Source organism: Phyllostomus discolor, chromosome 10 (assembly GCF_004126475.2).
Source record: "Phyllostomus discolor isolate MPI-MPIP mPhyDis1 chromosome 10, mPhyDis1.pri.v3, whole genome shotgun sequence".
Lineage (NCBI taxonomy): Eukaryota > Metazoa > Chordata > Mammalia > Chiroptera > Phyllostomidae > Phyllostomus > Phyllostomus discolor.
The window spans coordinates 30,095,450-30,239,628 of NC_040912.2; the positions used below are offsets into that span (position 1 = coordinate 30,095,450).

Below are 144,179 nucleotides of genomic sequence, written 5' to 3' on the forward strand. Positions count from 1 at the left end.
TCTCAATGCCAGAGATTTGTGAAAAGGAAAGGAAATATTTATTTAAAACTATACAGACTTAAAGTAGTGACCTAATATCTTCATTAAAATACTAAAGTCCTTTAGAATACCCACAGATGCACAATCCTTCCTTCTCCCTCTGCCCTAGTCTGGGGTACCGTATCTCAGGAAAAGAAGTAGAAGTCCATGATTCTGGCTCCCAGCAACATTGGCTGTGTCACTGGCATGATCTCCAGGTAATCCAAAGTCATATGGCATCTTCTCATGGCTGTCCAGCAAGAGTCCTTCCACCCCTCTTCTTCCAGGCAAAGTCTCTCCTATTTCCTAAGCCACATGGCAAAAGGGATCACCTGAAAGCTGCAGGGTCCCCACTTTGCCAAAGCCTCGTGGTTCTCCTCACCATGCCTGCTATGCCTGGGTTTAAATCCCTGCACCAGTCTTCCTAGCAGTCCCATTTCCAACTCCTCCTACAATCAGTTACACATGCCAGCATTACTGTATTCTTCCATATTTACTGGGCTGCCATAGTGAGTCTGGGCAGGTGTGGCCCCATGTCATGGAGCCAATCATCTCCAAGCTCTCATGCAGGCACTGTAACCAGGCGAAGCTGCCTCCCAGTTACTTCTTAGGTGGAAGTCACTTCCATCCTCCTGGCTCAAGGCATGGCCCAGCTATTTAACATATCTACACACCAGTTAAAGGTTATAGTTATGTTAAATGACCATGCCAGAGGTTAGCTGCAAAGCCATTGCTATCTAAAACAGCTCTGCGTGTTCCTGCTCCATGTGCCCCATCCCCAGTTTAGCCTTGGGAGGGGTGAAGACATCCTGTATATTTTCTTTATATTTCCTGGACACCTGGAGTTCTGGACCCCATTACTAATTCCTATTTGGGGCCCCCCTTTTGGCTGCACCCTGTTACAGAAAGGTGAAACCTTGACTTAAATGGGTGCCAACTAGCAAAACCCTGATGCCCTAATGACGAAGATACACATTTGCAAACTCAGGAGTTACCCATATTGCTCCACACTCCCCACTGACCAGCCCACCCCCTGGTAGTTTAGTATTTTCCCCTTACCATGTACTGGAAAATCCCATCCCCCAAAGTGGGGAGGAGTAGAGAAGCTGGGAACATGGGACATGCTTATGTTGCCCCAGAAACACACCCTCCCATATACTTCCACTGTACAGGGGTTATGGGGAAGTCTTTAAAACCAGAGAGAGTGGAATTGCTGCCCACTTTAGCTCTCCCCTCTCCCTAGCTGGCTTTTGGCAAATGAGGGCTCAGGCTCCTGAACCAGCAGGACTTGCTGGGAGCAGGCCTCATGCTGTGAGCAGGCCCAGTGCTGCTCCCCAAGTGCTCCAGGACCTGCCCAGCCAGGAGCACAGTGGACTCCAGTAAGAGGGTACCAGAGGGGAGGACCCTGGGGCCAGAGGGTCAGGAAATTGGTCTTTCGACAGGGCCCATGGCCCTCCCACACAAAAAAAGTCCACAGCAGCTGCTGCTGACACAGAGTTCATGCATCCAGTGTGGGCCAGGCAGTCCCATTGATAGGGGACTCAAGACTTGGAAAATTTAGCTTAAGGTAAAAAGCCATAAGTCTAGCAAGTAGTGTTAAGTGTATGTTAAGCTTTTGTTTCAGAAACTACAGATAAGGCCCATCCTGGCTCCTGGGAAAAGCAGCGGACCTCCTGGGGCACTGGCTAGAGATTACCACCTGGGGACATGTTGGAGGCATCTGGGCCTTTTGTGTGACCACCTCCACCCCCCCTTGGGAACAGCTAAATGGCCAAGAACAGGAAGGCTGCAACTTCTCTCACCTAATCCTCCCTGAATTTCAAAGCCCTCACTGCACCTTGCTTGTCCTCCCCCACCCCCTTATAAAAGATCTGGCCAGAAAAGAGAAGGCAAAATGGTTTGTTAGGGTATGAACCTGCCATCTTCTCGGATTGCCAGCCATCTGAATAAAGCACCCATAAAAGATTCAAATGCTGTCATTGCTTACTGGATTTGGTAGTGATAGGCAGCCCGAATGCCGGCGTCTTTTCCGGTTACACCATGCCCTTTCCACAGATGAAACTATGGGCGACTGCTATCTGCCTGCGGCTGGTGACAGTGCCAGTGTGGATGAAGGACAGGACCACCTACCACTTGCACATTCCTCCAGTGGGAGTCCAGGGAGTTTCTGTGACTTGTGGAAGAGACTGGGTTGAAGCATGGGTTTCCCTACATCCCAAAATTGGGCAATCTTTTCATAAAAATCTTTTGCCTTCCCCACCAATATTCACGTTATTCTTGCACACGGTAGCAGATGATGGCCAGATCCCACTTTGTTCTGTAAGCATCAGATGGGCTTTCTCATGAGCTCCATCTTCCAGATCCTCAAAATTACCTGCATTCCTACATTCACTCCTTCTATTTGTCCCTAATGGGCAGTGGTTCTTAGCCCAGCATAAACTAAACATCACCTGTGGTATTTCCAAAAGAAGCAGATGCGTAGGACCTCTTGGAAAAGCATATAGCTCTAGGAAAAGAACCAAGCAAAAGTAATTTTAAAAAGCCTTCTAAGCATTTCTAATGTACAGCCAGGGCAAGAACATCTGGAATAAAATTAATGAACTCTTCCTCTTCCCCTTTCATCCTCTTGTCTTCTCCTTCATTTTTAAACAATTCAGTCCCACAACCACTGGATGGGCAGGAAAAGGTAGATGTCTGGTGGAAGAGAAGGAAAGTCTCCATGGCCCAGACCAGTAAGTCAGTGCCCAGGAAGGTAGCCCCTCAGAGGGGTGATCTCAGGTGAGGAGTCCGAAGCTGGACAGCGTGAAAATAGTATCCACCTGCATGGGTGACCCAGGGTGGGGAGTCAGAGCCAGAGTGGGGTGAGGAGGCTATACAAGCAAGGTGGCAGCCCAGCATGGGGAGCTCAGGCACCATGGGCAAGGTGTCTCTAAATGGAGGGCTGGCCTGGTGTGGGAAATCAGAGCCCAAGCAGAATAAGAAAGTGTCTATCTGGGAGAGTAGCCTGAAATGAAGAGTGTCCATACAGAAGTTCACTGAAAAGGTTAAATGGTCAATTAAGATTTTATTCAATGCTATTGCAAAAGAGGGGAGAGAGATTGAACTCAATTGTACTGAAGCAAAAGGTAGAAAGGTTTTAAAGCCCTGAGGTGAGCTAATGGGAAATTCCTGAACTACCAGGGGAAGGTTGGTCAGTGGGAAGTGAGGGGCATGTTAACTCCTGAGTTTGCAAATGTTTTTCTGTGTCATTAGGCCATCTGGGTTTGCTAGTCAGAACCCATCTAAGTTAGGCTTCCACCTTCCCTCAGAGACTGGGAGGCCCTGCCTCCAGGGAGCTGGCAGACTCAGCATCTGCTTTTCTCCTGTTGTGGCATGCCAGGCTGCTGGGTTCCAGAGCAACCTCCCCCTACAGCCCTTCCCTTCTCTGGGGAAGGCAGGCTCTCGCACCCCCAGGTGCCTTCAACTTTCAATCCCACCACCTTCGGTGCTGCTTGGTCCCTCCTGGGGGGCCCATGGGAGAGTGCAGGCTCTCATGCTCCCTTCGGGGATCCTCCCCTGCTCCCAGTGATCTGGTCAGATCCCCTCTGTTACATGATGGCTTCAGATTTGTCCTTCAGGTAGAAAGAAATGTCATCAGGTGAGAGTGATGGGGGTCGAAGTTGTTAGGGGGTGGGAAGCAGAGAATTATGAATATGCTTATTCAGAGAGGGAGACAAAGCTTAATAAGGAACTATAGACACTGGGCAATGTGCACTGTGTATTTGAACTTCTAAGCTTCAGGACTTGGTACAAGTTCTAAATATTAAATGGATATACTTTTAAAGGTATGTATAGGGAAAAATAAACAATGGAAAACAGAGGTTGTGTTTGGATGGTATGATCCCCCCACCCCCCGTTTTGTATGCTTAGTACACCTTAAGATTCAAAATGAACTCATTACATTCATAATGGAAAAAGTAATTTTTAATTTTCAAAAGATAATGAAATAAATGGTGATCCAGTACAAAGAAGAATTTGGGGGTACTATATTACTTTGCTAGAGCTAACTAGTACCACAGACTTGCTGGCTTAAAAGTCAGAAATTTATTTCCTTACAATTCTAGAGGCTACAAGTCTGAGATGAAGGTGTGGCAAGGCTGCGTCTTCTGAGGCCTCTCTCCTTGGCTTGTAGAGGGCATGTTCCCCCTGTGCCTTCACTGGGTCTTTCTGTGTGTGTCTGTGTTCTAATCTCCTCTTCCTACAAGGACACTGATCATGTTAGATTAGGGTGCCCCCTGGAGCTCACCTTACCTTAAAAAATCCTGTCTCCCAATACAGTTACATGCTGAAGTACTGAGGATTAGGATACCAACAAAGAATTTTGAGGGACACAATTCAGCCCACAACAGGCACTTATATCTCACTGAGATTTCACTTGCCTCTTGGTATTTCTGATTTCTTTTGTCTGCAGATTTTCCCCCACCCCACTCCCTGGCTGGGTACGTATTCTTGTGACTTAAAATTTTGTCTGGTGAACAGTTTCTAAGCAATTGATCAAATTTATTGATAATTTTTGAGATGTCAATTTTTAAAAATTTAATGTGTTTAAATTCTAATAAATACGGTCCCAAGTAAAACAAACTTGCGTTTAAATCAAATAAATATGGTCTCAAGTAAAACATAAACTTCCTGTCTTCTGCTTCCCTATTGGGCTTTCGTGCTGAAGCCCTCCCACCCCCTCAGGAAAAGTCTAAGTCTCTTTCCGGTTCCTCATTCTGTTTCTGCCCTCCGGCTCTCCTACACCCTGAGGAACCATCGGAGAATCGGGAATCAGAAGACAGAAAACTTCCCAACTTGTGACTTAATTTTTAAATAAGCAACTTTACAGTTCTATGTATGCTATCCATGAGAAAAGGAGTAAGAAGACCAAGGTTAAAAGCAACTATTTCAAGTTTTTGATATGAAAAGAAACTTTTCAGAAAAATCCTGGTAAGTTGCTGAATCAAATTTTATGCTTATGAAGTGAAGCCATGTTATAAAACTCCAGCTATAGTTTTTATATAAATACATGTGTTTGTACACAAACCATTACTTGTAAAAATACTGAGATTAATTAGAAATAAAATGGACAAAATACGTATCAATACATGTATGTGAAGCTAACTTTTTAAGCGGACTTAAGGAAATGAGAGTGTTTTTGACTGTGTACGGAATAGGAAAGACCATTAGAGAAACAATATCAATAAGTTCAGGAATTTAAGTATAGAAGTTTTACTGGGGAGACCCAAGTTAGGGGGCTCCTGCACCCTCAGTGCTTGTCTCACTCAAGACATGAGGTCAGCCAAGGCGTAATTTGTATAGTGGAAATGAGAAAGCAAGTTTACTTACAAAGCACACTAGAGCAAGAAGCTGCAAGTGGGCACCCAACTAGTCTGAATGCCCCAACTGTTACAGGGTGCAGCCAAGAGGGGGGCCCCAAATAGGGATTTAGAATGGGGCCCAGAAACTCAGGGTGTCCAGGAAATATTAGGATGTCCTCACCCCTTCCCCACACAGGTGTGAGTTGGGGGAAGGGACACATGGAGCAGGAACATGCAGGGCTGTTTCATACAGCCACAGCTTTGCAGCTAACCTCTGGCATGGTCATTTAACATAACTATAACCTTTAACTAATTGTGTAGATATGTTAAATAGCTGTGGCCATGCTCTGAGTCAGGCGGATAGAAGGAACTTCCCCCCAAGATGTAACTGGGAGGCAGGTCCCCCAAGTTACAGCACCTGGGTGAGAGCTTGGAGATGATTGGCCCATAACATGGGGCCACGCCTGCCCAGTCTCATGATGATGGCAGCCCAGTGAAGCTGGAAGAATATGAGAGTGCTGGCAAGTGTAGCTGATTGTAGGAGGAGTCGGAAATGGGGCTGCAGAGGAAGATTGGCATAGGGATTTAAAACTTAGCTGTGGCAGCCACTGGGGAGAGAACCACACAGCTTTGCCAGAGTGGGCACTCCCATGGCCCTGTGACAGAAAATCACCATGTGGCTTTAGCAGAGAATCACCACTCAGCTTTGGCAGAGTGGCCACCCCTCTCCTCACACCATTGGAGGGAGAACCACACGGTTTTGGCAGAGTGGAGACTCCCACGGCCACTGTGCAGAGAGGACCACTCGGCTGTGACAGTGAAGGAGAACCATGCAGCTGTGGCAATAGAAAGGAGAGCTACTCGGTTTTGCCAGAGTGGGGACCCCTGCAGCTTTAGAAGGGGGAACCACCACCCAGCTTTAGCAGAGATCCCGGCGACTCAGCTGATGGTGCCAGAAACCAAAGGAGGCCTACCAGACAAGATGGATTGCTGGGAAGAACCGGGGACAGACTGAGCCACAGGCTTCTATTTCTTTTCCTGAGATATGGTACCCCAGACTGGACAAAGCGGGAAGCAAGGACTGTGTGTGTTTGTGGGTGTTTTAAGGGACTTTGGGATTTTGATGAAGACATTGGGTCACTACTTTAAGTTTGTATAGCATTAAATAAACATTTTCTTTCCTTTTCACGAATCTCTGGCATTGAAAGATGTTTTTCCTATAAGGTGGTGGACATAACAAACCTGGGGGGTTCCTTTAGATAATAGTACATCACCTTTGCCCACCTCCCTTGTGTTCTGTAACACAACTACTGGGATTTTAGGGCTTTTATGCTTGTAAGCAGCTTCTAGGTTCCCCCTCCTCCTTCCCTCTCCAGACCTTGGGCTTAACATACAGTTTCAAAGGCTTCCTTTCCCAGACAGTGGAAACGACACATACAGAATTTCAAGGGCTCCCCTCCTCTTATAATACCATGGTTTTTCTTGTAATTTTTGGAATTCTGGGTAATCTTATCTGACTAGGCTCAGGGCTGCTGGGTCAATGATTCAGACATGTCTCCTTCCCTCTCTCTGCCTTGGTTTGCTATCTATCCTGCCTACCATTCTCCCCTCAAGTGACACCATCCAAATGCTTGGGGCACTGAAGGTTGAATCTGTTTTCTGTATCTACTTCATGCTAATTAGGACCACAGAGCTGATTCTGGGACGGTATCACTTGTTCCCTCTCTGGGCCAGGTGAGAGAGTTCTGTATGGAATATATCAGCACCCTTATCCAAGGGTTTAAGAGTTATGCTTGAATATTCTGATCGATGGCCATTTGCAGACAAACTGTTGCTAGCCTGGAAGATATAAAACAGACAGGGATATTAAAAATACAAGGTACAAAAAGGAGTAAGAGAAGTAGGGAAGCCAGAGGACCTAGGAGGGGCACTATCCAAGATTTCCATGACTAGAAGCTGAACCAGGAATCCCAATCCTGCATGGCCTAGGTTTAGAGTGGCCTGACCTTATCTAAAAAGTCGTGAACATCATTTTGTACTTGGCCTGTTGGGTGATCCAAAAACAGCATTCTTCCTGGAGCATGATGCATCCGCCTCCTTGATGAGAAGTGGCATGTCTAGTCCATGCCAGTTTTGAAGAACTACAGGTGCTAAGGAATTAATTAGAGACTGCATGTTAAAAAGGGAAGCATATAGAGTTACATCTTGTCCTAATGATATTGTAAGGGCTTCTTCTAAAAATAAAACTGCTGCTGCTATTACCCTAACACCATGTGTCCAGCCTCAGACCACAACATCTAATTCTTTTGAAAAATAACCTAAAGGCCTCTTAGTGGGCCCTAGGGTCTGAAACAGGATCCTTCATGCTATTCCATGTTTTTCAGCAACATATAGTTGGAAGGATTTCTCCAAATCTGGTAAATTTAGGGCTGGAGCCTGCATAAGAGCTTCCTCAAAAGTCCTTTTCCCAGTTGTTAGTTGGTACCTGTTTACTACTTTCCTTTAATACTTTGTACAGAGGCCTGGCCTTTTCTCCAAATCCTAAAATCCACAATCTGCAATATCTTTTCAATCTTAAGGATGTTTGGAGCAGTTTCTGAGTGGTAGCTCAAAGAGGCCTAAAATGGGATAGCATTCCCATTTTGAGGATAGCATTCTTTTCCCAGGGGTTAGTATAAGGCCTAACTATTCTACTTTTTTGTTGTAGTATTTGAGCCTCAGATGTTTATACTCCTGTCCACCATAAAACGTAGGGTCTGTAGTACATGTTTATGGCTCAGTTCCTTTGTAGGGGAAGAGATAAGTGGGTCATCTACATTTTGGATCACTAGACCACCCCTCTCGAGTGACAAGTCCCTTAAGTTCTCTGCTAATGAAACAGTGTGCAGTCAAGAGGGGAGCCCCAAATAGGGATTTGGAATGGGGTCCAGAACTCAAGGTGTCCAGGTAACATTAGAAAGATATGGAGGATGTCCTCACCCCTTCCCCTGACAGGTGTGAGTTGGGGGAAGGGACACGTGGAGCAGGAACATGCAGGGCTCTTTCGTACAGCATCAGCTTTGCAGCTAACCTTGGGCATGGTCATTAAACATAACTATAACCTTTAATTGGTTGCATCGATATGTTAAATAGCTGTGGCCATGCCTTGAACCAGGGGGATGGAAGTGATTTCCACCCAAGATGTAACTGGGGGACAGCTCCCCCTGGTTCCAGTGCTTGTGTGAGAGCTTGGAGATGATTGGCTCCATGACATGGGGCCATGCCTGCCCAGACTCACTATGGCAGCCCAGTAAACCTGGAATAATATAGGAATGCTGGCAGGTGTAACTGACTGTAGGAGTTGTTGGAAATGGGGTACAGAAGAAGGTTGGCACAGGGATTTAAATCCAGACATGGCAGCCATCGAGGGAGAACTACTCAGCTTTGAGCCAGGGTGGGGACCCCTGCTGCCATGTGAGAGAGAGAACTATGTGGTTTTGCCAGAGTGGGGACTCCCGCGGCTTTGGCAAGAGTGAGGACCCCACAGCTTTGGGGTGCACTCCTTGGTCACATGGTTTAGGAAGTAGGAGAGACTTTGCCTGGAAGAAAAAGGGTGAAAGGACTCTTGCCAGTAGGCCACGAGAAGGTGCCACATGACTTTGGATTAACTGGGGTCCAAACCTGGAGATCCTGATGGTGACACAGCTGATAGTGCCAGGAGCCTGAATTACGGATCTCTACTTCTTTTCCTGAGATATGGTACCCCAAATTAGGGCAGGGGGAGAAGGAAAGGCTATGTGCGGCTGTGGGTATCCTAAAGGAATTTGATATTTTAATGAAGACATTAGGTCACTGCTTTAAGTTTGTATTGCTTTAAATAAACATTTCCTTTCCTTTTCACAAATCTCTGGCATTGAGAGACATCTTTCCTCTGGCAGTGGACAATGCAAACCTAGTGGGGGGTCCTTTTGGTAATGGTATATTATACTCCCTTTGCCCTGCTCGGTAACACTAATACTTGTCTAAATGAATGAGAGCTATACCCAAATCCCTGAGGGAGGACACTCCAGGTTAGTTGTTGTTTATGTCCCTGTAAATCTGTCCATTCAAAAGCAAATACAAACAGAGAAGCTGGATTCCTAGAACACTCATCTAGCTGGGAAGGTCTGTCCTACAAGGGGCCCACCCTCCAGAAGATAATTCCAGTTTTTTTGGTCCCCCCTCAGTTCACTTTCTTACCACCTGCCATACATAGCACTGCCCCTCTTTGCAGCTCCTACAAAGGGAATACAGATGCAAATAGAGTTGTCAGAAGTCACCTGGCGCAAAGAAGTGCAGCAAACTTGTAACAGGCCGATGATTTACACATATTTTGTATTTTTCCCTGGGCCATGTTTAGAGACAGGAAAGGCTTGCAGAATTTGTGTGGTGGGTGTGAGTGCACTGCCTGTGAGTGGGGCTCCATCCCCAGTTCTCTTATGTGCCTCATTTGCTCCCCTGGCTGTCTAACATAATCCAGCGGGGCTTGGAGTGTTAGGTTGTTACCAAATGAAAGTCAGGGTTCAGCTGCCTGCCACCACCCATAGCCAAATTCTGAAAGCACAGGTTTGTGAGATAGGAAAGAGGTCTTTATTCAAGAACTGCACAATCTGGGAGAATAGCAGACTCCTACCTCAAAAGCGTATTCCCTCTGGCATACGCTCATTCCAGAGGCAAAAGCGTTTTCCTCTGGAAACCCAGAGGAAAATACAATCACCCCTAGCCAGCCCAACACCAACATCCAAAGTTCCTTCTCCCATTTAAAAATACTGTCCCTCGAGAATTGCAGGTGGCCACTGAGTGGTCATCCAAGCAGCTCAACGTCTCTCCCAGCCACTGTGAAGCCCCAAGCCCCCTCCTCAGAATCCACCTGTGTGGCCAGCACCACCATTGTCCACGCAGCTTCTAAGGCCAGGAGTTCCCATAAATGCATCAGCCAACACATCCATGAGGTGAGTAAAGAAGAACCCGTCTCTCTATTCCCCTGGGTTTGTATAAGTGACCCATGTGGTCTTGGGCCAGGTACTTTTCTCCTAGCCCAAACTTCTGCATGCTCCAGGAAGCTCTGGTCCTAACCTATATCATCTTTTCCCCAGGCTAGACTGACAATCTTCTGTGGCACAGCACTTCCCCCTGCCACCATCTTGGCCTCTAAGGTACAAGAAGGTTTCCCACCATCTTGACCCCCAACCAGGAACTGGAATGGAGGGGGGCTTTTCCCACAGCCAATCATTTTCATTAGCCTTGTGTGTGCTCGGCACAATGTTTCCTCCTGCCACATCTCTTCCAGGGGTGGGAGAATCTGTCATTGGGAGCAAGATGCATTGGGGTGAAGTATTCACAAGGCACTAGCTTGGTTACCTGGGCAACACAGCCTCACCTGCGCTGTGTGGGGTGGTTTGCTTTAGTTTGCAGTTGCTTCTTGGGCTCCGCATGCTTTGCCAGGCAGGCTATCAGTATCAATTTCCCCCCTCAACACTCTGGACCCTTGTAATCTTACAAGGGCAAATGGACGAAGGTCTCATTTTTCTGTAACTACTTCCTTCTAACAAAGGGTGTAGTCTTACCTTTCCTTGAGTCCAGAAAGGGGGCAGTCAAAAATGGTGGGAAACCTTTATGGTGGGAGAAAGGTCTTGCAAAGTCCAGGTCAGCTGGCTGTCCCTAGGAAGTGGTGTACATGATGTCCAAAGGATGGTGTTGCCGGATAAGCAAAGCTAGTAGATAGATGGCTTCACACTTGAAAATGGGCTTCCACACTGAGACCTGCTATGCAGACAAATAATCAAGTGTTTCGTGAGCGGTCAGAAACCAGAGACAGGCTAATGGATCTCCATGACCTGACCCTGAATAGGGCTTTGGGTAACACCTTCCCTTCACCCCAGCAGAAAAATATGCTGAGGAAGACACCACTTGGGAAACGCGAAAGGAAAGAAAGGACTTAGCTTTGGGAGCCACTGTCCCTTTTTGAAAGAGGAATTTTTAACCTCCTTCAGAAGTGCAGGTCCAGCTTTCCCTTTCAGTACCAACCACAGCAGCAAGGTCTGAGTCCTCCTCAGGCACTGCCTGCTTTACGCACTTGTGGTGGATCCAAGGCTTGATTCCCATGAACTTTAGGGAAAAGTGTGTTGTCAGTATGACGTCATAGGTACCAGTCCTGGTACTTTCCTTGGCTAACTGCTGTTCAGGGCTTTGAGTCTTCCAGGTCTTTAGTACATCTCAGTCTCTCAGCTGGAATAAGTGTAAAGGCTCATCAGACAGATAGAAAGACCTGCAATGAGAAAACTTGTGCAAAATTGTTAGTGTTTGCCTTCAATGTTTCCCATAATGGTGTTGCCCACCATTGCCCATAATGTTTAATTTTTGACTTGTGCTCTAAATCTAACTGTGCTCCTAAAACAGATAATTGGAAGGGTCTCTCACATACTATTTCAGAAGGGCTTAATGTAAGACCACTTCAGGGTGCTTCCCTAATTTGGAGCAAGGCAATAGGGAATGTCTGGTCCCATTTCAAATATGTTTCCTGGCATATTTTGACCAGCATCTTTTTTATTGTATGATTCATTTTTCTAAGTCTTTCCCACAGATTGAAATCTCCAAGATGCCTAATTTCCACTGAATCTGTAGTGCCTATTCCACTTCTGAGATATCTGTGAAGTTAATGACAGTCCATTGTCACCTTCAATGATGTGAGGAAGTCCAAACCCAGGGATTATTTCTTTAATTAGAAGTTTTGCTACCTCAGTTGCCTCCTCATTTCTAGTGGGGTATGCCTCTACCCATCCAGAAAAAGTATCCACAAAAACTAATACTCAACGTTTCCACAAAAACTAAAAACTCAAAGTTTCCTCTGGTTTTAGTCATCTGTGTAAAGTCAACTTGTCAGTCTTCAAATATGCATAACCCTTTATATTGTACTCCCTTTTCTACTGGGGCACATTCTGTCTTAGGATTGTTTTTGGCGCACATCTGACAGGCTTACGTGATCCTCTGACTGGTCCTTTGCAAATGTGGCCTAATGAGGTTCATTAAGCATCCCTTAAGTTTTTTTCCTAATATTTCCCCTAATATAGTCAGGGAATTCTTAAATCCGTGCCACAGCACAATCCAACAGTATTGGAACATAGGTTTAGTTTCTGGGTCCTGCCATTCAAAGACAAATAATAATTGAGCCTATTTATCTATTGGGGTGCAGAAAAAGGCATCCTTCAAATCTAGCACTGAAAACCGTTTGCTACCCCAGGGACAACAATATATAAGGGTTGAGCATTGTAGGATGAATATTCTCAACACTGTCATTTATGGCCAGTGCTTGAATCCCCTCTAAAGCTTTCTTTTTAAGGGGATATTGTTTCTGCCATGGGACCTGCATCCTTTCTTTTAGATTAGTTTTTATGGGTTGGATGTTAACCACTCTACCTTAGGTTCCACTGGCCCAAATGGGTTGATTGACCTGCTCACAGATCTTGGGTGGGAAGAGTTTACCTCTGGGTCCTTCTGAGCAAGTTGGGAGCACCTGGAGCTGGACAGCATGTTTCAGATGGACTTCCACACATAATTGCTGCTTCTCAAGAGAAAAAGTTACTTGTGCATGCAGTTTATAAAGAAAACCTTGGCCCAGCAATGGAATGGGGCAGTGTGCCATGTTTTGATTCCTGAGCTGGCAATTCTGTGTAATTTTCTGGTTACTCTTACTACAGCTGAACTTTTCTTGGTTAGTTTTATATTTGGCACTGAGTATGTAGCTCCCATATATACTAGGAAATCAATTACCTTGTTTCCCACCTTCAATTGTACCCAGGGCAGCTGTGGGGAAATAGTAATAGGTTAGGAGATGACTAGGGGAGCCCTTTGGCTTCCCTATCTATCATCAGATTCTCCTTTCCTCTCTAGCATTTCTCAGAGAGGATTTCCATTCTATTTTTCCTTTTGAGTTTCAGGCATTCCCTTCTTCTATAACCCTCCTCCTTGTAATAGGCACAAGGCACCTAATGGTGCATAATGGGTTTTTCTTCCATTGTTTAAGACTCCACCTCTCCTGATTTCCACACGCTGTTCCTAAGAACACAGTGGCCTGCTTTAATTACCTTTATTCCTGTTCATTATAAACTTTAAAGGCTATGTCCACAAGCTTGGAGGGATTCATTCCCAATGACTCATCTAAATGTTGGAGCTTCCTTCTGATATCTGGGGCACTTTGTCCAATAAAAGTCATGTTTACCATCCGGACATTTTCTGGTGCCTATGGGTCAGCATCAATGTGCTTTCAATACATCTGATAGATCCTTTCTAAACATTCAGAAACTCTTCATCTGGCTTTTGTTGAATGGCCTGATCATATTCAGGCTCTTGTTTAGGAGCCCTTTTCTTAAGCACCTTTGGTGATGTTCTAGGAAGTCTAGGTCCCCACTATTTGGATCCAAGTTAGGCTCTGTCAAGAGAATTGCCTTGGCTGCCATTGGGCATCCCTTGGGATTCTCTTGGTGGAGGCATTGAGCCTCTTCATTAGCCTTATTTATAACTAGGTGCTGATCATCTGCCATTAGCTGGATGTTATGGAGAGCCTGTACATCTGCCCAATTTGGATGATGAGTGGCAAAAATGGACGTGATAAGGTCAATAGTTTTCTGAGGATTCTCCCTATAGGAAGAATTGGAATTCCTCCAATTCAATAAGTCTGAAGTGGAAAATGGAATATGGGCCCAGTAGTAGCCAGGGGCTGGCCTTCCTGATATATTCCACCTATAGGGTATTGCCTCAAAAGAAATTGTCTTATTCTGGATAGGGATGCTCCCTGGCTAAGTTAGGTGCTCTACTGGGTCTTTGACGGGGAGACAATTCCTTCATCATACAGAGGTGGGGCTGTTACCCCTCTGGGCCCTATTCCAGGGGTATCTAGCAGAGGGAGTGGTGACAGGGGAAGTCTTCCTGATGTTCATCCTGCCTCCCCTGGGTTCAGGGCATTGATGAGATTTCCCCTGTCTTACTATTAGGAAGGGGTTTTGAAGCCACTTCCCTTCTTTGCATCATTAAATGGTTCCCTTTCTTTGCTGAATCCTTATTGTGTAACAGCCTAAATACCTGGACAAAGGGGATTTCATTCCATTTGCTTGACTGTTGGCAAAATAATTCCAATTGCATGATGTGATAGTAATTAGGGAACCATTTAGGGACCATTTCGCCCCACAGTCTAAAATATACACAGGCCATACACTGTTACAAAACCAATTCTTTCTTAGGCATTGGATAACAGCTCTACATGGACCAATCTGCTTAATTTGGCCCAGTGGGCTCCCTTCATGAGCCAAAACAGAATAGCCTCTGATGACCTGGACATACATACCCACAATTATAACTACAATGAGACCCTTCGCCAACTGAGAACATATAAATAAAACTTGACTCCATAACTCCATTATTCCAAACATGTGCACACAAGCAAGTTTTATTGTCTTATCTTCTGCCAACCAGTACCACAAAAGGTGGCCCCACCCAAAACTCAGGTGATCTTCACTCACTCTTTGAGTTTGTCTACTTCCTAGCCCATTTCCTCAGTGTCCCCCACCCCCAGAGTTCAGATGGTCCTTACTCAGACTCCAGTTCATGGCCCCAAAACTGGGGTGATCGTCACCCACTCTTAGAGTCTGTCTCCTTCTCAGAACCATTTTCTTCCTACCAGCCAGTGATTTCAGGCAGCCAGCACCTTGAGCAGGAGTGCAGAGAAATCCTTTGAGATGGGGAAATCCCCACAGTCCCACTCTTGGGGTCGACTTGCCACAGGGAGCTGGAACATGAACACAAGCCCTCTGGGACTTACCAAGATCCACAGTGTCCCTTTGTCATCAACAAATCTGTTATGAATGAAAATGGGGGCTCAGCTGCCTGCTACCACCCACAGCAAAATTCTGAAAGTAGAGGTTGATGAGATAGAAAAGAAGTCTTTATTCAAGAGCTGCACAATCTGGGAGGGTGGCAGATTCCTCTCAAAAGCCTATTCCCACTGGAAACCCAGAGGAAAGTCCAGCTACCTTAGCCAGCCCAACACCAAGGCAGAATCCAGAGTTCCTTCTCCCACTTAAAAAATACTGTTCTTTGAGAACTGCAGGTAGCCCCTGAGTGGTCATCCAAGCCTCCTTTCCTAGCCACTGTGAGGTCCCAAGCCCCCTCCTCAGAATCTACCTATGTGGCCAGCCCCACCACTGGCCACGTGTCTTCTAAGGCAGGAGTTCCTATAAACACACTAGCCAACATGTTCTCAAGGTGGGTAAAGAAGAGCCCATCTCTCCCTCCCCTGTACTTATATGTTATCTGTATGGACTGGGGTCAAGTAGGTTCTGACCCCTGACTAATCCCATCTTTTCCCTGGGATAGATTTACAGGTCTTCTCTAGCATAGCACCTCCCCCTGCCACCATCTGACCTCTAAGGTACATGTGATTGCCTTCCCTAGTCCCACCTCCAACCAGGGACTGGAAAGGGCATTAGGAGGCCTTTTCCCTTAACCAGTCATTTTCACTAGATTTGTGCATACTCAGTGTGTTTCCCCTGCCCCATCCTGCCTGGAGGTGGGGGAATCTATCATGAGGAGCAGGACACATTGGGGCAGAGCATTCACAAGGCACTAGCTTGGTTATACAGTCAACACAGCCTCACCTGTGCTGCCTTGGGCAGTTTGTGGTCCCTCCTTTGGCTCTGCAGGCTAGCCAGGCAGGCTATGGGTATCATGGGAAACAGCCCTTATTTTCCATGTCCCCAGATGAGCCAAATTTATATTACAGCAATGGGGTTTTTCTATAAGGCCCTACACATCTTAGGGATTGAACCCCAGACACCTCCACAAGGTCCCCAACTCATGTAGGGACAACTGAGAACTCAAACTGGAGGAAGGAAGTGCATCTTCAACATTCAGAGCCAAGGCAAACCTGAGCATTTGGTGTCAATTTTATCCTTGTTTCTGCCTCTTAACACAGGCCTAGTATGTTTGAATACCCCTCTCCCACAGTGCTGCATCTCCTCTTTAACTCTGAAGATAAAACAGGCAATAAAACATTGCTGGTAGGACTGCACCCACTGTGCTCCAGGTGACTGGAGACAAAGGATGAGTGGGTGTCTGAGATCCAAGTTATGGCACCAGTAAATATGTTACCAGACAGACCCAAGTTAGGGGACTCCCCCTCCTCGGTTCTTTTTTTTTTCTTCCCCTCCTCAGTTCTTGTCTCACTCAAGAGATGAATTCAGGTGAGAGACAACACACATGGTGGAAATGAGAGAGTAAGTTTACTTACGAAATACACTTGAGCAAGAAGCTGCAGGCAGGCATCCAGCTAATTTGGGTGCCCCCACTATTGGGATTTTAGGGCTTTTGTGCTATAGCCAGCTTCTAGGTTCCCCCTCCCCCTCTCCTCTCTAGACTTTGGGATTAAGATATAGTTTCAAAGACTTTCTTTCCCAGATAATGGAAGTGACACACACAGAATTTCAAGGGTTCCCCTCCTCTTGCACTATCATGGTTTTCTTGTGATTTTCCAAACACCTGGCAGTCTTAGCTGACCAGGCTCAGGGCTGCTGAGTCAATGAGTGAGACATGTCTCCCTCTCAACTCTGCCTTAGTTTGCTATCCATCCAGCCTAATAAAAGATTGTAAAGAAACCAAGGATCATGTACAATTATGCAAAGTTCTGTCTTCTCTAACTTAAGATGTTATTAAAAGTTTTACATTTTATCAAAGATATCCTGCAGAGGCTATTTTTCTACTCAAGTTTCTTTCAAATCCATCTCATATGGCAATCTAGGTAAAAACTTAAATGAAAACAACTTTATGAAATAAAACTTAACTTGTTTGTGTACAGTTTGCTAACCATTAGAGGAGTGTGTGTATAATCCTCCAGGGCAAGAGCCAGGATTCGGGATGTGTCTTCTCCCCAACTACCCCCCAACTACCACCACTCCCCAACTACCACCAACTACTACCAACTGCAAGGGTCCTGTGGAGCAGAACAGCCCCTCAGGGCAAGGACGTCTGGAGTGCCACTGAGGACCCTCCCCCAGATGAGGGTGGGTGGGTACCAATGCTAGTACCTAAGAGCTCTGCTAATTTAGTGTTTTTTTTGTGTGCAATATCTAAATATCTAAACATCTAAAGAGAGAAACATTAAATGACCACTCCAGAATGGCATCATGCTGCTCCTCTGCCAGTAATTAATGTCAGTACTACCAATAAGATTTGTGTTCACAATTGTTTCAAAACAGGAGTCTGAGGGCCCCTATGAAGCCAAGTGTTAATGTCATTTCATTCTCAAAATTTGTCCACACCAGTCATGGTCATTTTGATCTTTACTCAGCTCCAACAATATCTATGCAGATTCTCTTACAGTTGATAAAGTACAAACTACTTCAGAAGCATTATTGAATATAACAGATTCAAATAACTGTTCACAACTGTTATCATTTAGAGGGAGAGGGAATTGAGAAACTTTGGACATTATTATCAGTCCAAGGACATTACTGAAGAGTTTACTATATTATATTGAACCAAGATATTGTCAACTCTTCCTTTTAACAAAAAGAAAACTTTAGAGAAGGGGGAATAAATATCAATGACCTTATTAGAGAACAGTATTTCTACCTTCCCAGGTATGTATTAGCAGAATCTGAACAAAAGGAAGTGAGGGAACGCTGTCACCTTTTAGGGGGCACCAAGTTCCCCATGTAGCAGCCCCTACATGGAACATAGCACACAATGAGGCCCCAGCTGTGTAGAGGACAAAGAGCTGTAAGAAAAAGGGATGGACTGCAGTGGAAATGTCCTGATGGGCTGCTTCAGCTGGAGAGTGTGGAGCCCAGTTTGAATAGTGTAATCACTGGCTAAACTAAAAGAGAACATCTGGACTCTGTCCTCACAGTCTTCAAGGTGTCTTCACAGAGAGAGTGAATGGTTAAATTACTGAACGAGAACTCTGGCAAAGGGAAAGTACTGCCTCATCAGACCCAATCAGAGTGTGTCTGCAGAAAGGGGCAAGCCCCTCACCAGGGCCAGCCTCCCTGTGCAGAGGCAGCAGAAGAAAACAGCAGAGGCACTGAGGCTCTGACACCAAGGACCTGCAGTAGAGAGGGACCTCCTCTGGGGAAAACTTGGCAAGAGTAATGGCCTTGTTTAGAGACAGAGCAGAAGATTGAAATGGGATATTATGAAACCGGGGTACCTGGGAGGACTGTAAGAGAAAACATTTATTAATGTTCCTTTCCTTTTGATAACTTGCCTTTTCACTCTTTGTTACCAGAAGACTGAAGGTAGAGTTAGTTCTGGCCAAACAGGTAGCACAGTGAAGATTGTTCCAGATTTCTGTCTGGAATTTTAGCCAAATGAAATAACTGCCCTGGTCCTTGGGCCCACAGGCACTGATAACTCAAGGGTTTTCAAAAACTCATTATTTTTAACTACTCTAAGAAATGTTATTCATCAGATAAATTTTTGTTAAGAAGCTACTATTTTCTGGGCACTGTAAAATAGTGGACAAAAAGCACAAAACTTCCCATTCTCATCAAAAACACAGAATAATGGATGGGAAAGAGAATAAACAAGACAAATAGGTAAAAGTATATGGAACATTTGATTGTAATAAGACATAAGTAGATTTTTTTAAGCAGAAGGGAAGTAAGAAATATTGAGTAACGAGATACAGGTGGGCCTGTAGGTGGGCCACGCAGTGCCTCTGTGAGCAGGTGACATTTGATAAGAGACCTGAGTGCAGTGCAGCCCTGTACCAGGTGGGAATCCAGGGACATTCCAGGGAAAGGAAACAAGTGCAATGCCAGAGCAGGAGCAGGTACTGCCTGCAATGAGCAGCAAGGACACCAGGGGGCTGGGCCTGATTAAGAGAGAGAAATAAAAGTAAGATGGGGTAACAGGGTGCCAGGTCCTGTATGGCCTTGAGTTCACAATGAGCTTGGCTTTCACTCTGAGTCAAGTGGAAAGCCACTGGGAGGGACTGAACAGAGTATTGCGTGTTATTTACATTCAAACAGGCTCATTCTGGCTGCTGTGTTTAGAATTCACAAGAGGGAACAAAAACAGCAAGAAGGAGACTAGTGAGGGTGCTACTCCTGTAATCCAGGGAGAGAAGGTGGAGGCTTGGACCAGGTGGCAGAGGTGGGGGTGGTGGCCAGTAGTCAGATGTTAGACATATCTTTTTTTTTTTTTTAGAAAATTCTGTATTTTAAAAATATATTTATTTATTTATTTTTAGAGAAGGGGAGGGAAGGAGAAAGAGAGAAACATTAATGTGTGTTGCCTCTCAGGCGCCCCCTACTGGGGACCTGGTCTGCATCTCAGCAGGTGCCCCGACTTGGAATCCAACCTGCAGCCCTTTGTTTCTCAGGTTGGCACTCAATCCACTGAGCCACAACAGCCAGGGCAACTCTTGCAAATTCTTTAAGCAAAGGCAACTAATCTAACAGCTCCAGATCAAAGAACATTATGAAGACTTATTTCAAGTTGCCAATATATAAAGTGGAAGTTCTCATAAAAACCCTATTACGTTTCTAATCATTAAAGATATCTGTTTCATCAACTTTATTTAAAAGCCATCTTTGAAAACTATTCTAAAACTAATCAAAACTATAAAAGTGAAAATAATTTCAAGTGTATGTAAAGTCTTTCTAACACAACAAACAATTCTAAAGGAATGAGAAATATCACTGCTTTTGTGTACACATTGAAATGTAACTTACACTGACTTCAGAAATCTTTTAAAAAGAAATGTTCCCACAAGCAGGTACAGGGTATTTCTGGAGGTGGGAGGCTCTGATGATGAGGCTAGAAAATCCAAGTAAAACACAGATGACAGACAATCAGGAAATGAAACCTAGCGAACTTGGTAGAAAATCATACCCAAGCACAGCTATGGCAAACTCTGTCCTATTATGTAATGCATGATGGTGTCAAGAGTTTACATCCAGTTAAAGATTAAGCCCTCCAAAGTTAAATTATTTTATTTAAGGCTTCCTTCATAACTAGCTGGTACAGAGACTATGTGAAAAAGAAATACATAATTTTAACATGCACTTTGTAAAATGAAACTCACTTGCTTTGTAGTTTCAGTTCTGAGTAACATCAGAGCAGGGTGTGGGCCTGCTGGTCTCCAGCCAGGATTGCAGGAATACTTTCCTGGAGGTAAGGATGCCTGTGAGCTGCTAAGCCTGGTCTCTTAGAGACAGGGTTGGGCACCTTTACTTGTGCTGCTGCTTTGACCTTCCAGATCACCCCCAGAGAGAAAATTAAAGTCCTTAGGACACAGATCCTGAAATTTAGTACTCATAAGGAGAACTCTGCGGCTCAAATTGTTCCCAGAGCAGAAGAGAGGGGGTAAGGTGGAGGTCTTCTCCCCAGCTCTACCCAGAGCAACACCTTTACCCACAACAAACAATTCTGGTTCTGGTCCAATGCCCCTATACCATGAATGGGAAAACAAGCTGGCTGAAAGGAGACACAATTTAATCATGACTACCTTTTCCTAATCACGACTGCTCTCCCTTTATTTACACTAGGTAGCTTATTGACAAATAAAAAGGTCCCTTGTGTTCAAAAACTATGCCAATGCTTCAGGATTTAAATCCAATAGGATAATATCCATAAAAGGACTTTGTAAGCCTCAGGACAGTGAAGTATATTAAAGTTCTATAGGAACATTAACAAGTCATCACCCTAGACTAGGTTGAAGGCATGGATTATGCCAAGGAATTCTGTCAAAGTATAATTAAAACCTTTTTGCCCAAATCATTGTCACCTTGAATTAAATACATTGCTAGAGCCAAATATGGATCATAGTCCTCAAGACATTGATATGATTGAGAGAGTAAAAAATTCATGTAGAAGCATTACCAAATATATAAGAGCTTCAAACCATTATGTATCCTGTCAGTTTCCATTATAAGGGTGGGCAGTTGAGAAATTTTTGAAGTTACAAAGGGTCTTCATCTTTGAACAATGCAGGAATCTATGAGATAAGGTAAAAGGACCAGTTTGGGTAGGACAGATATAACTTACACCCTCTGAGACAGGTGCTTTAATCTCCCAGGAATGTTCCCAGCAGAATTCAAACAATAAAGAAAATAAAGACAGAAAACTGTCTCCCTGTAAGGGCACAGGCAAGTCACCCATCCACCATCTCCACAACTCACTCACTCCCTCTCTCTCTCTCTCTCTCTCTCTCTCTCTCACACACACACACACACACACATACACACACAGTCTCTGGGCACGTAGTGACCAATAAGCAGGAAATCCTTCATGTGTTGTTTCATGTAGGATGCTGGAGTGTTTTGGCTAAGATAAGATACTGCTTCAAATGTAAACAGAATAAGTCTGTGGAGAGTGATAAGAACACCCCAAGAGGAGAGTCTATTGCACAGAGCAGCAAGAGGAGTTAACGTAGCAGAGGAGGATCCTGAGATCCCTAGATGTCTAGTTCACTGAGGACCTAGGATAGAAAGCTCTGTATGAGAAACATGTTCATTCAGGGACTGTAAGTGAGACAGCAAAAGCTAAGAAGGGGTGTTAGGAATCTGGGGCTCAGGTTGCTGTAATGTGCCTGATGAATGAAGAACTTAGGTCTAATAACTTCTTTAAAAAAAAAATTAAACTCCTTTCTCACTCATTATGACCACCTGACTGGAAACTGGACTTGTGCTGGTATAATAGATGGCAAAATAAATAAATTTCAAAACCACAATGAGATATCACCTCACACCTGTTAGACTGGCTATTATCAAAAAGACAAGAAATAACAAGTATTGGTGAGGATCTGGAGAAAAAGGAACCCTTGGGCACTGTTGGTTGGAATTTAAATTGGTGCAGCCACCAATGGGAAACAGTGGGAAGGTTCCTCAAAATTTAAAAGTGGAACTACCATATGAGCTAGCAATTCCACTTCTGGGTATTTATGTAAAGAAAACAAAAACACTCTCAAAAAGATATCAGAACCCCTATGTTATTGCAGCATTAAATTTGTTTTCTTTTACTGAATCTAGAAAGAGGGGGATCAGAGGGGAAATAGAGGGAGAGGAACATTGATTGGTTGCTCCTTGCTCATACCACAGCTGGGTACTGAACCTGCAACCCAAGCATGTGCCTTGACCAGAAATCAAACCTGCAACATTTCAGTTTGTGGGAAAACACTCCCACTAACTGAGTCACATCAGCCAGAGCCACTGCAAGATTACTGACAACAGCCAAGACACAGAAAGCACCTAAATATCCACTGAGGGATGAATGGATAAAGAAAATATGGCATATACACATGATGGAATATTATTTAACCACGAGAAAGAAAGAAATCCTGCCATTTGTGACAGCATGGGTAGACCTTGAGGACACGATGCTAAGTGAAATAAGTCAGACATGGAAAGGCATATACTGTATGATCTCACTTATATGTGGAATCTAAAAAAAAAAAGACAAATTCATAGAGAACAGATTGATGATTGCCAAAGGCGGGGGGCGGGGATGTGGGTGGGCAAAATGGGTAAAGGAATGGCTACTACAAAGGCCTGACACAGCAACAGCCTGGCATGTGTGGGGACAGCAAGACAACCTGGTAGCTGGAGTGGAGTGAGTGGAGTGGGTGGAGGTCATGAAGATAACAATAAAAAACTGTGGAATGTTTATATCATGTAGGATCTCATATAAAGCCTTGGCTTTTGCTCCAAATGCGATGAGAAGTCATTGGAAGGTCTGGGGCAGAGTGATGTGATTACACTTACATTTATACAGGACCATGTTGGCTGCTGTGTTGAAAATACATTTGGATGGGAGGGGGTGTGAGGACATGATGGGGGTGAGGAAGAGTGAGAAAGTAATAGGATCAATAGGTTAAAGGTCTAGGTGAAAAAGACACATTAGAGTTTGAGCACTAATGGTAATGAGTGTAAGGCTAGTGAGTGTTAAGGGGAGGAGACGGTAGTTCAATGTTTGAATCCGAGATGATGGAAACCTCATACCAATTGGTGATTCTATTAGTCTCTTAGGACTGCTGTACCAAAGTATAACAAACTGAGTAGCTTAAAGAACTACAATACATTGCTTCACAGTTCTGGAGGCTGGATGTCTTCAAGATCTGGGAATTAGTTGGTTCTCTCTGAGGGCTGTGAGGAAAAAGGTGTTCCATGCCTCTCCCCTAGCTTCTGGTGGCTTGTTAGCAATCTCTGCCATTCCTTGGCTTATAGAGGCACCACCGCAATCTCTGGCTTCATGTTTACATGGTGTTATCCTTATGTATGTGCCTCTGGGTCCAGATTTTCCTTTTTCATAATGATACCAGTCACATTGAGTCAGGGCCCACTCTAATGGTGTCAGGTTACCTAGTTACATCTGCACCAGGCCTATCTCCAAACAAGCTCTCATTCTGAGGTACTGACACTAGAACTTCAACACATGAAATTTAGGGGGTGGAAGGTTCACACAAATCAATTAGTAACAGTCATGGTAAGGTCAATAGTGTGACCATGAACGTGGAGATGGGTGGAGGTCAAGATCATTAGATGAGAAGCAGACAACGGGGTGAAAGTTCAACATACTGAAATGATCATCTACATGTCTACTGAGCCACCACGAATCATGACAGGAATAGCATCTGAGGGCATGAGTGCCTCCTCCCTTTAGCTGTCTACAGATGGAGGTCAAAATGTTGTACTGGCCAAAAAGTTCGTTTGGGTTTTTTTTGGTATCATGGCTCTAGTAGTGCCCAGTTATCTTTAACTTCACTTAGACAACTTTGTAAGAATGTTGTGACAGCATGCATTTAAAAAAACTTATCAAAATTGATAAGTTTTTGTGTGGCCATTTTCATATTGAAGATGGAAGAAAATAAGCAACATTTTTTACATACTATGCTTTATATTTCAAGAAAGGTAAAAAACACAACTGAAATGCAAAAGAAGATTTGTGCAGTCTATGGAGAAGGTGCTGTGACTAAGTGAATGTGTCAAATGTGGTTTGTGAAGTTTCATGCTGGAGGTGTCTCGCTGGATGATGCTCCATGGTTGGGTAGACCAGTTAAAGCTGGTAGTAATCAAATCGAGACATTAATTGAGAACGGTCAACATTATATCATTCAGGAGACAGCTGACATAATCAAAATACCCAAATTAATAAAGTTATTGGTGAAAATGAAAAATGTGTCTTTTATTTTATAGAAATAACTAAATGAACTTTTTTGGCCAGCCCAATATGTTAAAATGTATAAAAAGCAAATATTCAGCAAATTCTCAAAGGTGAAATATTTGAACACTAAAGTTTAAAATAACACGGTAGTCTATTTTTTTATTCCACTTATCTTCCAGTAACTTCAAAAAATCTTTCATTAGGAATCAGTTTACTAATAACTGCTTATATTACTGGCTCCATACAATGCTTATAAACAGATGAGGCAGAGCCCTTCCCTTCAGTCTTGCCTGAGGTGACAGAGACACTGCAGGGGAGACAGGAGGATCAGGGATGAGCCTCCCAGCATCCCAGGGTCAAGGAGACATCTACTGGTCCGAGATGCCCTCTGCCCAGAATTCTCTTTGGCAGGAGCAGGTACTACTGCCTGTGGTTGGAGCACCACCTCACCAATACTCCTCACACCCACCAGGAGACCTTTGGTAGTCTATGATACTATGCCTTATGCCCTAATTTTGTCCTCTCACTTTCTCCCCCAACCTGCCTCACACCCTACTCTAGCAGCCCTCCTTTAACTTCACCTGTACAATGTCCCCACTGTGCTCCAAGTGATACTCCCCTCCTACTCAGAGGTCCCAGTCCTCTGGCCTTAATGTGTCTTACACAAAGTACTTATCCTAACTTGTCATTGTGATGAAGACTTTTGAGTGTGTGTGTGCGTGTGTGTGGCTTTTCCCTCCAAAGGACTATAAGTCCTATGAAGGAATTTCAACATTTCTTCTTGTTATCATCTATTTATCTTGAGTGTGATGCCTCACAGGTACTCAATAAATATTAGGTATAATAGGTGCACTATAAATATTTGGTACATAATAGGTGCTAAGTAAACATTTATTGGACTTCCAGCCAAGATGGAGGCATAGGTCACCATGGCTCGCCTCCTTACACAACCACAGTGAAAAATACAACTAAATTACAAAACAACTATCACCCAGAATCATCAGAAAATCAAGCTGTATGGAAGTCTGACAACCAAGGAACTGAAGAAGTCACCTTCATCAGATGGGTAGAGGGGAAGAGACAGGGAACCTCAGAGAACCAGAATGGGCTGGTCCCACAAACACATGTGGTGGAAAAATATCAGGATCAACATCAGGAGCAAGGGATCCAGCCCCACACCAGACCACCCAGTGCAGGGTTCCTGTGCCAGGAAGAGAAGTCCCCATAACTTCTGGCTATAAAAGCCACTGAGGGTTGGGGAGACAGAAGAAATTGCAGAATTTCTTAGGCATCCCCTCTTAAAGAAAAGGCACTTAAGAAAAAAGATCAAAACTATGAACATTAAAATGGCAATAAATTCACAACTTGCAACAATTGAGTCTAAAAAACAAAATAAGCAAACAAGCAGAACAGTAACAGAATCATAGATATGGAGATGATTTGGATGGTTACTAGTTGGGAGGGGGAAGGGGCAGAATGGGGTTAAAGTTTCAGGGATAACCCATAGACATGATCTAAGGAAAGAGAATTGCCAGAAGGAATGGGAGTGGTGGGTAGAGAGGGACAAAGGGGGAAAATTGGGACAACTATAATGGCATAATCAATAAAAAATATATGTAAAAATAAAAATTAAATTTTTGTTGAATAAATGAACAAATACACAATTCAAGATAAAATAATACTTATCTCTGGTAACAATATATGCACCAATTTTTGTGGACCTCTAACATCTCTTCCATCTACACTGTATGTAAACAGGATTGATCATCTGAAATATTTTTATAATGTTCATTTTTTCCAGTTGCTCTAAGTTCTGCTACCTGGCTCAGCACTAGGTGTGCCCTACAGACTGAAGTCAGAGTGACTAACGTGATTCAAGACACTAAGGCAGCGAGACAAGTTTCATCAAGGCAAGTAGCAGCTGCTATGCCCAGTGGATGTGCACCTATAAAAGGGGTAAAGGATTTGGGTAGGCTTATGATATTCACACCAGAAATGACGAGCATGGGTTTCTTCTCTGGCCAGTCATAGGACTGCAGACTGAGGCCTCAGTTTAGCTCACTGTTCACATTTGACCTCCAGGAGACCTCACCAGGAAGCCTTTATGAGTAGTCCCAAACACAGATGGGTCAAATTTTCAGTCTAGCTAGGTTTTGTGACTTGTTAGGGGTGTCAAACTCATTTTCACCAGGGTCCACATCAGCCTTGCTGTTACTTTCAAAGAGCCAAATGTAATTTTAGGACTGTATAAATGTAACTACTGCTTAACCAAGCAAGGAGCTTGGTGCTGCTGCCAGGTAGAAACAAGGTGCCAGGCAGGATAAAACAAGGTGGAGGGCCAGATTTGGCCCACAGGGCTTGTGTTTGCCACCTGTGTTATACATTAAATATTTTTAAAACCTAGTCTCCTAAATCTTTCACATAAAAACTTAAAGCCTTTTAAATGTTTATATTTTCTCCTTTATATACTATTTGTTTTGCATGATCTTTAATGCCTTTAGTCTAGCCTTATAATACTTTTGTTTATGATACTTATAATACTTTGTTTTCCCTTATTTAAACAACATTATTGATTCATCTTGTTAATTCAGATTTGGGGGTTGGAGCAGTAGGTCAGGGTTGGAGCCTAAAAATTTCATTTCCAGCAAGCTTCCAAATGAGGCTGAGGCTTTTTGCTAATCCAAAGACTACATTTTGAGAACTGCTCCCAACCTTATCTGTACAACAGAATACTCCAGAAAATTTTTTAAAAGTACTAAGGCCTGGATTCCACTCCACTCTCTCTACAAATTAATTAGCCTCTCTAAAGGTGGAGTCTCCAATACAGTCATCCTTCGCTATATCGGCGCAGTTCACTGATTGCGGCTTCACTGTATCACTGTTCACTGTACTCGCGATACAGTGAAGCCACAATCAGTGAACCGCCATATAGCAAGGGACAACTGTATACTTCACTGGTGAGTACCCATATAGAATTTCATATGTTGTTAAAATTACATAGGTTTAAGAGTGTAGAAAATATGTAAGAGCATATGAAGTGTTTATAAGAGTGTGGGAAAGGTTAATAAGAGAGTGGGAAAGGTTTATAGGAATGTGGGAAGGGTTTATAAAGCCTTAAAATACATATAAATAATAAAATAAATATAACGCCACTACTTCACAGATTTTCACCTATCACAGGGATCTCTGGAATGTAACTCCTGCGTTAGGTGAGGGATCACTGTAATTCTAATGTTGAGCCAGGGTTGAGGACCCCTAACCTAGGGTGTTCAAGAATACTCAGCTTTTGTAATTTAAAACAAATGCATAACTGTAGAACCTTCATTAGTTTCATATCAATAATTTAGGCTACAATGGTTTTAACAAAGTTAAAACTCATACTATTTTCCTTATATCATTTCAGGCAGACAAAGCAACTTCAAACTTTGGCTAACTCTAGAGAACCTCTGAACACCAATAATTGATTTGGCTGGCTAGTTTTTGTGGTTGGTTTTGTAGTTTTTGTAGACAGCCAAATCAATTACAAAACATTTTGCTACCACATTCCCCAAAGCTCCATCCTTGGTTGGCCTAACAGCTTGGGTTCCAAAGAAAAATAGGTGATGAGTTTACCAACAGCCTTGTTACTGTGTAAGAAAAATGACCAGATTCCTAGCTGTGAATGAAATTTACTCTTCTCCAAACCACCTCCACTTAACCTGTTTCGTATTTTAAAGTTTATGTGCAATGTTCGGCTTTGGGAACCAATTTCTCTATTACTTAAGATTCTGGTTTTACCCTACAAAAAAAAATCACAAAAAAACCTTTCACCATATTAAGCTTAAAAGGGAAGAATAAGGATACAGGGGTGTGTCACACAAGTAGGCAACTGCTGCTTATTTTGTAATCACATTATAATCATTGAGGAAACAAGAGCACTAATTGGAATATAAAACAATTAAAATAAGTACCAAGCAGTATAAGAATGAACCTTGAAAAATATTTATATATGTTGTTTACATGAAATTTTACATGTATAATTGATTCTGTGATTTCAATGATAAAATGCCACACTAAAATACTTCCTGTATTACTTTTCCAAGGAAGGAGGCTGCAGCTCTGATATGGGTGAAAGAGGAAATCTACTTGAAATGACCAAAGACTGGAACAAAGAGAACCTGAAACAATGGGATGAAGCACTTCTGATAATACGAGCACATGACAAATGGAATCATATTCTCCTTGAAAATCACAGCCACAATTCTGGACAATTAGATCATACAAAACCCTGCATAAAAGAATACTATAAAAAGGTACAACAGACAAAAAAAGAAAAGGGAAAATCAGTGTCATCCAATAGTGATCATAATCTCAGCAAGACCAGAGATACCAAAGAACAAGAATCAGTTCTTATAAAAGAAAATGCATTAAATGAAGTAGCAACCACTGAAGACAGAAAAAATAATAAGCTAAAACCTGAACAGCTGACTTGCATGCCACATCCTTTTGATCAGCCCCAGAGCAGCCATCGGTACATAGAACATTACCTCCTACCACCTGAAACAGGACCAGGCAATCTCATAGACCCCATTCATGAGTACAAAGCCCTCACACACACAGACACGGCCACAGAAAAGGACATTAGGATGAAATTTAGCAATGAAGTCTTCCGATTCGCATCAGCTTGTATGAATTCACGCACCAATGGCACCATCCATTTTGGGGTCAAGGACAAACCCCATGGAGAAATTGTTGGTGTGAAAGTCACCAGTAAAGCTGCCTTCATTGACCACTTCAATCAAATGATCACAAAATATTTTGAAGACAGTGAGATCAATGAAGCCAGGAAGTGCATTCGGGAGCCAAGGTTTGTGGAAGTCCTCCTGCAGGACAGTACACCATCTGACAGATTTGTCATTGAGGTAGATGTTATTCCAAAACACTCTGTATGTAAAGAAAAGTATTTCTACATTATGATGCAAACCCATGACAATGAAACATGGAAACAAAGTAAAGAACTTTCATTGTTTGTGAGAGAAGGGGCTAGTTCTAAGGATATCTGGGCCAATGTCAAGCGACGGGATGTGGAATTCAAAGCATTTTTTAAAAAGTTAAAGTCACTAGCACTATCTAGAAAAGAGGCTGAAGAAAAGTATGAGGCGAAGGCAAATAAGAAGGAGAGTGAAGGACAAAAGCTGGTTAAACTTCTCATAGGAAACCGAGAGTCACTGGATGATTCATACTACAACTGGTATATTCTCGTAACAAATAAATGCCATCCAAACCAAACAAAGAACTTAGATTTCCTAAGGGAAATTAAATGGTTTGCTGTGTTGGACTTTGATCCTGAATTTGAGTGCAAGGAAGTGGCCAAAGCTTACCAAAAAATCCAGGTGGAAAATCTTCACTTTCCAAGTCAATACGAGGAAAAGACAGCTACCATAATGGAGAAAATATCTCATCTGAATCTTCATGATCAGCCCAGCTGGATCTTCTGCAATGGCAGATCAGACTCGAAAGAGGAGAAGTTTAAGCCTCTAGAACCACATTTATGGCAGAAAGAAAGAGCTTCTGGAGTCAGGCAACTGATTTCATTTCTCACAGATGAAAATCTCATGACAAAAGGGAAATTTCTGGTAGTGTTTCTATTGCTCTCTCCAGTGCAAAGCCCAGGAGACCCACTCCTTGAAACCTTCTCTGCTTTCTACCAAGCTCTCAAAGGAATGGAAAGTATATTGTGTATCTGTGTAAACTCACAGATTCATCAACAATGGAAAGATCTACTACAAGCCAGGTTGACAATTGCGGATGAATTAGCAGACCACAGTGTTTCCACTTTAAATTTAGAATTGATAAACAGTACTATCCTTAAGCTGAAACCAGTCACTCAGTCATTGAGACGGTTCCTACCATCCCACGGATCTTCTTCCATTATCTTAGACAAAAAAGAAGAGGATACCTTGACTGCACTGGAAATTCTCTGTGAAAATGAGTGTAAAGACACAGGTACTGATAAAAACAAATCTAAGTTCCAAGAACTTAAGAAAACAAAAGAAGACCACTTTTATCGAGGTGGCAAAGTGTCCTGGTGGAACTTCTATTTTTCTTCTGAAAACTATTCTTCAGCCCTTGTCAAAAGAGATAATTATGAAAACCTTAAAGATCTGATAGAGTGTTGGGCAGAGTCTCCTAAACCAACATTTGCAAAAATTATCAATCTCTACCATCATCCAGGCTGTGGGGGTACTACATTGGCCATGAATGTCCTCTGGGACCTAAAGAAAAAGTTCAGGTGTGCCATGTTAAAAAACAAAGGAACTGATTTTGCAGAAACTGCAGAACAAGTGTTCAAGTTGATTACCTACAAGGCTACCAGCCCTCAGGACTACATTCCTGTACTTCTCCTGGTGGATGACTTTGAAGGACAGGAAAATGTCTGCATTCTACAGGATAGGATCCATTCCATTTTGGTGGCAAATGGTTTGAGATATGAAAAAACATTGGTAATTATCTTAAACTGCATGAGATCCCAGAATCCTGATCAAAGTGCAAAACTAGCAGACAGCATTGCACTAAAACACCAGCTTTCTGCCAAGGAACAAAGAGCTTTTGAGGCCAAACTGGAGGAAATTGAAAAGCAACATAAGAACTGTGAAAACTTTTATTCCTTCATGATCATGAAAGAAAATTTTGATAAATCATATGTAGAAAACGTAGTCAAGAATATCCTAAAAGGACAGAATATCAACTGCAAAGAAGCACAACTCTTTTCTTTCCTGGCTCTATTCAACACTTATTTAACTGATTTTACAATTTCAGTGTCGCACTGTGAAACATTTTTGGGAATCGCATGCACTCATACTCCCTGGAAACCTGAAAGCATAGAAGACAAGATGGGAACCTATTCGACACTTCTAATCAACACGGAAGTTGCCGAATATGGCGGATATGCAGGCATGCGCATCATTCACCCTCTGGTTGCCAGTTGTTGTCTCAAAGAGCTGGAAAGCAGCTACCACTTGGATGAGTGTCAAATTGCATTGTCATTAAAAGAGAATTTATTCTATGATTCCAGAATAGGAAAAGACAAATTCAAACATTATTTGCAAACCCTCCTGCTTACAAGCCAGTGCAAAGAGTATGGAGACAAAACAGACACTTTGTTTTCTCCATTAATTGAAGCTTTAGAGAATGATGAAGTTGAAAAGTCTTGAAACAAGGAAGTGTTCTGTTCCCCCAAAATGAATATATTTGTCAGAACCTAAAAAGACATTTCTACATTAAGGAGAAAGACTTGGACACTATTCTGTATTGAGCAAACACTCTCATTTCCCTAAGTACACTAAACAAGTTGGCCTCAGTTACATATATTGATATGTCTTTTCTCCATTTCTATTTCTAATTGATTTTTGTATTTTTACAAATAATGGTTTGTGTACAAACACATGTATTTATTTAAAAGTATAGCTGGACTATAAAAAATGGCTTCCCCTTACAAGCATAAAAATAAAGTTTGATTCAGCAACTTATCAGGATTTTCCTAAAAACTTTCTTTTTATATCAAAAACTTGAAACAGTTGTTCTTAACCTTCATTTCTTATTCCTCTTCTGATCGATAGCAGACACTGTAAAGATTCGTATTTAAAAATTAAGCCATGAGTTGTAAAGTTTTCTGTCTCCCAATGCTCGATGCTCAGACTCTGGGAGACCTGCAGGGCAAAAGTGAAATGAGGAAAGCAGAGAGAAGAAAGTTTCTCTTTCACTTGAGAGCATATTTCTTTGAGTGTGAAAGAGTGTAAAATTCTTAAAAATTGACATCTCAAAAATTATCAATAAATTTGATCAATTGCTTAGAAACTGTTCACCAGACAAAATTTTAAGTCACAAGAATACGCACCCAGCCAGGGAGTGGGGTGGGGGAAAATCTGCAGACAAAAGAAATCAGAAATACCAAGAGGCAAGTGAAATCTCAGTGAGATATAAGTGCCTGTTGTGGGCTGAATTGTGTCCCTCAAAATTCTTTGTTGGTATCCTAATCCTCAGTACTTCAGCATGTAACTGTATTGGGAGACAGGATTTTTTAAGGTAAGGTGAGCTCCAGGGGGCACCCTAATCTAACATGATCAGTGTCCTTGTAGGAAGAGGAGATTAGAACACAGACACACACAGAAAGACCCAGTGAAGGCACAGGGGGAACATGCCCTCTACGAGCCAAGGAGAGAGGCCTCAGAAGACGCAGCCTTGCCACACCTTCATCTCAGACTTGTAGCCTCTAGAATTGTAAGGAAATAAATTTCTGACTTTTAAGCCAGCAAGTCTGTGGTACTAGTTAGCTCTAGCAAAGTAATATAGTACCCCCAAATTCTTCTTTGTGCTGGATCACCATTTATTTCATTATCTTTTGAAAATTAAAAATTACTTTTTCCATTATGAATGTAATGAGTTCATTTTGAATCTTAAGGTGTACTAAGCATACAAAACGGGGGGTGGGGGGATCATACCATCCAAACACAACCTCTGTTTTCCATTGTTTATTTTTCCCTATACATACCTTTAAAAGTATATCCATTTAATATTTAGAACTTGTACCAAGTCCTGAAGCTTAGAAGTTCAAATACACAGTGCACATTGCCCAGTGTCTATAGTTCCTTATTAAGCTTTGTCTCCCTCTCTGAATAAGCATATTCACAATTCTCTGCTTCCCACCCCCTAACAACTTCGACCCCCATCACTCTCACCTGATGACATTTCTTTCTACCTGAAGGACAAATCTGAAGCCATCATGTAACAGAGGGGATCTGACCAGATCACTGGGAGCAGGGGAGGATCCCCGAAGGGAGCATGAGAGCCTGCACTCTCCCATGGGCCCCCCAGGAGGGACCAAGCAGCACCGAAGGTGGTGGGATTGAAAGTTGAAGGCACCTGGGGGTGCGAGAGCCTGCCTTCCCCAGAGAAGGGAAGGGCTGTAGGGGGAGGTTGCTCTGGAACCCAGCAGCCTGGCATGCCACAACAGGAGACAGGCAGATGCTGAGTCTGCCAGCTCCCTGGAGGCAGGGCCTCCCAGTCTCTGAGGGAAGGTGGAAGCCTAACTTAGATGGGTTCTGACTAGCAAACCCAGATGGCCTAATGACACAGAAAAACGTTTGCAAACTCAGGAGTTAACATGCCCCTCACTTCCCACTGACCAACCTTCCCCTGGTAGTTCAGGAATTTCCCATTAGCTCACCTCAGGGCTTTAAAACCTTTCTACCTTTTGCTTCAGTACAATTGAGTTCAATCTCTCTCCCCTCCTTTGCAATACCATTGAGTATATTTTTTTGTTTTAAAAAATGTATTTTTAATATATTTTATTGATTATGCTATTACAGTTGTCCCATTTTCCCCCCTTCACTCCCCTCTACCCTGTACACCCTCTCCCACCCATATCCCCCCCTTTAGTCATGTCCATGTGTCATAATTTCTTTAGCTTCTACATTTCCCATACTATTCTTACCCTCCCCCTATCTATTTTCAACTTACAATCTATGCTACTTATTCTCTGTACCTTTTCCCCCTTTCTCCTCCTCCCACTCCCCTGTTGCTAACCCTCCATGTGATCTCCATTTCTGTGGTTCTGTTCCTGTTCTAGTTGTTTACTTAGTTTCCTTTGGTTTTGCTTTAGGTGTGGTTGTTAATAATTGTGAGTTTGCTGCCTTTTACTATACATGTTTTTTCTTTATCTTCTTTTCTTAGATAAGTCCCTTTAGCATTTCATATAATAAGGGCTTGGTGATGATGAACTCCTTTAACTTGACCTTATCTTGGAAGCACTTTATCTGCCCTTTCATCCTAAATGAGAGCTTTGCTGGATAGAGCAATCTGGGATGTAGGTCCTTGTCTTTCATGACTTGGAATATTTCTTTCCAGCCCCTTCTTGCTTGTAAGGTCTCTTTGGAGAAATCAGCTGACAGTCTGATGGGAACTCCTTTGTAGGTTACTGTCCCCTTATCTCTTGCTGCTTCTAGGATTCTCTCCTTCATTTTTACCTTGGCTAATGTAATTATGATGTGCCTTGGTGTGTTTCTTCTTGGGTCCAACTTCTTTGGGGCTCTCTGAGCTTCCTGGATTTCTTGGAAGTCTATTTCCTTTGCCAGAGTGGGGAAGTTCTCCCTTATTATTTGTTCAAATATGTGCTCAATCTGTTGCTTTTCCTCTTCCCCTTCTGGTACCCCTATAATTTGGATGTTGGAACATTTAAAGATGTCCTGGAGGTTCCTAAGCTTCTCCTCGTTTTTTTTTTTTTTTTAATTCTTATTTCTTCATTCTTTCCTGCTTGGTTGTTTTTTTCTTCCTTCTGGTCCACTCCATTGTTTTGAGTCCCAGCTTCCTTCCCTTTACTATTGGTTCTCCATGCATCTTCCTTCATCTCTTTTATGGTAACCTGCATTTTTTCATGTAATTTGCACCCAAAATCAACCAATTCCGTGAGCTTCCTGATCACCAGTGTTTTGAACTGTGCATCTGATAGATTGGCTATTTCTTGGTTGCTCAAAAGGATGAGTCCTGGGGGACTGATATGCTCTTCTGTTGGAGACATATCTCTCTCTCTCTCCTTTTTTTTTTTCCAGTCTGGTCACTCTTGTTACGGTGAGGGACGGAGCCTTAGGTGTTCACCTGGACTGGGCACCCCAGTCACTAGATTGTAACGTTGTATGTGGAGGGGGGGGGGTGAACAATGATGATAGCTCCATTCTCCTGGGATCTCAGTCCCTTCTCTGGGATCCTGGGTTGTGCGCTCTGCCTTGGTCCACAATGCCACCTCACTGGGTCCGCCTGCCGCCACTTGTGTACTCAGGGTCCACCGCTGCATCCTGGAAGGTTTATGCGCTCCCGGTTGCGTTATGCGCCCAGTTCTCCCCAATCTCCGTGCGCTGCGACCCGAGCCCGCTCCTCCTCTTAGCCCCTCCTACCGGTCTGGATGAACGGGTCTACTTCAACTTAGCTGTCCGACTTCCATTCAGATAAATTCTCTGTCAGTTCTGGGTGTTATTCTAGCTCTAAATTGTTGTTGTTCTAATCTTGGTTGTGCGTGGAGATATGGTGTATCCACCTATGCCTCCATTTTGCTGGAAGTCGCATTGAATAAAATCTTAATTGCCCATTTAACCTTGTCAGTGAACTTCTGTATGGACACTCTTCATTTCAGGCTACTCTCCCAGACAGACACTTTCTTATTCTGCTTGGGGTATGACTTCCCACACCAAGCCAGCCCTCCATTCAGAGACACCTTGCTCATGGTGCCTGAGCTCCCCATGCTGGGCTGCCACCTTGCTTGTATAGCCTCCTCACCCCACTCTGGCTCTGACTCCCCACCCTGGGTCACCCATGCAGGTGGATACTATTTTCACGCTGTCCAGCTTCGGACTCCTCACCCGAGATCACCCCTCTGAGGGGCCACCTTCCTGGGCGCTGACTTACTGGTCTGGGCCATGGAGACTTTCCTTCTCTTCCACCAGACATCTACCTTTTCCTGCCCATCCAGTGGTTGTAGGACTGAATTGTTTGAAAATGAAGGAGAAGACAAGAGGATGAAAGGGGAAGAGGAAGAGTTCATTAATTTTATTCCAGATGTTCTTGCCCTGGCTGTACATTAGAAATGCTTAGAAGGCTTTTTATAATTACTGCTGCGAACAATCTGGGGGTTTCTAGTCAAGATTATAATGTTGGTAGACATGGTTCACCTTTCTGCACAACCACATCAAAATTATGACTAAAATATAGACAACCACCACTCAGAACCTTCAGAAATCAAACTGACCCCTCAGTGGTTGAATGCCAGCCTGTGAATCAAAAGGTTGCCAGTTTGATTCCCAGTCAGGACACATTCCTGGGTTGTGGGCCAGGTCCCCAGTAGGGGGCATGTGAGAGGCAACCACACACTGATGTTTCTTTCCCTCTCTTTCTCCCTCCCTTCCCCTCTCTAAAATAAATAAATAAACAAATAAAATATTTTTTAAAAAGAAATCAAATTGAGTAGAAGTTTGACAACTTCAAAATTAAAGAAACCATATCCATCCAGACTGGTAGGAGGGGCACAGATGAGAATGAGCCAGTAACACAGCCATGAGTGGTATATAAAAATATTGTAGAAGCAAAGAATCCCAGCCCCACACCAGTCTCCCCCGCTCCACCATCCCAGGGTTCTAGTGCCAGAAAGAAAGTCCCCACTACTTCTGGCTGCAAGCACCAGCAGGGGTAATGTAGCAGGGTCACTAATGTAGCCCCAAGCAGTTCATCTTAAAGAACTCCCACACAGACTCTCTTACCCAGACTCACTACCTCTGAGCTCCAGCACTGGGGCAGTAGCTTGAAAGGCACCATGGTATATAGGAAGAAACTGAAATGTCTGGCATCAAGGTGAGAAGAGGCCACTGTCCCTTTTCTAAACCTTCACCATACAGAACCAGCAAGCTGATCCCATATATGAGACTTCATCAACCTGGCTAATGCTGTTTGACCTGCCTTGCAGATCCCCAGAGACTCTGCCCCACCCAACTTACAGGCCCGAGCAAGATACTTTTCCATATGAATGGCTGGTCTTGGCTCATGTTTCACCAGTTTTAAAATCCTATCAAACTAGCAACAGCTGGTCTTAGTGAGCCCCAGGACTGATACTAGTAGCAGTCAACCTATATTCACACCTTGGCTCTGCCTGGAAATCTCCAAGCCCAACACAAGTAGCAGCCATCTCAAATTGCTTTATAGCTCAGGAAGGGTGACCCCTTGTAAAACAGACATGGGGTCTGACCTTGCCCCGTACCATCCAGGAAACCTCAGGGCCAGCACACCCAGTGGACAGCTATAGAACCACACAGAGCACCACTCCATTGCCCCTTCACAGCTGATCCATCACAGAGCACAGAAGATGGTGTTAAATGGTCACAGCCAAGGCTTGCCACTGACTGGACTATGTATATCCCTCCCATTGACCTGCCAATAGCAACTAAGGCTCAACTACAGGAGATGGATATACTCAGCCCTCATGGAGGGCACCCTCAAGTATCCAGCTTAGGTGATAGGGGAGGCTGTGCCACTGGACCCTATAGGAACCTACTACATTAGGGCACACCACTAAGACATGGAGTCAAAGCAGCTCTACCTAATATATAGAAATAAACACGGGGGGGTGCAAAAATGAAGACACAAAGAAACATGGCCCACATGAGAGAACAGATCAAAACTCCATAAAAAGAGCTAAATGAAATGGAGATAAATAATCTATCAGATGCAGAGTTCAAAACACTGGTTGTGTTCAGGGAACTTAGTGAGGACCTCAACAGCATAAAAAAGATCTAGTCAGAAATGAAGGATACACTAATTGAAATAAAGAATAATTTACAGGGAAACAATAGTAGAGTGGTTGAAGCCGAGAATCAAATCAATGATTTGAAACATAAGGAAGCAAAAAGAAAACCAAAAACAAAAACAACCAATCATACACCAAGAAGGAAAAAGAATCCAAAAACATGAGAATAACATATGCAGACTCTGGGACAACTTCAAGAGGTCCAACATTCACTTCCTACAGATGCCAGAAGGAGAAAAGAAAGAGCAAGAAATTGGAAATATACTTGAAATAAATGAAGAAAGTAAACTTCCTTAATTTGGTGAAATAGACACGCAAGTCACCGAAGCAGAGAGAGACCCAAAGAGGATGGAGACTCAGTTAAGACCAGGCTACAGTACTCAGCAACACTTAGCTGAAGGCTTGACATAAGAGGAAACAAAGTTATAAGAGAAGGAGGAAAAACTGTTACATGTTCTTATTATCCATGACTTCCCTCTGAGTTTACAGGCCCAGCTCCCGTACATGGTTTATCAAGGGGCCTCCCTCTCCTCAGCCCCCTTTCAACAGACATGATATAGGGCTGCCCTGGCTCAACTATCCCAGATGAGACAACCCCTAAACGGGAATCCTTCACTAACAGATGAGGGTGCCAACCCTCTAAAGGCCCCAGAAAGAACTATGCTTCTTCTGAAAATAAATATAAACTACAGGGATGTCACCCCACCCACAATGAGGACAAGGGTCTACATCATTATCCAGAGAAGTTCAACTCCCCATTTCAGAAGGTACCCTGGGCTTTACTCTTCTAGAATCAAAGAGCCAATTGAAATGCTTTTCCAAAAAAGTGAAATTCCTCGTCTTTCTTCAAAGGTGAACTTGTGTTCTACCTACAGGAAGCCTTCAATTCCAGTTCATTCCATTTTCACCATCTGTATTTCTACTAGCATCCAACTTCTGCTCAGGGAAGGCCACTATAAATTAAAACAATGAGTTTTAGCTAGTTCTTTTCTTCAAACTCCCTCCCTTTCCTCTTTTTTTCTTAATTATCATTTGAAAATGTAAAAAAAAAAACAACTGTAGCATTAACTATTTGTTTGTGATACTGTGTGTTAAAGCTACCACACCTTTCCTCAACACCCCACTCATGAGGACTCTGTGCTCTCGGGTTATCTGCAGCCTGTTCAAAGCTCCACCTACTGCACAAACCACCAGCTCTACCCTCGAAGGTAAATTAACTCACAACTGAAAACTGAAGTTGTGAGAAATGCTTACCCCAGTAGGTCTTATAATGTGGAAACAGGGTGAACAGAGACAACCAGTGGGAAAAGTCATACTTAGAAATTAGGCAGGCCTACAATGCAAGCCTAACGGACAGTCATTCATCTAGTCAATGCACATACATCAGGTAGAGTCCTGGTTTTCTCATCTGTAAGATAAACAAAATAAACTTAGTTTGCAAGCATCTGATGAGGATGAAACCGGACAGCATAAGTTACATGTCTGCCACTCAGCAGACTCTTATTAGGAGGCAAATTTAAACATTTTATTGAGATAATTCACATACCATAAAATTCTCCCATTTAAAATACACAATTCAATGTTCATTACTATTCCTTTACACTTTAGGAAAACATAAGGATATAAGTTAGCTCATTCTAGAAAGCCAGTGGAAGACCAACATAAGCTGTTTCCTACCCAGAGTTCCCCCAGGCTCCCAATCACAATGAAAACAGGTATTCCCAGAGGATCCACTCAGCCTGCCCCAGAGTTTGTCTGCAGCCAGGACAACAGGCTCTCTGCAGTCCTCCACACTAAAGCAGAGAACAGATTTGAAACCTTTGGATTTTACCCAGACAGCCCAGAAGGTGGCAGCATAATGGCTTACAAAAAAAAATGCATTTTAGAAAAATGCAAAATCACTTCTATAAACAAACTCAGGTCTAGGAAAATGAAACTAAAAGCAGATCACAGGATTCCTCCCCCTTCCTGCCAGTTTTGACACACACATTTCTGAGACACACCGTTGTTTCTGAGGCTGAGCTAGCAATGAGATAAAAGCAGAGTATAAATTAACTTTCTTAAAAGCTAGAAAGAAGAAAATGTCTTTCTTTAGCATTGTGGGAGGAACAAAACACAGATGTTAGACATTTTCTGCACTGAAATATGTAGTTTTCCCCTTATTTGTGTAGAAGAAATTTGCAAGACAATCTGGGTAAGTGCAATATTTATTATCAATATTATTAGTATCTACAGTAGCATTTTACTGAATAGAAAGGAATCTACTGTCCTTTTTTGAAGTATATTTTATTGATTTTGCTACTATAGTTGTCCCACTTTCTCTCTCATTTATCTACCTCACCCTGTTACCCTTCTTCCCTCTGGAACCCCCAACACCTTTGTTCATGTCCATTGGTCGTACATATAAATTCTTTGGCCTCTCCATATCCTATACTATTTTTAACCTCCCCCTGTCTATCTTGTGCTAACCAATTATGCTTCTTATTCCCTGTACCTTTTCTCCATTCCCCCCCCCTCCCCCTGACTGCTGATAACCCTCCATGTGATCTCCATTTCTATGATTCTGTTCCTATTCTGGTTGTTTGCTTAATTTGTTTTTTTGTTTTCTTAGGATCAGTAGTCAATAGTTGTGAATTTGTTATTTTACTGTGCATAGTTTTCATCTTCTTTTTCTTAGATAAGTCCCTTTAACATTTCATATAATAAGGGCTTGGTGATGATGAACTCCTTTAACTTGACCTTATCAGGGAAGCACTTTATCTGCCCTTTCATTCTAAATGATAGCTTTGCTGGATAGAGTAATCTTGAGTGTAGGTCCTTGGCTTTCATAACTTGGAATACTTCTTTCCAGCCCCTTCTTGCCAGCAAGATTTCCTTTGAGAAACCAGCTGATAGTCTCATAGGCACTCCTTTGTAGGTAACTGTCTCCTTTTCTCTTGATGCTTTTAAGATTCTCTCCTTATCTTTAATCTTTGGTAATTTAATTATGATGTGCTTTGGTGTGTTCCTATTTGGGTCCAACTTCTTTGGGATTCTCTGAGGCTCCTGGATTTGCATGTCTATTTTCTTCACCAGACTGGAGAAGTTTTCTTTCATTATTTTTTCAAATAAGTTTTCAGTTTCTTGCACTTCCTCTTTTCCTTCTGTCACCCTTATCATTTGGATGTTGGAAGGTCTAAAGGTGTCTCAGAGGTTCCTAAGCCTCTCCTCATTTTTTGAATTCTTGTTTCTTCATTGTTCTCATTGAATGTTTATTTCTTTCTTTTGTTCCAAATTGTTGGTTTGAGTCCCAGTTTCCTTCCCTTCACTGATTATTCCATTTTTCTGTTTCACTTTGTATAGCCTTCACTTTTTCTTTATTTTGTGTCTACTCAATCATTTCTATGAGCATCCTGATTCTCAGTGTTTTGGACTCTGCTTTTGATACTTTGGCTATCTCCTTGTCGCTTAGTTATTTTTCTGGAGTTTTGATCTGTTCTTTCATTTGGGCCATGTTTCTTTGTCTCCATTCACCTGTTATCTTGTATGGGGTGGAGCCTTAGGTATTTGCCAGGGCAGGGCAACCTACTTGCTCTGTTGTGGTGCTATATGTGGGGGGAGAAGTCAGAGAGGGAACAATGACACTTGCTGGGCTCTGGCCCCTTTCAGTCACTTCCTCTGCTACCCACAAGCAAAGTAGGCCCTTCTAGTGCTGATTCCCAGGTGGTACGCTAGTGTACATTCTAGGACCCAGTGCAGCCCTGGAACATACTCTCCTGTGAGGCTGAGTGTTTCTTCCGCTGCCATATCGCCCAAGGATTTTATAGCCAGAGGTTCTAAGGCTTTCTATTCCCATGCTGGAACCCTGGGTCTTGCTCTCCATTTGTTCCTCCCAGTTTATCCACATGCAGATGTGAGACAGCTTGGTCTGCCAGCTGCCACCTCATCCACCCAGTGAACCAGGTGCCACCTTACCACACATCCTCTCCACCCTGGCTGCCCATCTCCACCCTTCCTACCAGTCTGAAGGATGTTTCTTCCTTAACTCCTTGGTTGTCAGGATTCCATACAGTTTGTGTGTGTGTGTGTGTGTGTGTGTGTGTGTGTGTTTGACAGTTCTGGTTGTTTCCATCTTTAAACTAGTTGTTATCCTTCTTTTGGTTGTGTGAAGAAGTGAAGCTTATTGACCTATGCCTCCATGTTGGCCAGAAGCCAGAATTTACTTTTAGAAAATTGTAATATACCCCCAAACAAAAAAAAAAATTACTTAATCCTAGACATTCTAGACTTCATTGCTGTGACAGGAGTAGGCTTTATATTTGAATCATGAATTATAACATTCCACAAAAGATGCAATTTTAAACTAAAAGCACTTTTGTTGATGAAATCCTCCAAAGCATTAGCATCTTCAGAAAGAAAATATCATGAAAATATAAATATGTACCTTGCATTAGTCAGATACCTACCATCTTTCTAAAGAGTAGGCAGCAGCAAAAAAATAAAAGTCCCCAATAGATCCTCAGAGATTAATGTTAGATAAATATAGGAGACAGACCACAGACAGAATGTCAAAGAGAGACAGACAAGCTGCTAAGGTAATCCTTGAAATTATGGCCACTATATGTTCTTGTTAAATATTCTGTGTTTTTATGTCTGATTGTCTCCAAAGCCAGGGATTACATTTTTAACTAAAGAACTGAAATTCAAAGCTCTTCTTAGAAAAGCTGACAAACCCTACCATTAATAAATGTATGTGGGTTTGAACATGTAACAAACAAATGATTTCCTTTTTGATATTTGTTGCCAAGAGCGCAGAACCAAAATCTTCCCATATTTTGAAAGGCTTTATTGTGTAAGCCTCAGGTCTTTCTGTCATGTCCTTTTCTCTTCCCACTTTTTACTATGCCAGGAAAGAATACTGGACCTGACAACTCTGAAGTCTACAGAAGTTATTTTCATGGATTCCAGTTTCATTTAAGGGAATACATATATCGTTTTAGGAATGAGAACTACAAATAGACATTAGTGGCAGGCTGGCTAAATATCTTCCAATATCTGTCCTCCCCTGATATGTAGCAATAGAATACTGAGCTATACTACTAGTTATAACCCTGTTTTTGTACTTCTGTGTGGTGGTCTCAAAATAAAGGAATGCCTGCCATTTCCCTGTCCCATCTACCATGGCTGTAACAGAGACATCATGGAGCAGCTAGAGCAGCCATCGTGGGTCACAAATCAGAAGCCATGTTGAAGATGACAGAGTAACACAATGGAAGAAGCTTGGGACATGACAGTTGTGGAGTTTTCACACAAGCTTTGGTCCATCTACCTGGACTTTCCCATGAAAGAAAAACAGATTTCTATCCTTATTAGTCCACTGCTACTTTGGGTCACTGTTAGAACAAATTAGCTAATATTCTATTTGATATACTGGCATTAATATGCACTATTGATATTAAATTCTACACTTTCTGGAACAAAGAGTAGTGGGCAAAAAAATTCCTCAATTTATTTCCCTGGTACTACAGGTATGCTAAGATAAACTCAAGGATAGATTTTCCAAAAGAGAATATATTACATACAAAAGAAACAGTTTAAATCATTTTGCTAGAATTCTGTTAAGTAGTCAATTTAATGGATAAATAAAAGGGTGCTGGCTTTGGGAACAGAGTGGACAATTGACAAAAGCTTAAAACAGTCTTGAAAATGAACTCATAATCTTTTTATTTCTCCCCTGTATTTGCTTCCTTGATTTGATAGACCATCACTCAACCTGTTTCTCACATTTAAAAATTTAAAAATGAGCCAAAACTTCTCCCTCTCCCTCATACAATCTGTATCTACATCACGGATTCTAACAAGGACAACCTTTTCGTAAATATAAAATATATAAATAAAAGTAATTCAGGGACATAAGAAAAGTCAAACAGAGCAGAAAGAAATAAAATAAATAAAATTAAAGTTATATCTCTTCTTATCCTTAACCTCAGTGTTTTTCCTAAAAGGTAATCATGTCTGTTCCTGCTACCTTTCAAAAAAGTTTCCAGTATCTACCAGTTTCTGTGTACATGTGAGTGTGCAGAATCTATGTTTATATACATTTGTGTAAATTTTTAAAATTTTTACACAAGTGGGACTATACAATATAACCAATTCTACCTCTGAACTATTTCCCTTGGATTCTGGAAATCATTCCATTTCAATAGGGAAGTACTCAAATGATCTCTAATGGCCATATTTCAGTTGTCTGAATATACTACCAGTTCCTCTTTATGGTCAGTGAGGTTATCGACAGGTTTCTTTGATATTAGCAAAATGCCTCAGTAAATAGCTTTGTATAAACATCTTGGAGTGCTTTTGAAATTTTTCATAACATAAAGTCTTAGCAGGAAAATCATTGGATATTTTCTAGTATGAATTTAGTGTTTTAGGTAAGCTTTTAATAGAAATAAATGGCATATGTGGAATGTGCAATTATGAAAAGTGTACAACTTATAAATTTTCACCATGTGACCACTGCTATGAAGCCAGCATTCAGTCCATACCCAGCACTCTGACGGCATCCCAGAATATATCCTTGTACTCTCTCCACGTCCCTAACTGTTTTACAAGGGTAACAGCTATCATGAATTTTCCCACCACAGATTAATTTTGTCTGTATTTGACATTTATATAAGTAGTAAATGATAGCATATGTATTCTTTCCTGTATGTGTCCTTTCATTCAACATCATGCTGCTTCAGATGATAATAGTTCATTCTTTCTAATCATAATCTAGTACTTCATCATATAACTCTGCCACTATTTCCCCATTGTACTACTGAATGGATACATCATAAATAAAGCTCCCATGAACACTCTTGTATGTAACTGTCTTTTGGTGAACACACACATTCATCTTTCTTGAATATACTGAGGATGTTCAGATTGAATAGATAAAGCCAATAAACCCTTGGAAACAGCTTTCCAAGGAGAATGTATATGCATTCACACTCTCACAATCAGTGTATGAGAGTTCTAGTTGCTTCATCTTAATATGTATTTTTTAATTCATTTTTCCTTTATCATTAGCACTCTTTCATCCTATTTAAATATCTTTACCTACCTTCACATTCTCCTAGAATTTTTAATTCAATTTTTTAATTGTTGTTCAAGAATAGTTGTCTCCATTTCCCCCTACTCCACTCCCCAGCCCTGTTGACACCCACCTACCACCCTCAATCCTAACCCTCTTTGGTTTGACAATGGGTCCTTTATACCTGTTCCTTGATGACACTTTCCCTTCTTTCCCCCGTTAGCTCCCTCCACCCTACCCTCTGGTTACTGTCAGTTTGTTCTTTATTTCCATGTCTCTGGTTATATATTGCTTACTTGTTTGTTTTGTTGATTAAGTCCCACTTATAGGTGAGATCGTATGGTATTTGTCTTTCACCTCCTGGCTTATGTCACTTAACATAATACTCTCCAGTTCAATCCATACTATTGGAAAGGGTAGTAGCTCCTTCTTTCTTTCTGCTGCATAGTATTCCACTGTGTAAATGTACCATCATTTTTTGATCCACTCATTTACTGATGGGCACTTAGGTTGCTTCCAGCACTTGGCTATTGTAAATTGTGCTGCTATGAACAATGGGATGCATAGGTTCTTTTGAATTGGTGTTTCAGGGTTCTTAGGGTATAATCCCAGCAGTGCAATTACCAGGCCAAAACGCAGTTCCATTTTTAGTTTTCTGAGGAAATTCCATACTGTTTTCCACAATGGCTGCATCAGTCTGCACTCCCACCAACAGTGCACTAGGGTTCCCTTTTCTCCACAGCCTCACCAGCACTTGTTTGCTGATTTGTTTATCATGGCCATTATGACAGATATGAAGTGGCATTTCATTGTGGTTTTAATCTGCATCTTTCTGATGGCTAGTGATGCTCAGTATCCTTTCATAAGTCTCTGGGAATTCTGTATGTCCTCCTTGGAGAAGTGATTATTCAAGTCCTTTGCCAATTTTTTAATTGGGTTGTTTGCCTTCCTGGAGTGGGGTCATGTGAGTTCTTTATGTATTTTGGATATCAGACCCTTGTCCAAGGTAGCATTGGCAAATATGTTTTCCCATGCAGTTGGTTCCCTTTTCATTTTGCTGATGTTTTCTTTAGCTATGCAGAAGCTTTTTATTTTGATAAAGTCCCGTTTATTCTTTCCTTTATGTCCCTTGCTCTAGGGGACATATCAGTGAAAATACTGCTGTGTGGAATATCTGAGATTTTCCTGCCTATGTTCACCTCTAGGACTTTTATGGTGCCATCTCTTATATTTAACTCTTTTTCCATCTTGAGTTTATTTTTGTGTATGGTGTAAGTGGGTGGTCGAGTTTCATTTTTCTTGTGGGTAGCTGTGTAGGTCTCCTAACACCATTTGTTGAAGATACCATTTTTACTCTATTTTATGCCTCTGTCCCATTTGTTGAATATTAATTGACCGCAGAGATATGGGTTTGCTTCTGGGCTGTCTATTCTGTTCTATTTTCTATGTGTCTGTTCTTATGCCAGTACCAGGTTGTTTTGATTACGGTGGCCTTGCAATATAGTTTGATATCAGGTATGGTGATCCCTCCTTTGTTCTTTCTCAAAATTGCAGCAGCTATTCGGGGTCATTTGTGATTCCATATAAATTTTGAAATGTTTGTTCTATATCTGAGAAATATGTCATTGATATTTTAATAAGGATTGCATTGAAGCCATAAATTGCTTTGGGTAGTATGAACATTTTGAGGATGTTTATTCTTCCAATTCATGAGCACAGCATATGCTTCCCTTTATTTGTGCCTGGTTTAATTTCTTTCTTCAGTGTTCTATAGTTTTCTGAATACAGGTCTTTTACTTCCTTGGTTTGGTTTATCCCTAGGTACTTTATTTCTCTTGCTGCTATAGCAAATAGGATTTTTTTCCCCTGATTTCTGTTTCTGATATTTCATTGTTGGTGTACAAAAATGCCTTTGATTTCTGAATATTGACTTTGTATCCCACTGTTTTGCCAAATTCACTTATTGAGTAGAGCATCTTTTTGGTGGAGACCGTAGAGTTTTCTGTGTACACTATCATGTCATCTACAAACAATAACAATTTTACTTTCTCCTTTCCAATTTGGATGCCTTTTATTTCTTTATCTTGTCTGATTGCTGTGGCTAGGACTTCCAATGCTATGTTGAATAGAAGGGTGAAAGCGGACATCCTTGTTTTGTTCTTGATCTTAGTGGGGAAGCTTTTAGGTTTTTCCCATTGAGTATGATGTTGGCTGTAGATTTCTTGTATATAGTTTTTATTATATTGAAGTATGCTCTCTCTACTCCCACTCTGCTGTGTGTTTTTATATAAATGGGTGCTGTACTTTATCAAATGCTTTTTCCACATCTATTGATATGATCATGTGATTTTTGTCTTTTCTTTTGCTTATGTAATGTATCACATTTATTGACTTGTGAATATTGTACGATCCTTCCATTTCTGGGATGAATCCCACTTCATCATGGTGTATGTTCTTTTTATGTATTGCTAGATACAGGTTGCCAATATCTTGTTGAGGATGTTAGCATGTATGTTCATCAGTAATATTGGCCTGTAGTTTTCTTTCTTTGTTGTGTATTTATCTGGTTTTGGGATTAGGATGATGCTGGCCTCATAAAAAGAGTTTGGGTGTCTTCCCTCTTCTTGTTTTTTTTTTTTTTTTTCTTTGTTGCGGGGGAATAGTCTGAGAAGAAGAGGGGTTACCTCTTCATGAAATGTTTTGCAAAATTCTCCTGTGAAACCATCTGGTCCAGGGCTTTTGTGTGCTGGGAGTTTTTTGACTACTGCTTTTATTTTACTCTCTGTCATTGGTCTGTTCAAGCTTTTTAAGCTACCTCTTCATTTAGTTTTGGAAGATTATATTTTTCTAGAAATTTGTCCATTTCACTCAGGTTTTCAAATATCTTTGCATATAGGTGACCATAGTAATTTCTTACAATCCTTTGTATTTCTGTAGTATCAGTTGTAATCTCTCCTCTTTCATCTCTAATTTTATTTATTTGGGTCCTCTCTCTTTTTTTCTTGAGAGTCTGGTTAAAGGCTTGTTGATTTTGTTGATCTTTTCACAGAACCAGCTCCTGGATTATATGATCTTTTCAATTGTTTCTTAAATCTCCATGTCATTTATTTCTGCTCTGATCTTGGTTATTTCCTTCCTTCTACTTGCTCTGGGCTTTGTTGTTGTTCCTCCAGTTATTGTACATGTAGGGTTAGGTTATTTGGAATGTTTCTATCTTTTTAGGCAGGCCTGTATCACTATGAACTTAGAATTTTTTCTTTAAGCTTTACTTTGGCTTTGAGTATTTATAGTTTTGATAGATAATACTGAATTCCTTTAAAGATTGTTCTCAAGTACTTCTATCTACAGTTTATGACTTAGCTTAATTCTTCATCCTCACCCCAATACCAAGTGTCATTTAAATTTTTCATTTTGGCAACACGATATGGTAAAAATGATATTTTATTGTTTGGCATTAAAACATTTGATTATAAGGTTAAATTTATTACGTTTATTAATTATTTTTTCTTGTAAATCTTCATATCCTTTGCTTATTTTTTTAAATTAAGCTTCTGGGATTTCCTTACTGATTTGTACAGATCATTTATAAATTAAGAAAATTAGTTCTTCATAGTTTCCCTGGCTGATCAGTACTCTTCTGGTTTATTTTAGGATATAATTTGCAAAGTGATTTCAGTGTTTATGCAACTCAAATTTATTACCTTATCTCTGTATGTGTTTGGGGGTTTATATGGTCTTCCTTCCCCACTTTTAATATATTTTAAACTTGGCCATGTTTTCTAAAAGTGTATTAATGAATTTATCACTTTTCATTATTAAAATTTTATTGTATATTTCAGCTAGTTTTACACATGTGGGCATTTTTTTCTTTTTTAAGTATTTTTATTTATAATGCTACTATAGTTTTCCCAATTTTTCCCCTTTTATTGGGGAGAAAACAATTTTTTCCTCTTTATTTCTCCATTTATTTCCCCCTCCACCCTGTCCCCTCAACCCTCCAGCATCCCCCCCTCCCCAGTTCATGTCCTTGGACTGTACATATAAGTTATCTGAGTCCTCTGTTTCCTAGAACATTTTTATCTTTCCCTGTCTATTTTATGCCTAGTAATTATGCTGCTTCTTCTATGTACCTTTTCCCCTCTATTCCTCCCTTCCCCCTCCCCACTGAACTCCCTCTGTGTGATGTCCATTTCTCTGATTCTGTTCCTGTTCTAATTGTTCGCTTAGTTTTTGTTTTCATTGTTCTTCTTTCCTTTTAGGTTCATTTGTTGATGGTTGTGAGTTTGTTCTCATTTTATTGTTCATATTTTTTATCTTCTTTTTATTAGATAAGCTCCTTTAACATTTCATATGATAAGGGCTTGGTGATGATGAACTTCTTCAACTTGACCTTATCTGAGAAGCACTTTATCTGCTCTTCCATTCTAAATGAATGCTTTGCTGGATGGAGTAATCTTGGACATAGGTACTTGTCTTTCATGACTTCAAATACTTCTTTCTAGCCCCTTTTTGCCTGCAAGTTTTCTTTTGAGAAATGAGCTGATTTTCTTATGGGAACCCCCTTTGTAGTTAACTGTCTCCTTTCCTCTTGTTACTTTCAAGGATTCTCTCCTTATCTTTAATCTTGAGTAACTTAATGATGATGTGCCTTGGTGTATTCCTCTTTGGGTCTAACTTCTTTGGGACTCTCTGGGCTTCCTGGACTTCCTGGAAGTCTATTTCCTTCACCAGATTGGGGAAGTTTGCCTTCATTATTTTTTCAAATAAGTTTTCAATTTCTTGCTATTGCTCTTCCTTCTGGCACCCCTATAATACAGATATTGGAACATTTCAGGTTGTCCCAGAGAGTCCTCAGCCTCTCTTCATTTTTTTGGATTCTTGTTTCTTCATTCTGATCCAGTTGGATGTTTGTTTCTTCCTTTTGTTCCAAATCATTGCTTTGAATCCTGGTTTCCTTCTTGTCACTATTGGTTCCCTGAATATTTTGCTTTATTTCATTTTGGGTATTGTTCATTTGTTCTTTCATTTTTCAACCAAGTTCTATCAGTGAGCATTTTGATTACCAGGGCTTTAAATTCTCCACCAGTTAGGTTGGCAATGTCCTCATCACTTAGTTCTGAGGTTTTGCTGAGTTCTTTCATTTGGGCCATATTTCTTTGTCTTGGCACACCTGATAAGTTGTAAGGGGTGGGGCCTTAGGTATTCACCCAAGCAAGGCAACCCTCTTTGCTGCGCTGTTTGTGGGGAGGGGCCAGACAGAGAGCAATGCAGCTCACCTGCTGGTCTCTAGCACACTTTCCAACAGGCTCTCAAGTCAGACTGGAAGTATCTCCCACTGCAGCAACCCCAGCTGTAGCCCACAGTCAGCTCTGATTCTCAGTTTCCCGCTTAAGTCAGTCCCTCCCCCACAGCTCAGCTGAGCTCTGCAGTCAGCCCCACCCCTCAGGCACCTTGCCCTAGTTTCTCTGAGTAACCCGGCCCATGGGGTCCACCTTACTGGTCTGGTTGTTCTGACTGATTTTTTCTTTAATTCCTTGGTTGTCAGAGTTCCATGCAGTTTGATTTCCTGGTACTTCTGGTTGTTTATTGATTTTAGGTTGGTTGTTATCCTCCTTTTGGTTGTGAGAGGAAGCGAAGGGTTTCTACTTATGCCTCCATCTTGACCAGAACCCAATGAATTTATCACATTTAAATCATTGAGTCATATGGTATATAGTTTAATGTAAGGTGATTTATTTCATCTAATTTTTCTTGGTCCTGTATCAGGGAGCCTGCTATGTATCAAAGACCGTGTAGAAAAGGTACCATTAACATACTGTCCCAATCAGGTTAAACTTAGAAACACTGATTCCAAGAGAGACCACAAGCCCCACCCCCATCTACCCTGAGATAGACCCAGTAGTTATTGTATTTCAAGTATATATGTATTTCTTGTTATTTTTTAAGATAATTTGGGAAGATAATTCACAGTACCTTTTTTTCTTCCACTTGCCTCTTCAGCAACTGTTCCCAATCTTTTCTCACAAAGAGAAGGAAAAAGAAGTGAAACCTGTAAGTTATGTTCCTGATCTGAACCACTGTGAAAAGACAGACTTAACCAGAAGCTCTCATGTCTCACACTCTCTAGCTTGTCATCCTCTCCATGGATCTTACCTACATGCTTCTTTTTTTGCCTTCATTGCTAGGGATATTTCACTTTAGGAAAATCAGAGTTTTCTACCATTTCTCTTCTACCTTCCTCTGATTAGGATGCAGATGGAGGCACTGAGATGACAGGAAAAGATTTCTATCTTCAAGGGGTATGTGCCTCCCTCTTTTTGTTGTCCAGTGACCCATTTGGTAGGTTTCTTTACAAACCAAGGATATTTGAAAATTTCCAGGATTTTGTTTAGTCACTTCTCCCTCATTTTGAATTTTGAAAGTCAATGTCACATGTCGATTCTTGCATTATTGTATCTTTTCATGATTAATTTAAGTTTAAGGAATAAGCTTATATCCCATCCTTTGTTTGAATGTGGCTGGAGGTTTTTTATTCTCATTTTTATCTTATCTTTTATTCATTTTGTTAAGTTTTTGGAAGGAAAATTCTTTAATTTGATTTAACACAAAAAAATGAGAATCCAAGCATAGCCAAGAAGATTAAAAACACACACACAGACATAAGCCATAAGTGTTTTCCTTACTTGACATTGACCTACTTATAAAACTATCAAAGTCAAGTCAGAATGGCTTTACACACAGGGGTAGTCAACACACAGTGAAACACACTATAGAGCCCAGAAGTCAATGAATATTTTGGTACTTTTTATATTGTATGGTTTTGCAGGGTAGTAAGAAAAGTATTGATTTTTAAAGACATGGTGCTGAGAATATTGTTAACCACGTGGAAATAAATGAAATTGGACCGCTTACCTCATCATATCCTGTACATAAATCAAGTCACAGTAGAAGGCAAAACTAGAAAGCATTTACAAAATGATATGGAGGAACATCTTATGACCTCAAACTAGGGATGTCCTAAGTAAGACACTAAAAACAGAAACCATAAGAAAAATAGTCATAAATTTAACTACACTGAAATTAAGAACTTGAGTTTATCACCACAAAGTGAAAGCCAAACTAAAAGATACCTGAAACAAATACAGTGAATAAAAGATTAGGATACAGAGCATATTAAAACACTCTAAAACAAGTAAGCAAATCATTGCCAATATTATAAAAAATATATATAAAAGAAATGAAAAAGAATTTCATAGAAGAAGAATAAATAGGAAGCCTAAAAATCTGGAAAAAAAAACTTTAACCTCATAAGTACTGAGGAAAACAGAAATTAAAACCACAACTAGATGCAATTTCATACCACCTGAATGGCCAAATTTAGAAGTCTCATAATACCAAGAGTTGCCATGGATTCAAAGAACTCTTAATCCAATACTTATAGCAGTGAAAACTGGTAATGACAACTTGGGAAACAGTCTAGCAATACTGGAACACTGATCATGTGTATGATCACCAAACAGCACCTGCCTTCTATGCAACCTTCTCTAGACTACCTCTTGCTCAAATGTACCAGATATGGACAAGAATATTCAGAACTGGTATAAGCCAAATATTCATCAACAGAAGCATGGATACATCAGGTGTGGCAAATTCATACAATAGGAAATCAAATCACAATGAAAAAAATACTACAGTGATACCAACATGCGTGGATCTCAGAAGAAACGCTGAATACCTGAATACATATAAACCAGTTCAAATAAACAAAACTAAGCAATACAATGCCTTAGAAAATCAGGAACCCTAAACCTATTTATACACTAATGAGAAACATGCCATTTAAGTGGGAAATTGTAAGTGTAAAGATATGAAGGGAATTATGTCCCTGAGAGTGAAGAGAATGGACTTCAAAAGATTATCTCTCTCTTTTATTAGGGGTTCAGAGTGATACCCAGTTACTGACTGTATGATCCCTTTTTATACCTTTTTAGTAGGAAGTACAATACGAAGACAATCTTGCAATGAGTAATTTGAGTAAGTTGTCCAATCACCCTCCAATACTTTAAGATATATTTTACAAACAAGGAAATTCTAACCACTTTACAAGAGAACATAACCATACCACAAACATTAATAATAGGAAGTTAACACTGATGTTCGTTAACTTAGATGTTAAAGCTGATGAAAGCCTCATACTTAATTCAGGATTCACCAACTGTCCAATAATGTCTCTTACAGCAAAAAGACCCAATTTAGAATCATAAGTTTCCTTTAGTCTCCTGGTCTGGAATAATTCCTCAGTGGCTCTGTATATTTATGACCTCAGCACTTTTTTTTATGTTTGTGGACCAATTATTTTGTAGAATGTCTTTCAATTTAGGTCTAATACTTTAAGATTCTTAGACTTAAAGCTATGCTTCTTTACAGGAATGTGTCACAGAAGTAATGTTGGTTCTCACTGCATCCTACCAGGTGGAACAGATCAATAGTTCTTATTTGTCCCATACTGATGACGTTCACCTTGATGACTTGAAAATATTGTTGAAAATGCAAACTTTGTCACTAATAAGTATTTTGTAGGGAGAGAATTTGAAAAGAATTTGAAATAACATATTTTCTCACTGCACTTTTCATTTATTTGTTTATATTTATGTGGACATCTGGTTTTCTAATTCATTCAGTGGATTACAATGTTACTTCCTTATTTAATTTGATGCTCAAATTATCTAGATTTGGCTTGTGGGGGCCTATTCAAGTTGGTCTTTGGGACCTCTTGACATGACCAGCTTTGTCCATGCCCTTCTTTGCTTTCTGTCACAAATACTGTTCCAAGTTTATCTTATACTTTTCCTGTCCTGTCCCTGGAATCAGCCATTTTTCCAAGGTTCCCTGGTTCTTTATAGAGAGAGATGGGGGGGAAAAGCATTTAGGAGCCAAGATTTGGGTGCTGGCTGTGCTCATTGCTATTGAGGTATCTCTCCTCCCCTCTTAATGAACAATTCTTGACAATACATTCACAGCTATATTTATTCCTATTATCTAAATATACTCTTGTATCATGCGTATTGAAAAGCATGAGTTTGTACTGACACTCCAATTGTAGAACCATATCACAAGTTACTCTCTTACCGTATTTGTAACACACTTCTCCATTAATGAAAAGTCAGCTTTCATTTCTTTACATAATTCTACCTTTTTAAAATATATCATATTGATTATGCTATTACAGTTGTCCCAATTTTTCTGCCTGTACCCCCCATACCCAGTATCCCCCATTCCCTCTGGCAATACTGCCTTTAGTTCATGTCCATGAGTCATGCATATAAGTACTTTGGCTACTCCATTTCCTATATTGATCTTAACTCCTGTCTCATCTGTACCTACCAACTTGTACTTCTTATTCCCTGCACCCTTTCCCCCATTCTCTCTCTTCCCCCTCCCAACTGATAACCCACCAAATGATATCCACATCTATGATTCTGTTTCTGTTCTGTTTCTTTGCTTAGTTCATTTTTTTAGATTCATTTGTTGACTGTTGTGAATTCATTGTGATTTTAATGTTCACTGTTTTGATCTTCTTTTTCTTAGATAAGTCCTTTTAACATTTCATACAATGGTGACTTGGTAATGATGAACTCCTAGTTTTTTCTCATCTGGGAAGCACTTTATTTACCCTTTGATTCTAAATGATAACTTTTCTGGGTAGAGCAATCTTAGCTGTAGGTCCTTGCTTGTCATGACTTTGAATATTTTTTGCCAATCCCTTCTAGCCTGCAGTGTCTTTTGAGAAACTGCCTGAGAGTCTTATGGAAACTCCTTTGTAGGTAATTGTCTGCTTTTCTCTCTCTTTATCTGTAAAAAGAGAAAAGGATCTCTCTTTATCTTTAACCTTTGGCATTTTAACTATGATGTGTCCTGGTGTGGGCCTCTTTCCATCCATCTTGTTTGAGAATCTGTACTCCTGGACTTGTATGTCTTGTATTCCCTAACTTCACCAAGTTAGGGAATTTTCTTTCATTATTTTTTTCAAAAAAAAAATTTAATTACTTGACCTTTCTCTTCTCCTTCTAGCACCCTTATGATTCGAATGTTGGTATATTGGAAATTGTTCCAGAGGCTACTTACATTATCCTCATTTTTTTTTGGCGGGGGGGTGGGGGGGGGGATTCTGTTTTCTTCTCGCTGTTCTGATTGTTTTTTTATTCCTTATGTTACAAATCATTGATTTGATTCTCAGCTTCATATACTCCACTATTATTTCCCTGTAAATTTTTCTTTATTTCACTTAGCATAACCTTCATTTCTGCCTGGGTCTTTTTTATGCTGTTGAAATACCCAATGAGTTCCTTGAGCATCCTAATAACCAGTGTTTTGAACTCTGCATCTGAAAGATTGCTTATATTCATTTTATTTAGTTCTTTTTCTGGAGTTTTGATCTGTTCTTTCATTTGGGGAATGTGTCTTTGTCTCCTCATTTTGGAAGCCTCCCTGTGTTTGTTTCTATGTGTTAGGTAGATGGGCATTGACTCCCTGTCTTAGTAGTGTGGCCTATTGTAGAAAAGTACACCCATATTTTGGATGGGACACTACCTTACAAAATTGGAAGAGTGGGTCAACCTGTGTGAACCAGGTTGATGGAGTCTCAGATATGGTGGCGTCCCTCTGTGACTCTGTGTGGGAGAGGGTTCAGAAAAGGGACAATGGCCACTGCCTGGCCTCTGGAGTTTTATCTGGGAAGAAGCTCTTCCTCAGCATTCACCCTGGTGCCAGACACTTCAGTTTCTCCTCATATGCCACTGGTGTCCTTCCAGCTCCTACCCTAGTTCTAGAGCCCAGACGGAGTGAGTCTCTGTAAGTCCTATGTCCACTATGTGTCCTACAGTAGGAGATGCTTGAGAATCCCACAGTTTCTTCTGCTGCCCCCACTGCCACAGGTTTTTACAGCCAGAAGTTATGGGGACTTATCTTCCTGGCACTGGAACCCTGGGCTGAGTGGTCTGGTGTGAGGCTGGGATACCTCGCTTCCAAGGTAACCCTCCAGATTTTTATCTACTACATATGGGTGTGGAACAGCCCATTCTGTGTCTCCATGTCTTCGCTCCTCCTACCCATCTGGATGAATGTGACTTCTTTAATTCCTTGTTAGTCAGACTTCCATACAGCTTGGTTTTCTGACAATTCTGGGTGATAGTTACTTTGTAGTTTAGTTGTAATTTTTGCTCTGGTTGTGCATGGAGGTGAACTGTTTTTACTTACATCTCCATCTTGACTGCAAGTTGATGTATATAATTCTTTCTTTGATCTGTTCCTCTATACAATCAATCTTCTACATCAATGTCTCTGTCCCTTGCCTAGAATGAATGCCCTCTTTTCTTCACTCAGCTTTGACTCTTGATCAAAAGGGCTTTAATTATCCCTTCAGCTTGACTAACTTTGTAAGGCACCTGACTAATAGTCTCCCTCTTCTTAGAACACTTACTTTACAAAATCTGTCATTGCAAATTCCTTCTCTGCCCATTTAAAATGTATGTAAAGATTCTCCAAGCCCTGCCTGGTGTGGCTCAGTGGACTGAGTGCCAGCCTGCAAAAAAAAGGGTAGCCAATTCCATTCCCAGTCTAGGGTACACAACTGGGTTGCAGGCCAGGTCCCCAGTAGGGGGCACACAAGAAGCAACCATACATTTGATATTTCTCTCTCTCTCTCTTTCTCCCTCCATTCCCCTCTCTAAAAAATGAATACACAAAATCCATAAAAAAAGATTCTCCAAGACTGTTGCCAGTTTTACAACCAAGGATTGTCTTTCTTAAGCACCCAGGAACCATGTCTTTGAAATATAAACATCAGAGGAGCTAGCACCCCTGTCTCATAGTCTCTGTGCAAAGGTGGAAGCCTAACTTAGATGGGTTCTGATGCACACCCAGATGGCCTAATGACACAGAAAAACATTTGCAAACTCAAGAGTTAATGTGCTCCACACTTGCCACTGACCAACTTTCCCCTGGTATTTTCCCATTATCTCACCCCAGGGCTTTAAAACCTTCCCACCTTTTGCTTCAGTACAATTGAGTTCAGTTTCTTTCCCCCCTCTTACCATGATCTTTTTTAAGTATATTTTGTTGATTATACTAGTGCAGCTTTCCCAATTTTTTTCTCCCCATTATTCCCCCTACACCCTGCAACCCGCACCCTCCAGCAAACCCCCTTACTTTATGTCCATGGTTCATACATATAAGTTCTTTGGCTTTTCTGTTTCCTATCCTATTCTTAACCTCTCCCCTTCTATTTTATGCCTAGCAATTATGCTACTTATTCCCTGTACCTTTCCCTCCTATTCTTTCCTTCCCCCTCCTGAAAACCCTTCATGTGACCTCCATTTCTCTGGTTCTGTTCCATTCTAGTTGTTTGCTTAGATTTTTTTTTGTTTGTTTTTCAGGTTCATTTGTTGATAGTTATGAGTTTGTTCTCATTTTACTGTTCATAGTTTTTTAAAAGATTTTATTTATTTATTTTTAGAGAGGGAAGGGAGGGAGAAAGAGAGACAGAGAAACATCAATGTGTGGTTGCTGGGGGTTGTGGCCTGCAACCCAGGCATGTGCTCTGACTGATAATCAAACCTGTGACACTTTGGTTCGAAGCCCGCACTAAATCCACTGAGCTATGCCAGCCAGGGCAGTTCATAGTTTTTGATCTTCTTCTTAGATGAGTCCCCTTAAAATTTCATATAATAAGGGCTTGGTGATGATGAACACCTTTAGCTTTACCTTGTTGGGAAAGCTATTTATCTGCCCTTCCCTTCTAAATGACAGCTTTGCTGGATAGTGTAATCTTGGACATAGGTACTTGCCTTTCATGACTTGGAATACTTCTTTCCAGCCCCTTCTTGCCAGTAAGGTTTCTTTTGAGAAATCAGCTGATAGTCTTATAGAAACTCCTTTGTAGGTAACTGTCTCCTTTCTTCTTGCTGCTTTTTAGATTCTCTCTTTACCTTTAATCTTGGGTAATGTAATTTATGATGTGCGTTGGTGTATTCCTCCTTGGGTCCAATTTCTTTGGGACTCTCTAGGCTTCCTGGAAGTCTATTTCCTTCACTAGATTGAGGGAGTTTTACTTCATTATTTGTTCAAGTAAGTTTTCAATTTCTTGCTCTTGTTCTTCTCCTTCTGGTACCCCTATGATTCAGATGTTAGAGCACTTAAAGTTGTCCCATAGGTTCCTAAGCCTCTCCTTTTTTTTTTTTTTTTTTTTTTTTGAATTCTTGTTTCTTCATTCTGTTCTGGTTGAATGTTTATTTTTTACTTTTGTTCCACATCATTGATTGGAGTCCCAGTTTCCTTCCCTACACTGTTGTTTCCCTGTATATTTTCCTTAATTTCACTTTGGGTAGCCTTCATTTCTTCTTTCATTTTGCACTGAGCTCAGTCAGTTCTGTGGGCATCCTGATTACCAGTGTTGTGAAATATGCATCAGATAGGTTGGCTATCTTATCATTACTTAGCTCTTTTTCTGGGGTTGTGATTCATTCTTTCATTTGGGCCATATTTCTTTGTCTTGGTGCACCCGATATGTTGTAAGGGGGCAGGGCCTTAGGTATTTGCCTAGGCAGGTCAACCCTCTTTGCTGCGCTGTGGTGCTGTCTATAGGGGAGGCGTCAGAGAAGGAAAAATGCTGCTTGCTTGCTCTGCTCTAGCCCCACTTTTCAGAGAACTCTCCTGTGAGACTGGGAGTTTCCCCCACTGTTGCAAACCCTGCAGTATTTTACAGCTAGTTTTGAGCCTTTAGTTTCCCATTCAGCCAGCCCCGCCTTGCTCATGCAGTCCGCTGCCTTGCTGCGTGTCCTCTCCACTGGGCTGCCATTCTCCTGTCTCCACCCCTCCTACCAGTCTGGGTGAATGTTTCTTTAACTCCTTGGTTGTCAGAGTTCCAGGAAGTTTGATTTTCTGGCACTTCTGTTTATTATTTTTAAATTGGTTATTATCTTTCTTTTTGTTGTATGAAGAAGTGAAGCAATTCTACCTATAACTCTATCTTGGCCAACACTGCCATAGTCTTGAATAAAGTATTAATTACCTATTTCATTGTGTCCAGTGAACTTTTTGTGGACACTCTTTATTTCTGGATACTCTCCCAGATGGACACTTTCTTAGTCTACTTGGGCTTGAATTTCCCACACCAGGCCAGCCCTCTATTTAGACACCTTGCTCATGGTGCTTGAGTTCTGTCACCCAATGCTGGGCTGCCACCATGCATGTACACCCTTCTCACTCCTCTCTGGCTATGACACACTTTAGTATCTACACTGGAGGTGGATACTATTTTCACACTTGTCCAGCTTCTGACTCCTCATCTGAGCTCACCCCTCTGAGAGGCCACCTTCCTGGCCTCTGACTTACTTGTCTGGGCTACTAAGACTTTCCTTCTCTTCCACCAGACATCTACCTTTTCCTGCCCATTCAGTGGTTTTAGGACTGAACTGTCTGAAAATGAAGGAGAAGGCAAGAGGAAGCAAAGGGAAGAAGCAGAGTTCATTTATTTTATTCCAGATGTTCTTGCCCCATCCATACATTGAAATTAAGAACAAACTGACAGTAATCAGAGGGGAGATATGGGGGGTACTGGGGAGAAAATATGGGAGGGTTTTCAGAAACATCTATAAAGAACACATGGACAAAATCAAAGGCGGGTAGGATCAGGGGTGGGAAGTGAGGATGGATGGGGTGGGTGGGGAGTGGTGGGGTGAAAGTGGAGGCAAATGTACTTGAATAACAATTTAAAAAAGCAAAAAAAAAAGAGAAAAAAAGGAATGTTTAGGGAGCCTTTAAAATTACTGATGTTTGGTCCTTTTCCTAGAGAGATATGCTTGTCCAATAGAGGTCTCGTGTATCTGCATTTTCTGATAATTTGCAAATGCTAACTGAAGTCTAACTGAGAACCTCTCCTTATTAGGAACAAATAGGAATGTAGGAGTTCAGGTGAGTGTGAGGATCTGGAGAATGGAGCATGTGAGAAAGCCCATCTGATGCCTTCAATTTTGTCCTTTATGTAGAAAGAAATGTCATCAAGTGAGAGTGACAGTGGTTAAAATTGTCAGGGTGTGGGAAGCAGAGAATTATGAATATGCTTATTTAGAGAGGGAGATGAAGCTTAATAAGGAACTATAGACAATGGGCAGTGTATAGTGCCTATTTGAAGTTAAAAGCTTCAGGACCTGGTAAATTTCTAAATATTAAATTTATATATTTTTAAACATATGTATAGAAAAAATAGAAAAAGTAAACAATGGAAAACAGAGATTATGTTTGGATAGTATGATATTCCCCCTTCTTTGTATATCAATGTTTCTTAAGTTTGAAAATGAACCCTTATGTTGAAACCAGAAAAGTTGGCATTCATGCTGCCTGTCACTATCAGAACCAACAAATAGAGACAAATATTCAGTCTTTATGGGTGCTTCATTCAGATAGTTGGTGATCTGAGAAGAGGGCAGTTATGTACCCTCAAAAACCATCTTAACACTGCACTTTAAGCTGACATTTTTATAAAGAGAAGAGAGGAAAGTAAGGTGTTGGGAAAAAAAAAGATTAATTGGATAAGAGTTGCAGTCCAGCAGTGATTTTCCTAGTCCTTCTTTATAGTTGATCAGAAATTCTCCCTGGAACTCAATAGTTCAGCTGCCATCCTCATTGATTGCAGACTCCCTGGGGCAGGAAGGTAGAATTGCTTGTAGACTTCCTGGAGTCACATGGTCAAGCATTCCAGTTCCTGGAACCATGGCTTTCAACTTGCCTTAATCACTTAAGCCTATCAACTAAAGCTAAAATATTGAACTCTTGAGTTCCCCTATCAATTATACTCATAATGGAAAAATTAATGTTTTACTTTTCAAAATAAAATGAAATAAATGGTGATCCAGCACAAAGAATAATTTAGGGGCACTATATTATTTTTGCTAGAGCTAACTAGAACTGCAGACTTGCTGGCTTAAAAATCAGAAATTTATTTCCTCACAATTCTAGAGGATAGAAGTCTGAGATCAAGGTGTGGCAAGACTATCTATATCTTCTGAGGCCTCTCTCCTTGGCTTATATAGATAGATAGCATATTCCCTGTGTCCTCACCTGGTTTTTCTGTGTGTGTGTCCATGTTCAAATATCCTCTTCTTACAAGGACACTGATCATATTGAATCAGAGTCCACCCTAAAGAGCTTGCTTTACCATAATTACCCTTTTAAAGACCCTGTCTCCCAATACAGTCACCTGCTGAGGTGCTGAGGATTAGGACTTCACCATAGCATTTTCAGGGACACGATTAGCCCATAACAGCTGATTAAATCACACTGAGATTTTAATTTTCTCTAGGTCTTTCTGTTTTCTTTTTTCTGTATATTTCTACCTTCCACACCCCCTTCTAGTTTCTTATTCTTATCACTTAAACTCTGCCTGGTGAATGAATAGTTTCTAAGCAATCATTCAAATTTATTGATAATTTTTACGATGTCAATTTTTAAATATCTTACATTCTTCCAAATCCAAACAAATATGTCTCAAATGAAACTGAAACTTCCTGTTCCTGCTTCTCATTCACTTCTGCCCTGCAGCGCTCATACACTCTCAGGAAGAGTCAGAGCATCGTTTCTGCTTCCTCATTCTGCTTCTGCCCTGCACCTCTCCCACATCCTCAGGTCGAGTCCACATATCGGGACACAGAAAACTTCACAACTCAATGGCTTAATTTTTAAATAAGGATCTTTACAAATATTTGTCTCCCAGACATCAGAAGAGGAATAAGGAAACCAAAGTTAAAAGAAACTGTTTCAAGTTTTTGATATAAAAAGAGAAAGCTTTCAGGAAAATCCTGGTAAGTTGCTGAATCAAACCTTATTTTTATGCTTCTGAGGGGACAGCAAGTTTTTAAAACTCCAACTGTAGCCTTTATATAAATACATGTGTTTGTATGCAAAACATTACTTGTAAAAATACTGAGATTAATTAGAACTACATAAGAACAAAATACATATCAATATATTTAACTGAGGCAAGTTTTTAAGTGTACTTACAGTGATGAGAGTTTTTTGTTTGTGTGTAGAGTGTGAAAGATGATTAGAGAAACAATGTGAATAAGTTCAAAAATATAAGGTTAAAAATTGTGAAGGAACCAAGGTCCTGTGCAATTATAGAAATTTCTATCTCATGTTAACTTCAAATTTTGATATTGATAGCTTGGTGGCAGATCCTGTGCACCTGGGGAAGATGGCAACAAAAGAGAGCACTGCACTGAGCACACGCAAGGCTAGTGAGAAAATTGAATATCGAGAGGAAGCCCCCCTATGCCCTTACAGTACCTGATGGGGGTGCGACCAGGGAAAGGCAGGAACATGCACCTTAGAGGTCAGCATTGTGGCAGGGGTGGGTGCGAGACAGAGAAACCTGCCAGTCTGGCCTGAGGAAAAGAAGGAATTGGTGGGGTGCAGACCCTGCTGGAGTGAGTGGAAGTTTGGATATTATTTGGGCATTTTCAGAAAGTATCTGGGCCCTCCCACACCAGAAATGATATGATACCAAAGGAAGGAAGGGACACCACTTGTGATCATGCTTGCTGGTACATTTGTGGGACCATCTGGACCTGGAAGCCATATGACAAATGGTGGCACTGGACCTACATGTGGGTTCCAAAAGGGAGCCAGAAGCAGCAGTGGTTGGGGGAAAAGCTGAGGTGCCTGGATGACCACTCAGTGACTGCCTTCAATTCCAAAATTATGGTACTTTAAATGAGAGAAGGAACTCTGGACACTGCCTTAAGTTCTGATCTGGCTGATGACAGCTGGGTTCTTCTCTGGGTTTTCTGGAGGAGGTGGGCTTTGATACCAGAGCCTGCCATTCTCCCAGACTGTGCAGCATTTGAGTAAAAACCTCTTTTCTTTCTCACAAGATTCTATCTCTAGAATTGGCCTATTGGAGGCAATAGGCAGCTGAACTCAACTTTGGTTCTGTTAACTGTTTCACATTTCATCAAAGATGTACAGCAGAGGCTATTCTTCTATGTAAGTGTTTCTTTCAAATTCATCTCATACAGCAATTTAGTTAAACACTAAAATGAAAACAACTACAGGAAGTGAAATTTAACTTGTTTGGGTGTAGTTTCAGTTTGCAGACCATTAAAGGCGTGTGCATGTAGTCTTCCTGGGCAAGAGCAAGGATTTCCCGAGTGCCTTTCCCCTACTATCAACTGCAAGATCCTGCCAAGCAGAGCAATCCCATGGGGCAGGGGTGTCTGGAGTGCTACTGAGGACCCTCCCCCAGATGGGGGTGGGGGCGTACCAGTGCTTGTTCCTAACAGCTCTGTTAATTTGGTACTTTTTGGGCAATAACTAAAGAGAGAAATGTGGAGTAATCACTCCAGAATAGCATCCTGCCACTCCTTTGCCAACAATTAATGTTACTGCTACCAATAAAATTTATGTTCACAGTGTTTTCAAAACAAGAGACCGAGGGCCCCTAGGAAGCCAAGTGTTAGATCAAGTCATTTTCTTTTTTTTCTTTTTTTTTTATTTTAATCATTGTTCAAATACAGTTTTCTCCTTTTTACTCCCAATCCAGTCCCCCCTCCCACCCCTCCCCACTTCCCTCCCATTACCACCCTCCCCTTAGTTTATGACCATGTGTCCTTTAAGTTTGTTCCTGTGAACCCTTCCTACTGTCCCCTTAAATTCCCTCTACTCTCTTCTGTGGGCACTGTCAGCCTGGCCTCTATTTCAGTGTCTTTGGTTATATTTTGCTTGTTTCTTTGTTTTGTTATTTAGGTTCCTGTTAAAGGTGAGATCATACGGTATTTGTCTTTCACTGTCTGGCTTGTTTTGCTAAGCATAATGTTTTCCAGCTCCATCCACGCTGTTGCAAAGGGTAGGAGCGCCTTCTTTCTTTCTGCTGCATAGAATTCCATTGTGTAAATGTACCATAGTTTTTTGATCCACTAATTTACTGATGGGCATCTTGGTTGCTTCCAGCATCTAGCTATTGTAAATTGTGCTGCTATGAACATTGGGATGCATAGGTTCTTTTGAATTGGTGTTTTAGTATTCTTAGGATAGAGTCCCAGCAGTGGAATTGCAGGGTCAAAAGGCAGATCCATTTTTAGTTTTCTAAGGAAGTTCCATACTGCTTTCCATAGTGGTTGTACCAGTCTGCAGTCCCACCAACAGTGCACTAGGGTCCCCTTTTCTCCACAACCTCTCCAACACTTGTTGTTTGTTGCTTTGTTTATGATGGCCATTCTGACTGGTGTGAAGTGGTATCTCATTGTGGTTTTAATTTGCATCTCTCTGATAGCTAGCGATATTGAACATCGTTTCATGTGTCTTTGGATTTTCTGTATGTCCTCCTTGGAGAAGTGTCTGTTCAAGTCCTTTGCCCACTTTTTAATTGGATTCCTTGTCTTCTTAGAGTACAGTCTATATTTTGGAGATTAAACCCTTGTCTGAGGTATCATTGGCAAATATGTTTTCCCATACAGTTAGTTCTCTTTTAATTTTGGTACTATTTTCTTTGGCTGTGCAGAAGCTTTTAATTTTGATGAGGTCCCATTTGTTTATTCTTTCCTTTATGTCCCTTGCTCTAGGGGACAAGTCAGTAAAAAAGTTTCTTCGTGAAATATCTGAAATTTCCCTACCTACGTTCTCCTCTAGGACTTTAATGGTGTCACCTTTTATATTTAAGTCTTTTATCCACCTTGAATTTATTTTTGTATATGGTGTAAGTTGGTGCTCAAGTTTCATTTTTTTGCAAGTGGCTGTCCAGTTCTCCCAACACCATTTGTTGAAGAGGCTATTTTTACTCCATTTTATGTTGCTGCCTCCTTTGTCAAATATTAATTGACCATAGAGACTTGGGCTTATTTCTGGGCTCTCTGTTCTGTTCCATTGGTCTATGTGCCTATTTTTATGCCAGTACCAGGCTGTTTTGATTACAGTGGCCTTGTAGTATAGTTTAGTGTCAGGTATTGTGATCCCTCCTACTTCATTCTTCTTTCTCAAAATTGCAGCAGCTATTCGGGGTTGTTTATAATTCCATATAAATTTTTGAAGTGTTTGTTCTATGTCTGTGAAATATGCCATTGGTACTTTAATAGGAATTGCATTGAATGTGTAAATTGCTTTGGGTAGTATGGACATTTTGATGATATTAATTCTTCCAATCCATGAACACGGTATATGTTTCCATTTGTTTGTGTCTTCCTTGATTTCTTTCTTCAGTGTTGTGTAGTTTTCTGAATACAGGTCTTTTACCTCTTTGGTTAGGTTTATTCCTAGATATTTTATTTTTCTTTTTGCTATTTCAAATGGGATTTTTTCCTTGATCTCTGTTTCTGCTGTTTCATTGTTGGTGTACAGAAATGCCTTTGATTTCTGGATATTGACTTTGCATCCCGCTGTTTTGCCAAATTCATTTATTAGGTCAAGCAGTTTTTTGGTAGAGTCTATAGGATTTTCTATGTATACTATCATGTCATCTGCAAACAGTGACAGTTTTGTTTCCTCCTTTCCGATTTGGATGCCTTTTATTTCTTTTTCTTGTTTGATTGCTGTGGCTAAAACTTCCAGTACTATATTGAATAGAAGTGGTGAAAGTGGACAGCCTTGTCTTGTTCCTGATCTTAATTTTTGCCCATTGAGTATGATGTTGGCTGTAGGTCTCTCATATATGGCCTTTATTATGTTAAGGAATGCTCCCTCTATTCCCACTTTGCCAAGTGTTTTTATCATGAATGGGTGCTGTACCTTATCAAATGCTTTTTCTGCATCAACTGATATGATCATGTAGTTTTTGTCTTTGCTTTTGTTTATGTGACGTATTACATTTACTGACTTGCGAATATTGAACCATCCTTGCATCCCTGGAATGAATCCCACCTGGTCATGGTGTATGATCTTTTTAATGTATTGTTGGATGCGGTTTGCCAGTATTTTGTTGAGGATTTTAGCGTCAATGTTCATCAGTGATATTGGCCTGAAGTTTTCTTTCTTTGTTGTGTCTTTATTTGGTTTTGGAATTAGGATGATGTTGGCCTCATAAAAAGAGTTTGGGAGACTCCCATCTTTTTGGATTTTTTGGAATAGTCTGTGAAGGATAGGGGTTAGCTCTTCCTTAAATGCTTTGTAGAATTCTCCTGTGAAACCATCTGGTCCCAGGCTTTTGTGTGTTGGGAGTTTTTTGATTACTGCTTCAATTTCATCTGCTGTTATTGGTCTATTCAGGCTTTCTGCTTCTTTTTCATTGAGTTTTGGAAGATTATATTTTTCTAGAAATTTGTCCATTTCACCTAGGTTTTCAAATTTCTTGGCATACAGCTCTTTGTAGTAATTTCTTACAATCCTTTGTATTTCTGTGGTATCTGTTGTAATCTCTCCTCTTTCATTTCTGATTGTGTTTATTTAGGTCTTCTCTCTTTTTTTCTTGATGAGTCTGCTTAAAGGCTTGTCAATTTTGTTTATCTTTTCAAAGAACCAGCTCTTGGATTCATTGATCCTTAGAACTGTGCTTTTGGTCTCTATGTCATTTAATTCTGCTCTGATCTTGGTTATTTCCTTCCTTCTGCTTGCTCTGGGCTGCCTTTGTTGTTGTTCCTCGAGTTCTTGTAGACATAGGGTTAGGTTGTTTGTTTGGAATGTTTCTAACCTTTTTAGGTGGGCCTGTATCGCTATGAACTTCCCTCTCAGGACTGCCTTGGCTGTGTCCCATAAGTTTTGGGTTGTTGTGAGTTCGTTTTCACTTGTTTCCAGAAACCTTTTGATTTCTTTACTAATATTATTCTTGACCCATTCATTATTTAACAGCATGCTATTTAATCTCCATGATTTTGAGTGTTTTGGGTTTTTTTCCTTGGGGTTGGTTTCTAGCTTCAGTCCCTTGTGGTCTGAGAAAATGTTTGGTATGATTTCAATTTTCTTGAACTCCTTGAGGCTTGTTTTGTGTCCTATCATGTGGTCTATCTTTGAGAATATTCTGTGTACATTTGAAAAGAATGTATATTTAGCTTCTTTTGGATGGAGGGCTCTGTATATATCAGTAAAGTCCATTTCATCAAGGGTATTGTTCAATGCCACAATATCTTTGTTGATATTTTGTTTAGAAGATCTGTCCATTTTTTATAGTGGGGTGTTAAAATCTCCCACTATAATTGTGTTGCTGTCCTTATCTTTCTTGAAGTCCTCTAAGATTTTCTTTATGTATTTCGGTGCTCCTATGTTGGGTGCATATATATTTACAATATTTATGTCTTCTTGATGGATTCTTCCCTTGAGTATTATGAAGTGACCTTCTGGGTCTCTCTTTATGGACCTTTTTTGGAAGTCTATTTTGTCTGATATGAGTATTGCTACCCCGGCTTTTTTTTCCTGTCCATTTGCTTGGAAGATTTGTTCCCAGCCCTTCACTTTCAGCCTGTGTAGGTCTTTTATCCTGAGGTGGGTCTCTTGTAGACAGCAGATATGTGGGTCATTTTTTCTTATCCATTCAGCTATTCTATGTCTTTTGATTGGAGCATTTAATCCATTTACGTTTAAGGTTATTATTGATAGGTACTTATTCATTGTCTTTTATGTACGTGTGTTCCTCTCTCTCTCTCTCTCTCTCTCTCTCTCTTTTCCTTCCCTTCCTTAAAGCAGTCCTTTTAGAATCTCTTGCAGGGCTGGTTTGGTCGAGGTGTATTCTTTTAGATTTCTTTTGTCGGGGAAGCTTCTTATTTGGCCTTCTATCTTCATCAAGAGCCTTGCTGGATATAGTAGCCTTGGTTGCAGACCTCTGGTTCTCATTACCTGGAGTATTTCTTGCCATTCTCTTCTGGCTTGAAGTGTTTCCATTGAGAAGTCAGCTGTTAGCCTTATTGGGGCTCCCTTGTATGTTATGTTACTTCCTTTTCTTCCCTTGCTGCCTTTAAGATTCTCTCTTTGTCTTGAAATTTTGCCATTTTATGATGTGCCTTGGGGTGGGCCTCTTTGGGTTCCTCTTGATTGGGACTCTCTGTGTTTCCTGGATTTGTGTGACTTTTTCTCTCATCAAATTATGGAAGTTCTCCTTCATTACTTGTTCAACTAGGTTTTCAATCCCTTGCTCTTCTTCTTCTCCTTCTGGTATCCCTATTATACGGATATTATTACATTTCATATTGTCTTGAATTTCTCTTAATCCCTCTTCATTCTTTCTGAGCCTCTTTTCCTTTTCTTGCTCTTTCTGGATGCTGTTTTCTACTTTGTCCTCCAGCTTGCTAATCCGATCTTCTGCTTCATCGATCCTGCTTTTCATTCCTTCTACTGTGTTCTTCAGTTCAGAAATTGTATTCTTCATTTCCTCTTGACCTTTGTTGAGAGTTTCTATTTCCTTTTTCATGTTTATGTAGTTTGCAGTGAGATTGATGTAGTTTCCCTCTAATTCCTGAAAGCTCATTGTGAGTTCATTGAACTTCCTGGTAATCATTGTTTTGAACTATCTGATAGTTGAATTGCCTCTATTTCATTTAGCATTTTTCCTGAGGCTTCCTTGTTTCCCTTCAATTGGGGGTTGTTTCTTTGTTTTCTCATTGCTCGTGGGTTTCTTCTTTTTTCTTCTTGTTTGTTAATTTGATCTGTTCTGATTCCCTGTAATTATGGTGTGAACTTCTGTGGTAGAATATTTGTGAGATGCAGTGGTGCAATCTCCTTTGTGTATCCTGATGTTCACAGCTTCCCCCTACTCTTTTTTGTGATCAGTTGGAGGAGTAAGGCAAAATGGTTTAAAACAGCAAGACAGTATACTATGATATTTACATTAGCAGCCAGTAGAGAAGAGATGGGTTATCCTTTGGCTTTTTATAGTGTTAACTGTGATCCTCCACCCTGCTATCCACGTTTTAGAAAGGATGGAAAGAAGGTAAGACTCTTATTGGGGACGAGAGGATTGTTAGTTGGATCTAGAAAGCTGTGAGGCTGTGGGAGGTCAGATTCTAAGGTAGGGTTGGACTAAAGCTTAGTATATAGGAGTAGTGAGTAAAATATTAGAGACAACCCCCACAATAGTATAGTTCAGAAAATTGCAAAGTGGGCTGAGATCAGGTAGGGGTATTGAGAAGCATTTACAATTGTATAGACTAAGTCTTACTAGCAGTAATAGTAAAGTGACAGTGTTGTGGCAGAATCTATGAGGTCTAGATAACAAAAATAAAGAGTATAGAACCTTGAGAGGTGTATTAATGGAACACAGATGAAGGATAGTAACTTATCAACACCTTGTGACTGAGATACCAGGGGGGACCTATCAAATGACAGTATAACCAGCCAAGCAAAGAAGATTATACAGAAAGAAAAAGAATACCAAAATATTATTAAAATAAAAAATGTCGGAAAAGTGAGAAAAAGGTAATACAAATTTACAGTAACTTGCAAGATTTAAAAAAAGGAAAGAAAAGCAGAAGATGTAGTGCAGGAGAGAGAAATTTGGAGTGGAAAGAATAATATTAGGATGAATGGAAGAGAAACATAAGGGATTGCGAGATAAAAATAATAAGAATTGAAAAGTAAAATGTCACATAAAACACAAGATAAAATCAGTCAACCAACTACAGCCACAAAAAAACAAACAAAACCAAACAAAACAAAACAACAAAAAAAACTCTTGTTGGTTTCTAACTGGCCAGGCCAGTTTTTCTGATCTTGCTGGCTTCAGCTGGCTGAGGGACCTTTGAAATGCTTCTCTCTCTCCCAGCCAGATCTCAGCAAGTCTGTCAGGTACCCTGGGCACTCCCGAACACACTGGCTCTCTGGATCTCACTTCCATGTTCTTCCGGACTCCGGGGTCCTGCAGGGTTCCAGCTCTATGATCTCAGGAGGCACCCCCGGCGTTTTGGGATTCACTGCGCCCTCCCTGGGAATCATAAAAGGGCGCGCCCCTCCCCCAAACTTTTGAGATTCGGGATCTAGGATCTACCTAAGCACCTCACCGCGACCCTTCGGGGTTCACAGCGTGCGAGGGTCAGTCTTCCAGATGTTGCACGAGCCAAGCCCTTTCCAGCTCCATGTTCCCCGCTGAACTGCACTCCGACTGGGTGTTCGCGCCTTTCCCGGCTCACCCGTTGGGCTGGCTGGAAATTTCTGAGCCACTACTGTAGGAACGCACCAAGCGCCACGTCCCTCCCGGGATCGCAGTGCCTCCCTATAGGGCGCCAGCTGAGCGCGGCCGGCTCTGTGCTCTCCACTGATCTGCACTTCCACCGGGCTAGGGGTGCGGGCGCTCTCCCAGGCTGCCCCTGGTCCTGTCGGCTAGAGGCCCTCACTTCTCTCAGGTCTCTGGGCGGGTGTTCATAGTCCCTGGGCGATTTTTTCCCAGTCCAACTGGCCAATCTGTTCCTTCTGGCAACATGTTCTCCCCTGGAGTTGCTCACCCCCCGTATTCAGGGGAGGGAGCAGTGACTTCCCTCTCCCGGAAGCCCTTAGGCAGACCTCGGAGCCCCGGGCGGGCCTGGGGTCTGCACACCCCTAGACCCCACACTGATCCCTGGGCCCCTTTTGTCCTGAAGCAGTCTCCTTACCATCTGGTTTTTCAGTGAGGGCAATAATTTTTGATGTCCTGCTTTCAAAAGTGATTTGGTAACCTAGTCCACTTGCTCTGTTTCTGCACCGATCCGCAAGTTTGCCCCCTCTTCACAGAAGCCGAGAAAAACGCTGCCTAGAGTAAAGCCGCCATCTTCCCAACCCAGGTCAAGTCATTTTCAACTGTGCACAACAGTCATGATGATTTTGATAGTTACTCAGCTCCAACAATATATATGCAGATTTTCTTAAAGTTGATAAAATACAAACTATTTCAGAAGCATTATTGAATACAATAGGTGCAAATCATTATATGCTCACAACTGTTACCATGTGGGGGGAGAAGGCAGTTGAGTACTTTTGACATTATCAGTCCAAGGGTATTACTGAAGACTTTACTACATTATATTGAACCAAAATATTGTCAACTCTACCTTTTAATACAAAGAAAGCTCCAGAGTTGAGAGAATAAATGTCAATGATATTACAGAGAAGAGTATTTCTTACTATCTCCCAGTATGTATTAGCAGAATCTGAACAAAAGGAAGTGAGGGAACACTGTCACCTTTTAGGGGGCACCAAGTTCCCCATGTAGCAGCCCCTACATGGAACATAGCACACAATGAGGCCCCAGCTGTGTAGAGGACAAAGAGCTGTAAGAAAAAGGGATGGACTGCAGTGGAAATGTCCTGATGGGCTGCTTCAGCTGGAGAGTGTGGAGCCCAGTTTGAATAGTGTAATCACTGGCTAAACTAAAAGAGAACATCTGGACTCTGTCCTCACAGTCTTCAAGGTGTCTTCACAGAGAGAGTGAATGGTTAAATTACTGAACGAGAACTCTGGCAAAGGGAAAGTACTGCCTCATCAGACCCAATCAGAGTGTGTCTGCAGAAAGGGGCAAGCCCCTCACCAGGGCCAGCCTCCCTGTGCAGAGGCAGCAGAAGAAAACAGCAGAGGCACTGAGGCTCTGACACCAAGGACCTGCAGTAGAGAGGGACCTCCTCTGGGGAAAACTTGGCAAGAGTAATGGCCTTGTTTAGAGACAGAGCAGAAGATTGAAATGGGATATTATGAAACCGGGGTACCTGGGAGGACTGTAAGAGAAAACATTTATTAATGTTCCTTTCCTTTTGATAACTTGCCTTTTCACTCTTTGTTACCAGAAGACTGAAGGTAGAGTTAGTTCTGGCCAAACAGGTGGCACAGTGAAGATTGTTCCAGATTTCTGTCTGGAATTTTAGCCAAATGAAATAACTGCCCTGATCCTTGGGCCCACAGGCACTGATAACTCAAGGGTTTTCAAAAACTCATTATTTTTAACTACTCTAAGAAATGTTATTCATCAGATAAATTTTTGTTAAGAAGCTACTATTTTCTGGGCACTGTAAAATAGTGGACAAAAAGCACAAAACTTCCCATTCTCATCAAAAACACAGAATAATGGATGGGAAAGAGAATAAACAAGACAAATAGGTAAAAGTATATGGAACATTTGATTGTAATAAGACATAAGTAGATTTTTTTAAGCAGAAGGGAAGTAAGAAATATTGAGTAACGAGATACAGTTTTCTGTAGGTGGGCCACGCAGTGCCTCTGTGAGGAGGTGACATTTGATAAGAGACCTGAGTGCAGTGCAGCCCTGTACCAGGTGGGAATCCAGGGACATTCCAGGGAAAGGAAACAAGTGCAATGCCAGAGCAGGAGCAGGTACTGCCTGCAATGAGCAGCAAGGACACCAGGGGGCTGGGCCTGATTAAGAGAGAGAAATAAAAGTAAGATGGGGTAACAGGGTGCCAGGTCCTGTATGGCCTTGAGTTCACAATGAGCTTGGCTTTCACTCTGAGTCAAGTGGAAAGCCACTGGGAGGGACTGAACAGAGTATTGCATGTTATTTACATTCAAACAGGCTCATTCTGGCTGCTGTGTTTAGAATTCACAAGAGGGAACAAAAACAGCAAGAAGGAGACTAGTGAGGGTGCTACTCCTGTAATCCAGGGAGAGAAGGTGGAGGCTTGGACCAGGTGGCAGAGGTGGGGGTGGTGGCCAGTGGCCAGATGCTGGACATGCTTTGAAGATACAACTTACAGGATGTGCTCCACATTGAACAAATGTGGAGGTAGACATGATGAACACATAGAATGCAGAAGGAAGGAAGGAAGGAAGAAGGAAGGAAGGAAGAAGGAAGGAAGGAAGGAAGGGAGGGAGGGAGGGAGGGAGGGAGGGAGGGAGGGAAATCATACATATTTATGATTGATTATTTTATTAAAATATTTAAATATAGAAGAGATGTGCTAGGTAAAAGATGTTCCTTTTACTATTCTTTCAAATCTTCTGCATGTCTGAAAATTCTCATAGTAGAAAGTTTAGGGGAAAATACGTCCCATAAACAGTTCCTAAGCAACAGGCCAACCAACTGCATTTTAATTTGCTATGACATAATTTTTTTCATATAACAGATTCTCAACAAATACATCCTCAGCCAAAACTAGGAAAAGACTGGGTGTGTTCTGCCTACACCTTTACTTCCTTGGAGAGGTTTTCCGGAACATGACTGTTGCAAATTCTTAAGGAAATGAAACTCATCCAACACAGCCAAGCACAGCTATGCCACACTCTGTCCTATTATATAATCAAGATGATATAAGTTTACATTACATTAAAGACTAAGACCATCAAAGTTTAATTATTTTATTTCAGGCTTTCCTTCATAACTAGCTGGTACAGAGACTATGTGAAAAAGAAATACATAATTTTAACATGTACTTTGTAAAATGAAACTCACTTGCTTTGTAGTTTCAGTTCTGAGTAACATCAGAGCAGGGTGTGGGCCTGCTGGTGTCCAGCCAGGATTGCAGGAACCCTTTCCTGGATGTAGGGACGCTTTCAAGCTGCTAGGCCCAGCCTCCTAGAGACAGGCTGGGCACCTTTGCTTATGCTGCTACCTTGACCTTCCGGATCGCCCCCAGAGAGAAAATTAAAGTCCTTAGGACACAGATCCTGAAATTTAGTACTCATAAGGAGAACTCTGGGGTTCAGACTGTTCCCAGACCAGAAGAGAGGAGGTAAGGTGGAGGTCTTCTCCCCAGCTCTACCCAGAGCAACACCTTTACCCACCTGAAGAAGCAGAACAAGAAATAGCAACAACCAAGACAATCCTGATTCTGGTCCAAATCCCCTATACCATGAATGGGAAAACACGTTGACTGGGAAAAGGAGAAAAAAGTTAATGACTTTTTTTCCCTAATCACCACTGTTCCCCCTTTATTTGCATACAGTAGGTAGTTATTGACAAATAAAAAGATCCCTCCTGTTTAAAAATATGCAAATACTTCAGGATTTAAATTCAATTGGATGATGCTCTTAAAGGACTTTGTAAGCCTCAAGACAGTGAACATAAGTGTATCATGATTATACTTAATGTTTAAACAGGATTGTGTTGGCTGCAGTGTTGGAAATAGATTTGAATGAGAGGGGGTGTGAGGACATGATAAGGGGTGGTAAGGAAAAGTGAGAAAGTAATAGGATCAATGGATTAAAGGTCTTGATAAAGACACATTAGAGTTTAAGCACTAACAGTAGTGACTGTAAGGTGAGGAGGCGGCAGTTAAATATTTGAATCCAAGATGATGGAGGGCTTGTAAACTACTAATGATTCTATTAGTCTCTTAGGGCTGCTGTAACAAAGTATAACAAACTGAGTAGCTTAAAGAACTACAATACATTGCTTCACAGTTCTGGAGGCTGGATGTCTTCAAGATCTGGGAATTAGTTGGTTCTCTCTGAGGGCTGTGAGGAAAAAGGTGTTCCATGCCTCTCCCCTAGCTTCTGGTGGCTTGTTAGCAATCTCTGCCATTCCTTGGCTTATAGAGGCACCACCGCAATCTCTGGCTTCATGTTTACATGGTGTTATCCTTATGTATGTGCCTCTGGGTCCAGATTTTCCTTTTTCATAATGATACCAGTCACATTGAGTCAGGGCCCACTCTAATGGTGTCAGGTTACCTAGTTACATCTGCACCAGGCCTATCTCCAAACAAGCTCTCATTCTGAGGTACTGACACTAGAACTTCAACATATGAATTTCAGGGGGTGGAAGGTTCACACAAATCAATTAGTAACAGTCATGGTAAGGTCAATAGTGTGACCATGAACGTGGAGATGGGTGGAGGTCAAGATCATTAGATGAGAAGCAGACAATGGGGTGAAAGTCCAACATACTGAAATGATCATCTACATGTCTACTGAGCCACCATGAATCATGACAGGAATAGTGTCTGAGGGCATGAGTGCCTCCTCCCTTCAGCTGTCTACAGATGGAGGTCAAAATGTTGCACTGGCCAAAAAGTTCGTTTGGGTTTTGTTTTTTTTTGATAACATGGCTCTAGTAGTGCCTAGTTATCTTTAACTTCACTTAGACAACTTTGTAAGAATGTTGTGACAGCATGCATTTAAAAAAAAAAATCAAAAATGGTAAATTTTGTGTAGCCATTTTCATATTGAAGACAGAAGAAAATAAGCAACATTTTTGACATATGTTTTACTATTTCAAGAAAGGTAAAAAAGCATCTGAAACAAAAAAGATTTGTGCAGTGTATATGGAGAAGGTGCTGTGACTGACTGAACATCTCAAAAGTGGTTTGTGAAGTTTCATGCTGGAGATGTCTTGCTGGATGATGCTCTTGGTAGTTCAGCTGAAGTTGACAGCAATCAAATTGAGACATTAATTGAGAACCATCAAGTTTCTACCATGCAGGAGATAGCTGACACATTCAGAAAGAAAAAGATCAAAAGTATGAACATTAAACTGGCAACAAATTGACAACCATCAACAACTGAATTTAATTTAAAAATTAAGCAAAAAAAAAGAAGAATAGGAACAAAATCATAGATATGGAGATCATTTGGAGGATTATCAGTTGGGGGGAAGGAAAAATGGGGAGGAAGGTACAGGGATTAAGAAGTACAAATTGGTAGGTACAAAATAAAGGCATGTCAAGAACAGTATAGGAAATGCAGTAGCCAAAGAACTTATATGCATGACCCATGGACATGAACTTGGTGGGGGAGGGCAGTACTGCTGGAGGTACTGGGTGGAAGCGGAGGGGAGGAAAAAACTGGGACTACTCTAATAGCATAATCAATAAAATATATTTTTAAAATACCCAAATCAATGAAGCCATTGGTGAAAATGAAAAATGTGTCTTCTATTTTTTGAAGAAAAACTAAACCATTTTTTGGCCAACCCAATATACTAAAATTTATAAAAAGCAAGTATTCAGCAAATTCTTAAAGATATAATATTTCAACACCAAAGTTTAAAATAACATGGTAGTCATATTTTTTATTCTGCCTTTTCTCTCAGTAACTTCAAAAATCTTTCATTAGAAATACATTTACTAATAACTGCTTATACTATTGCCTTCATACAGTGCTTATAAACAGGTGAGGCAGAGCCTCTCCCTTCAGTCTTACCTGAGGTGACAAGGCCACTGCAGGGGAGACAGGAGGATCAGGGATGAGCCTCCCAAGATCCCAGAGTCAAGGAGACATCTACTTGTCTGTTATGCCCTCTTCCCAGAATTCCCTTTGGTAGGACCAGTACCTGGCTCTGGGAGAAGCAGATGCTGCCTGTGGTTGGAGCACCACCTCACCAATATTCCTCATACCCACCAGATAGACCTTTGGTAGTCTACCAGATCCGATTCCATATGTCATGATTGTCTCCTTTGACCTGACTCACACACTATACTAGCAGCCCTCCTTTAACTTCACTGTACAATGTCCCCACTGTGCTCCAAGTGATACTCCCCTCCTACTCACAGGTCCTAGTTCCCTGGCTGTATCTTACACAAAGTACTTATCACAATTTGTCATTGTGATAAAGTCTTTTCAGTGAGTGTGTGTGTATGTGTGGTTTTTCCTCCATTAGATTGTAAGTACTATGAAGAAACTTCACATTTCTTCTGGTTACTGCTGTTTTCTTGAGCATGATGCCTAACAGGTGCTTAATAAATATTTGATACATAACAGGTGCTCAATCAACATTTGTTGAATGAATAAACAAATAATACAATTCAAGGTGAAATAATACTTATCTCTAGTAACAATATATGCACTGATATTTGTGGACCTCTAACACCTCTTCCATCTACACTGTATGTAAACAGGATTGATCATCTGAAATATTTTTATAATGTTCATTTTTTCCAGTTGCTCCAAGTTTTGCTACCTGGCTCAGCACTAGGTGTGCTCTACAGACTGAAGTCAGAGTGACTAATGTGATTCAAGACACTAAGGCAGTGAGACAAGTTTCATCAAGGCAAGTAGCAGGTCCTATGCCCAGTGGATGTGCACCTATAAAAGGGGTAAAGGATTTGGGTAGGCTTATGATATTCACTCCAGAAATAATGAGCATGGGTTTTCTCTCTGGCCAGTCATAGGACTGCAGACTGAGGCCTCAGTTTAGCTCACTGTTCACATTCGACCTCCAGGAGACCTCACCAGGAAGTTTTTGCAAGCAGTTCCAAACACAAATGGGTCAAATTTTCAATCTGGCTAGGTTTGGTGACTTGTTATACACTACATGTTGTTTAATCCTAGTCCCTTAAATCGTTCACTTAAAAAACTCAAAAGTTTTTTAAATGTTTGTGTTTCCTCCATTTACATAATATTTTGCCTGATCCTTCATGCTTTTAGTCTATCCTTCTAATACTTTTCCTCCCTTGTTTTCCCTTATGTAAACAACATTATTGATTTGTCTTTTTAATTCAGATTTGGGGTTGGAGCAATAGATCAGGGTTGGAGCCTGAAAAATTCATTTCTAGCCATCTTCCAAATGAGGCTGATGCTTTTTGCTAATCCAGAGACTACATTTTGAGAACTGCTCCCAACCTTATCTGTACAATAGAATACTCCAAAAAATTCTCCACTCCACTCCCTTTAACAATTAATGAGACTAGAAACTTGAGCACCAACTTACACCTTATACAAAAATAAATTCAAGGTGGATAAAAGACTTAAATATAAAACATGACACCATTAAAGTCCTAGAGGAGAACGTAGGTAGGAAAATCTCAGATATTTCATGCAGAAACTTTTTTGCTGACTTGTCCCCTACAGCAAGGGACATAAAGGAAAAAATAAACAAATGGAACCTCATCAAAATAAAAAGCTTCTGTACAGCTAAAGAAAACAGTATCAAAATAAAAAGAGAACCAACTGTATGGGAAAACATATTTGCCGATGATACCTCAGACAAGGGTTTAATCTCCAAAATATATAAAGAACTTACATGACGCCACTCTAAGAAGACAAGCAACCCAATTAAAAAATGGCCAAAGGACTTGAACAGACACTTCCCCAAGGAGGACATATAGAAGATCCAAAGACACATGAAACAATATTCAATATCGCTAGGTATCAGAGAGATGCAAATTAAAACCACAATGAGATACCACTTCACACCAGTCAGAATGGCCATCATAAACAAAGCAACAAACAACAAGTGTTGGAGAGGTTGTGGAGAAAAGGGGACCCTAGTGCACTGTTGGTGGGACTGCAGACTGGTACAACCACTATGGAAAGCAGTATGGAACTTCCTTAGAAAACTAAAAATGGATCTGCCTTTTGACCCTGCAATTCCACTGTTGGGACTATATCCTAAGAACACTAAACACCAATACAAAAGAACCTTTGCACCCCAATGTTCATAGCAGCACAATTTACAATAGCTAGGTGCTAGAAGCAGCCTAGATGCCCATCAGTAAATGAATGGATCAAAAAACTATGGTACATTTACACAATGTACCCCTATGCAGCAGAAAGAAAGAAGGAGCTCCTACCCTTTGCAACAGCTTGGATGGAGTTGGAAAGCATTATGCTAAGCGAAATAAGCCAGGCAGTGAAAGACAAATACTATATGATCTCACCATTAACAGGAACCTAAACAAAACAAAGAAACAAGCAAAATATAACCAAAGACACTTAAATAGAGGACAGGCTGATAGTGACCAGAGGGGAGAGAAGAGGGAATTTCAGGGCAGAATGGGAAGGGTTTACAGGAACAAATTTAAAGGACACATGGACAAAAACTACGGTGAGGGGGGTAATGGGAGGGAGGTGGGGAGGGTTGGGTGGGTGGGCTGGAATGGGAATAAAAGGGAGAAAACTGTACTTGAACCATGATTAAAATTAAAAGAAAAAAAATTAATAAGACTACCTGAATGTGGAGTCCCCAATGATTCTAATGTTAAGCCAGGGTTGAGGACCCCTAATCTAGGGTGTTCAAGGATACTCAGCTCTTGCAATTTAACAAAGTGCATAACTGTGACAACTTTATTAGTCTCATATCAATAATTTAGGCTAAAATGGTTTTAATAAAGTTAAAAATGCGTATTATTTTCCTTATCTCATTTCAGGCAAGCCAGGCAACTTTGAACTTCAGCTGAAGTACCTCTGAACACCACAAGAATAGCCAACCAAATCAATTATCTAACATTTTGCTACCACATCGCCCAAAGCTCCAGCCTTGGCTGGCCTACTAGCTTGGTTTCAAAAGGACAACAGGTGATATGTTTACCAACAGCTTTGACTGTGTAGGAAAAATAGCCAGTCTCCTAGCTGCAAATGAAGTTTACTATTCTCCAACCCACCTCCACTTATCCAGTTTCATATTTTAAAGTTCATGTGCAACATTTATCTTGGGAGCCAATTTCTCTATTATTTAAGATTCTGGTTTTGATTTACATTTTTTAAAAAAAGCCTTTCACCATGTTAAGTATAAAAGGGAAAATAAGGATATAGGAGTGTGTACTCCTAGTAGGCAATTATAAAAGCTGCTGCTTATTTTGTAATCACATTATAATCATCTAGGAAACAATGGCACTAATTGGAATATAAAACAATTAAAATAAGTTCCAAGCAGTATAAGAATAGAACCTTGAACAATATTTATAGATGTTGTTTATGTGAAATTTTACATGTATAATTGATTCTGTGACTTCAATGATAAAGTACCACACTAAAATACTTCCTGTATTACTTTTTCCAAGGAAGGAGGTTGCAGCTCTGATATGGGTGAACAACTAAATATACCTGAAATGATCAAAGACTGGAACAAAGAGCATGTGAAACAATGGGTAACCAAAGACCTTAAGATTGAGGAAAAATATGGACAGATTCTTTTCCATGAAGAAGTGACAGGATTAGTCCTGCAGGAATTAACTGAGAAGGATCTTAGAGACATGGGGCTACCACGAGGCCCAGCACTTCTGATAAAGCGAGCATATGACAAATTGAGTAACAATCTCCCTGAAAATGACAACCACACTTCTGGACAAGTAGATCATAGAAAACCCTGCAAAAAAGAACACCATAAAAAGGTACAACACACAAAAAAAGAACAGGGAAAATCAGTGTCATCCAATAGTGATCATAATCTCAGCAAGACCAGAGATACCAAAGAACAAGAATCAGTTCTTATGAAAGAAAATGCATTAAATGAAGTAGCAACCACTGAAGACAGAAAAAATAATAAGCTAAAACCTGAACAGCTGACTTGCATGCCACATCCTTTTGATCAGCCCCAGAGCAGCCATCGGTACATAGAACATTACCTCCTACCACCTGAAACAGGACCAGGCAATCTCATAGACCCCATTCATGAGTACAAAGCCCTCACACACACAGACACGGCCACAGAAAAGGACATTAGGATGAAATTTAGCAATGAAGTCTTCCGATTCGCATCAGCTTGTATGAATTCACGCACCAATGGCACCATCCATTTTGGGGTCAAGGACAAACCCCATGGAGAAATTGTTGGTGTGAAAGTCACCAGTAAAGCTGCCTTCATTGACCACTTCAATCAAATGATCACAAAATATTTTGAAGACAGTGAGATCAATGAAGCCAGGAAGTGCATTCGGGAGCCAAGGTTTGTGGAAGTCCTCCTGCAGGACAGTACACCATCTGACAGATTTGTCATTGAGGTAGATGTTATTCCAAAACACTCTGTATGTAAAGAAAAGTATTTCTACATTATGATGCAAACCTATGAAAATGAAACATGGAAACAAAGCGAAGAACTTTCATTGTTTGTGAGAGAAGGGGCTAGCTCTAAGGATATCCGGGCCAATGTCAAGCGACGGGATGTGGAATTCAAAGCATTTTTTAAAAAGTTAAAGTCACTAGCAGTGTCTAGAAAAGAGGCTGAAGAAAAGTATGAGGCGAAGGCAAATAAGAAGGAGAGTGAAGGACAAAAGCTGGTTAAACTTCTCATAGGAAACCGGGAGTCACTGGATAATTCATACTACATCTGGTATATTCTCGTAACAAATAAATGCCATCCAAACCAAACAAAAAACTTAGATTTCCTAAGGGAAATTAAATGGTTTGCTGTATTGGACTTTGATCCTGAATCTGAGTGCAAGGGGGTGGCCAAAGCTTACCAAAAAAGCCGGGTGGCAAATCTTCACTTTCCAAGTCAATATGAGGAAAAGACAGCTACCATAATGGAGAAAAAATCTCATCTGAATCTTCATGATCAGACCAGCTGGATCTTTTGCAATGGCAGATCAGACTTGAAAGAGGAGAGGTTTAAGCCTCTAGAACCACATTTATGGCAGAAAGAAAGAGCTTCTGAAGTCAGGCAACTGATTTTATTTCTCACAGATGAAAATGTCATGACAAAAGGGAAATTTCTGGTAGTGTTTCTATTGCTCTCTCCAGTGCAAAGCCCAGGAGACCCACTCCTTGAAACCTTCTCTGCTTTCTACCAAGCTCTCAAAGGAATGGAAAGTATATTGTGTATCTGTGTAAACTCACAGATTCATCAACGATGGAAAGATCTACTACAAGCCAGGTTGACAATTGCAGATGAATTAGCAGACCACAGTGTTTCCACTTTAAATTTAGAATTGATAAACAGTACCATCCTTAAGCTGAAACCAGTCACTCAGTCATCAAGACGGTTCCTGCCATCCCGTGGATCTTCTTCCATTATCTTAGACAAAAAAGAAGAGGATATCTTGACCGCACTGGAAATTCTCTGTGAAAATGAGTGTAAAGACACAAAAATCGAGAAAAACAAATCTAAGTTCCAAGAATTTAAGAAAAAAAAAGAAGAGCACTTTTATCGAGGTGGCAAAGTGTCCTGGTGGAACTTCTATTTTTCTTCTGAAAATTATTCCTCAGCTTTTGTCAAAAGAGATAATTATGAGAACCTTAAAGATCTGATACAGCGTCAGGCAGAGTCTCCTAAACCATTATTTGTAAAAATTATCAGTCTTTACCATCATCCAGGCTGTGGGGGTACTACATTGGCCATGAATGTCCTCTGGGACCTAAAGAAAAAGTTCAGGTGTGCCATGTTAAAAAACAAAGGAACTGATTTTGCAGAAACTGCAGAACAAGTGTTCAAGTTGATTACCTACAAGGCTACCAGCCCTCAGGACTACATTCCTGTACTTCTCCTGGTGGATGACTTTGAAGAACAGGAAAACGTCTGCATTCTACAGGATAGGATCCATTCCATTTTAGTAACATATGGTTTGAGATATGAAAAAACACTGGTAATTATATTAAACTGCATGAGATCCCAGAATCCTGATCAAAGTGCAAAACTAGCAGACAGTATTGCACTAAAACACCAGCTTTCTGCCAAGGAACAAAGAGCTTTTGAGGCCAAACTGGAGGAAATTGAAAAGCAACATAAGAACTGTGAAAACTTTTATTCCTTCATGATCATGAAAGAAAATTTTGATAAATCATATGTAGAAAATGTAGTCAAGAATATCCTAAAAGGACAGAATATCAACAGCAAGGAAGCACAACTCATTTCTTTCCTGGCTCTACTCAACTCTTATGTTACTGATTTTACAATTTCAGTGTCACAGTGTGAAACATTTTTGGGAATCACATGCACTCATACTCCCTGGAAACCTGAAAGCATAGAGGACAAGATGGGAACCTATTCAACACTTCTAATCAACACGGAAGTTGCCGAATATTGCGGATATGCAGGCGTGCGCATCATTCACCCTCTGGTTGCCAGTTGCTGTCTCAAAGAGCTGGAAAGCAGCTACCACTTGGATAAGTGTCAAATTGCATTGATGTTATTGAGAGAGAATTTATTCTATGATTCTGGAATAGGAAAAGATAAATTCCAACATTATGTGCAAACCCTTCTGCTTACAAGACAGCGCAAAGAGTATGGAGATGAAACAGACACTTTGTTTTCTCCATTAATTGAAGCTTTAGAGAATGATGATGTTGAAAAGGTCTTGAAACAAGGAAGTGTTCGCTTCCCACAGAATGCATTCATTTGTCAGGCCTTAGCAAGACATTTCTACATTAAAGAGAAAGACTTTGACACTGCTCTCTACTGGGCAAATGAGGCCAAGAATAAAGCCCCTAAAAATTCCTATATCTCAGATACACTTGGCCAGGTGTACAAAAGTAAAATCAAATGGTGGTTGGATGAAAACAAAAACTGCAGGGATATCACTGTTAATGATCTAACACATTTCCTGGAAGCTGCTGAAAATGCAGCAAGAGCTTTCAAAAAATCCCAGGAGCAAACTGATAGGAAAGACTATGAAACAGAGACCTGGTACCCACAGAAGTCCCAAAGAAAATATGACATGTATAATACGGCCGGTTTCTTGGGTGAAGTAGAAGTTGGTCTTTACGCTATTCAGATTCTTCAGCTCACTCCCTGTTTCCACAAAGAAGAAGAATCCTCTAAAAAAGCTATGGCAGAATTTTTATCAGGAAAGGGGGATATTCCTACAGATCCAAGAAATGAATATTATTTGGCTCTTAACAATTTCACATCTTACTTAAAGAACTTGCAGTCAGATATGAAAAAGTGCTTTGACTTTTTTACAGATTATTTAGTTCTTTTAAAAACAAGGAATATGCTAAAAGAAACAGTAGAAATCTTATTAAGCAAGAAAATCAGTCGTTGTTTCAGTAAATACGTGGAACTTTTCTGCCCTTTGGATTTGCATTCATTACAAAGCAAAGAGAGTCAATTACTCCAAGAGGAGAATTGTAGGAAAAGCCTAGAAGCTTTGAGAGCAGATAAGTTTTCTGGACTTCTAGAATATCTTAACCCTAATCATGAATATGCTGCAACCACTATGGAAAACATAGTGAACCAGTACACTTTCCTCTTTCAGCAAAATCCACATAAACGGCTAGCAAAAGAGAAACAAAATTTCATTTTGGCCAACATTATTCTCAACTGTTTAAAACCCAACTCCAAGTCCATTCAGCCACTTAACATACTTAAAAAACAGCTCCGAGAAGTGTTACAATTTGTAGAACTAAGTCATCTATATCCAGACCCTTATTTCTTGGCCTGCCTGCTGTTCTGGCCAGAAAGTGAAGAACTAGATGAAGATGCCAAGCTAATGGAAAAGTATGTTTCATCCTTAAACAGATCCTTCAATAGACAGTACAGGAGAATGTGCAGGTCCAAGCAGGCAAGCACACTCTTCTACCTGGGGAAGCGGAAGGGGCTCAACAGTCTTGTTCACAAGGCAGAGATAGAGCAGCACTTCAGTAAAGTACAAAATATAAATTCCTTCTGGCAGAGTGGAGATGTGTGGAAAAAAGAGGAAGTCAAAGACCTCCTGCGTCGTCTCACTGGTCTGGCTGAAGGCAAGAAAATCTCTATCGAATATGGAACAGAGAAAAAAATAAAAATACCAGTAACATCTGTTTATTCAGGTCCACTCAGAAGTGGTGGCAACATAGAAAGAGTATCCTTCTACCTGGGCTTTTCCATTGAAGGCCCTCTAGCATATGACATAGAAGTTATATAAGATATACTAGCTCAAATGTTTTTATTCATATTTCTCTGATATTTCCTCTATTCCTGTGGCATTGTGATGACATTATTGGGTTACCTCTGTCACATATTTTGGCTTTATCTCCCCAAATAAATTATAAGCCTAGGGAAGGCATGAAACGTGTCTACACATCAGGGTTTGGCACACAGTGGAGTCAACTTTCAATGTTTTAAAGATGTGCTTTCAGAATAACATTTAATTAAGAGGTTTCCATTCATATCCACTGGTCACATCATTACTGGTTATAGGCCAATAACATCTATTTTAATTCTATCACTCCCATGAACTTTCTGAATCATGAATTATTTCATCACTGTGAAAGCAGAGATGTAAGATGAACATGGGAGACAAAGCCCTGTTAGGCTACTGAACTCCGGCACAGAGCTCCACACAGAGTGCCACTTCCCTCACCTTGGTGTCCACAAATGTGTATTATGTGGAAGGTAACTGTTTTGTTCCCATCCTCCATGTAGCCCCCTACACACATACACACGCCTATTTCCTTGTACCTCTTGCCCTTCTCTCAGTTCCTCACTTTGTGTTGGAAGGGGAGAGAAGACAACCAAGTAGTCACAAGCCTGAGCTCCGTCCATCCTCTTCTCCCATTTACAAATGAAGCTGTTTCTCTGTCCATCCTTGCCACCTGTCAATACAGGTGGCAAGTTCCCCCTGTTCTTTGGGTTCCATCTCTCTGGCTTTTTTCATTTGCTACCCAATTTACTCTCTTTACTTCTCAACCTGTGCTTTGTGAATGCTGTTCTCTCTCTCAAATATTCCCTTATTTTCATGCATTTTCAGTATACGGCTATTCTGATTTGTCCATCGCAACTCAGTTCGAGTAACCAACCACCAGGAAGTCTTCCCTGCCACATAACCCCTGCCTGATTAGATGACTTCCTCATGACAATGTGTGCTCCAAACTTGCCAGCACGAGGAATGCCATCCCAGAAGCTTGTTCTTAGACTTTCCCCAGGCAGAAGGGCCTGGAACAGCATTCTAGGACTTGGATTTCAGGAGGTATCTATTGCCCATGAAGTGAAACACATGCTAACATAAATTGAATACTAATTAAATACATACTTATTTATCCACTATTTTACATATCCATATAATGTAACTTAGAAATTCCAGGCTTCAAACCCAATTCCTTTTGTCATCCAGATGGCTATTTCCTAGCAGGGTTCCTCACCAGTTTCTCTGAACCTCTGGGCAATACTCACGTGGTCCACAAACACGTCCCTGTTGCTAGAAGCCACATCAGCTGTTGATCCTGCTTCAAATTTTTGCTTCCCTCTTCTGCAGTCACCTGACATCTGGTAGCAGGCTCTCCCAAGTGGCTTCACTTCCCCAAATCCTCACAGGCCAGCCCCTTAACCCTTCATAACTCAGTTAAATCCAGGCTATAGTACTCAGCAACACTTAGCTGAAGGCTTGACATAAGAGGAAACAAAGTTATAAGAGAAGGAAGAAAAACTGTTACATGTTCCTGTTATCCATGACTTCCCTCTGAGTTTACAGGCCCAGCTCCCCTCCCTCTCCTCAGCCCCCTTTCAACAGCCATGATGTAGGGCGGTCCTGGCTCAACTCTCCCAGATGAGACAACCCCTAAACAGGAATCCTTCACTCACAGACTAGGGTGCCAACCCTCTAAAGGCCCCAGAAAGAACTATGCTTCTTCTGAAAAGAAATATAAATTACAGGGATGTCACTCCATTCACAATGAGGACAAGGTTCTACATCATTATCCAGAGAAGTTCAACTCCCCATTTCAGAAGGTATTCTGGGCTTTACTCTTCTAGAATCAAAGAGCCCATTAAAGTGCTTTAAAAAAAACAACAAATGCCATGTTAGGCAGGACAGAGAGCAAACCAAAGCAGAGAGGCAGGGAGACATGTCTCACTCATCAACTCTGCAGCCCTCAGCCTGGTCAGCTAAGACTGCCTGCTGTTCTGAAAAACCATGATCATGCAGGAGGAGGAGGGGAGCCCTTGAAATTCTGCGTGTCATTTCCACTGTCTGGGAAAGGAAGCCTTTGAAACTGTATATTAATCCCAAGGTCTGGAGAGGGAAGGAGGAGGGGGAACCTAGAAGCTGCTTACAAGCATAAAAGCCCTAAAACTCCAATAGTTGGGGCACTCAGGCTAGCTAGGTGCCCTCTTGAAGCTTCTTGCTCAAGTGTGTTCATAAATAAACTTGCTATCTCATTTCCACGATACGTATTGTCTCTTGCCTGAATTCATCTCGTGCAAGCTGAGACAAAAACCAAGGAAGGGAGGACCCTAACTCATCCCGCCCCCCCACCCCCGCCCCAACCCCTGCCCCCGCAGCCCAGTAATACCTAATCTTTCTTCAAAGATGAACTTGTGTACTACCTACAGGAAAACTTCACCTTCAATTCCGGTTCATCCCATTTTCACCATCTGTATTTCAAAACTATTGGCATCCAACTTCTGCTCAGGGAAGTCCATTGAAAATTAAAGCAATAATTTTTAACTGACTCTCCCTCCCTTCTCTCTCTCTCTTTATCTCTATTTTTCTTTCTTTTTTTTTGTTTTGAATTGTCATTGGGAAAAACAAAGTAGAAAAAGAAATTGTAAGATTGAGTATTTGTTTGTGATACTACCTGTTAATCCTACCACACTTTTCCTCAAGTCCTACTCATGAGGACTCTGTACCCTTGGGTTATCTGCAGCCTGTTCAAGGCTCCACCTACTTCACAAATTATCAGCTCTACCCACACAGGTAAATTAACTCACTATCTAGTCAGGACACACAGGCAAGTCAGAATCCTGGTTTTCTCATTTGCAAGATGAGTGAAATAAACTTGGTTCACAGGCATCTAATCAGGATTAAACTGGCCAGCATAAGTTATGTGTCTGCCACTCAGTAAGGTCTTTTAAGAGGCAAATTTAAATATCTTTATTGAAGTGATTCACATATACCATAGAATTCTATGGTATACTATATATAGTATGGTAATAGTATACATATAAAGTATACTATTCACCGTTGGTTAGTATATTATTGGCACCATCAGTACCGTCAGTTTTAGAACAGTCTCAGCACTCCAAAGAAAGCTTGTACCCATTAGCCATCAATCACCATTCACCCCTTCCCCTTGCCCTTCGCAAGCACTCTCTGTCTCTATGGATTTCCCCATTCTGGGCATTTCATATCATTGGAGTCATACAATATGTGGTCTTTTGCAAATGTGTTTTCAAGGTCCATCCATATAGTATCATATATGGGTATCAATACTTCATTCCTTTTTACTGTCAACTATCATTACTGTCCTTTTACTGTTTACTATCATTAGGATAGACTGCATTTTGTTTATCCAATGATTATAGGCAATTTGCTTTTATAAAGTACTAAATATTGTTTTATTTATTTAAGAAGGGTGTGTTTTACCAACTTTGCTTAGGCCATCTTAAATTTAAACACTAGTTACCTGTGTCACTCCATTTCAGTCTTTACTTAAAGGAACTTATTCACTGATACTCAAATTCAAGCCCCTTCTCCTAACCACACAGCCTGGTTTTCTCACACTGTGGTGTTGACCCCTTTTCCAGTATTCATCCTCACATGTAGGTGTGCTGCATTATATCATTTATTTATACAATTTTAAATAGAAACATTATTTCTTTAGTAGTTAAAAAGCTAACCATCACATTTGAAACAGGGAACTGAATAGTTAGATCAAAACAAAACAAAACAAACCCATAGATTTTTTAGTTCATACTCATGCCCAAATTAAATATAAATCTGAGGGGAAATATTACAGCCCGGAATGTTTCCTCAAACAATTTGAAATGTTTTATTTTTTCATTGCTGTTTGAGAGAGAAAATGTTATTCCTAAGTACCCAATATACATGACCTAAAACCCAGAATATCTTTGAACGTGGTTAGCTTCCAGGGAGCGTTATGAAGCCACCATACAATAGCTCATCAGGAGTAGATAAGTACAGACCCTTCACGTCACCAAATCCTTTGGGAAACAATCATTCTCTTTTCCCATAGTAACCATGCTTTCAATGTTTCTTCAAAATAGATGACTAAATGAATAAAGAGACTGGCTTAGAGAAAATTAAACTCATTAAGCTTGGTATTTCTCTAAAGGGATAACTGGTATATAGTTTAGAAATACCTATGATATGGAATACACACCCAATGTGGGATTTATAATCATGTGAACAGTACTTAAAGTTCCCAAATACACCCTTAACAATGAGAAATGTAACAACAAGGAAGAAATTTTTTAAGAGAACTCAGAAGTCAGTGGCCTGCTTAAAGCTGAGTAACCCTTGGGTAAACAAAGCATACCCACATGCTCTTAATGTAACCAATTTTTTTAACATTATGTGGACTAAAAACACTGTTGTCCTAACAAGTCCAGTCCCTGTGGGAAAGTTGGGCCTTCCAGGGTAGACGGGACAATGTTGTATCTGCTGCTCACAGGACACAAGCCAGTTCCTGAAGGCAGCCAGCTCTTCAAAGAGCCTCATGTGCTCAAAAACTGAAGATGGGTATTGAGTCTAACCAGACACAGGAGATTCTTGTTCTTACAGTCTTAGAAAAATGGAAAACAGCATTCAAAGGGAGTCATGGCATACAATTTATAGGTCCATCCAGAAAGAAAAGTTAGTAAAAGCTAGATATTTAACAGGATGTATCTATGTGGTCTGCTATTATTTGAAAGGTATCTCAATTATGTGCAAAGGAGCAAGATCTACCTGGTAGGATACAATATCCACAGGTTACCCTCACAGTGTCATTTTGCCTTATTCTTTTAACCAGTTGTATTAAGTTTCTAACTGCCCGCTCAATGTATATGAAGCAGGTTCATTTTGCTGGCTCATCTTGGGAATTCTGAAATGATGTTCATTACAGATACTGTGAAAATATAAACATTTGCCAGTGGGTGCCACATCTGAACACTCCTAAGATGGTGAGAACATACTAGACATCCTAACATTAGGCCAGCTATTATGGGTACCATAATCTAAGTCACCTGTTCCTCATGTAAGGGGGAGTTGTAAAATTGTGATGCCTGACAGCCTCAACCTCTTAATACTGATGTGAGGAGTATGATTATGTCTTCATTCCTAAACTAGCCCAGTCAGATGACACCAGTTCCTTATTTCATTTTGACGTATACAGTGGTCAAACACAGAGACTCACCACACTTTAAAGGGCATTGCTTCTGGTGCAGATTTTAACAAAGCCTTGAGAATTTTTAAAAAGTTAAACACACACCTACCTGATCAAGCAATTCCATGCCAAGGTGTTTACCAAAGAGAAATGAAGACATATATCCCCAAAATCATGTACAAAAATAGTGGTAGCAGCTTTATACATGACTTCCAAAAGTTGAAGTAACTCAGATGTCAATATGAAGAACTTGGATAAATAAATTGTGTAATATTGACAAAATAGAATACTATTCCAAAATAACAAAGAGCAAACTACTGATACGTGCAACACTAGGACCAATCTCAATTAAGTATGTTAAATAAAAGAAGCCAGTCACAGAAGGTGATATACCATATGATACCATGTATATGAACACCTGGAGCATGTAAAACTAATCTATGGTGAAAAATAAAATCAGAAGAGTGGCTTCCTCTAGAGGACATTAGGAGTGACAGGGGAGGGACACGCTATAACAGAAATGTTCTATATTTAGATTAGGGTGTGGGTTATTCTGGTTCGTCAAACCATTTGTGCCCTGGTCATATTAGGGTTCTCCAGAGAAACAGAACTAACAGGATATACACAAATATAGACATGTGTGTGTGCATATATAAAAACTATATGTATGGCTACATTATTTAACATCCCTGTGCCTCAGTTTCTTCAGCTGTAAAATGTAAATAAAAATAGCATCTACCTGAGAGGATTTTTTTGAAGAGTAAATAAGTTTGTTAACTTGGTACACAAGTTAACACAAGTGCACAAGTACATGTGCACTTGGTACACAAGTGCATGGTACACAGTGAGTGCCCAATAAATGTTTTAAACCCATATAAAAACCACTATGAATCAACAGTGAAACATGGAAACCAAAAGCTAATTGAGCTCACACAGTAAGTATTGTCACCTGCTATTAATTTTTTTAAATGTTAACTATTTTTGTAGCTATTAGTCAGTTCTCTACCTTGCCCTGAGACTGCCCTTAAAAAGATAAATCCCTGCAAAGTGTCCACAGGGGCCTCATCACTGCTCTGCGCTACAGAACTAATTCAGAGGCCTTTACAGGGAGTTTGTACAGGGAGTTTGTAAGAGTCTCTGAAAACCATTCCTTTATACTTTAGGAAAACTTAAGGATATGAGTTAGCCCACCTGGAAGGCCAGTGGAAGACCAACATAAGCTGTTTCCTACCCAGAGCTCCCCCAGGCTCCCAACCACAGTGAAAACGGGTATTCCCAGAGGATCCACTCAGCCTGCCCCAGAGTTTGTCTGTAGCCACCACAATGGGCTCTCTGCAGTCCTCCACACTCTGAAGCAGAGAACAGATTTGAAACCTTTGGATTTTACCCAGACAGACCAGAAGGTGGCAGAGTAATGGCTTACAAAAAAATGCATTTTAGAAAAATGCAAAATCATTTCTACAAGTAAACTCCAACCCAGGAAAATGAAACTAAAAGCAGACCACAGGCTTCTTCCTCCTACCTGCCAGTTTTGACACACCCATTTCTGAGTCACACACACCCAGTTGTTTCTGAGGTAGTTAGAGCAGCAATGAGATAAAAGCAGAGCATAAATGAATGTTCTTAAAAACGGGAAAGAAAAAAGTGTCTATCTGACCTCGTAGGAGGAAGAAAACACAGACGTTAGACTTTTCTGTACTGAAATACATGGCTTCTCCCTCATACATGTAGAAGAAATTTGCAAGACGACCTGGGTAAGTACAATATCGAGTATTAATATTATTATTACTATATGCAACAGCATTTTATTGAATAGGAAGGAATCTACAATTAGAAAATTGAAATATACCCCCAAACCAGAAATAATACTTAAGCCAAACATCCTAGACTTGATTGCTGTGACAGGAGTTGGCTTTACATTTGTTGAAAAATAACATTCCACAAAAGATGCAATTGTAAATGAAAAGCACTTTTACTGATGAAATCCTCCAAGGCATTAGCATCTTCAGAAAGAACATAATGAAAATTTAAGTATATTTTACTGATTATGTTATTACAGCTGTCCCATTTTCCCCCCTTTGCCCTCCTCTCTCCAGTACCCCCATTTCCTCCAGCATTCCCTACCCTTGGTTCATGTTCATGGGCCATGAACGTAAGTTCTTTGGCTTCTCCATTTCCTATACTATTCTTACATCCCCTGTCTATTTTGTACCTACCAGTTATGCTTTTTAATACCTGCATCTTTTCCCCCATTCTTTCCCTTCCCCCTCCCAGCTGATAACCTTCCAAATGATCTCCGTATCTATGATTCTGTTCCTATTCTGGATATTTGCTTAATTTGTTTTATTTTTTTAATTCAGTTGTTGATAGTGCTCAATTTGTTGCCTTTTAAATGTTCATAGCTTTGATCATCTTCTTATTCAATAAGTCCCTTTAACATTTCATGTAATAATGGCGTGGGGATGATGAACTCCTTTAGCTTTACCTTGTCTGGGAAGCTCATCTGCCCTTCCGTTCTAAATGATAGCTTTGCTGGATAGAGTAATCTAGGTTGTAGGTCCTTGCTTTTCATCACTTTGAATATTTCTTGCCAGCCCCTTCTAGTCTGTAAAATTTCTTTTGAGAAATCAGCTGACATTCTTATGGGAACTCCTTTGTAGGTAGCTCTCTGCTTTTCTCTTGCTGTTTTTTTTTTTAAAAGATTTTATTTCTCTATTTTTAGAGAGGGGAAGGGAGGGAGAAAGAGAGAGAGAGAAACATCAATGTGTGGTTGCCTCTCACGTAGCCCCCACTGGGGACCTGGCCCGCAACCAAGGCATGTGCCCTGACTGGGTCTCTTGCTGCTTTTAAGAGTCTCTTTCTCTTTAACCTTTGGCATTTTAATTATAATGTATCTTGGTATGTGCCTCTTTGTGTCCATCTTGTTTGGACTCTCTGTGCTTCCAGAACTTGTATTTCTATTTCCTGTGCCAAATTAGGTAAGTTCTTCTTCATTATTTTTTCAAGTAAGTTTTTGGTGTCTTCCTCTTCCTTTTCTCCTTCTGGCACCCCTATGACTCAGATGTTGGCATGTTTGAAGATGTCCCAGACATCTCCTCCTTTTTTTGAATTATACTCTCCTCAATTTTTTTTTTGAATTCCTGTTTCTTTCTGTTCTAGTTGAATGTTTATTTCTTCTTTGTGTTTCAAACTGCTGAAATCTTCATTTCTTCCTTTAGGTTGTTGTTGTACTCAGTGAGTTCTTTGAGTATCCCAATCATCAGTGTTTTGAACTCTGCATCTGATAGATTGCTTATCTCCTTTTTTTTTTTTTTAATTCTTTCACTGGGTTTTTGTTCTGTTCTTTCATTTGGGTCATATTTCTTTGTCTCCTCAATCTGACAGACTCCCTGTATTTGTTTCTGTGTATTAGGTAGAGCTGCTTTGACTCCCTGTAAAAAGCATCTGTAAATTGTGTGGGTTGGAGCCTTAGGTAATCACCAGGATGGGGCAACCCACTTCACCACTTTGTAGCTCTGTGTAGGGGGAAGGCTCAGAGCAGGTACTGTTCCTGCTTGGTGTCTGGGGGTTTGCTCAGCACTTGCACCATTTCTAGATACTCCACCCACTACCTGTATGTGGCTGGTGCCCCTCCAGCTGTTGCCCTGATGTTGAATCCAAGAGTGGGTGGGTTTACGTACATTTTAAGTGAGCCCTTAAGTGAAGTTTCCTCCATCAGTTTCTTCTGCCACCTCAACCCCCATTGGTTTTTACAGCCAGAAGTTATGAGGATTTATCTTCCTGGCACTATAACCCTGGGCCGTCCAATCTGGCCTGGGGCTGGGATTGCTCACTCCCAAGGTATCTATCCCAGTGTCTACCTACCACACACAAATGTGGAACCTCCCGTGCCCGTTCTGCTGCTGCCTCTCTGTGCCACGCCTCGTCTCCTCACTTTTCTGCCCCGTCTCCACGTCTCTACCCTTCCTATGCATCTGGATGACTGTGACTTCTTTAAATCCTTGGTTGTTGGACTTCCACATAGTTCAATTTTCTGACAGTGGTGGATGTTATTTGTTTTGAGATTTAGTTGTAATTCTTTTTGTGGTTATCTGAAGAGGCAAAGCTTGTCTACCTATGCCCCTATCTTGACCAGAAGTCCAAATTTTTTTTTTTTAAAGAAATTTTCAGGTAAAACCACCAGGGGATATTTACACAATGCAAAAAAGAAGAAAACGTTACCCTTTGGGACAGTATGGATGGATGTGTTGCATTTTGTGCCACACACCACCTGCCTATAATCAGCCACTGAGATACAAATACTTTATTAAGGGTCCCATGGTGAAACTCTTTCTCTTTCAGGAGACTTGGAAGTTGCTGTGCTGCATAACCATACAACACACGAGAGTAGATGGTTTCATTCTGCAGCCTGACTTCTTGGTTCTTTGGGGGGTACACTAAGGATCTCTTCACTGTGGGGAGTCTTTTCCTTTTGTGAAGGGAGTGATCCCAGCCAAACAGCAGGCCCTGAGCATCACACCAGCTCCTAACTAGGCTGGCACTTTCCACTTCTGGCTAACTGCTTTCCAGGCCATAGTGGGAAGCACTGTGTGGCCCCACAGCCACTTGGGGCAGGGGAAGCGAGGGGGAGCAAGATGACAGGTCACATACTGGGCCACAGGGCCTTTCACCTTAGTGTGCCCAGCCCAGAAAGTGGCCCAGACCTGAGGAATAAGTAGAAAAAGGTGAGGTAGGCAGGGCAGAAGGACGGAGGGAGGACTGAGGCTGGGAAAGGGACAGGCAACAGGAAAGGAAAGCAGGAATGAGCAGCTTTCCAACCATCAGCTACACAATGAAAATTTAAAGACGTACTTTACTCCCCGATTGGGGGCGAGCAAGAGGTAGGGATCAATGTTTCTCTCACACATTAATCTTTTTCTCTCCTTCCTTCTCTCTCCCTTCTCTTCTCTCTAAAAATAAACTCTTTAAAAAAAATAAAGATGTACCTTACATTAACCAAAGATACCTTCTACCATCTCTCCAAGAAGTAGGCAGCTGCCAGAAAATAAAGCTCCCTAATAGATTCTCAGAGAGACAAAGGGAGACAAACTGCTACAGAAGTCTTTGAAATTATGGCAGCTATATGTTTCTGTTAAATATTGTAGGTTTTTGCCCTGACTGGTGTAGCTCAGATGGTTGGGCAGCAAGTGGAAGGTCTCTGGCTTGGTTCGCGGTGAGGGCACCTGCCTCAGTTGTGGGTTCAGTCCCTGGTCAGGGCATGTAGGACAGGCAACGGATGTCTCCCTTCCTCCCTCCCTTCCCCTCTCTCCAACAATAACTAATTAAATCTTCAATCCATTTCCTGATTAGAAAAAAAAAGTGCACTCACTGCCACTACTAAAACAAAATGCTACAAACAGAATGATGTAATTTGTTCCCAAGACCATCAAAATACTAGAGCAATGTGAAAACAATAATAAAGCGAGATATTTCATGGCAAACTTTGGGGGTAAAGTCAGCACTGTAATCCACAAATGATCTCAGGGTAAATGCTACAGCTACAAGTGCCCCAGGAAGATGGCAAGTATTCTCAGGTAAACGGGAAGTGGGTTATAAAATGCTACTATTTTATGTCTAATTTCCTCCAAAGCAAGAAACAAGGGGATGTGGCATTACAGTTCTAAATAAAGGCCTGAAATTCAACTCTCCTTAGAACAACTGACAAACGTTACAGTTAATAAACGTATGTGGGTTTGATCAGGTAACAAATGGTTTCCTTTTTCATATTAGTTGCCGAGAAGCTCAGTACCAAAATTTCAGGCCACTCCTAGTATATAGAACTGAAAAGTTATTTTAGGCATTAACTTTACTCCACGGCTTCATTTTTTTCTGCCTCCTACATTTTCTAATTAGCCTTGTCCCTGATTTTTTTTTACCCAAGGGTTTTGACATATATGTGATCCTATATAATCTTCTGAATTAACTAAACACCATTTTAGAACAAGGGAGGCTATAAAGGAATCATTAGTATGTGAAATACCTCTGAACAGCAGCATAAATGTAGGAAACAGATGTTAGCAATTTTCCTCTGGTGCAGCAATTTTCAACCTTTTTCAGTTTATGGCATACATAAACTAATTACTAAAATTTTGAGGCACACCAAAAATATATATATTTTTGTCAATATGACAAAAATAGGGATAATTTTGATTCATTCACACAAGATGGCTATCATTGTATTGGCAGTTGTCATTTTTTTATTTGAAAATCTAAAGGAAATGAGGTCAGTGCCCCTAAGTAAAGAGACACGTATTGCATGTTTTAAAAATTCTTGCAGGACACCAGTTAAAAATCACTGCTCTAGTGTATATTCTCCCAGAGTAGCATCTTTAACAATTTTTTAAAGTAAGTTACTGAAAGGCACAGCTATCAAGACTCTGATAAAGTCTTTAGAGGAAGCAATATGAAACTGCAAGCTGTTCAATCATGACTTAAAGATCATAGATACAGACAACAGAGAGGTCGGGGGAGGGTGAAGAGGATAAAGGAGATTAGATATATGGTGACAAAAGGAGACTAGACTTTGGGTGGTGAGCATACAATGAAATATACTGATGATGTATTTCAGAATTGTACACTTGAAACCTATATGCTATTAATTGATGTCATCCCAATAAATTTAATTTAAAAAAATAGAAAAGATCCTTATCTGGTAGAGAAAACAGCTAAAAGTCATTTCTTTTTTATTTACTCACATTCCCAAACGTTCAGGCTCTGCTCCCCATCCACCTGGCTTTATGTTTTCACATAAATATGGTATATAGCTGATGCATGAATCAAATAACCCATCTAATTCAACATTCAGTCTCATAATCTGATTTTTGGATATCACTTAGGAGATAAGGGCAGGGAGACCCCTGGAGAAGTATACTGGTAGATGGGACAAGAGATGGGGCCTGAAAACTCCAGCTATAAGGATTCAGGAGCCTAAACACCACTGGCAACAGAATGATCAGGGCGCCCCCTGCCTTAGGTGTTCCAATAGTGTGGGTGGAACAGAAGTGAGCTGAACTTTTACAGGGTGGAGCAGATGAGACTTAGCAGATGGACATATTAAGATGACTCACATAACAGAGTCCCGGAGGAGGGTAGGACTGAGCTTTAGACAATGATAAGCAGTATGAATCAACAGTGGCATGTAAAACGGAAAGCTGATCCATGATCTGAGGCTGCAATAATAAATCTCTAGCATAACTTTCAGACCTCGGATGCCCAAAATTGAATTAATCATTATCCTTGATTGGTAATATACCATTACCTTTTTCTAGGCCAATTATCTCTTTTATTTCACTCACCTGTTTAATTCACTGTATCATGCATTTTGGAGGCATCATTGTATTTTTACATGAAGTATAATTTGTATGAAATGAAAAAATCTTAAGGGTATATATAGTTCTATGAAATTTTTGTGTATTCATCAGTCTAACCACTAACCAGATCAAGATATAAAATTATCAATCTTAAAAGTTAAACAACAAAAGTTACCAAGCAGTAAATGAGTTTATTTGGGAATAGCAGAAGAATTGCAATTTGGGACTTGCAAACTATGGCGGACCACAGCAGGTACAAAGAGACAAAAGGAGGTCAGTTTGGGAGGGGGTTCTTAGAAGATATTGGGGAGGGTTGTTTTAACAGAAGCACACTGGCTGGGGCAGGGGGGCAGTGTACAAGGTTGTGGCAATTTCTTATTGGCAGCAAGCTGAAAGCACTTGCTATTGCTGAGACAAACAGGGAAGAGGGAGAGCTCCCCCTTCATGGCTTCCCAACTCCATGCTGAATAAAATTTCCTTTATTCATGTTCACAAAACAGTTTTGTGTCACTCCTCAGAAAGTATCTCCCTGCTAAAAAGTAACCGCTGAATTCTACTACAATAGATTAATTTTGCCTGTACTTAAACTTCATGTAAACAGTATCCTACATTATTAAAACTGAAAAACAGTTTCCCAAACTGGCTAAAATAATTTATATTCATACCAGCAATGTACGAATCTTCTTTTGACTCTACCTCACGACCACCATTTGGTATTGTCAGATTTTATTTTTAGCCATTCTGCAAAGTATGTAGTATTATCTCATTGTAGTTTTACTTTGCATTTCCATGATGGTTAAAGATTTTGAAGCAATTTTAGATTCAAATTCATCACATTCATTCAAGTGATTGTCAAAAGCCCTACTGGTTTCCCTTCCTCACATCAAGCCAAGTCTAGCCCTCCACCCCAGCCCAGAATGAGCAAATACCCCAAAGCTTACCTAGGAAGGGATCTTCCCTCTCTGGAAGTTTAGTTCAACCAGTCCCAGTCATCAAGTCCATCTACAACTCTGTGATAACTCCAAAGATACATTTTATAATTTATCTGATTTTTCCTCTAGCTGATACAGTGGGAGTGTTTATGGAATCTAGTACATCACGCTGGGAAGTGGTACTCCTCTCATTTCTTCTTGAGTCAGTTTTGGTAAGTGTATTTTTCAAGGAACTTCTTCAGTTCACTTGTCTTCAAATTTACAGTATCTGATATTATTTGTGCCATCTCTTTTATTTCTTGGTCACCCTTTCCACAGGTATGTCAATTTTATTACTCTTTATCAAGAACAACTTTGGAGCTTTTGACTGTAACTCTGTTGTAACTTTGTTTTCCATTTTACAGATTTCTGCTCCTATCTTTTTTCCTCCTCCCTTCTACTTCTGCCTTACTCTGTTGTTCTTTGAACTTATTAAATGGAAATTTAGTTTATGCTTTTTAATAATTCTTCTAGTTTTATAAAAGCATTTAGGCTATAAATATCTTCTCCAAGTATTGTTAACACTGTATCTCACAAGTTTTCAAATGCATTTTTAAATAAAAACTGTATATACTTAAGGTATAAAACATAATGGTTTTATATACATATGTATACATATATGACTGCTCTGATCAGGCTAATCAACATATCATCTCTTTACATAGTTACCATTTATTTTTGGAGTGACTGTATCTGAAATCTACTCTCTTAGCATATTTCCAGTGTCCAAAACGGTACTATTAAGTATAGTCATCATGCTTGTACATTAGATCTCTAGACATTCATCCTACATAACTGCAAACTTTATTTAAACCAACATCTGCCCATCCTTTCCCTCTCCAGCCCGATATCCCATTCTACGAATTTGATTTTTTTTATATTTTACGTATAAATGAGATGATACAGTAACTGCCTTTCTTTTTCTTTTCTTTTTCCTTTTATGGTTTATTTTACTTTGCACCATATCCTCCAGTTTTATCCATGTTGTCTCCAATGGCAGGATTTCATTCTTTCTCATGGCCAAATAATATTCCATTGTGTATATATACATCACATCTTCTTTATCTATTCATCTTTCAACAGACACTTAGGTTGTTTCCATGTCTGGGCTATTATGAAAATGCTACAATGCTACTACAATATCTGTGAGTGCAGATATCTGTTTGAGATATTGATTTCATTTCCTTCTGATATATTTCCAAAAGTAGAATTGCTGAATCATAATAGTAATTCTGTTTTTAATTTTAGGGAGAATCTCCATACTCTTTTCCATAACTGCTGTACCAATTTACATTCCCACCAAGTTTACAAGGGTTCCTTTTTCTCCATATCCTCATCAACACTTATCATCATTATCATCCAGCCTGGTCCTAGGCCAGGGCATGTGTCTAGGTTCATAAAAGCCATCCTGGAGGCTGGGACAGGCGGGGAGTCTGGGTGCATGGGGCCTACCCTAGCACTGGGGCAAATAGAGAGCCTGTGTCTGTAGGTGGTGGGTAGTCTAGCACTGAGGTGCAGCAGAAATGGATCCATAGGAGCTCACCTGCAGGCTGAGTCTGCATGGACTTTGCTATCAGGGTAATATTTGCTTTGTAAAATGAATTTGTGAGCACACCCCTCTTTATTGCTTTTTTTTTTTTTTAAAGAAGAGATTGTGTAGAATCAATGTTAATTCTTTAAATGTCTGGTAGTATTCCCCAATGATTTTATATAGGCCTGCAGATTTAGGGGGAGACTTTTTAAATTAAAAATTCAGTTTTCTTTGAAGTTCTGGAACTATTCCAATAATCTATTTCATATTGAGTGGGTTGTAGAAGTTTATGTTTTTTAAGGAATTGGTCCATTTCATCTGAGTTGTCAAATTTGTGTGTGAACTTGTTCATAGTTGCCCATTATTGTCCTTCTGATGTCTAAAAGGTTTAAAGTGATATCCACTGTTTCATTTCTGATATTGGTAAATGTGTCTCCTATTATTATTTTTTTATTCTTTTTCAGTCTTGCTACAGGTTTGTCAATTTTCTGATCTTTTCAAGTAAGCAGACCTTCTCTATTATATTTCTGGTTTTGGTTTAATTTATTTCTAGTCTTTATTATTTCTTTCCTTCTGCTTGCTTGTTTTATTTTTTTCTTCTTTTTCAAAGTTTTCTAAGTTTCTGAGTTGAGCTTAGATTATTGTTTTGATACTTTTCTTCTTTCTAATATATGCATTTATTGCTATAATTTGTTTAACACTGCTTTAACTGTGTCCCACAAGACTGCAATATATTTTTTTTTTTACTTTATTTGAGACTTTCCTTTGGCCCATGAATTACTTAGAAATGTGTGGTTTTAGTCTGTAGTGATTTTCCTCTTACCTTTCTGTTATCAATTTCTCATAAGATTTCATTGTATTTGGCAAATATACTCTGTATTATTTCAATTCTTTTAAATTTGTTGAACTTTGCCCTGGCTGGTGTGGCTCAGTGGACTGAGTGCTGGCCTGTGAACCAAAGGGTCGCAGGTTCAATTCCTAGTCTAGGTCACATGCCTGGGTTTCATTTGGGCCAGGTTCCCAGTAGGGGGCATGTGAGAGACAACCACACAATGATGTTTCTCCCTCCTTTCCCCTCTCTAAAAATAAAATAAATAAAATCTTTTTAAAAATAAATAAATTTGAAAAATAAATAAATTTAAAAATAAATGATAAATTTCATTTTATCATTTAGGGTATGGTCTATTTTGGACACTTACAAAGAATGATATTCTGCTGTTCTTGGACAGAGTGTTCTGTGATTTAAAATGTTGGTCAATGGTACTGAATTTTTCTACACACTAATATTCTGTCTAGTTGTTCTATCAACTGTTAAAAGAAAGATGTTGAAACACCCAACTATAATTGTGGATTTTCCTAAAATGGAAAAGTTCTATCAGTGTTTGCTTCAAATGTTTTGCAACTTTCTTGTTTGGTATAAACACTTTTAGGATTGCTCTGACATCTTGTTGGACTGATCTTTAATCATTATATAATATTCTTCTGTCTGGGGTAATTTTCTTTCCCTGAAGTCTACTTTATCTGGCATTAATATAACTACTCTTGTGTTTATTAATTAATATTTGTATTATATATTTTACCTATACCTTTATTTTCAACCTACCTATAGTGTTATATTTCAAGTAAGAGTCTTGCAGACAGCATATCTTGGGTCATGTTTTTAATCCAGCATACCAACTCTTTCTTTTAATTTCTGTATTTAGGCTCCTTATACTTAGTGCAGTTATTTATAAATATGTTAATACTTATGTCTACCATTTTATTTTTGTTTGTTCTGTTTTTCAGTTCTCTATTATATTTTCCTGACTTCCTTTGCACTATTTGCTTTTTTTTTACAATTCCATTTCCATCTACAGTGTTTTGAGTATATCACTTTGGATAGCTTTTTCTAGTGGTTACCTAGATGTTGCATTATATATGTAGAACTTATGACAGTCTAACAGTATTATTTTACTGGTTTCAGTGAAATAGAGAAATCTCAGTTCCTGTATATTCCTTTACCCTATCTACTTATAATCTTTACTACTTCCAGTACATACATTTAGAACCATATCAGACAGTGCTTCAACAATCAAATAATTTAGAAAACCAAATAAGAGAAACTCTATCATATTAACCAATACTTTTGCTTACCAGGTTCTTTTGTTCCTTCTTAATGCTCTGAGTTCCTTCTCTTACCACTTCCTTTCTGTTTAGAGAACTTCCTTTAAACATTCTTTTAGGGTAGGTCATGTAGGTTGCACCATTTTACACCCCCACCAACAGTACACAAGAGTTCCTTCCAATTTCTCCACATCTTTGCCAATACTTGTTATTTTTAGGGTTATTTTTTTAGTAGTCTTCACAATGGTTGTGAAATGATATATCACTGTGGTTTGGATTTGCTTTTCTCAAATGATTATTGATGTTGAGCACTTTTTCATATGCTTGTTGGTCATATGTGTATCATGTTTGGAGAAATATGTATACAGGTCCATTGCTCATTTTTTAATTGGGTTATTTGCTTTGCTGTTGGTGTTGAGTTGTAGGAGTTTTTACTATATTCTGGATATTATCATATCAGTTACATGATTTACAAATACTTTCTCCTACCCCATAGTTTGCCTTTCCATTCTGTTGTGTCCTTTGATACAGTGTCTTAAGTTTGGTGTAGTCCCAGAAAAGGGGCTTCCTATTTTTTAATTTAATCTTTATTATATTTTTCCATTACCATTGAGTCCCCTTATACTACCCCCCACCACAATCCCCACACTGTTGGCCATGTCCATGAGTCCTTTTTCCCTTTTGCTCAACCCCTCCACCCCCTAACCTCCCCACTAGCTGTCATCTGTTCTCCATCTATGACTCTGTCTCTATTTTGCTTGTTAGTTCAGTTTGTTCATTAGATTCCACATATGAGTGAAATCATATGGTATTTGTATTTCTCTGACTGGCTTATTTCACTTAGCATAATGTTCTCCAGGTCCATCCATATAGTTGCAAACGGTGAAAGTTTCTTCTTTTTGTGACCAAGTAGTATTCCATTGTGTAAATGTCCCATAGTTGTTTTGTCCACTCATCTATTGATGGACACTTGTGCTGCTTCCATATCTTGGCAATTGTAAATAACGCTGCAATGAACATAGGGGTGCTTATGTTGTTTTGAATTAGTGTTTTGGGTTCCTTCAGATATATGCCCAGAACCAGGATCACTGGACCAAAAGGCAGATCCATTTTCAATTTTTTGAGGTACCTCCACACTGCTTTCCACAGTGGCTGCCCCAGTCTGCATTCCCTACAGCAGTGTGAAAGGGTTCAAGGGGCTTACTTTAAAGATTAGTACACCTAAGGCAATTTCCCCCTCCATTCGATCTCCTTTCCCAGATAATTTAAAATTTGAACTTCTTAATCTCTACAGGCCAAATTACTGAAGGAAACTTCATTTAATTCACTTTTTTAAAGAAAGCATTAAATCTTCTAGGTTTCTAATTGTCATAGTGTTGTAAGGGAATAAAATTTCCATTAATTTTGCATATTTTTGCCTATTTTGTATTACTATAGCTGTAAGATATGTTTTTATGCACTTTCTAGGCATACAGGAATTACTAACAAAAAATAATAGTTTTAAACTTGGACCACTGCTCTGACATCTTTATATCAGGAAGGGAAGGTAAATCCTAATCATGAATTTTTATTTACCACTGGGAGGCAATGTTCTTGTGAATTATTTCATAAAAGTGTGTCTACATAATCTATTTGCCATATTTTTTCCCAAGCCTATCTCCTCTGTTAATTCATTTCTCCCATGATAGAATCATTAGAATGGCTTGTATTTTGGGGCCACTTTGAGATTGTACTTAAAGCTATTATTATTTGGATTTCACTTCTTTCTAACCATTGCTATATTTCTGTAACCTACAGTGCCATGAATTTTACAGATAGCACTCTGCCAATTTGCAGACCAAATAGTAATGCCATTCATTACTTTTCACATAGGAATGAGCTATGATCAATTATTATGTAAAGATTAATATAATAGTAGCTTCCAAGTTCTCTACCCAGCAAGCTATCCCAGAAGTCATGGAACAGAATAGCTCCCATACCAAATGAAGTTGCTTAAGAAACATGCCTTATTAAATAAGTTTAAGTACACAACAAAGAGCATGGAGAAGATACGGGTGACACACTTTGGATAAGATACAAGTGGGGTGGAACCTTATTATCTGAGTAATGCAAGATCATCTGTCCTCTCTCCCTCTCTGCTGTATCAGCATTCTCCACTGATTGTGTAATTCTAGGAACCCAAGTTGAGGTCTGTTCAAGGGGGGTCAACATACAGTACATACAATGGGCCAACCGCATGCACTTGCTCTAACCGGAGAGATGCAGAGGTACACATATGCCTGACCACAGCTATACCTCATCAATTAGCCTAATAAGCTACTCTGGATTTTATTTATGCTTCTTGAGTAGAGGACCCAAAAGATCAAGTGGGTATTACCAATTAAGACCCAATAAGAACCCAACAATATCAAGTGCTTCAATTGTGTCTTAAGAACACATAATATCTTTTTGCCTTTCTATTCCTTCCTATGTTTAACACTCATATGCTCTGTATACTCTATACCTATCATAATGAGCTTCATAACTACTTGATGCTATACTTAGTTTCACATGTCCTCATTATTTTATATAGCCTTCTCTATTTAGTTTCATATACCCTCCTTTGTTCTTATTTTCTGTAACAGAATTGAGTATTTTATCACAATACAGCTGACACACATTATAACAAACAATCATTAATGAGAATGAAAATCTCTATATATACTGACTAGAAGTGTCCTCAATATACAGTTAGTGAATAAAACAAGGTGATGAGAAATGTGTATACAATGCTCTTAGTCCTGTAGGGGAAAATGTGCTTGCATTTAGTAACATTTTTCTGGCAGGACACAGATGAAACTGGTGATGGTAATTTCCTCTCAGGAGAATAACTGGATGGCATACATATTCTTCTGAACTTTTAAAACTGCATGAGACATATACATTACCTATTGAAAAATTAGTTATTTAAAAATTTTGTCATAAAAATACAAAATACTAAATTATTTTTCCTTTTCTACATACAGATATCAGAATGGCAGCACAGCTAAACCTGCCAGAAAATACAGATGACTGGACAAAAGAGGATGTAAATCAGTGGTTAGAAAGTTATAAAATTGACCAAAAACACAGGGAAAAATTGATGGCACAAGATGTGAATGGAGCAGTCTTGAAGTGGTTAACTAAAAGTGACCTCATTGACATGGGCCTAACACATGGACCAGCTATCCAAATAGAACATCTATTTAGAGATGTTCTGCAGAAAATACACTCCGAAGATCCTATTCAGGCATGTAAGAGGAAAAAAGGCAGTAAAAATGTTCCTAAAACACAAGCTTTGATGAAAGAGGAAAATGAAGCTTCAAAGCAAAAACAAAATGATAAAGAGAAATCAGATATGCCTAATGCCTCTACAGTTACTACAGTTTCTGAGTCACTAAAAAATGAGTCCATGTTAGATGAAATAGATGGCACAAAGGAAAAGCAGCCATCCGTAGAACTGACATGTGTACCATACCCTTTTGATGAATTCAGTGATCCATATCGTTACAAAGTGGATTTTTGTTTACAGCCTGAAACAGGACCACTCAATCTCATTGATGCAATACATGAATTCAAAACCTTCACAAATACAAAAACAGCCACAGAAGAGGACACTAAAATGAAATTTAGCAATGAAGTCTTCCGATTTGCTTCAGCTTGTATGAATTCACGAACCAATGGCACCATCCACTTTGGAGTCAAAGACAAACCCCATGGAAAAATTGTTGGCGTGAATGTCACCAATGTCACCAAAGAAGCCCTCATTGAGCACTTTGATCTGATGATCCACCAGTATTTTGAAGACCATCAGGTCCAAATAGCAAAGAAGTGCATTCGAGAGCCAAGATTTGTAGAAGTTTTACTGCCAAATAGTACTCCATCTGACAAATTTGTTATTGAAGTGGATGTCATTCCAAAATACTCTGAATGTGGACATGATTATTTCCAGATTAAAATGCAAAATTGCAACAACAAAAAATGGGAACGAAGAACAAAATTCTCGGTCTTTGTGCGAGATGGGGCCAGCACTAAAGATATCATGAAAAATAATGCAGAATTCAAAGACTTTAAATTAGGTTTAAAAACACTAGCAAAGTCAAGACAAGAAGCAGAAGAAAAATGTAGAGTAAAAACAAATAAAAAAGAGAGTGAGGGACCAAAGCTTACTCAATTGTTGACGGGAAATCAGGACTTGTTAGATAATTCATACTATGAATGGTACATTCTTGTAACAAATAAATGCCACCCTAATCAAATAAAACACTTAGATTTCCTAAAGGAAATTCCATGGTTTGCTGTGTTGGAGTTTGATCCTGAGTCTGTAAGCAAGGGTGTAGTGAATGCTTACAAAGAAAGCCGAGTGGTAAACCTTCACTTGCCAAGTCTGTATACAGAGGGGAAAACCACAACAGATGAGAAGATTTCTAGCCTGAATCTTTACCAACAACCCAGCTGGATTTTCTGCAATGGCAGGTTAGACCTTGAGAGTGAAAAATATAAACCCTTAGATCCAAGTTCCTGGCAAAGAGAAAAAGCATCTGAAGTCAGGAAATTGATATCATTTCTTACACATGAGGACATAATGCCAAGAGGGAAGTTTCTGGTGGTATTTCTATTACTCTCCTCCGTGGATGACCCAAGAGACCCCCTCATTGAGACGTTCTGTGCTTTCTACCAAGATCTCAAAGGAATGGAGAATATATTGTGCATTTGTGTACACTCACATATATGTCAGAGATGGAAAGATCTACTTGAAGCAAGATTAATAAAAAAGCAAGATGAGTTATCAAGCCAATGTATTTCTTCTTTAAGTCTTGCAGAGATAAATGGTACTATTCTTAAACTAAAATCTGTGACTACATCCTTAGAGAGGTTTTTGCCATCTATTGGTTCATCTTCTGTCCTTCTGAAAAGGGAAGAAGATACCATGACTGCTCTGGAAATTCTCTGTGAAAATGAATGTGAAGGTATACCCTTAGAAAAGGACAAAAATAAATTTCTTGAATTCAAGGCTTCAAAAGAGGAAGACTTCTATCGAGGTGGTAAAGTATCCTGGTGGAACTTCTACTTTTCTTCTGAAAGTTATTCTTCGCCTTTTGTCAAAAGGGATAAATATGAAAAACTTGAAGCAATGATTCAAAGCTGTGCAGATTCTTCTAAGCAAACATGTGTTAAAATTATTCATCTGTATCATCACCCAGGCTGTGGTGGGACTACTTTGGCTATGCATATTCTCTGGGAACTAAGGAAGAAATTCAGATGTGCTGTGCTGAAAAACAAGACAGTAGATTTTTCTGAAATTGGAAAACAAGTGACTAATTTAATCACCTATGGGGCAGCAAACCATCAAGAATACCTACCTGTACTGCTTCTTGTTGATGATTTTGAAGAACAAGGTGATATCTATCTTCTGCTGGCCTCTATTCAAACAGCTATAGCTAGTAAGTACATTCGATATGAGAAACCTTTAGTGATCATCCTAAATTGCATAAGATCACAGAATCCTCAAAAATGTGTAAAGAACTCAGACAGTATCGCCCTAATACAACAACTATCTTCCAAAGAACAGAAAGCTTTTGAGCTTAAATTGAAAGAAATTGAAGAGCAACATAAAAACTTTAAAGATTTTTATTCCTTCATGATCATGAAAACCAATTTTAATAAGGAGTACATAGAAAATGTGGTCAGGAACATCCTAAAAGGACAAAATATTTCCACCAAGGAAGCAAAGCTCTTTTCTTTTCTGGCTCTTCTTAATTCATATGTGCCTGATACCACCATTTCACTTTCACAATGTGAAAAGTTCTTAGGAATAGCAACCAAGAAGGCTTTCTGGGGAACAGAAAAATTTGAAGACAAGATGGGCACCTACTCTACAATTCTGATAAAAACAGAGGTGGTAGAATGTGGAAAGTACTCTGGAGTGCGCATTATTCACCCTTTAATTGCCACTCGCTCACTGGAAGAATTGAAGATAAGCTATCATTTGGATAAAAGTCAAATCATTTTGGATATGCTAACAGAAAATTTGTTCTATGATACTGGTATAGGAAGGAGCAAATTTCTCCAAGATATGCAAACACTGCTGCTCACAAGACAGCGCAATGAACGTGAAGGTGAAATGGGAACTTGGTTTTCCCCGTTCATTGAAGCATTACATAAAGATGAAGGGAACCCAGCAGTTGAAAAAGTATTGCTGGAAGGTATTCGTCGGTTCAACCCAAATGCATTCATTTGCCAAGCCTTGGCAAGACATTTCTACATTAAAGAGAGGAACTTTACCAGTGCCCTTCATTGGGCAAATCAAGCAAAAAAGATAGAACCTAGTAATTCTTGTATCTCTGATACACTGGGTCAAGTCTACAAGAGTAAAATAAGATGGTGGATGGAAAATAAGGAAAGAAAGAACACTTCAGTTGCTGATCTAACTGATCTTTTGGATTTAGCAGTAAGTGCCTCAAATGCATTCAAAGAATCTCAACAGCAAAGTGAGGACAGAGAGAATGAGGCAACAGAAAGGTTTTATCAGAAGTCAAAGAGGCGGTATGACACTTACAATATTGCTGGTTATTATGGGGAAATAGAAGTTGGGCTCTACACAATCGAGATTCTCCAGCTCATTCCTTTTTTTGACAATAATAATGAACTATCTAAAAAAGAGATGATCAATTTTATATCAGGAAGTAGTGATATTCCTGGGGATCCAAACAATGAATTTAAATTAGCCCTCAAGAACTTTATTCCTTATCTAACTAATTTGAGATTTTCTTTGAAAAAGTGCTTTGACTTTTTTGATGATTATTTTGTCCTTCTAAAACCCCGGAACAACATTAAGCAAAATGAACAGTCCAAAACTCGGAAAAAGGTGGCTGGATATTTTAAAAAGTATGCAGATATATTTGGTCCCTCAGAGGACTCACAAGACAAAAATCTCAGAACAAAGCTTAGTTTGCCACTTCAAGTAGAACTGTGTTGGAAAAGCCTAGAAGTTTCAAAAGCAGACAAGTTTTCTGGGCTCTTGGAATACCTAATCAAAAATCAAGAAGAGGCTATTAAACCCATGGAAAATATAGTGAAACAATATACTTTTCTCATTGAACAATACACTGTCAGAATCCAGCCAAAGGAAAAGCAAAATTTCATCTTGGCCAATATCATTCTCTACTGTATTAAACCTACCTCCAAATTTGTAAAGCCAATTAAAAAACTGAAAGATCAGCTTCGAGAAGTCTTGCAACAAACAGGACTGAATCATCGATTTTCAGAACCTTATTTCCTAGCTTCCCTCTTATTCTGGCCAGAAAACCAACAACTAGATCAAGATTCTAAACAAATGGACAAGTATACTCAGTCACTGGAAAATTCTTTCAGGGGACAATATAGACATATGTATCGTACAAAGCAACCAATTGCATATTTCTTTCTTGGGAAAGGTAGCAATATGAACAGACTTGTCCACAAAGGAAAAATTGATCATTGCTTTGGAAAGACACCTGATAATTCCTTGTGGCAGAGTGGAGAAGTATGGAAGGAGAAAAAAGTCCAAGAACTTTTACTTCGTTTAAAGGGACGAGTTGAACATAATTGTTTATACATAGAATATGGAACCAATGAAAAAATCACAATACCCATCACACCTACTTTCTGGGGTCAGCTAAGAAGTGGTAGAAGCATAGAAAAAGTGTCTTTTTACCTGGGATTTTCCATTGGAGGCCCACTTGCTTATGACATTGAAATTATTTAAGAGTCTTCTCTCTCCAGGAATGTAGTCTCGATATCATTTTTTTTGAGACCCAAGACCTTTACTTTAAATTACTGTTAAGTATGTTATGAGTCCTACACAGACTGTAGAAAAAAAGAAGTGTGGAATATATCAAATATCTTACTTGGTTTGGATAACAGCATCAAGAACAAGATAAAAAGGAGCTCTGTATGGAATTAGGACAAATGAATGTATTACATCAGCCACAGAGCCTCATAAAACCTCCCCCAATTACCCAACCAAGGCATGAACTGAGAAAGAGTGTCTCCTTTCTTCTCAATTGTAAAAACTTTTCAGAATAGGAAAACATAGTTATAATTCTAAGACATGACAATACCTCAGAGACCATTTCATTAAAAAATGAAAATGTCTCAAGCTAAGGAGCAATATTTATTCTTACCAAGCACAATAGGACTCAAGGATCTTTCAAAGCAGAAGGAGCAACCAATTCACTGAAAGTCAAACCCATAGAAGCCAGCAGATCTTACCAAAGTAGGCTGGAGAATTAGGCTGCCTTTTCATGCAGTAGGAGGCAGTTGAGCAAAAGTGAAAAAAAAAGTGAGTTTATAGACCTCTGCACAAGCAAAAATACACCCAAACTCCAAAATTAATGAATAAAAAGGACTCTTGTGAAAAAAGACTAATTTGTCCCCCATCCAGAAGGTCCTAACATACTGGCAATACATACATATAAGCTATGCATTGAATAAGCACAACCAGTAAAAAGTAATCAAAATGCAATTTTTCTCTAATAAAATTATGATCATCAATTGCCAAAACAAGTAAAAATCTGATAAACAACTTCATGGCAGATAAATCAGACTTTCCTAAATCCTGATCAATATTAACAGAAAAAGCCAGACATTATAGAACTACCAGAGTGCACACATCACCCATGACACACTCTTGCCAAGTAACAGGACCTGAACTTTACCAAACCTCTGGATCTTTCTTCCAATGAAAGAAAATACAGATGTTGGATATGCCTCAAAGTAATTCCATGTGTAAGGAATAGAGATGGTGAGAGGACAGTAGGTAAGCAGTACAGCTACAACAAGACTGGACCTGAGTTAATCACCACATGATGCATATATGGAAGTTCATTATACTCTTTTCTTGTCTTTGGACTGTGCTTTTAAAATTTTGTTATAAAAACAAAAAAACCCAGTTTGCTTTTGTCTTCACAATTCCTTTCAAATTTTTCCCTGGGGGTGTGGAGGAGGGGTGGCAGCAGGTAGGTGGTCTCTTGCTCCTGAATAAAATTTCAGCTGCCTAATTTATCAGGTCATTCTTGGTTTAAACAAAATCATCTGGTCAAACATTCTTAATTTCAAAAAATGAGAATGTTGCCCTGCCCAGGTGGCTCAGTTGGTTGGAGCATCATCCTATACACCAAAAAGTTGCAGGTTTGCTCCCTGATCAGGGCACATACCTAGGCTGCAGGTCTGATCCAGGTCAAAGCATGTATGGAAAGAAACCAATCAATGTTTCTCTCTCACATCAATGCCTCTCTCTCCCTCCCTCCCCGACTCTCTAAAAATCAATGAATATATCTTCAGGTGAGGATTAAACAAAAATAAAACAAAAAAATGAGAATGTCCAGTCATATTTTTCTCTGGGGACATTTCCCACAGCCCAGGCTTCAGTTTACTCTACATAGAATTGTCTCTGCTGGAATTCTCTTGCTTTACCAGGTGATTCTGTTAAACTCAAATTAAACCAGCTTAACAGGTGCTCTCTCTCCCATGACCTACCTTGGGTACATAGGAAACACTCATGGATGCTTTTTTCCTACCATTGGTCGGGAGACAGCTCATTTACAGTCTTGGGAAAAATACGCCCCATAAAGTCAGAAAGACACAGGTCAACACTCCACACAGACCTCTTGAAGTGCTCCACCCTTGTTCCCCACCCCTTCTCTCCAGGCTGAAGATGAGATTCTCATGGTGTTCGGGCAAACTTCTTTCAACAGAACCTCTTCATAAACACCTCTCTTCTTGAATGCCAGCAGTGGGCAAACTACAGCCTATAGGCCAAATCCAGCCTTTTAAATAAAGTTTTATTGGAACACAGTCACAGTCATTTGTCCAAGTATTGGCTATGGCTCCTTTTGCACTGTAACAACAGAGTTGAGTAGTTGTAATAGAGACTACATAGCCCTCGAACCTAAAATATTTACTATTTGGATATTCACGGAAAAAATTCACTAACCACTGCTCTATACTATCAACTCTTGTCTTTTTTGTAGGTCAGCTGTTGAATAGGTTCTTAGACATTTATTTTGAAAATATGTATTTTTCTCTTTCGGCCGAGATGGAGGCATACGTAGACACACTGTGCCTCCTCCCACAACCAAGATAGGGACAACAACAGTTTAGAAACAGAATAACAACCAGAACTGACAGAAAATTGAACTCTATGGAAGTCGGACAACCAAGAAGTTAAAATAGACACGTTCATCCAGACCAGTAGGAGGGGCAGAGTCGGGCAGCCGAGTGGAGAGGAGTCACAGCACAAAGAGCAGTGGGATCAGGCAAATAAGGCATCCTGGGTGCAAGACCGCAGCAGGTGGACCCTGGGTGGAGGCGGTGGCTGGCAGACCCCGGGTGCGGGGTGGTAACCAGCAGACCAGCGAGGTGGTGATTGTGAAGTAAGGCACTGCACGCAACCCAGGATCCCAGCACCAGAAAATAGAGCCCTGGGACACTAATTGAAAACACCTGTGGGGGTTGTGGCACAAGGAGAGACTCCCAGCCTCACAGGAGAGTTCGTTGGAGAGACCCACGGGTTTCTAGAACATACACAAGCCCACCCACACAGGAATTAGCACTAGAAAGCCCCAGTTTGCTTGGGGAAGCAGCGGAAGGGAATGAAGTCCAACAGAGAGTGGAGCAAGTGCCATTGTTCCCTCTTGGACCCCGCCCCTACATACAGCGCAGTCACAACCCAGTGACTGGGCTGACCCACCCTGGTGAACACCTAAGTATGAACACCCTCATACTTAACAGGTGCAACAAGACAAAAAAAAAAAAAAAAAAGGCCCAAACAGAAGAACAGATCAAAGCTCCACAGCAAATACAACTTAGCGACCAAGAGATAGCCAACCTATCAGATGCACAGGTTCAAAGCACTGGTGATCCGGATGCTCACAGAATTGGTTGAATTTGGTCACAAATTAGATGAAAAAATGAAGGCTATGCTAAGTGAAATGAAGGAAAATGCACAGGGAACCAATAGTGATGGGAAGAAAACTGGGATTCAAATCAATAGAGCGGACCAGAAGGAAGAAAGAAACAACCAAACAGAAAAGAATGAAGGAACAAGAATTTATAAAACTGAGGAGAGGCTTGGGAACCTCCAGGACATCTTTAAACATTCCAATATCTGAATTATAGGGGTACCAGAAAAAGAAGAGGAAGAGCAACAAGTGGTAAAATTATTTGAACAAATAATAAAGAAGAACTTCCTCAATCTGGAAAAAGAAATAGACTTCCAGGAAGTCCAGGAAGCTCAGAGAGTCCCAAAGAAGTTGGACCCAAGGAGGAACACAACAAGGCACATCATAATTACATTAGCCAAGGTAAAAATAAGGAGAGAATCCTAGAAGCAGCAAAAGATAAGGAGACAGTACTCTACAAAGGAGTTCCCATCAGACTGTCAGCTGATTTCTCAAAAGAGATCTTACAGGCAAGAAGGGGCTGGAAAGAAGTATTCCAAGTCATGAAAGGCAAGGACCTACATCCCAGATTGCTCTATCCAGCAAAGCTTTCATTTAGACTGGAAGGGCAGATAAAGTGCTTCTCAGATAAGGTCAAGTTAAAGGAGTTCATCATCACCAAGCCCTTATCATATGAAATGTTAAAGGGACTTATCTAAGAAAAAGAAGATAAAAAACATGTATAGTAAAATGACAGCAAACTCACAATTATTAACAACCACACCCAAAACAAAAACAAAAGCAATGCAAACAAATAGAACAGGAACAGAACCACAGAAAGGGAGATCACATGGAGGGTTGGCAACAGGGGAATGCGAGGGGGAAGGAGGGGGAAAAGGTACAGAGAATAACTAGCATAGATGGTTGGTAGAAAACAGATAGCAGGAGGGTAAGAATAGTATAGGAAATGTAGAAGCAAAGAACTTATAAGTACACCCCATGGACATGAACTAAAGGGGGGGAATGTGTGTGGGAGAGGGTATGCAGGGCGGAGGGGAGTGAAGGGGGGAAATAGGACAACTATAATAGCATAATCAATAAAATATGTTTTAAAAAAGAAAAGAAATAAAACTCTTTCCATTCAAAGTGACAATTTTCTAAGTACAAAATCCAATAGAATCTACAAAAAAATCCACCTAGAACAAGTGAGGTCACAGGATACAAAATAAACACACAAAATTCAATTTTCTTTCACATATGAGCAATGAACATGACACTAAAATATCATTCATAACAAAATGAAATATGAAATATTTCAAAAAGTGAAATATTTAAATGTAAGTCTAACAAAACATGGGTATAGCTTTGCTGACAATTACAAAATGCTAATGAAAAAATCAAAGTTCTAAATAAATGGAGAGACATGTCATGTTCATGAAATAGAAGACTCAGCACATCAAAGTATCTATTCTTCCCCACTTGATATACAGTGTTAGTGCTGTTTTCTATTAAGAATCCAGCAAGATTCCTCATAGATATAGACAAGATTATTGTAAAATTTATATGGAAAGACAAAGGAAGTAGAATAGCTAAAACGACTTTTAAAAAGAAGAATAAAGTGGAGAAATCAACATCTGATTTCAATGTTCTCCATTTGTATAATTTTGTCATTTCAAGATTGTTGTTGCCAGGAGTTAAGTCCCACTGTGGAAAAGTAGGGAGAAGGTTGGGTGTAGTTATAAAAGTGCAATAAAAGTGATCTTTGTGGGGATGGAATTATCTATATTTTGACTGTATCAATGTTAAAATACTGCATGTGGTTTCATACTTAGCTTTCCAACATATTATCATCAGGGGAAACTAGCCAAAATATACACTGGATCTGTCTGTATAATTTCTAGCAATTGTTGTCAATCTACAGTCTTCCCCTCAAAAGTTTTTTAATTAAAAAAAGTTAAAGGAATACTATCAATAATTTACACCAAAAACTTTGAAAACAAGTAAATTCACATGTTTATGAATTTGTATTTATAAATGTGTATATATATAGTGTGCATAACATATTAAGTAACATATATAAAATATATGAATAAGTAATACATATTACTTAAAAAACTGTTAATAGCCCCTGGCATGCTATAGCATTGCAGTTACAAGATTTTCATCTGTGGTAAATCCGGATGGCGTACAGTGGAAGGAGATGCACTGACCTATGTAATACTTCTGGCACTTGAGACTTACAGGAAAATATTAGCTATTAAGCCTGTGGAATTAGTTGGTGGTTGCTAGGCCCTACTGAAGCAATGAAGAGAGGACAACATGCTCAAGTCACAGCAGAGTTGTAGAAGCGGGATTCCATTGTCCAACACCTCAAGGCCTATCAGTTCTCTAATCTGAGCTACTGCTGAATGTTTTAGAAAGTGAAGAATTGTTACCTCTCCTGTGTATCTAGTGCATTATTTTGCATCAGCCAGTCGTGGAAACATGTTAACAGGTTGGTAGATATTATTCTCCAAAGGTTTTTATTGGTCTGATCATTTCCATTTGCCCCATAGCTCTACTCTTTTCCCTTCTCCACCCTCCCTTCTGCCCCAGTTGCTCACCTACATGGACTACAACAATAGGCCCCTCTTACCTTTTGGCTTCCAGCTGGGATTGGCCATTAGGACACCTTAATAAGTAAATAGAAGGAGAAGAGTAAGGATACTTATTATCCTGTCTTCCTCTTTGCAAAATCACCCTTTGGCTGTGTTCCTGACTCAAGGTAATTGCTTTCTTCTAAGGAGCCTGCTTGACAAGACTCTCTCCAATTTGGGGTTCCAAAACCTTTCCTTGTTTTCATTTCTTCAGGCCTCATGGGAACCAGCTCTGCTGCCAGTAACTCCAGGACAAGGCTTACAGTTTCCCTCCACCGACACCATTTTGTATGTTCCCTTTAATAATCTTCCTCAAATTTTCCTAATTTGCATGTGTCATCTATTTCCTTCTGAAATCTGACTTATACATGTATAGTCTGTGTTTTTCCCTAAATCATCTCCTAGTAATTGGATGTGATTAACAAGGACGGACCTCAGCCAGTTCCAGAAGAAATGAACTCTGTAGAAAAGGTCTCATTCTTGGTACTAGGAAGCCTAGAGTTCACCCAAATAAGAAAACAGAAAAATTTTTCATGTTTCCCCTTTTTTCCTCCCCTCTCCTCAGGTCAGACACTCCTATAACCCCCCATTAATGACTGCTGATAGTAATTTTGTGGATAATTTTCTAAACTGTGCCCTCTAAAACCCAACATTTTGGTGGAGGGTCTTTAGGAGGTTCTATGGGGTGAGGGGAAGTATAGCAAAAATGAACACAGCCACAGCAGGTAGACCTTCCTAACACCAATTTCATCCAGAACACTTTTCTAAACTGAATTTGCTGGGGTGACACTGGTTCACAAAACCATACAGGTTTCAAGTGTACAACTCCACAAAACATCATCTACACAGTGCATCATGCACCTAGCACCCCAAGCAAAGTCTCTTTCCATACCCACTTATTCTCCCTTGACCCACCTCCACCTACCCTCTACCTCCTTTTCCCTCTAGTCATCACCACACTGTTGTCTGTGTCTGTGGGTTATAATTATATGCTCTCTGGCTAATTCCTTCACCTTCTTTCATTCAGTGCCCCAAACCCCTCCCTTCAAACAGCTGTCAGTCTGTTCCATGTATCCATGCCTCTGTTTCTATTTTGTTTGTCAGATTATTTTGTTCATTAGATTCCACATATAAATGAGATCATATAGTATTCATCTCTCTCTGACTGGCTTATTTCACTTAGCAGAAAAATCTCCAGGTCCATCCATGCCATTACAAAGGGTAAAATTCCTTCTTTTTGATGGCTAAGTAGTATTCCATTGTGCAAATGTACCACTACTTTTTGATACACTCATCAACTGATGGGTACTTAGGCTGCTTCCAGATCTTGGCTATTTAAATAATGTTGCAATGAACACAGGATACATACATGCTTTCCAATTTGTGTTGTGGGTTTCTTAAAATATATTCCTAGAAGTGGGATCCCTGGGTCAAAAAGCAGTTCCATTTTTAATTTGTAAGGAGACTCCATACTGTTTTCCATGGTGCCTGCACTAATCTGCATTCCCACCGACAGTACATGAGGGTCCCATTTTTTCCACATCCTCGCCAGCACTGGTGATGATATACAACTCAACACTAGGAAGATAACCCAATTAAAAAATGAGCAAAGGGCTGAATAGACCCTTCTCCAAAAAGGACATACAGATGGCCAATAGACATATTAAAAGATGTTCAACATCATTCATCATCAGAGAGATGCAAATTAAAACCACAATAGGATAGTTTCCACCAAGATGGAGGTGCAGGTAGAAACTCTCTGCTTCCTCACACAACCCAAAGGAGGATTACAACCAATCTAAAATCAACAAACAACCAGAAGTGCAAGAAAATCACACTGCATGGAACTTTGACAACCAAGGAATTAAAGAAAAAGTCAGCCAGAACAGCCAGACTGGTAAGAACCTGTGGCGAAGCAGCAGACCATGGGGGCAGGGCTGGCTGAAGGTGAAACTGAGACTCAGAGCTCACTGTAGACTATGGTGGTTGCCATGGTGGGAGATACTCCCAGTCTCACACAAGAGTTCCTTGGAAAGTGCGCTAGAGCTGAGCAGGCAAGCCTCACTGTTCCCTCTCTGGCGCCTCCCCCGCAGGCAGCGCCACAACACAGCAAGGAGGGTTGCCCTGCTTGGGTGAATACCTAAGGCTCCGCCCCCTTACAACCTATCAGGTGCACCAAGACAAAAAAATATGACCCTAATGAAAGAAAAGAGCAAAACTTCAGAAATAGAGCTAAGTGATGAGGAGATAGTCAACCTATCTGATGGAGAATTTAAAGCTCTGGTAATCAAAATACTCACAGAGCTGACTGAGCTTAGTCAAAAAATGAAAAAAAAAAAGATATCCAAAATGAAATAAAGCAATATATTCAGGGAACCAACAGTGACAGGAAAGAAACCAGGACTCAAACCAACAGTTTGGAACAAAAGGGAAAAATAAACACCCAGCTGGAACAGAATGAAGAAACAAGAATTCAGAAAAGTGAAGAAAGACTTACAAACCTCTGGGACAACCTGAAATGTTCCAACAACGGAATTATAGGGGTGCCAGAAGGAGAACAACAGCAAGAAATTGAAAACTTATTTGAACAAATAATGAAGGAAAAGTTCCCCAATCTGGTGAAGGAAACACATTTTTTGGAAGTCCAGGAAGCTCAGAGAGACCCAAAGAAGTTGGACCCAAGGAGGAACACACCAAGGCACATCATCATTAAGTTAACCAAGATTAAAGATAAGGAGAAAATCCTAAAAGCAGCAAGAGAAAAGGACACAGTTACCTACAAAGGAGTGCCAATAAGACAATCAGCTGATTTCTCAAAAAAAAACTTTGCAGGCAAGAAGGGGCTGGAAAGAAGTATTCCAAGTCATGAAAGGCAAGGGCCTACATCCAAGATTACTCTATCCAGCAAAGCCTTCATTTAGAATGGAAGAGCAGATAAAGTGCTTCCCAGATAAGGTCAAGTTAAAGGAGTTCATCATCACCAAGCCCTTATTATATGAAATGTTAAAGGGACTTATCTAAGAAAAAAAGATAAAAAATGTGAACAATAAAATGACAACAAACTCACAGCTATCAACAAATGAATCTAAAAGAAAAGAAAAACAATGAAAACAAAGACTAAGCAAACAACCAGAACAGGAACAGAATCAGAGAAATGGACATCTCATGGAGGGATTTCAGTGGGGAAGGGGAAGGGAGGAATGGGGGGAAAAGGTACAGGGAAGAAGCATAATTAGTAGGCATAAAATAGACAGGGAAAAATAAAAAATGGTATACGAAATGGAGAATTCGAAGAACTTAGATGTACAACCCATGGACATGAACTAGGTGTGGGGGGGGGGAATACTGGATGGTTGGGGGATGCAGGGCAGAGGGGGATTAAAGGGGGAAAAATTAGGAAAACTGTAATAGCATAATCAATAAAAACTACTTAAAAATAAATAAATAAAACCACAATGAGATATCACCTCACACATGTCAGAATGGCTATCATCATCCAGAACACTTTTAACTTTTTTTAATTTATATGTTATTATCCCATATAAAATCTTATTTGTTGAGAGTATTCATAAAGGATGTTAAATTTTGTCAAATGTATTTTTCTCTTTCTAAGGAGATGGGTCATATGATTTTTATTTCTATTATACTATTGTGATGTATCCTATTATTGATTTGTGTATGTTGAATCATCCTTGCATCCCAGGGGTGACTCCCACTTGTTTATGATGCATAACCCTTTTAATATGCTGTTGATTTGGATTTGCTGGTATTTTGTTGAGAATTTTTATGTCTATTGATCAGAAATATTGGCCTATGGTGCTCTTTTCTTATAGTGCCCCTATCTGGCTTTGGTATCAGGATAATATTGGCCTTGTAAAATGATCTGGGAACAATTCCCACCTCTTCAACTCTGGAAAAATCTGAGAACAATTGGCACTAATTTTTATATAAATGTATGGTAGAATTCACCAGAGAGTTATATAAAAATTATAACATCTATCTGTCTATCTATTTATCTATCCCCAGAAGCCATCTGGTCCTAGACTTTTCCTTGTTGTGAGGTTTTTGATTACTGACTCAATCTTTCTTCTTAATCATTCTTGGTCTATTCAGATTATCTATTTCTTCATGATCCAGTTTTAATAGGTTATATGTTTCTAGACATTTATCCATTTCTTCAAGGTAATTCAATTTTTTGGCTTAAAATTGTTCAAGATCATCGCTTATGATCCTTTGTATTTCTGTGGTATCAGTTGTAGTATCTCCTCTTTATGATTTTATTTGAGTTTTCCTCTTTTCTCTTAGTCTAGCTGAATGATTGTCAACTTTATCTTTCAAAATAAACAAAAGCTCTTAGTTTCATTAATCTTTCCTATTGGTTTTCTGGTCTCCAGTTTATTTCTACTCTGATCTTTTTTATTTCCTTTTTTGTACTAACTTTGGGCTTAGTTTATTCTTCTTTTTCTAGTTCCCTGAGGTGTGAAGTTAAGTTGTTTACTTGAGGTTTTTCTTTTTTCTTAATGTAGGCATCCATCACTATAAATTTACCACTCAGAACTGCCTCTAAGCAGTTCACATCATGAGTTTTAGTATGTTGTATTTCCATTTTTATTTGTCAAGAATTTTTTTTCCATATTTATTTCTTCTTTGACCTCTTGGTTTTTCAGGAGTGTGTTATTTAATTTACACATATTTGTTAATTTTCCCACTTTCCTCCTGTTACTGATTTCCACTTTCATTCCACTATGGTTGGAAAAGATACTAGGTATGATTTCAATCTTTTTAAATTTGCTAAGATTTATTTTATGACCTAAAATATGACAATATCTTCCATAATGTCCCATGTAAACATAAAAAGAATAGCTATTCTGCTGCTGTTAGGTGAAATGTTTTGTATATGCCTGTTAGGTCCATTTGGCCTGAAGTGTAGTTCAAGGCCAATGTTTCCTTATTAATTATATACATGACATAATATATACTATTATGTATAAATTACTTATAATTGGTTTATTTAACAATATTTTATAAAGTTGAAGATGTGCATTTTTTAACCCAGCAATCTACTTTCAATTGTATTCCTTTAAATTGTTAATCTTCAAATCAGAATATTTTTTTTAAATATTTTATTTATTTTTTTAGGGAGAGGGGAAAGGAGGGAGAAAGAAAGGAAGAGAAACATCAGTGTGTGGTTGCCTCTCGAGTATCCCCCTACTGGGGACTTGGCCTGCAACCCAGGCACATACCCTGACTGGAAATTGAACGGGCAGTCCTTTGCTTCAAAGGTCTGCAGTCTATCCACTGAGCCACACCACCCAGGGAGAACATTTGTTTTTTGAGGGTATATGGAAGCATTCCAACGGATACCAAGTCATAGAATAGGAAATCAGTTTGAGGCTTAATTTTCACATCTACTCTTTCCTAAAAGTTTTTTTTTAAGCCTGTCCCATTTCTCCACCCCACTGACAAACACCCTTCTGATTTTACAATGCTCAGAGCACTGAATGACCAGACCAGACCATTTCAAAACTCTTTTCCCTTTGCTACAGTAACTGGCAACACCTTGGGTGGAGGCAGCTATATCAGCCTGGGTCCCACAATGGGGATAATGTACAGCAGAGCCCCAGCTAATCCAAGAGGGTGTGTAGGATGAAAAAAATAAACTCTGTTTAAGCCACTGAAATGGGATTGTTTCTTATTACCACATAAATTGCTTATCCTGACTGATATAAAGACAAGCCCCTGGCCACTTTACACTATATTATGACGACTTGCCCCACTGTAAAAACCTATTTTTCAATGAAGAGGGCATTTTTCTTTCTCACTGGCTTTCAGAATGTACCTTAAAATGTATATTGACACATATTTGAATTTTTTAAAAAGTCACATTTTCTCTAACAAAGTTTAATTCTGGGCTGATAGATTTGCAAATTAAATTTTGGTTATCATTTTCAATGAATTGAATTAAAATAAATCTATAGTCCTAAGATTTTGATGACAATATCTTTAAAACATGAACACTGCATTTTATTAAAAAGTTATTAGCAAAGTTGTATTAAAATAAACAACATACTTACTTTTCCCAAAACTTTCTGATTATATTTAGTTAAACAACATGCCTCTAAGTAAAAGAGCAATGAGTGTAATTAATAGTTTTTTTCCATTAAAGCCTTGTTGGTATATTTTCCAGAAACTGAGAAAGTAATGACCGTAATATCTATAGAACAAGATATTTTGCAAGTCAGGTTGTTTCCAAATCTTTGCTTTCAATAAAATTGAAGGCAGACCTAACTGAGTTGTCAGATGACAGACAATTAATGTTTATGATAATTACATTATTTTCTCAGTACAAGTTCAAATAATTGATACAGTTTTAGCAAAATACTCCATTCCCATTCACTTTTTTTTTTAATTTCCTCCAGTCTGTTTTAGTAAGTGATAGTACTACACATACTACACAGTTCAGGATTAGAAATTTCTAATAAACCTTCTGAAACTGAAATGCTTCCTTTTACATCTCCCAAAAGTCCACCCCCAGCAGAGGGAAAAGATGCGTCCTGCGTTTCTTGGGGGAAATCCAAGTCCATGTGTTGTCTCTTTGCAAGGAGACGGAGCAGGGAGAGCAAGTTCTAGCCCACAAGGGAAGGACTAACAGGCAGTAAACACACTGCTCCATCTGTCCTGTGAGGCCTGCCTGCCTGGCCTTCAAAGGAAACTGTATCCTGTATCGCAGCATTTTTCAGTGTAGTAGTATCTCACATTGTTTCTTGCAGCAGAGAGGCTGGGCTCCTCCAGGAGCCTCTATCCTCCCTCTACCACCAGCAGCTGTAGGCCAGGGCATGGTGGGTGTTAGCCATCTTGTACATGTCATGCTTCCTCTTAACCACTGGGTGTTGGATGTGAAAAGCCTCCAGCAGCTCACTCCAGCAGCTTCTCTGGCATCAGCATCCATCCACCGATGCTCCTCCCTGCACTCAGTAATCATCCATTTCATGGCCTCTGGTGGGCTAGCAGCACAGGGACCTGGCAGAAATGGCCACGCTTTCACCAGAAAAGCGTGGAAAGATGGTGGAAGATGGTGTAGGGGTTGTGTTCAATGGTTGCCTGTTGCTCTGAAGCAGTAGGATACTTCTCAAACTGCTTCATTCTCACAGCTTCCAGAGCCTATGTTATGAGGGATCTGGCCAGTACTTTGCTTCCTCCTTTCATCATCATGTCAGCGAATGTACTGATCAACAGATCTTCAAACAGAGAGCTTGTTTTTATCACTGGGGCAGCTCTGATATGCTGAGTCTTCCTGAGCTCCTCATTCAAATTTCTCCTCAGTTTCTGCCACAGGCGGTAATAATCCTTGTCAGTCTGAGGATCCCTGTATTCAGAGCCATAGTGGCTCCACCTCCTCTGTGTAGCCCTAGAAACTTCAGGACATCATTCTGCAGGCACAGTGCTGGGTTCAATCACCATCACACTGCCTTCACCGTCCCATCCACTGTTTTATGTGAATAAGATTCTCAGCAGCTTAAACTAGAGTAATAAAAAGCAGATATACGATTGATGCTTAATTCACATCTTACGACAAATTATTATTTTTCATGAATATATAAACTAAAAAATGTACCCAAATATATTGTATCAGATGTGTCTAATAAAACTTTTATGTTTATGTTAAATAACTATTCCCCAAAATAATTATGTTGCCTTGGCCAATTTTGTATTACTAATAATAGTGCTACTAACTCAGTTCAAAATAAAATGTTTTAACATTCAGAGTCTTTGGTCATGGAAGAAAATCTTTTAAAAATATTTATTTACATTTAGTTATAGAGAAGTAAGGGCAATTGAGAAAATATTTCAAACATCAAAAAATGCATTAGGATAAAACTTGATTAGAATGGAAATGTGAATTCAAGAAGAAAATAAAAACAATGTGAAATGTCAGACTATTATATAATAGACAGTAGAGCTTATGTTTCTTTATATCGATGGTGATGCTGCCTCTCAACTTATTCTGACATCCAAACAGCTGTATTTTAAAATATCAATGTTTACCAAAAAAATCACAGTTGCCTCTATTCAAATGTGAATGAAACAAAGTAATTATTATCTTAAAATTGTGCAAGAATCACACAGTTAAGATTATTGGAAGCACATAAAGAAAAGTTTCTTTAAAGAAATTTTCACACACATGCACCTGGAGAAATGTAAACGAATATCACTCTAATGCTTGAAATAAGGAAAACTTAGGGAAAAAACAAAATTGCATCAACAGGAGAATGTAGGAAAAATGTGTGTATATATATGTTATACTACTACAAATACAGGAACTAAAATGAACCATATGTATATGAATAAACATAAAGGACTGTCACTGTCAAAAATACGTTGATAATGCATATTATTTATATGTTTTAACCAGCAAAATATTTAAAACTATTGAACTATATTGTTTAACTAGATAATACAGAATAAAATTTTAAAACATTCATGGAATTAATAAACATCAAATTCATGACAGGTTAACTCTCAAAAGGAAGGGAAGAAAAAACAAGACTGAGGAGGTTGTACACAGGGCTTCAACTGATTGTCATTGTTTTTCTTACTAAATAGGTCTAAGGCTGTTCCAGCCAAATGTTAGAGTTATTAAAACTCTGTACAGCTGGGAAGTAGGCACATGGGTTGTTATGTACTGATATATAGAACTGAGTAATTTTCTAATAAAAATAGCTAAAAGTAAAAATTATTGGGTTGGCCAAAAAGTTCTTTTGGTTTTAAAGACTAAAAGACACATTTAAAAATAAAAGACACATTTTCATTTTCGCCAACAACTTTATTGAACAATGTATTCACCATTTTGTTCCACTACCTTCTGTTATCTTTTAGGTAACTTCCTAATTTCATCCTTCCAAAATTTTGTATCTTTTTGAGCAAAGAAATGTTCCAGAATTTTTTGCAGTCTTCCAGGGAATTACAATTTTTTCCATTAAGAGAATTTTGTAAAACTGAAATAAATGAAAATCCAAAGGTGCGATGTCTGGTAAATACAGAGGATGAATCAGAACTTCCCAGCCAAGCTCTAACAGTTTTTGCCTGGTCATTAAACATGAGGTCTTGTGTTATCCTGATGGAAGATTATGCATTTTCTGTTGACTGTTTCCAGACACTTTTCACTGAATGCTGCTTTCAGCTGGTCTAATTGGGAGCAGTAGTTGTTGGAATTAATCATTTGGTTTTCTGGAAGGAGCTCATAATAGAGGACTGACTCCCTTCCACTCCTACTATATACGCATCACCCTATCTGGGTGAAAACCAGACTTTGGTGTGGTTGGTGGTAGTTCATTTCATTTGCCCCTCGATCTCTTCTGTTCCACATTGTTGTAAAGTATCCCCTTTTCATCGCCCATCACAATTTGTTTTAAAAACAGAACATTTTCTTTATGTTTAAGTAGAGAATCACATGCGGAAATACAATCAAGAAGGTTTTTTTCCTTTAATTTATATGGAACCCACACATCAAAGCAATGAACATAACCAAGCTGTTGTAAATGATTTTTGACTCGATTCAGATATTTTTTAATTTTTATTCTTATTTATTCTGTTACAGTTGTCCCAATTTTCCCTCTTTTTTTCCTCCACCCAGCCCCACCCCCACAGTCAATCCCCCACTGTTGTCCATGTCCATGGGCCATTCATACATGTTCTTTAACTAACCCTTCCCCTGATTTGGATATTTTGAGTACAGCTATCTCCTGTGTGGTATAACGTTGATTGTTCTCAATTAATGTCTCAAATTGATTGCTATCAACTTCAATTGATCTATCTGACCATTGTAGCATTGTCCAGCCAAAAATCTCCAGTGTGAAATTTTGCAAACCACTTTTGACACGTTTGATCAGTCACAGCACCTTCTCCACACACTGCACAAATCTTTTTTTTTTGCACTGCAGTTGCATTCTTACCTTTCCTGAAATAATAAAGCATAATAAAGCAATAATAAAGGCTAAAACTGTTGCATATTTTCTTCCATCTTCAATATTAAAATGGTCATACAACAATTCACCAATTTTGAAAACTTTTTAAAAATGCATGTTGATATGACAGCTATCACATACAACCTAACAAAATTGTTTCAAGTTAAGTTAAAGACAACTAAGTGCTACTAGAGCTATCTGACAGAAAAAAAGAATGAATCTTTTGGTCAACCCAATATATAAAAGAAAAACTGTAATATAATGTATTATGCTAATTCCCCCTAAAGAGGTAAGAATTTTTTAAATTGTCAATCTAACAGATCACAGGGACAAGAAAAACAAAATACAAAAAATGAACATAAAAGGTGGTGAAAATTTAAATAAATCAATAATCACAATATATGAAAGGAGAATAAAGTCACCATTGAAAAACAGAGACCCTCAGGGTTTTTTTGAGGTAGCCATGTAAAACCTACAAAAGACACAACTTAAACAAAATGACATACCAGGGTTGTAGATATATTAACATTAGATACAATGAAATTGAAGGCAAAAGGCAGCAATGGGGTTAAACAGAGAAACTACATAACTATTGTAAAAAGGAGATCATATAGTCTTAAATTTATGTGCATTTAACAACGCGTATACAAAAAGCAAAAAAAAAACAAAACAAAAAAAAACTGAAAGAATTATAAGACATTGACTAATGACAATCATAGAGGAAGATTTTTATCTCATTTACATCACAGTATGATCAACTGAGTAACTTCCCCACCTCCCAAATCTATAGGATATAGAAAACTTGAACAACCAAATTAGTATTTAGACTGCATAGGCATACATAGATAGAACCCTGAAAAAAACAAAAACAAAGCAAACTGAAAGTGCTGTAGCTCTCCCATATCCAAAGGGGATACATTCCAAGACCCCTCCAGTGGACACCTGAAATTATGGATAGTACCTAACGTTACATGTACTATGGGGTTTTTTTATACATACATACCTATGATAAAGTTTAATTTAAAAATTGGATACAATAAGAGATGAACAACTAATAATAAAATAGAACAATTATAACAATATTTATAATAAAAGTTATGTGAATGTGGTCCTCCCTCCATCGCACTCTCTCCAAATATCACATGGAACTCTACTCACCTTTTACTTAAAGAGGCACTTTCTGACTTCTTTTTGGCATAATTCTCGTGCCTTGGGGCCATTGCTAAGTAAAATAAGGGTTATCTGAAGACAAGCACTGTGATACCACAACAGCCCATCTGATAATGCAGGTGGCTACTAAGTGACTAATGGGCAGGGAGTGTACACAGCAAGGAGTCTCGGGTCAAAGGGATGATTGACCTTCCAGGCTGCACACAACAGGTAGGTTCAAGATTATATTCACAACAATGCACAATTTAAAATTTGTAAATTGTTTATTTCTGGAATTTTCCATTTAATGTTTTTGGTCCACAGTTGACCATGGGTAACTGAAACCATGGAATGTGAAACCATGAATGAGGAAGATGACTATATATTGTTCTTTTGAATGTCCACAGGACAACAGCAAAAAGCTAACATGGTTAGGTTTCAAAAGAAGTCTCAACGAATTCTAAGTCATCACTACACAGATCACATTCCAATATTACAATAACAGATAAATTAGAAAACAACAATAAAATGATCATTTTAAGTACTAATGTATATTTGAAAACTTTTGTTTTAATGAACTCTTAAAACAAGAAGGACTCTCAGGTCCTGTCAGTCCAGTTTATAAAATTTGTACTAGAATTTTATCTCCATTTAAGTGCCAACTCAGACAGTGGCAATAACACAAAGAATCCACTGGATGTCAGTGTTACTTTATATTTATTCTCCTTTGCCCAAATGGTGCTGTACACAGAACTTCCAATCCAACAAACAAATCATATTTCAGGCCCAACCCTAAACCTTTTTAGGGTTGACTCAAATACCTAATAATGAGAAAATAATAATATTTATAGTGAATAACTTTAATGTGCTATAAAATGGAAATTTTTATCATACAATTGTTTCCTAACTCTCAGTATATCTTCTGTGAATTATTTATGACCTTGCTAAAGCAGTTTTGTAAGATTTTATAGGCCTTTTAAGAGACAAAAGCTATACAAACAGCATGTCTTGGCTCATGCTTCAGACTTTCCTAAAATTTCTCAAACAAGCAGCATCTGGCCTCGGCATGTCCTGGACTTCTCGCTAAGTGGTCCCAGGCCTGGCACCAGCAGCAGCCAGCTTTGGTTTGCAGCTTAGCCTCCACCAGGCACTTCCAAGCCCAGCACAAGTAGCAGCCATCTGTAGATGGCTTGGTAGCTCATGCCACATGGCCTTGGACAGAACACAGGCAGTAGCTGACCTTGGCCTGCACATCCCGGGAGACCTCTCAGCCAGTGCACCCAGTGGACAGCTTCAAACTACAATGAAGCACCACCACCAAACCCCTTCCACAAGCAACACATTCAAGGGGTAGACTCAGCAAGCACCAGTCCCATGGTGAAGCAGGCTCTGCTCTAAAGAGTTGACCTAAGCACAGCAACTCCTCCAATGTAGCCACAGCCAGTTCTCCCAGCCAATTGCCTGGGGGTAAATCCCTCCCACTGACATGCCAACAGTAACCAAGGTTCAACTAAACCAGGAGGGTTTACACAGCTCACACAGGGGGTGCACCTGGAGTGCCCAGCTCAGATGAACGGGGAGGCTGGGCCATTAGATCCTACAGGACACCTACTACATGAGGCCACTCTACCAAGCTCAGGAGACAAAGTAGCTCCACCTTATACATACAAACAAATACAGGGAGGCTGCCAAAATGAGGAGACAAAGAAGCATGTCACAAGTGAAAGAACAGAACAGAACTCCAGAAAAATAATTAAATAAAATAGAGACAAGCAATTTATCAGATGCAGAGCTGGTTAAAAGGATACTCAATGAACTTAGGGAAAGAACAGAGGAACTTAATGAGAATGTCAACAAAGAGGAAATAAAAATGGAGATAGAAAACATAAAAAAGAACCAGTCAAAAATGAAGACTACAATAGCTGAAATGAAGAATATATTACAGGGAATCAACAGTCAAATAGATGAAGCAGAGGATCAAATCAGAGATTTGGAAGATAAGAGACCAGAAAACACCCAATCAAAAGAGGTAAAAATAAAAAATAAAAATAAATTGAGGACAGTATAGCTAGCCTCCGGGACAACTTCAAGTGTATCAACATTCACAATATGGGGATGCCTGAAGGAGAAGAGAGAGAGCAAGGAATTAAAAATTTATGTAAAAAAATAATTTCAAAAAAATAATTCCCTAACCTGGTAAAGGAAATAGATATACAAGTCCAGGAACCACAGAAAGTCCCAAAGATGAACCCAAAGAGGCCCACACCAAGACACATCATAATTAAAATGCCAAAAGTTAAAGACAAAGGGAGAATCTTAAAAGCAGCAAGAGAAAAGCAGTTAGTTATCTACAAAGGAGTTCCCATAAGACTGTTGGCTGATTTCTCAACAGAAACTTTGCAGGCCAAAAGGGATTGGCAAGAAATAGTCAACATGATGAAAAGCAAGGACCTACAACCTAGATTACTCTGCCCAGCAAAGCTATCATTTAGAATCGAAGGGCAGATAAAGAGCTTCCCAGACAAGAAAATGCTAAAGGAGTTTTTCTTTAAAAGGAGACTTTTATAATCACCAAACCATTATTATATGAAATGTTAAAGGGTCTTCTTTAAGAAGAAAAGATAAAAAATATGAATGATAAAATGGCAATACATACATATCTATTAACAATTGAATTTAAAAGCCAAGATAAACAAACAAAAAGAATAGTAAGAAATTCATTGATACAGAGAACATTTTCAGTTACCTGATGTGAGGGGGTTGTGGAGATAGGTGAAAAAAGTGAAGGGATTAAGAAGTACAAATTGGTAGTTACAGAACAGTCATGGAGACATAAAGTACAGCATAGGGAATTTAGTCAATAATATTGGAATAGCTATGTATGGCATCAGATGGATATGAGACTTATCAGGATGATCACTTAGTAAGTTATATAATGTCTAATCACTGTGTTGTACACCTGAAACTAATATATTATATGCCAACTATACTTGAAAAATTAAAAAATTGTTAAAAGTAAAAAATAAATTAAAATAATACTTTTTAAAAAAGAGACAAAAGCAAAACTTATTTCCTATTGCTTTGGGGGGAAAAATCCCTCTAAATTGTCTTCAACTCATATATGTACATTAATTGAGTTCCTCTTAGAAATACAGCCCTGAGACAAAGTAATACTAATATTAAAAGAAGTCTTGAGAAACCATCTACATACTCTAACTGCCTGCACCTTAAAAACTGACAAATTGGGAACTATTCTATTTTTAAAGGTGGCAGGGAAGGAAATCATCAGTCAGGAAGTTCTTCCCATCTAATCTAAATCCCTGCTGGTGAAGTTTAATGCCATTTCCTCTAGTGAACCTTTCCAGTGAGGATGAAGGAATAAACTGTCCACTATCCTCATGTAGAGAATAACCCTTTATATCCTTTCTTTTAACAGCTGCACAGTATTTGTTAACATACATGAGCCATAACTTGTTAACTACTGCAAATTATCTCCAATTTGGTCATATTCCGAGAATGGCTGCAGTTAAGTCCTTGCCCATATATCTTTTTGCACTTAATGTGAATATTTCTAGGGGCAGCTTTCTACAAAGGGGATTACTGGGTCAAAGGTACAGCAGTTAAAAGTTCTGGTAGGCCCTGTGAAATTGCCCTTCAAAAGTTTCAAGGAAGTTACAGTTTAATTTGGATTTTTTAAAAACTTTTATGTGAATTAGAAATCATTCTTACTTCTACAAAACAGGCAAATAAGAATGAGTTTGATTACTGTTTTTAGAGTAAGTCTTGAAGTGAGGCAGTATCCATCCTTCAATTTTGTTCTTCTTCAATACTATGTTTGCTATTCTATGTCTTTTGCCTCTCCATTTAAACTTTATCTTTTAAAGATGTTCTATATTTATTTTTAGAGAGAGGGGAAGGGAGGGAGAAAGAGAGAAAGATAAACATCAATGTGTGGTTACCTTTTGTGCGTCTCCTACTGGGAGCCCATCCTGCAACCCAGGCATGTGCCCTGACTGGGAATTGAAGCGATAACCTTCCAGTTTGTAGGACAATGCCCAACCCATGAGCCACACCAATCAGGGCTAAATTTTCCTTTTCTATTTAGTGCTTTTTTCTCCTAAGAAATCTTTGGCAACCCATGACACTCTCCTATGCTTTCTTCTAGAAACTTTCTAGTTTTAGCTTTTAGGTTCAGATATAAAATGTATCTCAATTTCTGTAAATGGCATGAAGTAGGAGCTAAAGCTCGCATTTTTCTACAAATGTATCAAATTGTTCTAGTACTATTCATTGGCATAAAGGTATAATGCTTCCCTACTTTCTTTTATCTACAGTATTAGTCTCTATTTTATTCCTGATATCGGTAATCTGTGCTTCCCTTTTTTCCTAGATTGTAAATGTTATCCATCTTTTCAAAGAAAGAACTTTTGGCCTTTGTTAGTTTTTTCTATTGGTTTTTATTTTACTGACATCACTCTTTTTCTATTTCCTCCCATATATTTTTAATTAATTAATTAATTAACTTCATTAAATTATATGTATATATGGTTAAATTTCTTCCTCTTTTATACAATTTAAAGTGAAAACTTACATGATTGATTTTGTCTTTACTTTTTCTTTGATGTACAATGGCAACTATGTTTAACAAAAGAATGAAAATTGCCCAATTTGCAAATGAGTAGACTCCACTGCCTTCACTGCTAGTCTGATAAATTATGTAAGAATTAGGATTACAACTCCTTTTCCAACCAACTAAAAATAGAATTCCAGAGGAAAATATGGGAAAGTGTTTTTGAAAAAAAGTACAGTACTATATAAAAAGTAATACAACATGACGATGATATTGTTGTTTCTTCTGATTTTAAAGGACTTTTTGTATTATGTCTTACATACACAGTCAGCCTATAAATACTTTTGGTGATGAATTCACCCTTTTATCAAATATTTCTTAGGCCTTTATATTGAGTCAGATGTATTCTCATTCTTTGTTTCCTTATTATTCCTAACTTTGGAATTAAGATTTATTTTTTTGCAGATAAGGTAAATGACTTTTACTTGACATCATCTTGTTAATTAAGGAAATTGGGAGTTTTCTTTTATTAAAATTTAAACATATAAAGTTTATTCTCTCTATGAACTTACTTAGCTACATTCCACAAATTTTGACACATTGTATGGTCATTACCATTCATTTTAAAGTGATTTCTAATTTCCTTTCTTTATTCTTTGACATAGGTCATTTAGTAGTCATCAAGATATCCTCTTGATGATATTATTGTTAAGTTCTAATTTAACTCCATTGTGTAACAGAATAACTTAATAAAAATTCAATTCTTTGAAATTCAAGACTTATTTTATGGTCCAGCATATGGTCTATCATGATGTATATTCTGTGCATCCCTGAAAAGAATATGTATTCTGAAGTTGTTGTTACACCATTCTATAAATGCCAATTAGGTCAAGGCAGTTGAAAATATTCAAATATGCCATATTCTTAATTTTTCATCTAGTTTTCCTATCAGTTACTGAGAGGGTGATGTGAACGTCTCTAACTGTGATTGTGAATTTATTTCCCTCCTTAGTTCTGTCAGTTTTTTCTTCATGTATTTTGAAGCACTGTTATTAACTGCATACACATTTATGACTATGTCTCCTTACTGAATTGACCTTTTCATCATTATGAAATGCTTTGTAATTCCAGCGACATTCTTTTGCTCAATGTCCACATTTGTCTTGGGTTAATACAGAAACATCATGTGCCTTCTCCTCACAGTTTGCATGATAGATCTTCTGACTTTTATTTTTTTAACTAAATGTATTGGGGTGACATTGGTTAACAGGATCACACAGGTTTCAAGTGTACCTTTCTATGATACACGATCTGTATATTGTATTGTGTGCCCACCATCCAAAGTCACATCATCTTCCATCACCATATATTTGGCCCCTTTTCCTTTTACTACCCTCCCACCCTCTTCCCTCTGGTAACCACAATACTTTTGTCTGTCTCTATGACTTTTATTATTATAACTCATATATGAATAGTCATATGGTTCTTAGCTTTTCCTGACTTATTTTGCTTAGCATAATATTCTCAAGGTCCATCCACATTGTTGCAAATGTCAGTATTTCATCTTTTCTTATGCCTGAGTAGTATTCCAAGTAGATATGTACCACATCTTCTTTATCCAGTCCTATAATAAAGGTCACTTTGGTTGTCTCCATATCCTGGCCACCGTAAATAATGCTGCAATGAACACTGGGTGCATGTGTCTTTGCAAATACATGTTTTCAAGTTTTTCAGGAAGATACCCAGAAGAGGGATTACTAGGTCATATGGTAACTCTATTCTTAATTTATTGAGAATCTGCCGGACTATTTTCCATAGTGACTGTACCAGTTTACATTCCTGCCAGCAGTGAACCATGGTTCCTTTTTCTCCACAGCCTCTCCAACATTTGTTATTACTTGTCTTATTGATAAAGCCATTCTAACTGGTGTGAGGTGGTATCTCATCGCTTGCATTTGCATTTCCCCTAATGGCTAGTGATCACTTTTATTTTCAATCTGTCATTTATATGTAAAGGGCATCTCTTACAGACAGCATATAGTTAAATGCCATTTTTAATTTTTCAAATTTTATTTATTTATTTTTAGAGAGGGGGGAAGGGTGGGAGAAAGAGAGGGAGAGAAACATCAATGTGTGGTTGCCTCTCATGTGGCCCCCACTGAGGACCTGGCCTGCAACCCAGGCATGTGCCCTGACTGGGAATCGAACTGGTGACCCTTTGATTTGCAGCTTGTGCTCAATCCACTGAGCTACACCAGCCAGGGCTAAATGCTATTTGGCAATATCTGTCTTTTAATTAGTGTTTTATTTACATTTAATATTGATATTGTGAGTGTAGGTTTACCATTTTGCTATTTTCTATTTGTCCCATATTTTTTCCTTTGTCTCTCCTTTCCTAGTTATTTTGGTTCAACCACATTTTTAATATATTCATTTTAACTTCCCTGTGGACTTAACTCTACTTTTTTGAATCTTAAGTGATTGTTCTAGATATTATAATATTCATTCTTAACTTACCACAGCCTACTTGGAGAGAATATATTACCCCTTCATGTAAAATGTAAAAATGAAACAACAATAAAACTCCATTAATGCCTAATCACACATTATATATCCATCATATTATAAATCCCAAAATACAATGTTATAAATTTTACTTTAAACACTGAATTATTTGTTTTAATTAGAAGAAATATTTTATATTTGCCCACTTTTAAAAAACATTTTTTGGTGTTTTTTATTCCTTCTGTTGACTTGAGTTTGTACCTGCTATCATTTTTGTTCAGCCTGAAGTTTCCTTTAACATACCTATAGAAAGTCAGCCTTTACTGTCATGTTTGAAGGATAATTTTGCTGGATATGGAATTCTGGATTGACTGGATTTATCGTTCAGTACTTTAAAGATGTTGTGACAGTGTGTCTGTCCCCATGTCTGTTGAAAAGTCAATAATTATCTTTATCATTGTACCCTTATGTGATGTCTTTTTCCTCTGACAACTTTTCAGGACTTAATCCTTGGTTTTTAGAAACTTGACTATACTGTGCCTAGATTAGGTTTTCTTTGTACTTACTTTGCAAGGGGTTTTCAGGCTGTTGGGATCTCTAACTTGATATTTTCCATTAAATTTGGAAACTTTTCTTTTTTAACTTAATCTTTATTGTATCTTTTCCATTACCATTTAGTCCCCTTATACTCCCCTCCCCTCAGCAACCAACCACACTGTTGACCATGTCCATGAGTCCAGTTTCCTTTTTGCTCAATCCCTACGCCCCCTAACCTGCCCCACCACTAGCTGTCATCTATTCTCCATCTATGTCTATCCCCATTTTCCTTGTTAGTTCAGTTTGTTCATTAGATTCCACATACAAGTGAAATCATATGGTATTTGTCTTTCACTGACTGGCTTATTTCACTTAGCATAGTGTTCTCCAGGTCCATCCATACTATCATAAAGCATATTTTTTTCTTTTTAATGGCCAAGTAGTATTCCATTGTGTAAATGTCCTCTAGTTGTTTTACCCACTCATCTACAAATAGACACTTGGGCTGCTTCCATATCTTGGTGATTATAAGTAATGCTGCAATGAACATAGGGGTGCTTATATTGTTTCAAATTAGTGTTTTGGGTTTTTCAGATACATTCCCAGAAAAGGGATCTCTGGGTCAAAAAGCAGATCTATTTTTAATTTTTTGAAATATTTCCATACTGCTCTCCAGAGTGGCTGCACCAGTCTTCATTCCCACCAACAGTGAAAAAGGGTTCCCCATTCTCCACATCCTCACCAATACTTGTTGTTAGTTGATTTACCTTTTTTATTAAATGATTTTTTCTTTTTAAACAAGATTTTATTTATTTAAAGAAAGGGTAGGAGAAAGAGGGAGAGAAACATCAATGTGTGGTTGCCTCTCATGAACCCCAAGCCACATCAGCCAGGGCTATTTGTTGATTTACTGATGATAGCCATTCTGCCAGGTATGAGATGATATCTCATTGTGGTTTTAATTTGCATTTCTCTGATGATTAGTGAGTGACATTGAGCATCTTTTCACATGTCTATTGGCCATGTGTATATATCCTCTTTGGAGAAGTGTCTATTCAGGTCCTTTGCCCTTTTTTAAATTGGGTTTGTTTTTTGGTGTTGAGTTTTATACATTATTTATTTATTTATTTATTTATTTTAATTGTTCAAGTACAGTTTTCAGCCTTTTCCCCCCACCCCTTCCCACCACTCCAGCTCACCCTGCCTCCCTCCCCCATTTCCAGCCCCCCTTGTTACTGTCCATATGTCCTTTATAATTGTTCCTGTAAACCCTTCACTCTTCCCCCACTATTCCCTCCCTTCTCCCCTCTGATCACTGTCAGCCTGTTCTCAATTTCAATGTCTCTGGTTACATTTTGCTTGCTTGTTCATTTTGTTGATTAGGTTCCTGTTAATGGTGATATCATATGGTACTTGTCTTTCGCCACCTGGCTTATTTCACTTAGCATAATGCTCTCCAGTTCCATCCACGCTGTTGCAAAGAGTAGGAGCTCCTTCTTCCTCTCTGCTGCATAGAATTCCACTGTGTAAATGTCACACAGTTTTTGGATCCATTCATTTACTGATGGTCACCTGAGTTGCTTCCAGCACTTGGCTATTGTAAGTTGTGCTGCTATGAATATTGGGGTGTATAGGTTCTTTTGGACTGGTGTTTCAGAGTTCTTAGGATATAGTTCCAGCAGTGAAATTGCCAGGTGAAAAGGCAGTTCTATTTTTAGTTTTTTGAGGAAATTTCATCCTGTTTGCACCAGTTTGCAATCCCACCAACAGTGCACGAGGGTTCCCTTTTCTCCACAACCTCTCCAATATTTGTTGTTTGTTGCTTTATTTATGATGGCCATTCTGACCTGTGTGAAGTGGTATCTCATTGTGGTTTTGATTTGCATTTCTCTGATGTCTAGCGACACTGAGCATCTTTTCATATGTCTTTATAAATTTTGTATATTAACCTGTTATCAGATGAATCAGTGAATATGTTCTCCCATTCTGCGAATTGTCTTTTCAGTTTGTTGGTGATTTCCTTTGCTGTGCAAACACTTTTTAGTTTGAGGTAGTACTATTTGTTGTTTTTTCTTTTGTTTTCCTTGCCTAGGGAAATATATATGATGAAAAATTGCTATAAGCAATATCTGAGATTTTGCTGCCTATGTTTTCTTCTAGGAATTTTATCATTTTGGGTCTAATATTTAAGTCTTTGATCCATTTTTAATTTATCATCTATTTTTTAATTGATGCTTTTTATATTCTTTCTTCTAGAAACCTAACTACATATATGTGACACTGTTTGATATGTTCCCACAGGACCCTAAAGTTCTTTTCACATACTTGTAAAGCTTTATTTCTATTCTTCATATTGGATAGTTTCTATTGATGTCTTCAAATTACTGCTCTGAAGCCTATCTGGTGAACTTTATTTCAAATATTATGACTTTCAGTCATAGAATTTCCATTGGGTTCATTTTTATAGATTCCATTTCTTTGCTGCAATTTCCCATCTGTCTGCTCATTATGATTACTTTACTCTTCAAACAAATATATTATAAATATATCAAATAATATATTTAAACGAATATAGCTGCATTAAAGTCTTTGTAACATCTGGGTCATCTTGGGTTATTTACAATTTGATCACATTTTTCTTTTTCCTCATTATGTCTAGTAATTTTTATTGCATAATAGACATTTTAGAGGATACATTTATAGACTCTGGTTTCTATTATTTTTCTCTGAACTGCATTGAATTTTTTCTAGCTGGCAGTTAATTTAATGGCAGATCATTTTGAACTTGTAGGGGATTGGTTTGATGCTTCGGTGGGGTCTGTTGCAATTCTGCCAGTTGTCCTATGACAAATCCTTCAATTATGATATCTAGTTTTATACCTCAGACATGACTTCTAGAGTTCAAGTGGAAGCTTCTTAAACTTGGCAGGACTCAATCTCTAAATTCTGTCTTCATTCAGTGAACAGGAGCTGAAATCTCTGTTCTACTCTTTCAGTCTTACAGCTGCAGTTTTCCACTGAGCTCCTTGGAGTCTCTCCTACACATGTGCTGTTCAGAGGTCAGCCAAGGATTTGAGAGGATGATATAAGCAGATTTGGGGTCTACTTCCTCTATGATCTCTCTAAGATTTTTACCCCTGAATTTCCAGTTACTAATAGCCCCTAAACACCATTCTTCAAATCCTCAGGCTAATGAAACTGTGGCTTTCTGCTTGAATTTTAGTTGTCCTGCACCAGGTGAACTATGGAGTACCCCTGGGAAAATCCATAAAATATTGATCTTATTTATTGTGGTTCCTTCTTTTAAGGATCAAATTCCTTCCAGTTTTTGCCTGCCTCAGTCTCTCTCCAATACATTTAAATAGTTGTCTAATATTCCATAGTTTATAATTGATATCTGTAGAAAGGACAGTCTGGTACAGGTTAGTCCACCATGACATGAACCAGAACATACAGAGGTAACTTTTTTAGTTAATTTCACCTAAGTGAGAGCTGCCTTCTTCACTTGCAGCATACACTGCAACAGCTTAAAATTTGGAGACCAGCCTTTGATTTATGAGTCATTGCTTTTCACACCTAGATTATCATGGTTTTTTAAAAGGTAGAGGCTCTCAAGAGAAAAACAAATGCTGCTTTCCCTGAGACTATCTCAAATGAAATTCCATGTCTGCTTCTGTTTAATTTTGTATTTATAATAGAGAGAGACTTAGGACCTCAGCCTAAAGTTTGTCAACCTGAAAGATATGAGTTTACTGTCTATGTGGCCTTGTGGTTTTACAAATAATTCATTGAAAACATCCTATGAGTGACCATTTATGTAAATAAGGGAATCCTTTGTTTTAATTAGTTTTACTAGGTATCCTGGGCAAATTAAAGGAAGGAAAGCCAGGTAAAATAACTTAGTGAGCTGGGAGATGTGGAGTGTTTGTTTTGTTAGGATGTGGTTTAGAGATTCCTGGTTGGAATGGCCCACACCATAAGAGTTCCGGGTGGGTGCCATGCCACACAGGAAATAATTGTCACCTGCCCCTGGGAGTAAGCCAGAGAGCTAACAAATTCAGTGTGCATTGAAATGCTTCATCAACATGCCTTCTACAGGGCCTGCCCTCTCTGCTGGGTCACTGACCTTTATAAGTGCACAGTCATGGCCACCGCCTGACAGGCATGAAAAGAAGACAGACAATGGATGAGAGGGAGACATGCACAGAGGGGGAAAATGCACTCATTCAAGGGATTTACTGGTCAAGGATGTCATGTCCTATGTCCAACTCCAGAATGCAAGCAACAGTATTTAAACCATGTATATCAGGCTGAATAAATATGAGGAATAATTGTTATCCACATAAAACATCCCTGAAAATAATGATCAGTTTTGTGGCAGCAGAGAACAATGAAGAAAGTTGCTCTTGGTTGCAAAATTTTTCACCATGTTCTAAGAGCTTTAGATCATTAAAATTGATTAGAGTGTCATACAGTCTGATTTCAAAGGCATTCCAGACTCCAGAGACAGCATCTTATAGTAGCTTACAAGTGGGGAAAAGAAAAATTAAACTTGGGTCCTGAGTTTGTCACAAAGTAGCTGTGTAACCTTTGACCACTTGCTGCAAACCATCATTCTCTGTCTGTATAGCAAGTAGGTGCTCTCCAAGTAAAATGATCCTATTTCCCTGCTATTTTAGGACATCTGTGTTTGTTACTGTGCCTTCGAATTCTGAAGTTATCTGTACAGCTTCTTGCTCAGAAAGTTTTAAAACCACATTAATACACTCATATTCCAAATGAGCTCCTAGAACTCTAAATGTTCCCTCAGTACAGTAAGACACCCTGGTATTTCTTTTACATATTCTAATCCCATGTTGGCTTTTATTAAGTTTTATTTTATTTTTCAAAGGAGTCCATTACTAGCAGGAAAAAGCATTTGAAAACCCATTCTAAAGGATGTTCTTTCTACCTTCAAAAGTCTATAATTCTTCTAATGAAAAAGGAATGCATAAATGATACCTTTTATTGCTAAACATTTTCAGAAGCTCCTATCCTGTAAATATTAAATTACATTGTTTCTCCTATTCTTTTTTAAAATTTTTATTTATTAATTTTAGTGATAGAGAGGAAGAGGAGGAGAAAGAGAGAGACAGAGTCATCGATTTGTTGTTCCACTTATTTACGCATTCATTTGTTGCTTCTTGTATGTGCCCTGACCGGAGATAGAACTTGCAACTTTGGTGTGCTGGGACGATACTCCAACCGAGCTACCTGACCAGTACTAACCTGTTGATTTTTGACCAAAACACCATTCCTATAGAAGAAATAATGTACTACAGATGCATACAGAAAGACACACATGTTCTGCAAAACCTAATCTGGAATGCAGTACTGTCCTAGATTGCACATGCACCACTCCCCTCTACAGTGACAATCCCACAGAGGGTGTTGTCAGGTGATTCTGCTCACAGTTCATGGTCTGCAAGTCTTACCACCCCCCTCTGGTTTCATCACCTTAAGAGCATTCCAAAAATGGTATCTTGCCTGGCATTCCATCCCTCAGTGCCTAACTACCCATTTTGTTCCTTGGGGAACCTCTCCCAATTATCAGTTGTTGAGGGAAAGTAGCCTAATTTTAACATGAATGAACCCAAATAAAAATATCTGCATAGATCTGCAGAAAGAATAATAATGTTATGCATTTAGAGTAATTTCTATTACTGGTTATTGAAAAGTAATCTCTTTCACTACTCCCTTCTATAAATACAAGGTTACTAGAGAAGTAATGTATGTGAATAACCTGCAAATGGCTTCCTAAAATGACAGCACCTATCTGATAGTTACAGTAGCTTTCACTCAAGAACCTATACCCATATGTGTTAGTAATTATCGTTATCCCCACTTTGAAAACGTATAGAAACTTAATCCTGGAGAGAATTACATAAAAATTCATTGGATGATGTAGATATACTGTCCTTCACTGTTAAAGAGACAGAGGTCTCTAATGAGAGGAAAAAAGTCTGATTAGGTATCAAGGTGGAAGTCCTGTCCATCTTCTAGAAGACAATACTACTTCCTTGCTGGTCCCCAAGCCTGTGTGACTGGAATAACTGCTCCAGAAGCTTCATGAGAAATACTGGAAGGGCAATCATTGTGTTTACTATATTTACTTCCTAAATACAAAGGTGCTGGACTACTTTCCAAGAGCCTTTACTCTGCTGCAAAAAACTCAGTATCATTCACATAGCCTAAAATACCCCATAATCAAAGGCTGAACACTTTGCACAATTAGGTTTTTTAGATATATTTTTAGGTTTTCTTAATTTCTTTGTTCCTTTTTAAAGTTTTTTTTTTCTTGCCAGGGTGGCAAGAAAAATAGAGACAACTGTTTGAATTTTGAGGAAGGTTAAGTGTACTCACCCCACCCACTTCATCAGAAGCTTCTTGTGTGAGGTGGGATTGGAGTCATATTAATTTGTCCCAGGCCACACCAAAATTAAGCTGTTCAAGTCTGAAACATTCCATGAATTTAGTTGTGAGAAGGAATTTGTTCAGCCACGTTACAGATTCATATTTCTTTGCTCTCCCAAGAAGGTCTAAGTGTCTTTATAAGGGAAAATACCTCTGTTTCCCACAGTGTGAAGAGCTAAATAAATATTCTCTCACAGCCAATGCAGAGGTAACTTTTTTTTAATGGATTAAAAAAAAAAAAGCAGTTCTGAGAGTCCATCACTGTTTCAGCATCCCCATTCAGAGAGGGGGGCTTTTGTCTCTCTCTCAGTGGGAGCTGCCATTTTAATGGGGCCTCCAGCAGGGCCTAGTGTGATGATGTGAAGAAGGCCTGGAAAAATTGAGGATTTTTTTTTTTAATTTAGGTTTTGGTTAATTTAACCATACTGGCCTTCAAGTGAAAGAAATTTTAAAAGTGAATCCAAGGTAAATGTCCCTCAGAAACTGCTACCAGGTAATTTCAGCAATTTCTCATTTCTGAAGCTCTTTTATGTGAAATACATCCCTTGCTGTTCTAACAGACATTACCGCCACCCCCAACCCCTGCCTCAGCCCCATCCCCCATGTCCATCCCCAACCCAATCTATTTACAAAGATGAGAACTGGAGAAGAATTTATTCTTAAAAATATGCCTGGGTGTATACATGTATTTGCATAAAAACATGCTAAGTGCTAGATGAAGCACCCTCCAAAAATTGCTTTTAGCTGATAGGTGACACCAAGTCAGGATTGAGATGGCTTTGTGGTAATTCTGGGTTTCCCTCTGGCCTGAGTCAGGAGCACAAAGGTACATGGAGTACTGCCCACAGGGGGAGTCTAGTATCCCTGCACACACTTTCTAGATATGACTGTGATGTTCTCTGTAACCAGGCCAGACCTACAAGGCCAAACCAGGCCACGGGCCACTTTTACAAGCCCTGGTGCTGGATCTGCCCCAGCCCACCATGCAGCCCCCACAGTCTTATGGCCAGATGCCAATTGCTAGAATGTGTGTTATATTCCTGCATCTCTGCCTGGCCAAGCTAGGGCCTGGGGAAAGGCCCTGGCCTCACCGGCTGTGGTGACTGTGGTAGCTGTGGTGGCTGTGGCGTGGGGCTGCAGCAGCAGGGGAACCGATGCACGATCAGTTTATAGACAAGCTGTTCACCCTTCCAGGAACTATTTGCCTGCACTAATTCTGCGCAGGATGCATACACTGAGCTCTTTGTAGGACTACTGGACCACGGTTCTCTTTGGCCTAGATTTGTTTAGTGAATGACTGACAGCATGGGCCTGCTGTACCATCTGAGTACCTGGGTATTCTTCTGTGTGTGTGTATATGTATGTGTGCGCACGTGCATGTGCCTGTGTACCTCGTGTGCCTGCATGGGCAATCAGGCATAAAAGTGCTAACTCTTTGCACAACTGAATGAATGAATGAATTTTTAAAAAGAGGGTAGAAGAACTGGTGCAGTTCTGAAAAAGGCATATGTCTAGAAAAAGCATGTGTTGTTACAACATATCTATTCATGATTCCATTATTGGGGGATTTACATGAAGGTAGTTTAGTCAGGCAACCAGCAAGCAAGAAAGCACTCCTTAATTGAGTTGAAAGTGGGTAGGGAAGGAAAAGAAAATTTATCCCCACAAAATAAACTGAAATTCAGCTTTGCGTTTTCCCAGTAACTGTGTTGTCTGGGGGATGAGGGTGGGAGTGTAGAAAGCCAAGTCAATCTTAGAGCTGCACTTCTCAGAAGTGACTGAAGTCTTACAAGCAGTCTGTGATTTGTGTTTCTTTCAGACACAATTCATTGTATGTAATGAAATATGATATCACTGCATTGGTGACTAATAAAAATATTACTTCTCACTTGTTTGTTTGATGGAGGTATTCTTGTTTTTTTGATTTCTTTGTTTCAATGTCAAGTTGGTCCAAAGGGTCTCCTACCTACCAATGTAACCCCTGGAATATAAAAGTAGGAGGTTTTCCACTGCCAAGAGCTTGGATGATGATTTTAAAAATCATTTGACCTCTCTTTGTCTTTTTTATGCTTCAAAAGAAAATGATAATGGCAGATTTAAGCACCTAGGAAACATATTTGAGCCAGGATGAAAAATCAGGTAACTACAGATCCAGTTTTACACACAATTCATTTTTGGGAAAGACACAAAAAAGTGGACATCTAGTCATAAAGCAAAATCTCAAATGCAGATATGCTAACATTTTTTTTAAAAATTAAATTATAAATGTATTGCCTTCTTATAAAAAATAAAATATAATACAGAAATGTTTAAAATCAAAAATGAGCATTACCTCATTCCCACCTCCTAGAAATAAGCACTTCCTAATCTATGAGTCTCCTCCCAGTCATTTTATACACACATATACAATATATGTGTACATTACATATGCATATAAATGAAACATATTAATATATCTCAATAGAGAGGATTTATTCTTTTTGATGGGATCTTTTAAATATATTGTCCTGCCTCATATACTGTGGGTGGGAATGCATACTGGTGCCACTATGGAAAACAGTATGGAGATTCTTCAAAAAATTAAAAATGGAACTGCCTTATGACTGAGCATTTCCAATTCTGGGTATATATATCTGAAAAAAACCAAAACACTAATTTGAAAGAATATATGCACCCCTATGTTCACTGCAGCATTATTTACAATGGACAAGCTATGGAAGCAACCCAAGTGCCCTTCAGTAATTAGATAAGTGGATAAAAAAGCTGTGGTACATTTACATAATGGACTATTACTTGGCCATGTAAAAGAACAAGATCTTACCATTTGCAACAGCATGGAAGGAACTAGAGGGTATTATGCTAAACAAAATAAGTCAGTTAGAGAAAGACAAATATCATATGATTTCACTTGTATGTGGAATCTAAAGAACAATATAAATGAACAAACAAAACAGAAATACCGTATTTTCAGACTATAAGATGTACTTTCCCCCCAAATTTGGGGGATGAGGATGGGGGTACGTCTTATAGTCTGAATGTAGCTTACCTGGCTCACTGTGGTGGGGGGCATAGGATGGCAGTAGAGAGGGGTCGCAGGTTATTAAATATTTTACCACATTTTTTGCTTCAAAATTTTTTTCCTGTTTTTCTCCTCTAAAATCTAGGTGTGTCTTATGGCCTGGTGTATCTTATAGTCCTAAAAATACAGTAGGCTCATAGATATGAAGAACAGACTGGTGGTTGCCAGAGGGGAGGGTGATTGGGGAACTGGGTGAAAAAGGTGAAGGGACTGAGAAGCACAGATTGGTAGCTACAAAACAGTCATAAGGACGTAAAGTACAGTATAGGGAATATAGTTAATAATATTGTAATAACTATGTATGGTGCCAGCTGAGGGCCAACGTATTAGGACGAAACGCTTTGTAAAGTACTATATGTGATTGTCTAACCACTATGCAGTACATCTGAAACTAATACAAAAGAATGTTGAATGTAAACTGTAATTGAAAAAAATTCAATTTAAGAATTAAAATAAATAAATATATTGTCCTGTAACTTCCTTCTTTTTACTTAAAAATATATATCATGGACTATATATGGTTCTATAATATCCCAGAATATCAATATATGGTAGTTTATTTGGTTCTTCATATATTTATGGTCTTCTAAGTTATCCCAAAATTTTTAGTGACACAAATAATGCTGCCATAAACATCTTTGCATATACATCATAAATTTTAAGCATACTATATTTAGGTACAGTTGCCTCTGTAGAAACTGAAATTATCACTTGAGCAGACAGAGGCAAAAGAAGTGAAGAACAGGTGTTGCACAAAGTATAAAGCTTCAAGTTGCAAAGCAGTGAGTTGCAACTGGCTTATAGAAACAGAAACTAGACTCATTAAAAGTTGCATCTGGGTGTATAATGTATGATTTTTCACAGTCATGAGACCCTGTTCTCACAAAGAGTATATTCTTTCAGATAACATACCTGTCCACA

At 39.5% G+C, this 144,179-nt stretch overlaps 3 protein-coding genes and 1 pseudogene across 9 annotated transcripts; 3 read left to right on the forward strand and 1 right to left on the reverse strand.

Annotated features, from left to right (window-relative positions):
• Positions 1-26,166: 26,166 nt before the first annotated feature.
• On the forward strand, positions 26,167-31,824 carry LOC114507277 (sterile alpha motif domain-containing protein 9-like). The gene is given in 3 exon segments (XM_028525191.2): positions 26,167-26,440; positions 28,613-31,715; positions 31,718-31,824. Coding segments are annotated over 2 exon segments (3,189 nt in total). The 5' UTR covers positions 26,167-26,440; positions 28,613-28,633.
• Positions 28,039-84,591, forward strand: LOC114507944 (sterile alpha motif domain-containing protein 9-like). Of its 6 annotated transcripts, XM_036010612.1 has the most exons (5): positions 39,865-40,048; positions 61,677-61,764; positions 62,849-62,947; positions 76,673-76,781; positions 79,513-84,591. In XM_036010612.1, the coding sequence occupies exon 5, from the start codon at positions 79,534-79,536 to the stop codon at positions 84,289-84,291; it is 4,758 nt and encodes a 1,585-aa protein (XP_035866505.1). In that variant the 5' UTR covers positions 39,865-40,048; positions 61,677-61,764; positions 62,849-62,947; positions 76,673-76,781; positions 79,513-79,533; the 3' UTR covers positions 84,292-84,591. The 6 variants fall into 6 exon arrangements, with proteins under 6 accessions (XP_035866509.1, XP_035866505.1, XP_035866507.1 ...); XM_036010614.1 differs by lacking the exons at positions 39,865-40,048; positions 61,677-61,764 and having other exon boundaries at positions 61,860-62,947; XM_036010616.1 differs by lacking the exons at positions 39,865-40,048; positions 61,677-61,764; positions 62,849-62,947; positions 76,673-76,781 and adding an exon at positions 28,039-28,129.
• Positions 84,592-90,981: 6,390 nt separating this feature from the next.
• On the forward strand, positions 90,982-110,369 carry SAMD9 (sterile alpha motif domain containing 9). 2 transcript variants are annotated; one of them, XM_036010617.1, is made up of 4 exons: positions 90,982-91,224; positions 97,881-97,963; positions 102,892-102,970; positions 104,430-110,369. In XM_036010617.1, exon 4 carries the CDS (start codon positions 104,438-104,440, stop codon positions 109,187-109,189), a length of 4,752 nt encoding a protein of 1,583 aa, XP_035866510.1. In that variant the 5' UTR covers positions 90,982-91,224; positions 97,881-97,963; positions 102,892-102,970; positions 104,430-104,437; the 3' UTR covers positions 109,190-110,369. The 2 variants fall into 2 exon arrangements, with proteins under 2 accessions (XP_035866510.1, XP_028381693.1); XM_028525892.2 differs by lacking the exon at positions 102,892-102,970.
• Positions 110,370-121,552: 11,183 nt separating this feature from the next.
• On the reverse strand, positions 121,553-126,185 carry LOC114507275 (annotated as a pseudogene).
• Positions 126,186-144,179: the final 17,994 nt, after the last annotated feature.

Coding starts and splice junctions, on each gene's coding strand:
- SAMD9 (XM_036010617.1), top strand. CDS start 104,438: ATGGCAGCACAGCTAAACCTGCCAGAAAATACAGATGACTGGACAAAA.
- LOC114507944 (XM_036010616.1), top strand. CDS start 79,534: ATGGGTGAACAACTAAATATACCTGAAATGATCAAAGACTGGAACAAA.